The sequence below is a fragment of the Muscardinus avellanarius genome (assembly GCF_963383645.1).
Source record: "Muscardinus avellanarius genome assembly, chromosome: 3".
NCBI classification, from domain to species: domain Eukaryota; kingdom Metazoa; phylum Chordata; class Mammalia; order Rodentia; family Gliridae; genus Muscardinus; species Muscardinus avellanarius.
The window spans coordinates 140,212,241-140,353,063 of NC_137788.1; the positions used below are offsets into that span (position 1 = coordinate 140,212,241).

The 140,823-nt window shown below is 54.0% G+C and overlaps 3 protein-coding genes across 4 annotated transcripts; 2 read left to right on the forward strand and 1 right to left on the reverse strand.

The window, feature by feature from the left end:
• Window positions 1-263: 263 nt before the first annotated feature.
• SNX33 (sorting nexin 33) lies at window positions 264-8,161 on the forward strand (the record flags this gene model as incomplete). 2 transcript variants are annotated; one of them, XM_080692988.1, is made up of 3 exons in its annotated part: window positions 264-1,466; window positions 1,689-1,731; window positions 7,908-8,161. In XM_080692988.1, 3 exons carry the CDS (start codon window positions 264-266, stop codon window positions 8,159-8,161), a joined length of 1,500 nt encoding a protein of 499 aa, XP_080549114.1. The 2 variants fall into 2 exon arrangements, with proteins under 2 accessions (XP_080549114.1, XP_080549113.1); XM_080692987.1 differs by having other exon boundaries at window positions 264-1,731.
• Window positions 8,162-31,249: 23,088 nt separating this feature from the next.
• On the reverse strand, window positions 31,250-73,460 carry CSPG4 (chondroitin sulfate proteoglycan 4; the record flags this gene model as incomplete). The annotated part of the gene is made up of 10 exons (XM_080693387.1): window positions 31,250-33,084; window positions 33,330-33,513; window positions 38,362-38,528; window positions 38,655-38,789; window positions 38,879-39,077; window positions 43,493-43,669; window positions 44,991-45,473; window positions 46,292-49,834; window positions 52,522-52,685; window positions 73,361-73,460. The coding sequence occupies 10 exons, from the start codon at window positions 73,458-73,460 to the stop codon at window positions 31,250-31,252; spliced, it is 6,987 nt and encodes a 2,328-aa protein (XP_080549513.1).
• A 10,212-nt stretch (window positions 73,461-83,672) lies between these two features.
• On the forward strand, window positions 83,673-89,549 carry CIMAP1C (ciliary microtubule associated protein 1C; the record flags this gene model as incomplete). Its single annotated transcript, XM_080691051.1, has 4 exons — window positions 83,673-83,793; window positions 87,527-87,637; window positions 88,498-88,611; window positions 89,068-89,549. The coding sequence occupies 4 exons, from the start codon at window positions 83,673-83,675 to the stop codon at window positions 89,547-89,549; spliced, it is 828 nt and encodes a 275-aa protein (XP_080547177.1).
• Window positions 89,550-140,823: the final 51,274 nt, after the last annotated feature.

Genomic DNA, 140,823 nt, shown 5'->3' on the forward strand with positions numbered 1-140,823 from the left:
GACCCCCCCCCCATCCCCCAGGGAAGGGAAGAAGACTGTGGACATGAGCCTTCCCTGCACCCGGAAACCTGATAGGGCAGTGTCTGGGCCATGGACATTGTTCTGAAGAGAGGGAGGCTGGAGAGCATCTGTGGGTGCCGAGACCCTGCCTTAGGAGTAGAGACCGAGCTGTGTAACAGGCATCGAGTCTTGAGTGTGTCCTTGACCGCCTCGAACATCCCTGGTCTGGGCAGGCTCCTCTTTATCTACCGCCCAGCCCAGCCATGGCCCTGAGAGGCCGAGCCCTCTATGACTTCCACAGCGAGAACAAGGAGGAAATCAGCATCCAGCAGGACGAGGACCTGGTCATCTTTAGTGAGACCTCCCTAGATGGCTGGCTGCAGGGGCAGAATAGCCGCGGCGAGACGGGGCTCTTCCCTGCCTCTTACGTGGAGATCCTCCGATCTGGCATCAGCCCCAACCATGCCGACTACTCCAGCAGCCCCTCGGGCTCTCCGGGCACCCAGGTGAACTTGTATGGCCCTAGCGTGGCCAGCCCGGCCAGGAGTGGAGGCGGCAGTGGCTTCCTCTCGAACCAGGGCAGCTTCGAGGAGGAAGATGATGATGACTGGGATGACTGGGATGATGGGTGCACGGTGGTGGAGGAGCCACGGGCCGGTGGGCTGGGTACCAATGGGCACCCCCCACTCAACCTCTCTTACCCAGGTGCCTACCCCAACCAGCACATGGCCTTCAGGCCCAAACCACCCCTGGAGCGGCAGGACAGCCTGGCATCTGCCAAGCGAGGTAGTGTGGTGGGACGCAACCTCAACCGGTTCTCCTGCTTCGTGCGCTCTGGCGTGGAGGCCTTCATCCTAGGTGATGTGCCCATGATGGCCAAGGTCGCTGAGACGTACTCCATTGAAATGGGCCCTCGCGGCCCCCAGTGGAAGGCCAACCCCCATCCGTTTGCCTGCTCTGTGGAGGACCCTACCAAACAGACCAAGTTCAAAGGCATCAAAAGCTACATCTCCTACAAGCTCACGCCCACCCATGCTGGCTCACCCGTCTACCGGCGCTACAAACACTTTGACTGGCTCTACAACCGCCTGCTTCACAAGTTCACCGTCATCTCTGTGCCCCACCTGCCAGAGAAGCAGGCCACAGGCCGCTTCGAGGAGGACTTCATCGAGAAGCGGAAGCGGCGGCTCATCCTCTGGATGGACCACATGACCAGCCACCCTGTGCTCTCTCAGTACGAGGGCTTCCAGCATTTCCTTAGCTGCCTGGATGCCAAGCAATGGAAGATGGGCAAACGGCGGGCAGAAAAGGATGAGATGGTGGGTGCCAGCTTCCTGCTCACCTTCCAGATCCCCACAGAGCACCAGGACCTGCAGGACGTGGAGGACCGGGTGGACACTTTCAAGACTTTCAGCAAGAAGATGGATGACAGCGTCCTGCAGCTGAGCACTGTGGCGTCCGAGCTGGTGCGGAAGCATGTGGGGGGCTTCCGCAAGGAATTCCAGAAGCTGGGCAGTGCTTTCCAGGCTATCAGCCATGCCTTCCAGATGGACCCCCCCTTTAGCTCCGAGGCCCTCAACAGCGCCATTTCTCACACGGGCCGGACCTATGAAGCCGTGGGCGAGATGTTTGCTGAGCAGCCCAAGAATGACCTCTTCCAGATGCTCGACACGCTGTCTCTCTATCAGGGCCTGCTCTCCAACTTCCCCGACATCATCCACCTGCAGAAAGGTAAGCCCCAGGCCGGGCATCAACCCTTCCTAAGCCTCACGCGGTGCTAGGCCCTGGGTATGTGGGGATGGGCCAAGCAATAGAGCAGCTCACCAGTTCTTTCTGTTTTGGTCTGTCATTTGCTCAACAATGTTATGAATACCTAGTTTATGGCAGGTACTATTCTGGGCACAAGGATATTGTGAACAGGACTGGTCCCTAGCCTCACCGGGCTTCATGTTTACCTTGCTGTCCATTCATTTATTTTCTCTGTTTTTCTCTTACCCCATAATTTATGGAGCCCTGAGAGATCAGGCTGAGTTCTGGGAACACACAGATGACCAGGCCCCAGGCCTTGACTGTGAAGAGTCTAAGAGGAACCTAGAGCCAGACCCGGATAACAAGAGCGCAGTGTGCGGTTCTATCTTCTTACAGACTCAGCCCGGCCCTTGCAGCTTCAGAGCTGAGTCTCCAGCTCCACTCCCTGAGCTCCCTATCTGTGTGGGAGGATCAGTCCTTATTTTGCAGATGAAGGAGCCCGGTGTCCACAGCAGGGCAGGGGCACAGGGTGTCCATGGCCCATCTGGGATGGTTCCTTTGTCTTGCCACCTCCCCAAGGACATGTTCATGTTGCTGCCTCCCAGGCCCCTCATTTTCAGTTCTCATGGCCCTCAGTGGGGGAGGGACAGGATGAACCCCTGTCTGTTATTGCTGGGGCTGTCAAGGAACTGCCAGGGAAATGACTCATCCCGGGTCACACGGGGGCGCCGGGCTGAGCTGGGGGAGTGGAACCAGAGGTCCAGCACACTACCCACTTAGCCCGTCCAATCCCCCTTCCCAAGCCTGGCTTCTCTTCTTGCCTGAGGAGAGGGGCTGAGCCAGCAGGTGGAGGCAGGTGGTGGAGTCAGGGATCAAAGGGAGGGCAGATGTCAGGGGAGAGGCGTGGTCCTCCCTGGGGCTGCTTGGTAACTCCGGAAGAATGAACGAACAAACGTCTGCAGGGCGTGGGGCTGAATCCCTGCACCCTAGGCCCTGAGGTCAGGCCTGGCTTGGTGGGGACTTTTTCTCTGGGTGGGGCCCCAGGCAGATCTCTGGGCTGAGCCTGGGGGACAGTAGCCATCCCTTTCTCTGCCCAGCAGCTGAGTCTGGGGTAAGCCAGGGCTCTCCTTCCAGCAGGAGGCTGACTGTGGAATTTCTCCAGCTCCTACCCTGCTCTCACCCTCCCCTTCTCCTCCTCTCCCTCCTCTTGTCCCCTCCTCCCACCTTCCTCCACCTTTCTGCTCCCTGGAAAGTGCCTGTGTCTCCCTGGACCTTAGTTTCCTGTCTGTGAAATTAGATGGGGCCAGGGAAGGTTGAGCTCTCAGACCTTCAAGGGAAGAGACAGGAAGGGGTTCCTGGGGAGAGTCCAGCCCAGAAGTAGAATGGTGCCTTAGATCTGGTTCTCTGGGGCAAGGGTCCAGGGGAGGTAGCTTGAGGCTGGAGGCCCAGCAGGGCAGGTGCCTCCCTGCACCGAAGCTGAGCCCAATGCCACACTTGGACCTGGGAAAGCTGGTTCAACCAGCTCCCTGATGGCGTGTTCCTGTGTAGGCAGCTGGAGGCTGGGCACAATGATTATAAGCAGTTGCCCTGCGCAGGGGCAGGGGATAGGGGACCCTTGCCTAAGTAGAGCTCGGGTTGGAGGGCAGCTCTGTGCCCAGTGTACCCAGGGCTCCCAGGCTCACATTGGGGGGAATAAAGCCAAACTGTGTGTGTGTGTCTGTGTGTGTGTGTGTGTGTGTGTGTGTGTGTGTGTATGTGTGTGTGTGTGTGTTACTAGGGATTGAACGATTGAAGTACCCAGGACACTCTACTCTGAGCTACATCCCTAGCCGTATTGTATGTATGTATGTATGTATGTATGTATGTATGTATTTGAAATAGGGTCTCACTGAGATGTGGAAGGCCTCACTAAGTTGCTGAGGCTGGCCACAAACCTGCAATCTTCCTGTCTTAGCCTCCCAAGCATTGGGATTACAAGTGTGTAACTTTTGGACTCCAGGCAGGGAGACAGAGCTGAGAGAGGCTGAATGTGAGTCTCCTGGGTGATCACTCTACCTGAAGCAGGGGCTGGCCCATCTTCCCTCACCCGGAACACCAGGGTACACCCTTGTGGGCTTACTCTAGGTTCTAGGCTCTGGTCTGGGGACCAGGAGAGAAAGGGAAGAGGACTCGGATAGCTCTGAGACAGAAGTGGGCAGGCTGTGGGGACTACAGCCTGAGGGGGTCCAGTGCTGACCCTCCCTCAGGTAAAGGAGCAGGATGTGTGGGTCCCGGGTCCACAGGGTTCTGCAGCTCCCTGGGACATCTGAATGGCAGGCAGCGAGTGTGTGGGAGGCAGCAGCAGGAGGCCCAGGCGCACAGGCCAGGACTAGCGCACGCTTCGCCTCTGAGGTCGCTTTGGAGAGTTTTCACTCCCCAGTCTCCATGTTAAAATGGGAGCTGAGCTGAGGCCCATCAGCCTGCTCAGTCCACGGGCCCAGGCCCTGGAACCCAATCTATGGGTCTCCTAAGGGGACAGTATGCATGTAATTAACATCCAAGGCCAGGAGCAGGGGCGCATGCCCATAATCCCAGTACTTGGGAGGCTGAGACAGGAGGATTGCAGGTTCGCAGTCAGCTCAGCTACTTATGGAGGCCCTCTGCAATTAAGTGAGAACCTGTTTCCAAATAAAAGAATAAAAGAGGGCTAGGGGTATAGCATGGAGATAGAAGGCTCCTGGGTTCAATCCACAGTACCACAAAATAAATAAATAAATAAATAAATAAATAAATAAATAAATAAATAAATAAACAAATACATAAATAAAATAATAGAGCTGGGGGTGTTACTCAGAGGTAGAATCCCCCTGAGTTCAATCCCCAGTACCTCAAAACAAGAACAAAACATCCAAACCGCTCCATGACAGTTAGGGGATGAAACAGGGCCCTAGTTAGTATTGGTTATTCTGGGACAAGGGGAAAGTGACTGCCTGGGGCAAGCCAGGACCAGTGGTCCCTTCCTGAGAGCCAGCGAGGGCTGGACTCAGGCCTGAGGCTCATCACAAGTTGGGAGGCAGCTGGACTTCCCTCACTTTCCAGTTGAGCCCCACTGAGGCAACTTGATAAGCAGAGCAGGCAGTGGATCTCAGGTGTGTCTGACTCGCCAACCCAGGCTTTTTCCACTGCGCCACACAGATTGAAGAAGGGGCTCCCCAGGAGATGGAAGGCTGGGGTAGATGAGCCAGAAGAGGAAGGAGGTTTGGGCCGGGTGCTCCAGCACTGACTTACTTGGTACCGGATGCAGATCCAGGACCACAGAGCATCCATGGAGCGGCCATAGGTCTCAGAGCTTGGCTAATGCAAAGTGGCCCTTGCAGGGGCAAGCTCTTGCGTGGGAGACAGGTGGGGGCAGCCTCTGTTGGTTCTGGGCCATCCCCTAACCCTTCCTCTACTTTTCCTCCTAGGCTTTTATGAACAGAATAGTGCTGTCACGAGCTACCAGCAGCTGCTGCTTGCTGTGAGCTCATGGACAGAATGCAGTTTGCACACAGTACCACACAGTCCCCGGGGTTCTCAATCAGTGCCAGGTGCCATCCTCAGCTCTTTAAATGTATTAGTTCAGTTAAAACTCAACGAAGATAGGGCAGGTACTGTTCGTGTCCCATTTTATAGATAATGGAAACTCTAAAGTATTATACTTTTAGCCAAGCACAGTGATGCACACCTGTAGTCCCAGTACTTGGGAGGCTGAGATAAGGAGGACTGCAGTTTTGAGGACAGCAATCCCCGTCTCAGCCTCCCACGTACTGGGATTACAGTCGTGCGCCACCATGCCCAGCTGCAGGTCTTCTGCAGCGGAATGCAGGGGAAAGTCGGTCAGGCCTGAGCCCTGACTCCCAGCCTGTTAGGTGGGTTCCGTTAGTCTTAGCTGGTCTTGGCCTCGTGACTGAGTCACTGGGTGAGACAATGCAACTCCCCACCCCTGCAGCCTTTGGCCCCATCCCTTGGCCCCATGCCTGCCTGTGAACACCTAGCAATAGCAGTAGGTTCATTTTTGCTCTTTGAGCCAGTTTCCTCATCAGCAAGAGGGGCCTTTCTCTCTTCCAAGGCATGGTGGGAAAATTTCTCTCCTTTTTTTTTTTTTTTTTTGTGGTACTGGGGATTGAACCCAGGGGCCCACCAGTCCTATTTTTAGTTTTGAAACAGAGTCTCACTAAGTTGCAGAGGGCCTCACTATGCTCAGCCTCCCAAGTACTGGGATTACAAGTGTGTGCCACCATACCTGGCAAAAACCCTCTTGAGTATAGATCCAGCCTTACTGCACCCAGAGGCAGGCAGGCAGGCAGGTGTCTTGCGCTTTTTTTCTCTCTCCTTCCTTCCTTCCCTCTCTCCTTTCTTTCTTTTCTTCCTTCCTCTACTGGGAATTGAACTGAGGGCCATGCTACGTTTGAGCTACACCCTCAGACCTTTTTATTTTATTTTATTTTTAAAACAGGGTCTCACTAAATTACTGAGGGTCTCACTAAGTTGCTGAAGCTGGTTTTGAACCTGCGATCTTCCTGTCTCCGCCCCACAAGTACTGTTATTATTGGTGTGTACCACAATACCTGGCTTCAATAAATGCATTTTTTTTTTTTTTTTTTTGGTGGTACTGGGGTTCCTGGAAACCCTCTACCTCTGGGCTACACTCCCAAACCTATTTTATACTTTTTATTTGGAAACAGGGTCTCTTAAGCCAGCGAGGCTGGCTTTGAACCTGCGTGCTCCTCCTGTCTCCGCCTCCCAAGTGTGGGGATTACAAGCGTGCGCCACCACGCCCGGCTCAATAAATGCATTCTGAATACATTTGACAACTCGAATGAGAGTAACAAAAATAAACAAATGCCATCTAAAAGGCCCTCAAGAGCCCTGCTTAAAGGAGAAATGGCGAAGTATGTGTAAGGAGCGTGCCATTAATGTGCGGTGAGCGCTCCTGGAGTGCTGGAGGGAGTGTGCCCCCTCCCAGCCCAGCCCTTGAGCTCTTGGCACAGAGGGTTCCCTGTCACCCCTCCACGGGTGAACTCTAGGCACAGGCAAACTGCCTCCCCTTCCCAGCAACTGTTCCCACTGGCTTAAAGGCAGAATTACTCAAGTGCCTTTTAATTTGAAATGGAAATTCATTAACCACTTGCTTGTTGATTCATTCAGATTCTTCCAAACCGAGTCCCTCGCTCAGTTTTATCCCCTACCCTCCATCTGTCACCTGATTATTGCCACAGTCTTCCCTGTTCCCCAGGGACTAGGGTAAGGAGTGGGCAGAACCCGTGGATGGGGGGTAGATGTACCAGGTGGCCTTTGAAGTCTGTTTTAGAATCAGCAGGGTGATGGGGCGGAGAGCTGGGACAGATGAGAGGGGAGGCATTCTGCCCGGGGCACTGGGAGAGGCTCTGGTGTAGAAGTGGCACCTGATCCAGGCCTTAAATTATGGATGGGGATCCAGCAGGCAGCGGTATGGAGGTAGGAGAGAGCTGGGAGGGTTTGAACATAGGGTCAATGTGGAATGCACACTGGTGCCAGGGGTTGGGCGTGGACCTTGATCTGCCCGCAGCGGGGAGCCAGGGAAGATGCCCGGCTTAGGGATGTTCTGGGACACGGTGGAACAGACTGAGGCTGGACCAGGGCTGAGGGACTGCTGTAACAGGCCAGGACTGAGTTGTGGGAGCTAAGGGACAGAGGGTTGGACCAGCCCTGAGGTCACTGAGCTCACAGCCCAGGGAAGGTGGACAGAGAAGTCACAGGGTGTCAGAGCCATGGTAGAGGGAAGCCAGGGAGCCTGGGGTCACCAGAGAGGTACCAGGAGCCTCTGAGGGTTGCAGGGAACGAGCAAGCCTCCTGGGAGGAGGTGAGGCCTGTGGTGAGCAGGGTTGGGAACTGCCCGGTCCTGGACATACATAAATACCTCTGGCAGGGTGATAGTTGGGCGCATCTGCCGTCAGTGCTGCAGGCTTGGAGGGAAGATGGAACATCCAGTTCATTCAGGAGGTGCTGAGGGTGAGGCCATGGGTCTGGAGTTGAGGAGTGAGGCCCGAGTCCAGCTGACAAAGGCGTTGTCTGCCCTTGAGGGTGTTCAAGGAGTTCCAGGGAGCAGGTGGAGGAGGCTCAAGAGCCCTGACCTGCCTGTCCCCCAATCTGGCCTCCAGGCGCCTTTGCCAAGGTGAAGGAGAGCCAGCGCATGAGCGACGAGGGCCGCATGGAGCAGGACGAGGCCGACGGCATTCGGAGGCGCTGCCGCGTGGTGGGCTTCGCCCTGCAGGCCGAGATGAACCACTTCCACCAGCGCCGCGAGCTCGACTTCAAGCACATGATGCAGAGCTATCTGCGCCAGCAGATCCTCTTCTACCAGCGGGTGGGCCAGCAGCTGGAGAAGACTCTGCGCATGTACGACCACCTCTGACCCCGCGCCCCTCCCTGCCCCGGCCGCCGCGGTCCACCCCACTCCAGGTGGCCGCCCTGCACCTGAAGGAGCTGGGGGCTCGGGGCTGGCGGGGTGAGTGGCCTCCCCTTTTCCTGGGAGAAGGGGCTTTGGAGGAGTCGCGGGTACCCCTGAAGTTGCCCCCCTTATTAGACGGGGCACAGCAGGGTGAGAGCAGAGCTGGGAGCCCTCTAGGCCACAGCCTGGGCCGCCGGTGAGTCACTGAAGGCCACGCCCAGGTCTCAGCTTCCCTTAGGGCCTGTAGTGCACTCACCTGGCCAGCACTCCTGTCCACCCAGTGCACCCTGAGGTCTGCTGTGGCCCTGGGCCAGACACTGAGCGCCTAGGCTGGGCCTGCCTGCCCTGGAGGAGTTCCCACCTACGCAGGGGCCAGACACAGGAACCCAGAGGCCTTGCAGTGTGACAGACGGCTAGATACGGGACTCCTAGAAATTCCCAGAAGGGACCACAGCATTTAGAGAAGATTCCATAGCATAGGTGACATTCCAGTAGTGTCTCGAGGAATGACAGGGACCTGCCAGACCTGGGGAGAAGGACATTCTAGGGAGGGGACCAGCACGGGCTTTTCTTTCCCAAACAAGTGTGATGCCCCCATCCTGTGGGTTCCGGCCTGCGTGGTGGCGGGACCATCCTTGATCCTGTGTCCTCAGGAGGGGCTGCAGGCCAGCTTCCTCCTGTCACCTCTGATTCCCTCCTTCCCTTGCTTAGGGGACCACGCAGCTTCCTTCCCTCCTTGGGCTCAAGGTGCTGAGCTAAGTCACAGACCATAGGGCCCTGGTGGCACCTTCCCAAAGGGGACTCCCAAAAGCTTCTGGATATTTGAGTTCACCAGCAGTAACTGTCCACACTCCAAGCAGGGCCAGACCGGAGGCTCCCAGGGGCCTTGGCCTCAGGACACCATCTTCCCCTCACCTCGCACAGCGCAACACCTGCAGGAGAAAGCCAGGGGCTCTAGGCCTCCGGGCCGGCCTCGCTTCTGGTCAGGTTGTGCCCCCGCCTATGTTTACGTCCTCCAGGGATGACCCCCGTGTGGTCCAGCAGCACGTTCAGTTGGCTGACTGTCACCTCTGCCCTCCAGGAGGTCATGATGGACTCCTGGTTGCTGCTGCTGCCTAAATCTCTTTTTCTATCTTTTTTCTTCATAAACCTTTTACAATTAAGATAATAAAAGCATGGCCTTTTCTGTTTGAGTCCTGGAAGGGCAAGGGGGAGGAGGATAGAACCTGAATTGCCTCCAGGAGTGGCTGGGCCAGTGGTGGGCACAGAATTTACTATAAGACATCATAAGAGAGGAGAGGAAGCCGGCACGGCACACCCTTGTAATCCCAGTACTTGAGAGGCTGAGACAGGAAGATCACAGGTTTGAGAACAGCCTCGGCAAATAGTGAGGTTCTCATCAACCTAGTGAGACCCTGTTTCAAAAGAAAAATTAAAAAATAGGGCTGGGGGTATAGCTCAGAGGTAGAATGCCCTTGGGTTCAATCCCCAGTACCACAAAGGGAAAAAAAAAAAAAAGGAGGAATGGAGCTGGACATGGTGGCACACACCTGTAATCCCAGTACTTGGGATGCTGAGATAGGAGAGTTGCAGGTTCAAGGACAGCCTCAGCAAGAAGTGAGACTCATCAACCTAGTGAGATCCTGTTTCCAAAGAAAAATAAAATATAGCTCAAATAGGGGTATAGCTCAAATGTAGAATGCCCCTGGGTTCAATCTCCAACACCAGAATAAAATAAAGCAGGGCTGGAGGAAAAAAGAAAAGAAAAAGAAAAAGAAAAAAAATTATGTCCCTCTCCAATGAGTCCTGAATACTTAGTCCTGCCGTGGCTCCCATGTTGGAAATTGAAGAGGACGCACAACCATGCCCTTGGGCGTGCCCTGGTCAAGGGGTACAAGAACCATTTCTCTAGAGAGGAGAGAAGAGTGTTGGCAAAATGTGGTTCACTTTCTTTCTTCTTTCTTCCTTTCTTTCCTTCTTTCTTTTTTCTTCCTTCTCCTTCCTTCCTTCCTTCCTTCCTACTGGGGATGGAACCCAGGGGCATTCTATCTCTGAGCTACACCCCAGCCCTATTTTTTATTCTTTATTTTGAAACAGGGTCTCACTGAGTTTCAAAGGGCCTCACTAAGTAGCTGAGGCTGTTTGTGAACTACGATCCTCCTGTCTCAGCCTCTCAAATGCTGAGGTTTTTTTTTTTTTTTTGTATTTGTGTGTATGGTATTGGGGATGGGGATGGAACCCAGGGGCATTGTACTTCCAAGCTACACCCCCCAGCCCTAATTTTTAGTCTTTTTATTTTCTGATATTTTAATTTTTTTGTGGGTCTGGGGATGAAACCCAGAGGTGTTGGGCCTCCAAGCTACACCCCCTTCCCTATTTTTTATTCTTTATTTTAAAACAGAGCCTCACTAAGTTGCGGAGGGCCTCACTAAGTAGCTGAGGCTGTCTGTGAACTGTGATTCTCCTGTCTCAGCCTCCCGAATGCTGGGATTACAAGCGTGCACCACCACGCCTGGCTTAGTCTTTTTTTTTTTTAAACAAGGTCTCACTGAGTTGCGAAGGTTGTAGCTGAGGCTGTCCAAGAACTGCGATCCTCCAGTCTTCACCTCCTGAATTCTGGGATTATAAGCATGCACCACCATGTCCAGCTTCACTTTTTTATTTTATTTTACTTTATTTTATTTTGTGTGTGTATGGTACTGGGAATGGAACCCAGGGGCATTTTAACTCGGAGCTACACACCTATCCCTACTTTATTATTTTTATTTTGAAATAGGATCTCAATAAATCGTGGCGGCCCTCACTAGGTTGCTGAGACTGGCCTTGAAACTGCCATCCTCCTGTCTCAGCCTCCCAAGTACTGGGATTACGAGTGTGCGCCACTATGCCCGGTATGTGGTTCACTTTCTAAAGTGAAGAGGACTTTGGCAGGGTGGGTTGGGGGTGGTGCTTCCAGGGTCAGGGTCACAGGAAGGCTCTGGCCAGGCCAGGAACCAGGAGCTCACTGCAGGGATGGGGGAAGGGCCCTGTTCAGGGCAAGGCTCCTCATTCTGGGCAAAGTGTCCTCAGAGGAACTTCTGGAATGGGTCCCCTGGCCTTGGGTCAAAATTAGGTCAGCTTTGGGACTTTCTGAGGAATTTCCCCTTCCTGCCCTCCTTCCTTCATTTTTCCAACCCATCCCAGGAGCTTCTCACCCTTGACATCTTCTCAGCCCTGAACTCTGAGTAGCCTCTGCAGAGGGGCTCTGAGCACAGGGAGGGGTCTCCTTCCTGAGGCAGGACGGGGAGTTCCTCCTGTCCCACGGTGCCTATCAAGTTCCCCTTCCCCATTAGTGCTTCCTGGCCTTGGGGGGGGGGGGTTCCCCTTGTGTCCCTTCACTGAAGGGGACCACCTCCTTCTGATACCTCCCGGTGAGTTCTCAGGAGGGACCCAGGAAAATGGAGGCCTGGGAAGGGCCAGCCCCCTCCCGGCATCCCGAGGTCTCTGGAAGGTGGGTGTGGGGTGGGCAATGGGGATGCCACGGCCCCTCTCTCTGGTTTCTTTCTGTGGGCATGGGTTGGGGCGTCAGGGGAGTTGGGGGTTGTTCTAGACTGGCTGGAGCCCCCACCGCAGGGGGCTGGGGGTGGGGGAGGCATATACTGGTGGTGGCAAGACTTGTTGGCCTTAGTCACATGTGAGGCAGATGTTCCAGACTGAGCTGGGCCCAGCTGCTTCTAGTTTCCCCCCTCACTTTGCTCTGAGGGGGTTGAAAACAAGGCCTCTCTTTCTGTCCTGGCCAGCCACTGGACCTGGGTGGGGGTGGGGGACCCCTGATCCCCAATCTTGGCCCAGCCCAGGAAAAGGAGTCTGCTTTGTGGCCTCATGTGGGGGCTGGGGACGGAGTTGGACTTCTGCTCCTGCATCTCTCTTACCTCCTGCACACAGGAGGGCTTCCACCCACTCTGCCACCTCTGGAGGGGAGCCAGGCCTGGGGGAGCAGCCCTGTGACAGAGCCATCGCATGTCTCTGCAGTCTCAGTCACTCAGTTGCAGACACACAGCCCAAAGCAGACAGGACCACGTGGGGTTGTGCCACCCACGCTGAGTAGAGGCCATACCTGGCCGGGCCTCCCACACACCTGCACAGGCTGCTGCACACCCACAGTCTCAGCATCTGCCCCACCTGTCAGGTGCCAGCCCAGCTCATCAGAGTCAAGAGGACTTTAAGGTCAGGTGTGGTGGCCCTTGCCAGGAATCCTAGTACTTGGGAGACTGGGACAGGAGGATTGAAGGTTCAAGGCCAATCTCAGAAACTTAGGAAGACCCTGTTTCAAAATGAAAAAGGACTGGGGTATAGAACGCCCCTAGGTTCAATCCCCAGCAAGTCACAAGTACCACGATCAAGTGCGCGCACTGCGAGGTCTGGCTATGAGGTCAGAATGAACTGAAAGTTCAACCCACTGCCCAGGTGGCAACCTCAGGGTCAACTGAGCCAGGGCAGGCCACACCACCCAGTGGGGAGAGGGATGCTCCTGGGCCAGAACCAGCCCCAGCAGGCTCTGTGGCCTGGCCCTGCCCCCCTGGGCCATACCCCAGGGCCAGACCCTTCCAAAGGCTCTGGACTGAACCCACCCACCAGAGATCCTGCACCTCCCATCTCTCCAGCTTGAATTAAGCTGCAGCATCCAAGATCACAGAGCCAGAGCCAGAGCCAGGATGGTGGGAGGCCCACGCCTGGGCGGGAAGAACATTTCTGCACGGCCTTCCCAAGCAGGCGAGGACTGGCCCGCCCTGCCCGCCTGCCCGCTGACTCAGGCCTCCCGGAGCCAAGTCCACAAAGCTTCCCACCCACCCCAACCTGCTGCCCCACCAGAGCCGGGGCAGGAGGAGATCAGGGGGAAGAAAGTAAAAACTGTCCTCCCCTGACAGAGCTCAGAAGGGCTGACAGTGAAACCCAGCCCCCAGGGTCAATGTGGTTGAACAACGTGGTTCGGATCTCCTGCCGGCCCAGGTCGGCATCTCAATTCCATTTCACAGCGACACCCTTGACCAGAGGGAAGATGGGACCTACCTAGGATCACACAGGGCTGCAGGACCAGACTCAAACCCAGCTCAATTCGCTTTACATTTTACTCTTAAAGTTGTATTGATGAAGCTGGGCACAGTGGCGCATGCCTGTAGTCCTAGTACTTGGGAGATTCAGACAGGAGAATCACAGAGTTGAGGCTAGCCTCAGCAACTTAGCCAGACCTTTTTCAAAATAAATAATAAAAGGAGCAGGAGGGCCGGGCGTGGTGGCGCAGGCTTGTAATCCCCGTGCTTGGGAGGCAGAGACAGGAGGATTGCGCTGATTCGAAGCCAGCCTTGCTGGCTTAAGAAACCCTGTTTCCAAATAAAAATATAAAAAAATAGTTGTCTGGGAGTGTAGCCCAGAGGTAGAGGGTTTCTAGGAACCCTAGTACCACCAAAAAAAAAAAAAAAAAGGAGCAGGAGGTATAGCTCAGAGGTAGAGTACCCCTGGATTCAATCTCTAGTACAAAAAAAAAAAAAAAAAAAAAGAATGGTGGGACATTCATGCCTGTAATTCTACTACTTGGGAAGCTGAGACAGGAGGATCACAGGTTTGAGGTTAGTCTCAGCAGTTTGGCAGGACTCTCAGCAACCTAGTGAGACCCTGTTTCAAAATAAAATAGAAAAAAAGGGCCAGGGGGTGTAGCTCAAAGGTAGAATGACCCTAGGTTCAAGCCCCAGTACAAAAATAAAAAAGTCGCAATGATGAATTTGCTTCAGTTCAGTGGCAAGGGGGGTGGCAGATCTCTGCTCCAGAGACGTGAAAGGATGGGAGGCTGGCGGAGCCACTGCTGAAATGTGAAGAGGGGCTCACGGGAAGGGCGAGCCTCAGCTGTCCCACTGGAGCTGGAAGCCTAGTGTGAAGACCGCCCTGCGGTGACTCAGGGGCTCTGGTTACAAACAACCACGTGTGAGGAGGACTTCACTTTTCTAGTCTGCCCTGATTTTCTGTCTGGCTTCCCTACTCCCTGACATGGTAGAAAAATGATTTCAATGCACTGGGGCGGGGAAGAAAGTACAAACGTTAGGGGAGTCCTCCTTTCTCGGGGCTGCGTATAATTTTTTTTTTTTTTTGTGGTGGTACTGGGGTTCCTGGAAGCCCTTCTACCTTTGGGCTACACTCCCAGACCTATTTTTTTTTTTTAATTTGGAAACAGGGTCACTTAAGCCAGCGAGGCTGGCTCCGAACCAGCGCGATACTCCTGTCTCAGCCTCCCAAGTGTGGGGATTACAAGCGTGCGCCACCATGCCCGGCTGCATATAAATTTTAAGAATGATGTGTCTGATGCCTTTAGGAAGGTTGACCGTAGAGGCTGAATCTTGCTTATTTGACTGTGTCTGAAAGGATTCAGTTTACTACTCATTAAGGTCGTCTTGTAGATATTGAATTAAAAGGCTTTTTTTTTTTCAGTACTGGGGATGGAACCCAGGGACGTTCTACCTCTGAGCTGCACCCCCAGCCCTGTTTTTTATTCTTTATTTTGAAACATGGTCTCACTGAGTTGCAAGGGGCCTCACTAAGTAGCTGAGGCTGTCCGCGAACTCCTCCGGCCTCAGCCTCCCAAATACTGGGATTACAAGTGTGCGCTACCACGCCCGGCTAACATGCATTAATTTTGACTTTGCCCTTTTCTTTTAGCGCTCTGCTCTTTACCCCCCCCCCTTATATGCTTTCTAAATATACTACTTATTTATTGTGGTCCTGGGGGTGGAACCCAGGGGCATTCTACCTCTGAGCCAAACCTCCAGCCCTATTTTATTTTCAGTTTGAAACAGGGACTTACCAGTTGCTGAGAGTGTCACTGCTTGCTGATCCTGCTGTCTCGGCCTCCCAAGTACTGAGATTACAAGTGTGTGCCACCATGCCTGGTTCTCCCAGCACTTTTAAATTTTGAAACAGGCTCTCACCAAGTTGCTGAGGGACTTGCTAAATTGCTGAGGCTGGCCCTGAACCTTCAATCCTCCTGTCTTAGCCTCCCAAGTATGAGCATTATAGGCATTCACAACCAGCACTCAAAACTCGTGTGTGTGTGTGTGTGTGTGTGTGTGGTATTTGGGGATGGAACCCAGTGGTTCTCTACCACTAAACTGTATCAGCTATATCCACAGACTTTTTTTTTTGGTGGTTTGGTGGTACTGGGCATGGAACCTAAGGGTATTGTTCCTCTGAATACACTCTCAATCTTTTCTTTTTTTTTTAACAAGATCTTGCTAGGTTGTTGAGAACCTCACTATGTTGCTGACACTGTCCTTTCTCAGCCTCCCAGGTACTGGGATTACAGGTATGTGCCACCATACCCAGCTTCCCCATACCTTTTTATATACATACACACATACATTTTTTGGTATTGGGGATTGAACCCAGGGCATTTTACCTCTGAGGTATACCCTAGCCTTTTTAAAATTTGGAAATAAGGTCTTGCTAGAGGCTGTTCTCTTACGTCGCTGAGGAGCTGGGAGTGGTGGCACACACTTGGAATCCCAGTGCTTGGGAGGCTGACAGGAAGATCGTGGGTTTGCAGCCAGTCTCAGCTACTTAGTGAGGCCCTCCACAACTTGGTGAGACTCTAGTTTAAAAGAGTTAAAAGCCGGGCGTGGTGGCGCACGCTTGTAATCCCAGCATTTGGGAGGCTGAGACCAGAGGATCGCGGTTCGTGGACAGCATCAACTACTTAGTGAGGCCCTCTGCAACTCAGTGAGACTCAGTTTCAGAATAAAGAATAAAAAATAGGGCAGGGGATATTGCCCGGAGGTCGAATGCCCCTGGGTTCCAATCCCAGACCCCCCCCCCAAAAAAAAAAGTTAAAAATAGAGCTGGGGTGTAGCTCAGAGATAGAATACCTCTGGGTTCAATCCCTGGTAGTCTCCCCAGAAAAAGTTATTGAGGCTGTTCTTAAGCCTGCAATCTTCCTGTCTCAGGCTCCCAAGTACTGGGGTTACAGCCATGCACCATCATGCCTGGCTTAACTTTTTATATTTTTATTTTGAGACAGGGTCAAGTTGTCCAAGCTGGCCTCAAACTCGTGATCATCCTGCTTCAGTCTTCTGAGTCATTGGGATTAAGTAGTGCAGCGCCACACTCAGCTATCGGCTGCTCCGTGCAGAGCTAGACCCTGGCACGGGGCAGCCTGGGGCCCTCTGATCATCTCTCCTGCCCCCCCCCCCACCTGCTCCCTTAGTCCTAAGGCTCTGTGAGCTCAGCTCTTAGGCACTCAGGGCTTCCTCCATTGCTAAGGGGTGACAATACTTCCTCTTGTGGCATGTGGTCCCCACAAAAGGTCCTTCTTGTGGCACATGGCCCATGGTCACCATTCCATAGCTCCCACTTCACAATCAAGCCCAGGGAGCGCTGGAGGACTGCTGAGATACCTGGTACAGCCCCTTGCCACCCAGGACCTGGCTGCACCCTTGGGGTTCTACCTGGGCAGGGGGTGTAAGCCCATTGCCCTGATCTCCCGGCCTCTCTGGTGCGCCTCTGCTCCCAGTGCGGACGGTGGTGGACCCTGGGAGGCCCTTATTTCACAACCACCTTGTGTACAAGAGATCGACAGCATCATTTCACAGACAAGGAAATAGGTCGGGAGCAGCCAAAGCCCAGACGAGATGGTACCCAGGCTTGGGCCACCTGTGCTGAGAGGCAAATGTCCAACACCTGGGGCTAGCTGGAAGCTGGCTGGAGTGTAGAGGCATCTGGAGCCTCTTCCGGGCTGCCCTCAACCCCCTTGCCGCCATTTGGCTGGAGGGCTCTGGGTGTGCCAGTATGTGGTGGCTCCACATAGCTTTGCTACCCCCTAGATAGCAACAGGTCCACGCTCCTTGCCCTCCACCACCAGAGGCAGGGCTGCAGAGTGGTTGGACCAAGAGCAAATCCTGCCTAGGGCCTGCTTGCTGCAGAGATGCTATTCCTAATTGTTCCATGCTCCGTCCCCATTTAAATCATGGTGTTCCAGATGGCCACCGGGAAGTTTCCATGAATAAAACACACCGGCTGGGTAGCGCCTGCGCAGCAAGCGCTGGGCCAGGAGTGGCTGGGATTAGCAGCCTTTGCAGAGCCAGGGCAGCTCCAGAGAGAGGGCCTGAGCATCCTGGCATCCCACTTCACAGACAAAAAGATGGATTGGGCCAGCCTTGAAAGGCCACAGATGATGGATGTCAGGGCTGTGCCTGGGGCTAAGCACAGACCTGGGGCCCAGCTCCACATTGCCCCAGTCTCCAAGGAAGCAGCCTTCCTGGGCCTCCTGCTGTCACAGTATTCATCCATCTGGGCAGGAGGGCACATAAGCCACTGCATGTCATATGCCAGTGCATACAGGAAGACATGGCCAGGAGTTAAGAGATTCGGGCTTAGGAAGACACAGTAGGCATGCCTGTGATCCCAGTTCTTGGGAGGCTGAGACAGGAGGAGCGCAGGTTCGTGGCCATTCTCAGCAACTTAGTGAGACCCTCCACAACTTAGTGAAACCCTGTTTCAAAATAAAATAAAATAAAATAAATATAGCTGGGAGGTGGGCATGGTGATGCACGCTTGTAATCCTAGTACTTGGGAGGCTGAGACAAAAGGTTCAAAGTCAGCCATGGCAACTGAACAAGGCTCTCGTAACCTAGTGAGACATCCTGCTTCCAAATAAGAAATTAAAAAAAAAAATTGGGTTGAGGGTGTAGCTTGGAGGTAGAATGCCTCTGGGTTCACCCCCCCCCCTAAAATTCTGGGGGGCTGGGGTATAGCTCAGAGGTAGAGTTGCTGCTGGGTTCAATCTTCAGTACTAAACAAACAAAAAGCAAGCTCACAGCCCAGGCCTCCCTCCCACAGATGGATCCACTGGATAACCTCAGGTCAGCCAAGGTCACTACTTGGCCTCAGTTGCCCCCAACATCGCTCTAGTGATGGTTATCGGGCGTGAACTCGTGACCCTGTTCATCCCCCAAGCCACGCAGGCCGGCGGGGCAGGGGTGGCCTGGGTCCACAGCAGCAGTATTTGAGTCTTACTGTGTGCCTGGCCCTGCGCTGAGTGTCTACCGTGAGTTGCCTCATTGCCCACAACCATCTGGAAAGTGAGAACCCCTGCTGCCAACATTCCCCAGCAGACAGTGGCTCGGAGGCGTTGAGTCACTCAGAGTCGGTGCAGCTGCCCTGTGCAGGCCTGGGCTGAGGCTGCCACACCCGGAGCCCTGCCCTTTCCATTGCTGCAGGCTGCCTTTCAAAGGTGGTGGCCCACATCTGTAATCCCAGTACTTGTGAGGCTGAGATGGGAGGATCACAGGTTCGAGGACAGCTTCAGCAACTTAGTGAGACTCTCAGCAACCTAGTGAGACTCTGTTGTAAAAAAAAAAAAAAAGAATAAGGAGGTCTGGGGGTATAGTTTGGAGGTAAAAATGCCCCTGGATTCAATCTCTGGCAACACACACACACACACACACACACACACACACACACACACACTCGGAGGGGGCTGAGATGTAGCTCAGGGGTCGAATAACCTGGGTTCAATCTTCAATATTAAAAAAAATTGCCAAGGGTCTTGCTAAATTGCTGAGGTTGGCTGCTAAGCTGTGATCCTCCTGACTCAGCTTCCCAAGTATTGGGATTATAGGCACGTCCCACCGTGCCAGGCTGCTTAGCTCTTTTTTTTTTTTTTTGAGAGTCTGGGGATGGAACCCAGGGGCATTCTACCTCTGAGCTACACCCCCAGCACTTTAAAAAAATTTTTTTATTTTGAAACAGGGTCTCACTGATTTGCAGAGGGCCCTCACTAAGTAGCTGAGGCTGTCCGCGAACTGCAATCCTTGGTCTCAGCCTCCCGAATGCTGGGATCACAAGCGTGGGCCACCACGCCCAGCTGCTTAGCTCTTTTCCTCTCTCACTCTCCACATCACATAAATGAGCAAAGCTTTGTTAATGCCTCAAAACAGATCTCAAATCTCATACTCTCACCACCTCCCCGCTGGGGCCCAAACCACTACTGTGTTTGCCAGGACTATTGCAGGGGCCTCCAACCTGTTGTTGTTTTTAACTCTTTTCTGCTCCCTGGAAGTCAGGCAGAAGCCAGAGTGACCTTTTTATGGAATCATAAATCAACCATGTCTCTCCATACTTGGGGTGGATTCCAAACTCCTTCCTCAGCCCACAAAGCCCAGTCTGACCTCACCTCGGGTCCCTCTCCCCTTTGGTCTTGGAACTCCAGAGCCACTGGCGGCTCCTCTTCCGTGTTGGCTAGCATCTCAACGTTTTTCTTTGTGCTTGCTTTCCCCTCTTTCTGGAATGTTCTTCCTCCCAGTTATATATGTGATTTGCATCTCAGTTAATTCAGGTCTCTGTTTAAATGTCACTTCCTTGGAGAAGCCTGCCCGCCTGCCTGCCTGCCTGCCTGCCTGCCTGCCTGCCTGCCTGCCTTCCTTCCTTCCTTCCTTCCTTCCTTCCTTCCTTCCTTCCTCCTTTCTTTTTTCTTTCTTTCCCCTCCCTCCCTCCCTTCCTCCTTTCCTTTCCTTTCCTTCCCTTTCCTTTCCTTTCCCTTCCTTTCCTTTCCTTTCCTTTCCTTTCTTTCTGTGGTTCTGAGGATGGAACCCAGGGGCATTCGACCTCCGAGCTACACCCCAGCCCTATTTTTTATTTTTTATCTTTGAAACAGGGTCTCACTAAGTTGCAAAGGGCCTCACTAAGGAGCTGAGGCTGGCCAAGAACCACGATCCTCCTGTCTCAGCCTCCCAAGTACTGGGATTACAAGTGTGCACTACCACTCCCAGATGTGTGTGTATGTGTGTGTTTTAGTGGGGCTTGAACCCAGGGGCCTTAGAGCCTCTGAACCTCCTGTCTCAGCCTCCCAGGTACTGGGATTACAAGTGTGGAACACCAAGCCTGGCTATGTGTGCATTTTAACTTTTTTGGTACTAGGGATTGAACTCAGGGGCATTCTACCTCTGAGCTACAACCAGCCCTACTTTATTTTTTATTTTAGAATAAGTTTTCACTAAATTGTGAAGGGCCTCTAAGTTGCGGAGGCTGGCTGTGAACCTGCAATCCTCCTGTCTCAGCCTCCCACGTACTGGGATTACAAGCATGTACCACAATGTAACCATCCATCCATCCATCCATCCATCATCATCTATCTGTCATCTATCTATCTATCTATCTATCTATCTATCTATCTCTCTGTCATCTATCTAACTTTGTGATACTGGGGCACTGAACCCAGGGATATTCTACCTCTGAATAGGTCTATAGTGGTCATTCTTCAGTTTCAACAATGGTCAACACTCAGCCAATATTTTACTCGCCCAATGTCCCCTGCTTTCCAGGAAACCCCTGATATTATATAATCTCATCTGCAAATACTCTAGTACAAAGGTTATTATTTTAAACATCTCTGCCTACGGTCTGCATCCTCCCCGTGGAAAGCAGCCCTCAGGGGAGCCGACATCTCTCTTGCCCACTGCCGTGGCACCAGCGCCTGCTCTGTGGCAGCGGCTGGGTGACAACTGCCCGGCTCCGTCTTCAGGTCTCGAGAGGGTGTGCGTGCAGGTCTGGTTTGCACATCTGTTGTTGCACATGCCCGTGTGCATGGCTGCCCATGGTGGCCCTGTGAAGACGTGAGCATGTGCACGCGCGTGTTTCCACCGCAGCTGGTGGCCGAGTGCGTGCCTCCTCCCTGATGTCATCTCCCACACCCCCAGAACTTGATGACTCACATCCCAGAGCATTTTCCTCCTTCTCAGCCAGGCATGGGGCGGGTGGGAGGAGGCGTGCACTGGCCCTGCTCAGCCCCTCCCGTCCTGACCTTCCATGGCTACCTGAGGCCATGCTGCCCCCAGCAGCAGAGTGGACAGCCTCCTCTCCCCGGCACGGATGCAGTTGGACCAGGACCAGCTGAGTCTGGGTGGGTGTTTGCCTGCGGGGTGGACACGTCCCATTCTACAGGCTTCTAAAGCCGGAGGGTGACTACTGGCTAGCTAAGCAACTGAGGCTACTCAAACTGGGGGGCAGCTGAGTGCAGGGTTCTGGTCCGAGAGTTCATCAGCACCCCACTCCTGACACCACTTTTGCATCTTCAAGGGCTGCCCCTGAAAAGTGGCCAGTGGTGAGGACCAGGATGCCAGCCCTGCACCAGGCGCCTGGATTTACTGTTAGGCTGGGGGCTCCTTGCAGTTTCTCCAGAGCTGTTTAAAAGTCCCAACCTTAGGCCCAGAGAAGAGGAACAACTCTTTCACAGCAGTTCACTGGCAGAGCTGGGTGGCTTGGAGGATCAAAACCTTTCTAGCTGCCAAGCATGCACCTCTCAGTAGTGGGACTCCCAGGGAGGGAGGTTCCGGGGAGGGGCTGTCGACAGGGGTGGAGTGTGACGGGGGTCTGGGTTGTGTATTCCTCCTCCTGCTACACTCAATGAACTTTGCTTCTATCTGCTAGCCACCATGTACGACTTGTGAATGTGTTCTGCCCACAGGGCTCAGAGCAGATAGATACAGGATAGAAGGAGGGAGCCGTGGGTAAGCGTGGAAGAAGTTAGATATGAACTTTGAAGAGTCTGGGAGCTGGGTATGGTGTTACACCTCTGTAATCCCAGTACTTGGGAGGCCAAGATGGGAGAATTGAATTTTTTTTTTTTTTTTTTTGCGGTACTGGGGATTGAATTCAGAAGCATTCTACCTCCAAGCTACACCCCAAGCCATATATATATGTATATATGTATATATGTATATTATTTATATTTTATATAAATATATTTACATTTTATATAAATATTTATATATTTATACAAATATTTTTATATGTTTATTTATTTTGTGGTACTGGGGGTGGAACCCAGGGGCATTCTAACTCTGAGCTACATTCCTAGACCTAGTTTTTATTCTTTATTTTGAAACAGGATCTCACTGAGTTGCAAAGGGCCTCACTAAGTAGTACCTGAGGCTGTCCACAAACTACGATCCTCCTTTCTCAGCCTCCCAAATGCTAGGATTACAAAGTGCGCCAACACACCCGGCTACACCCTATATTTATGTTTTATTTTGAAACAGGATCTCACTGAGTTGTGGGGGTCCTCACATGGCTGTTGAGGCTGGCCACAAATTTGTGATCCTCCTGTCGCAGCATCCCAAGAACTAAGACTACAAGTGTGTGGCACTGTGCCCAGCTGGGAACACAGGTTTGAGGCCAGCCTCAGCAACTTAGTGAGACCTTTAGCAACTTAGTGAGACCCTCTTTCAAAATAAAAAATAGAAAGGGCTGGGAGTGTAGCTCGGGTTCAACCCTGGTAACAATACACAAAAGGATCTGAGAGGGGAAGAGGAAACTTGTTCCATAGAAATTCAGAGTTTGGAGCTCAGTCTGCCTGGGCTCTGCAGACCTCTTGTACCTAGCTAGTACCCCTACGGGGGAGGAAACCAGAGCAGGAAGTTAGGAGAGGAGGTCAGGGGGGCAGAGATTTCTGGGTGTGAGGGCATCTCTGCAGGAAGGAAAGCCCTATGTTCTAGCAATAGGTGTTTACTGAAATCTGCTACATGCCTGGCCCTGGGCATGGCAGTGACCAGGCGGGACACGGCCTCGATGGAATGGACAGAATCGAACGGCGTTTTCTAGAGGGCTGTGGCCCCGGCCCAGGCTAGGAGATCAACAATTGGGAGGAGAGGGGAGATGGGGACCCCAAAGGCTCTTCCAGTGCCAGGGAGCACACAGGGTGGGGGCTGCAGCCTGGAATTCCTTCTTGGGGGCGCAGAAGGGATGGTGTGGCAGCCTGGTCCCCACTCTCCGTAGATGAGAACTCTGGGTGGCCCAAGCCCTGCTTCCTGACCAGGTGGGCACAGAGGCCTGATAGGGCTTCTCCCTCTCCTTTGCTGGCTGCTCCTCTAGGGGAGGCACTGACGCATGAGCCCGGATTGGTCGCCTTGGTCCCTCCCTCTGACAGGTGGGACCCAGAAGGGCCAGGAGGGGCTGGGAGGAAGGACCAGCTGGACTGCAGAAGATGGGGCTGTACTTTCCAGGGACCTACCTTTGGGGGGCCAGGGTCAGGTGAGCTGTTTCCTGTAGACCCTCCCCACTCGCTCAGACCTCTGCTTACTTCTCTCGTCCTCCCTGGAGCAGCCTGGAGCAGCCTGGAGCAGACACCCATCTCCGAGCCCTTTCTCCTCAAGACTGCAGGGCACATGGGGACTTCACAAATGTGTAAGGGAGGACAGATGGCAGCAGGAAGCAGAAGACAAAACCCTGAGACAGGGTCACAAGGTCTGACTCCTTCCAGCTCCATCGCCAACTTACCGTGTGGCTGTCACTGGGGCCCGGCCCTGACTCTCTCATCTCGGTTTTTCCTAATTAGGGGTGGAAGAGAGGGCTAGCACCTGGGGACCTTCTTAAAATACAGTGTAACTCAGCGGCCTGGGGTATGGCCTCTCCTCCTCCTTCTTCTTTTGCAGTTCTGGGGACGGGACCCAGGGCCTTGAGCAAGCTGCACACAGAGTTACACCTCCAGCCCAGTTCTTTTTGTTTGTTTTTCTTTCTTTCTGTACTGGAGATTGAACCTAGGGGCATTCTACCTCTGAGCTACATCTTCAGCAGAGAGCCTGAGTTTCCTTCCTTCCTTCCTTTCTTCCTTCCTTCCTTCCTTCCTTCCTTCCTTTCTTTCTTTCTCTCTTTTTCTATTCTATTCTTTTCTTTTCTTTCACATTGGGGATTGAACCCAGGGGCATTCTACCTCTGAGCTACACTCCCAGCCCTAATTTTTATTCAAGTTTTTTTGGTGGTACTGGGGTTCCTGGAAACCCTTCTACCTCTGGGCTACACTCCCAGACCTATTTTTTATATTTGGAAACAGGGTCTCTTAAGCCAGCGCGGCTGGCTTCGAACCTGTGTGATCTTCCTGTCTCTGCCTCCCAAGCGCAGGGATTACAAGCGTGCGCCACCACGCCCAGCTCATTTTTTATTTTGAAACGGGGTCTTGCTAAGTAGCTGAGCCTGGTAGCGAACCTGTGATCCTCCTGTCTCAGCCTCCCAAATACTGGGATTACAAGTGTGCGTCACCACGCCCGGCTTCTTTTTAAATTCTGAAACAGGGTCTCACTAAATTGCAGAGAGCCTAAGTAGCTGAGGCTCGTCTCAAACCCAGATCCTCCTATCTCAGCCTCCCAAATTGGGATTATAAGCATGTACCACCATGCCGGGCTGCAATTCTTTATTTTTAATAAGCTCTCAAGTAATGCTGATTCTTCTGGTTCAGGGACCTCACTTTGAGCAGCAAAGACTTAGACAACCCATTTCTTTTGAGCCTTCAGGACCCAGAAACTGGGCCATTTGAGCTCTTTACAACCTCACAAGGTATCAGAAGGGTGCCTTGGGATTAGCTGCAGGCTCTGAGCTAAGAGATGGGGAGGGGAAGAGGGAAACTCTGCTAGCTCCCAGCTGAGTCTGTCTTTGAGTAGAAAAATCCCTTTTTGGTCACTGGACAATTTAGCTAAGGTTTGCTTCTATCTATAGGGACTCTTCAGACATCTAACATGTGTAGGAACATAGTATAACCCACTAATTATCCTTGTGGTCACCAGAGGCCCTCTGAGGAGGTGACACCCTTTATAAGAACAGCAGCCATCAGTTAAAAACTGCAATTCAGCTAAGCATGGTGGTGCATGCCTGTAATTCTAGTACTTGGGAGGTGGAGACAGGAGGATTGCAGGTTTGGGCCCAGCTTTTGCTACTTAGCAAGGCATTATTTCAAAAAATAAAAATTAGCCGGGCGTGGTGGTGCACGCTTGTAATCCCAGCATTTGGGAGGCTGAAACAGGAGGATCGGGGTTCGAGGACAGCCTCAGCTACTTAGTGAGGCCCTTTGCAACTCAGTGAGACCCTGTTTCAAAATAAAGAATAAAAAATAGCGATGGGGGTATAGCTAGAAGGTAGAATGCCCCTGGGTTCTATCCTTAGTACATCAATCAATCAATCAATAATAAAATAAAATTAAAATTAAAAATTAAGCCTGGCGTGGTGGCTCATGCTTGTAATCCCAGTACATGGGAAGCTGAGACAGGAGGATCAAAGGTTCTAGGCCAGCCTCAGCAACTTTTGAGGCCCTTCACAATTTAGTGACCTGTTTCAAAATAAAGAAAAAAAAAGGAGGGGTTATAGCTCAGAGGTAGAGTGCCCCTGGATTCCATCCCCAGTGCCACATTAAAAAAAAAGAAAAAAGAAAAACGATTAAAACTCTGGGCTAGGGTATGGCTCAGAGGTAGAATGCTTCTGATTCAATTTCCTATTACCAAATATCAAACAACAACCACAAAAACCAAACTATACTTCATTATACTGAGGAGGTAACCACACTCCGTCTCAGTTGCTGCATAGCTGCCCCTTCCACGAAAAGGCCAAAGCTCTAGGACCAAAGAACGCAGCCGGGGCAGCTGGCCCTCCTACTCAGGGTGCCCCCTCGCTGGCCAGCTCATGCAGTGGCTTAGGGCACGCACCAGGATTTGGTAAGTTACTTGGAATGTCTGGGCTCTTCCTGAAGGGCTGGTGGATTCCTATCTGCGTTTCCCACAGCATTTTTGGCACAAAATGCCTTGCCCATGCCTGGGTAATTTTAGTGGTAAGCACTCAGGGGCAGTGTTAAAGTATAAGGGGACCTAGGGTAGGGTGAGGGCAGAAGTATGAGGGGACCTAGGGTAGGAGGAGGGCAGAAGTCCAGCGGGGCTGGTTCCGTTTCTTGGCTCTGTCCACTTGCCAGGGCCCCTTTACACACTGTAGCCAGGAACAGGAGACCTCTCTAGGGAGCGCTGGAGGGCTGCCTAGGTACCTCCACTCCTTTAAGATCCAGTCTTTTGGGACAGGAAGAAGATGCCAGCAGTCCTGGCAGTTCCTATTGGTCAGGGGAGATTGGGGGGGGGGCACTTCTCTAGCTTCCAATTGGAGGGTGAATGTTCCAGCTCAGTGAGTTCCACAGCTACTATGGCAACTCCCCTTAAAGGGCCAGCCTCTAGAAGGGCTCAAAGGAGCCCCCCATTTTTTTTGGGTGGAACTAGGGATTGAACCCAGAGGCATTCTACCTTCGAGCTACATCCCCAGCCCTATTTATTTTTTATTTTGAAACAGGGTCTCACTAAGTTGCAGAGGGCCTCACTCAGTAGTTGAGGCTGGCTGTGAATGTGAGATTCTCCTATCTCAGTCTCCCAAGTACTAGGATTACAAGCATGTTGCTGCCGTGGCCGAGCATTTTTTTAAAACTTTGATTTAATTAAAAATCCTTTTTGCAGTGCTGGGGATGGAACCCAGGGGCATTCTACCGCTGAGCTACACTCCCAGCCCTATTTTTATTCTTTACTCTGGAACAGGATCTCACCGAGCTGCAACGGGCCTCATTAAGTAGCTGAGGCTGTCTGCGAATGGCTATCCTCCTGTCTTAGTCTCCCGAATGCTAGGATTACAAGTGTGTGCCACCAGTCCTCGCACAAGAGCCTCTTCTGGAGCACCCAAGAGGCTAATTAGGGTTGTAGAAGAGGTTTCTAAGCTGGGGACCCAGGGATCTGGGCCTCTCTGGCAGCCCTTCTCTCATACCTGTGGTTCACTTTTTTTTTTTGTTTCAGTACTGGGATTGAACTCTGGGGCATTCTACCTCCAAGCTCTACCCCCAGCCCTATTATTTATTTATTTATTTATTTATTTATTTATTTATTTATTATTCTTTTTTGGGTGTGTGGGTCTGGGGATGAAACCCAGGGGCATTCAACCTCCAAGCTACACCTCCTGCCCTATTTTTTTATTCTTTACTTTGAAACCGGTTCTCACTGAGTTGCAGAGGGCCTCACTAAGTAGCTGAGGCTGTCCGTGAACCGCGATCCTCCTGTCTCAGCCTCCCGAATGCTGGGATTACAAGCATGTGCCACCACACCCGGCTTTATTTTTTATTCTTTATTTTGAACAGGGTCTCACTAAGTAACTGAGGCTGGCTGGATTCTCCTGTCTCACCCTCCCAAGTACTGGGATTATAAGCATGTGCCATCGTGCCCGGCTCCGTGGTTCATTTTCATCCCTGCTGACGTCACCTGGGTCCCTTACTGGGTAGGGCATCTTGGTTCCCTTATCTCCTGGGCCTGTGGGAGGGCCACAAGGAGAAAATGTTTCTGAAGTTTCTGTGTGCACCTGCCTGTGTGTGTGTTGTGTTGATCTCTGTTGTATGTCTGAAGGTTGTGAGTGTGTGTTCACATACATACTAGTATGCACAAGGGCACACCATGCCTTTGTGCATAAGCAGAGGGGCTAAAGCTCCCAAACATTCCTGAACATGCGTGCACCCAGTGGCTCCTGTCTCCAGTGCCAGGAAGAGCAGGCTGTTTATTTATTTCTGGGGGCATTCTACCTCTGAGCTACACCCCCAGCCCTATTTTTGGGTCTCACTAGGTCGATGAGAGTCGCACTGCTGTCCTCAAGCCTCTAATCTTCCTACGTACTGGGATTATTGGCATATGCCACCACACCCAGTTTACTTACTTACTTTGTGGCACTAGGGATTGAACCAAGGGGCATTCTATTTCTTTTTCTTTTTTTTTTGGGGGGGGGTGTCTGGAGATGAAACCCAGGGGCATTTGACCTCCGATCTATACCCCCTGCCCTATTTTTTATTTTGAAACAGGGTCTCACTAAGTTGCGGAGGACCTTACTAAGTAGCTGAGGCTGTCTGCTAACTGTGATCCTCTGGTCTCAACCTCCTGAATGCTGGGATTACAAGTGTGCGTCACCACGCCCGGCTTAGGGGAATTCTACTTCCGAGCTACACCCCCAGCCCTATTTTTTTTTTTTTTTCCAGTACTGGGGATGGAATCCAGCGGCATTCTGCCTCCAAGCTATACCCCTAGCCCTATTATTTACTTTTTTTGTGTGTGTGGTACTGGGGTTCCTGGAAACCCTTCTCCCTCTGGGCTACATTCCCAGACCTATTTTATATTTTTATTTGGAAACAGGGTCTCTTAAGCCAGCGAGGCTGGCTTTGAAACAGCGTGATCCTCCTTTTTCCGCCTCCCAAGCGCGGGGATTACAAGCGTGCGCCACCACGCCCGGCTCCAAGCCCTATTTTTTATTCTTTATTTTGAAACAGGTTCTTACTGAATTGCAAAGGGCCTCACTAAGTAGGTGAGGCTGGCTGCGAACCCGGATCCTCCTGTCTCAGCCTCCCAAATGCTGGGATTACAAACGTGCGCCACTATGCCTGGCTGCCCAATTTATTTTTATTTGGAAACCCCTTCTCTTTAGGCTGATGAGAGTCTCACTGCTTGCTGAGACTGTCCTCGAAACTGTGATCCTCCGGTCTCTGCCTCCCAAGTACTGGGATTACAAGCCATTCTGCCCCCCACACCCACCGCACAAGTACCACCAAGCCCGGCTTGGAGCAGGCTCTTTAAGGCAAGGGAATGATGCGTTATTTTGGAAAGTGAGTGGCAACTCCTTTAGAGCTTTGGGTGCGTGTCTGAGCAGAAACCAAGGCCCCACATTTAGGCTGGGTTTCTAGCTCTGGTGTGCTAGTGAAAGCCCCTCTCCCAGGTCCTGGCAGGGCTGCTGGCACAACGCCTGGGTGCCAACTCACTGTTCAGCCCGGGCTTGGAGACCGTGTCAGCCAGTGTCAGCTCCCTGGGGGCAGGGCAGGCCAGGCTGCTGTACAGAGAGAGTGTCGTCAGTCCTGGGGAGGAAACTGGAGATGAGGCCAGATCCTGCCTGGCGGGTCTGTCACCACCCCACCCCCCTTTCTCAGTCTCCGTTTACACTTGTACAGGGAAACTGGTTTTCCTGGGTGGGGACTGGCCCCAGATATCAAGGCCCTCAGGATCCAGCCCTGAGCTCCGAGGGGCAGGGTAGTGTGGGGTGTGGGTTGGACACAATTGGCAGAGTCTCCCTCACCTGGGGGTGCTGGAGAGATCAGGCTCGGAAAAGGAAGCCTGGGCTAGGAGCTCAGGCTACAGAGGAAGCTCCAGGGCCGGAGCCACCTTGAAGTCTATAGGCCCTGAACCCTCCTTGGGGCACAAGGCTTTTTTCAGTGTGTAGGGAAGAGCTCACTGGGCCTCAGGGGTCTTATCTACTCTCCTACTTTGCTGTGTGGCTTGTCAACCCTCTCTAAGCCTGTCTTCCTTTGTCCTCTGGGGCTCTTTCAGTGGTAATAAGTCTGGATTCCTGTCCGCAGCTTCTAGAGTGGAGGCCCAGGGGCCGGATGCTGAGACTGAAGGGCATTGGGGCTGGGGGCCTGGCAGGACGGTGGAGTGAAGTCTCGTCTCTTGCCCTAGTTCCTGGCTCAAATGGTATGGGTGCTGGGGCACTGGAAGACATCACGGTCCCTAGTTGCCAAAAGGCTGGCTGCGGTTCTCTACTCCAACCTGGCTGTGCTTGGGCCTCGAGTCCTTCCCATCTTCCCCCAGAGCTCAGACACGCCTCTTCTGAGGACTTTGAGCTGCCCTCGGGGTCAACTGTACCCCCTGGGACCCCGACTCTGTCTCCACTGCTCCAGTCCTGTGATGTCCTGGGAAGGAAAAGGGCCAGAGGGTGAGGCTCCTTGGTAACTGGCAGAATGGCCCCTGGAGATCTGGAAGTCTCAGGTCCATCTCTAGCTGAATGATTGGTCTCAGGCCAAGTACTGGCTTTCTGGGTCCTTGCTGCTTCCTCCACCTGTGCCTGTGAGCAGCAGCACCCTGCCCTCCTGTAGGAGGGTGGAGACAGCGGGGGTCTTTTATAGAAAATCCTCCTCCACAGGAGCTGAGGGGAGGCACTGGAGCCGTCCCCTGCATCCTCCCTCTTGACACCACGTCCCAGGCTTGGTGTCCTCATGTCCCCCCCACCCCAGTCCCCTTTGCTGCTCCAACCACCTGAGAAGGGAGTGAGGAAGGACAGGGCTGTGGAGGCCAAAACGCAGGCTAAGAAATCTAGGGCTGGGAGCATTTATTTGTATTTTTCCCTTGACATTTCTAGTAGAGGAAGGACCTAGCCTCTCTCTACTTAACCTAAGGACTTGGGTTGCATCTCAAACAAGACTGGTCCACCTGCCGCCCTGGGTAGGGACAAAGATCTGCAAGGCCTCAGGAAGTGGAGATTCAGGGTTCTGCCAGGTTCTGCATCCCACTGTCTAGGCTGGGCCAGATGGCCTGCCCTGGCGGAATGAGGCTGATGTGGGCAAGGGCCCAGTGCACAGTCAGACACAAACAATGCACAGCTGTCAGGAGCCTCCAAAACACCGTTTATCTAGCCTCCAGAAGCCAAGTGCCCCACTGCCTGCTCCCTAGTCCTCAGGGGAGCACAGGTGCTGCGGTGGCCCTTGCCCCAGCACTCCCAAGTCAAGTCTGCGCCAGTGCTTGCTCTGCCCTCGGCCCATCACGGTGGGGTTCTGGGAGTGAACTGGCTTCAGACCCTCCATCTGATGCCCCCAGTAGCTCCATCAGGCCCAGCCAGTCCAGCACCATGTTAAATAGTTCCTTGCAATCCCCCTTAAATAAATCACCCCCTGAGCAACAACCCACCCTGCACCCTGAATATATTATTCTATCAGCTTTTACCTTCTAGAATAGAGGAGCTCTCTCCCCTTGCCCTCTGTGTCAGGGAATACCATCTCACTAAAACACCAGAGGATGAAGAATTTTTCCCTGTACCCTGAGGCAAAGACAAAGGGAGGCCTGGATTGGGGTGGAAAAGCCAGGAATCGTCCCCCTCTGTCCCTCCTCTCCCCAGGGCACTCGTTCTTCTTTAACCTCTTGGCATCCTAGAGCAGGACTCAGAATCCTGAACCATCTGGAGGGTCACCCTGGCTTTGACAGCCTAAACCAGCTCCAGGACAGGGGACCGGCTTTCCACCTGCCTCCAGCGTGGAGTGAGCCAAGGGTGACTCCAGCACTCGACTGCGCTCTGTCCAGGACCCTAAGACTGTCTACGCCCACCCCTGGCATCTCCAGGTCTCTCTTGCTCTGGGGGTACTCAGACGGCACCAGGGCTTGGAAGCCATGGGGCCTGGGGTGTGGGCAAGTCTGGCCCTGGCCTGGTCAGCATCGGGGCCCAGGCCAGGCCTCATACCCAGTACTGGCCATTCCTGAGGGCAGGGTTGGGTGTCCGGCAGAACTGCAGCAGCTCTGGGTCAGGCTGGCCCCCCGGTGAGGACCCCTGGCCAGGCACTGCTGTGAGCGGGATGGCTTGGCCCGGCTCCACCTTGCGAAAGGTCTCTGTGTCATTGGCCAGGCCGTTGCGGGGCTTGGCAGTTAGGACCTGGACGTCGTGCTTGCCCGTCTTGTTGCGTTTGCGGAGGTAGAAGAGCAAGGGCAGGATGAGCGCCAGGAGCAGGAGGACCAGGCACACAGGGATGATGATGCTGAACATGTTGGCCTCCAGGAAGCCCAGGAAGCCGCTCCGGGCCACGGCGGGGATGGGGCTGGATGCCGCGGGGCCCGGCTGGCTCGTGGACGTACTGCTCTCTGGCTTCCCTGCTTCCGTGTGGGCTGCCTCAGGGACACTGAGTAGGGCCACACGGTAGGGCCGGGCTGCATTGTAGGGTTCAGTGGCAAAGTCCAGGGCGGCCACGGCAGGCGGGACCCCCCGTGCCCATAGCTCCAGAGTGAGGCTGTCCCTGGCCGGGCCGGGGGACCTCCCCTCGGGCCTATCCACCTCCAGCCCCAGCCTCCCATCTTCCAGGTCCTGCTGTGTGAACTGCTCTACAAGCTGGTCTCTCTGGGGCTCGGTCCGGGCCCTTGGCACACGGACTACGCGACCGTGCCGGGGTCCTGCCAGGAGCCGGAAGCGGGGCACGCTGCCTGTGAGGTTGGCCAGCTTGCCGGCATCCAGCACAGTGGAGTTCAGGAGCAGGGTGGCACCCTGGGGCCACGGCCCGCCCACCCACATGTGCAACAGGGCTTTCACGGTGACATTCACCGTGGCTGACGCGTTGACACCCCGGGCCAGTGCCAGCACTTCAAAGTGGTCATGAGAGGAGGAGAGGTTGGTGAAGGTGAAGATCACCTCGCCCTGGTCCACCTGGAGCTGGCTGAAGGCCGAGGCAGGCTGCCCGCCCACCAACAGATGCCCGTACTGGGGCCCCTGGGTGAGGCGGTACCAGGCGTCTGGCTCCTCCCGATCTGAAAGGACCCGGAGCTGCTGCCGGCTCAGTGAGGAGCGCCCTGATGCCTGGGGCACCTCGAGGGGCGCGTGCAGCTGCACCTCGATGGCGGATGGCAAGACGTCCACGGCCAGGGACATGGGCAAGGGCGGGCTGGCCCCGTCAGACACACTCAGCTGGAAGCTCCCGGCCACGCTGCTTCCATTGGCCACGAAGGCCAGCCGTCCTGCGTCCACATCGGCCTGTGTGAAGCGGGCCACGGGCCCTGGGCTGCCTCCTGCCAGGCTCAGGAAGCCATTGTGGGGCGCCCGCTGCACCTCATATTCGATCTCCTCGGGAGCCGAGTCCGGGTCCACCACGCTCAACTGGGCTCTGGAGACAGAGGCACGGGAGCCCCGGGTAAGCCGGAGCGGGACAGAGGCCTGCGGCTGAGGCGGCCGCTCATTCACATCCCGCACGGTGATGGTGAAGGCCTCTGAGATCTGGGGTCCCGCCACTGAGGCCCCAGCTGGCCCCTGGAGGTGGGCTTGGAAGCGGAAGCCATCCTGCTGGGTGCCCCCGCCACCGTGGACATACACCAGCTGCCCTGCGGCCAACTCGGACTGCAGGAAGTGGGGCCTCCCGGCATGGAGGGGCTCCCCAGACACGAGCAGCTGGCCCCTCATGGGGAGCTGCGTGACCTGGAAGAGTACATCGTGCTCTGGGCGCTGGGGCGCTGGGATGCTGGCCAGGAGGTTGGAGGCGTCCATGGCAGCTACGGTGATCTTGGCCCGCTGGCCCTCTGGGACCCAGAGACCTGGAGGAGGAACATGAGCTATGAAGGTCCAGTCTGGATGGATCCTCAGAAAAGGTTCTGGGATAAGGCAGTGTCTCCCCTCAGGCTAGGATGGGACTGTGTCCCCCTCTGACTTCAGAGCCTCCTACCTTCTCTTCCTATAATCTCCCAGATCCTGGGGGCTGGGACAGACCTGGCCTGCTTCCCTCCTTGTGGGGGCTCTCCCCGTGTCCCCCCAACCTCCTCTAGCTCATTCTGGGGTTCACCTTTGTTTCTCCAGAGGCGGGTGAGGCGCTGGGGACAGTCAGCTTCAAAAGACACAGTCACAGCGAGGGTGGTAGCCACGTCAGGGGCCGGGGGTGAGGACAGCAAGAGCTGTACAGTGTCCTGGGCTTCCCAGAAGGGCTCTGGGGGCCTCTCATGCTCATACAGGATGTTACCAGCATATACCTGAAAAAGACACCAATGTTGGGAGTGACGGGCAGGCCCGGCCACCATGCACCCCGCGGCTGGCACAGGCACTGGGCACTCGGGTGTCCTCACGTCCTTCCTCCCTTGCCTAGTGAAGATCCCCTCCTTTGGCTCTCTTTCTTTTTCTTTTGGTACTGGAGATTGAACCCAAGGACATTCTACCTCCAAGCTACATCCCTATCCCCATTTTATCTTTTATTTTGAAACAGGGTCTGAGTTGCTGTGGTTAGCCTTGAACTTGTGATCCTCCTGTCTCAGCCTCCCAAATACTGCAGTGTAATAGGCATGCGCCACCATGCCTATTTATCTTATGGGATCAGTTCCTCTTCCTCTGGGATCATTCTCTTCATCATTCAACTGTGCTATTTTTCTTCCATCGTGTGTGTGTGTGTGTGTGTGTGTGTGTGTGTGTGTACGTATTGTTCTGAAGGACCCAGGGGCATTCTAACCGCTGAGCTACACCTCCAGATCCCTGTTTTTGTGGTACTAGGGATTGAACCCAGGGGAGTTCTAACTACACTAATCCTCCAGCCCTATTTTTAAACCAGGTCTCACTAAGTTGCAGAGGGCTCACTCCATTGCTGAGGCTGGCTGCGAACCTGTGTCCTCCTGCCTCAGCTTCCCAAGTGCTACGGTGACCCTAGGCTCGAGGGCCTCCACGCTCCCAGCCAAGCCTGCTCGGGGCTGCCCACCAGTACTGCTCTGCAGGGCTCACCACACACCTGGCGCACATCTCTTGTGATGCTCTTCTTGTGTTGGGATTTTATTTTTTATTTTTTTGTATTTTTGTATTGGGATTGAACCCAGGGATACTCTACCACTGAGCTACACCCTCAGCTCTTTTAATTGTGTGTGTGTGTGTGTGTGTGTGTGTGTGTGTGTGTGTGTATTACTGAGGAAGCAGAAAAACTAGGCAGATAGGGCAGATTTCCTGAGAAGCAACAAAAATGCTAACTAACTTCCCAATCTCCTGAGCAGACCAGATCTCCCCAAATGTCAAGTGACAGTGAGATCAGAAGTTTCCTGGGAGTGAGCAGAGCTTCACAAGCTCCAGTTGCTCCTGGGAGATTCCCCAGAGAGCCCAGGAAACAGCGCCGGACGCCCAACCCAGGGGAGGAGACTCCAAGAAGGGCGCTGTGCAAATGCGCTGTGCAGACCCCAGGACACAGCCGGCCGCTGAGATGCCCTGGGAAAGGAGACGCAAGGAAGCATATAAACCCTAGACCAGCCTCGGGAACAGCCCCCGCTCTGGGAGCCCCGCCCTCTGGGAGCTTTCCTCTCTAGCTCTCTCAGGTCGTGGTGGCTCTGAGAGGCTGTGGGGTGCAGTCGGCTGGGGCTCTCCGCTCAGGATCCTCCTAAATAGCATCCAGAAGGCAGCTGCCGTGTTCTGCCTCTTTCCCCCTTTCCCGCTCTCTTCACAGTCAACAACCCATCTGCACCCCTAGCCCTATCTTATTTTTATTTTGAAAAAACAGAGTCTTGCTAGGTTGATGAGAGTCTCAAACTTGCTGAGGCTGTCCTTGTTTTATTTATTTATTTATTTTTGCAGTACTGGGGATGGAACCCAGGGGCATTCTACCTCCGAGCTACACCCCCAGCCTTACTTTTTGTCCTTTATTTTGAAACAGGGTCTCACTAAGTTGTGGAGGGCCTCACTAAGTAGCTCAGGCTGTCTGTGAACCTGCAATCCTCCTGTCTCAGCCTCCCAAGAACTGGGATTTCAAGTGTGTACCACCATGCCCAGCTCCTTGACTGTGTGTGTGTGTTGTATGTGTGGGGGCAGTACTGGGGATGGAACTCAGGGGCTTTATACCTCCACCCAGCCCGATTTTATTCTTTTATCTTTTTGTGGTTCTAGGGGTAGAACCCGGGGCATTTTACCTCCGAGCTACACCCCCAACCCTATTTTTTCTTTATTTGTTTTTTGATGGTACTTGGGATGAAACCCTTCTATCTCCGGGCTATACTCCGAGACCTATTTTATATTTTTTATTTGGAAACAGGAGCCCACGGAGGCTGGCTTAAGCCCACGGAGGCTGGCTTCGAACCTGAGTGATCCTCCTGTCTCCGCCTCCCAAGCATGGGGATTACAAGTGTGTACCACCATGCCCGGCTCTTTATTTTTATTAATTTATTTATTTTGGTGGTACTGGGGTTCCTGGAAGCCCTTCTACCTCCGGGCTACACTCCCAGACCTATTTTTATATTTTTTGAAACAGGGTCTCTTACACCAGTGTGGCTGGCTTTGAACCTGCTCGATCCTCCTGTCTCCGCTTCCCAAGCGCGGGGATTACAAGCGTGCGCCACCACACCCGGCTCTTTATTTATTTATTTTTTAAACAAGGTCTCACTAAGTTGCAGAGAGCTTCACTTAGTAGCTGAGACTGTCCACAAACTGTGACTCTCCAGTCTCAGCCTCCGGAATGCTGGGATTGCAAGTGTGTGCCACCGTGCCAGGCTTATTCTTTTACTTTCAAAGAGGGTCTCACTAAGTTGCTAAGGCTGGCTGTGAACCTGCAATCCACCTGTCTCAGCCTCCCAAATCCTGGGATTATAGGCATTCACTAGCAGTATAACTTTAAAATTTTGAAACAGGGTTTTGCTAAGTTAGCATGTGGAGGTCTCAAACTTGTGGTCCTCCTGTCTTAGCTTCCCAAGTAGGGGGCTTACAGGCCACTGTGCCTGACGCACGCCTGCTGTTTGTCAGGCTTGCTTGGATGCTAAACACCAAGGAACATTCTTGGCTTCTATAAGGAAATATGTTCCCTCTCCCTTCCAAACCACACTTTCCCCCTTGGTTTATCTTGTTTTCACCTTTTAGCAGGCACAGGGAATAATTTTCTTTCTCTCAGAAAAACAGGACTTGTGCAATAGTAAGACGTAAGCTGAGCAGGACCTGTGATGTGCAAACTGTGGGTGTGTGGGGATGCGGGCGTGGGGAGTGAGCTGGTCTTCGTGGGGAGCACGTCCCGTGAGCTAAGGGAGCCAGCTGCCCCTCAGTGGTTTCCTACAACAGGGAACACAGGCCTTTTAAGCAGAGGGAAGTCCGGCTTTTGTGAAATCTCCTGCAGGATCTATGTTGACAATTCATTAAAAAATATTAAGTACAACGTGTGGCCAAATAAAACACATCTGTGGGACAGATGTGGCCCGCAAGGACTGAAGGACTGCCAGTCGTCATCACCTCTGGCCCAGGCTGATGGGGGGGCAGGAAGGGAATGGCGCCCCCAGCGGTGGGTGGGCGCGGGAGGCTGGCTGTGGGTGGGAGCAAGCAGTGTGCTCAGCAGTTGGAAGGCGGTCCTCATTTTGCTTCTTATTAGCTGTGTGCTCTGCATAAAACTACGTGACCTCCGTGAGCCTCAGTTTCCCTATCTGAACAGTGGAGACACCTGATTACTGCACAGGGGCGCTCTTATGGCGCTGCTCAGTCCCTTGTGCCTGAGGAGGAGGGCGTCTCTGCCACGTAGCCTCTTCTTGGTGGCACTGCCAGTCTCGCCCCCTGGTGGCCATTGGTCTAGTCCTTCAGGTTGCTAGGGTGTGGGGGAAGCCCCAGGTTAACTGGGAACCCAGGGGTGGGGAAGGGGCACTCACAGCCTGGTCCTGTGCCTCTCCCTTCTTGGGAGTCGGTGACAAGGCTCCTGGAGACTCAGAGTGCAGAGGTGAGCGTGGCCCGTACCAGCCTCTGGCCTAGAGCCCCCAGGCTTAAGGAGAAAGCCGCCTCCTCCCCCATCTAGCCATGCGCGGGGCAGAGGCCGGCTGGGCACTTGCTGGGCTTCTGCATGTCACTGGTGCTTCTCAGGGGGCACACGCCCCTGCAGGGGTGGAGAGGCCTGTGCAGAGGCTCAAGGGCCTCCTGAGACTAGGAAGGAAACTGGGGGGTGGTGCCCCATTGTTTTCAAGGGTCAGGGAGGGCCCCTCTCAAGAAACCTGGGGCAGCACCAGAGTGCTGAGTTCCTGAGTGGCCATCATCCCTGGCCCCCAAATCTGTCCTTACCCAGAACTCACTGGGATCATGTGCTGGGTCGCTCATGGGAGGAGCAAGGGTACTGCCCGCCCATCTGACCTCTCCCTGTCCTGGGAGAGCTTCTGCTCTGCTGCTGGAGGGAGTCAGGGCTGTCTGGGACCCACGGCACCTTCTGCCCTTTCAGTGGTGTCTGGTTAAGTGATGGCTGCTGGCCCCACAGGCCCCGTTAGCACAGGAGCCCTGCGATCCCAGCAGCCTAGTTGTCTGCCTCTACTGATGTATGTGTGTGTGTGTGTGAGAGAGAGAAAGTGAGTGAGTGTGTGTCTGTGTGTGTGTGTTGTTGCTGGGGATCAACCCATGGCCTCATACATGCTAGGAAAGTGCTTTCCCACTGGGCTACATATCCAGCCCTCCCTTTTTTGTGGTACTGGGGATTGAACCCAGGGACACTCTACCACTGAGCTATACCCCCAGGCATTTTTATTTTTTATTTTTTGAAATAGGGTCTTGCTACATTATCATGTTCTGGCTTTCAACCTTAGATCCTCCTGTCTTAGCCTCTTAAGTACTGGGATTACAAGTGTGTACCACCAGGCCTGGCACCAGCTTCCCCTTTTTTGGGGGTACTGGGGATTGAACCTAAGAACATTCTACCTTTGAACTACACCCCTAATTTTTTTTTTCACAACTGTGAATGCCCTACATCCTGGCAGCTCCTGAAGGGCAGGAGACACAGGGCCCAGGCAGGCCCAGGGCAGGTCTGTAATGGTGCTGGTCCCCATGCCCAGCTGTGTATCCACAGGCACCACAGCCCCCTGGGGTTGGAAGGAGCCTGTGAAGTAGAGGCAGAGTCCAGCCCTTACCTCGGCCTGAGTGAAGTTCACCAGGGCCTCCCCAGCGCTGCCCTGCTGGACATGGAACAGCCGTCCGAGCCGGGGGCCCCGCACCACCCTGTAGAGCAGGTGGCGGGGGTCTGTGCCTGCGCTGGAGCTGGCCCTCAGGCTATGGCTGCTGATGGGCTGGGCGGTTTCTGTGGAAGGCAAGAGGCACTGTCAGCTTTGACCTGGAGTCTGACCAGCTGTGTGAGCACCAGAGAGGCCACAGGGTCCTGGTGGGCCCCCAGCCCAACCCCTCTACTCGGAACACCCAGACCCACCTGGGCAGACGGTCAGCCTCCCGCTGCCCTCCAGCGAGAGGAGCACTTGCTTCTGGGCTGTCACTCGGAAGAAGTGTCCGGAGGAAGTGTGCTTGCCATCGGAGAGGTCGAAGCGGAAGCCTCCGTCCAGGACTCCTGCCGACAGGGGTGCAGCTGGGTCCTGCTGGCCCAGGACGGCTCCCACCCTCAGGGACCCCGTGGGCAGCAGGACCCCGGGCACCTACCTCTGTGTGAGAACAGCACGAGCCTGCCGTCCAGCTGGGCCTGCGTGAAGCGGCGGACCTCGGTGCCTGGCGCTGCCCGCAGGACTACCTGGCCATTGCGGGGCTGCTCGATGGTGTAGACCAGGTCCTCGGGGTCTGAGTCACCGTCTGTGGCCCTAAGGGCCTCGGTGGGGATGGGCACAGTGGCCCCCTCCCACATCTGAAGACACAGGCCTGTGAAGGTTCTGCCCCTGCCAAGCTCAGTGCCCTTCTGCCACGAGGCTGCAGTGTCCTGCGCTGAGCCCTCGCTGGCATGGAGGCCTGGGCCATCTGGACCCCTGCATCAAGGCTCCCCCGCTCACCTCCCCCGTTGCACGGCCTCAGCTCAGGCTCCCTCTTCTCCACCTGACCTAACTGCTTGTCCTTCAGGGCCAGAACCCGACGCTGACCTGCCCAGCCCTCAGCAGTCCTCACCCTCCTGAGACCCCAGCCCCGGCCAACAGGGCTGCCCCCGTGGCTCTGTCTCACTGGTAGTGAGGTAGCACGGGAAAAAGATGAATTGGGAAGAAAGGGATGCTACAGATTAGTTTCTTGTTTAATTACTGAATTAATTGTGCTGGGGATTGAACTCAGAGGCATTCTACCTCAGATCTACACCTCCATCCCTATTTTTACATTTTTACTCTGAAATAGTGTCTCACTGGGTTGATGAGTCTCACTACTTGTTGAGGCTGTTCTTAAACCTGCAATTTGCCCATCTCAGCCTCCCAAGTACTGGGATTACAAGCATGCATCACCGCACCAGCTAAAAATATAGTTTTATTTGTTTAATTAGTTTATTTATTTATATTTCGGTTCTGGGGTTAGAACACAGGGACATTCAACCTCTGAGCTACACCTCCAGCCTGTTTTATTATTTTATTTTGAAACAGGATCTTGCTAACTTGCAGAGGGCCTCACTAAGTTGCTAAGGTTGTCCTCAAAGTTAAGGTGATCCTCCTGTCTCACCCTCCCAAGTACTGGGATTACAGGCCCAAGTACACCACGCCTGGCTGAAACTATAGCTTTAAAATCTAGAAACTTAATAATCCTTAACTTCACCTTACAGGGTCTACTTTCTTAGGCAAAGGCCCTCAATAGGCCACACTTTAAATCATAATGGCTGCCTGGCATGGTGGCACATGCTTGTAATCCCTGAGTTTGGAGACTGGGACAGGAGGATCATATAGGTTCAAAGACAGCCTCAGCTACTTAGTGAGACCCTGTTTCCAAACAAAATATAAAATAGGTCTGGGAGTATAGCCTGAAGGTAGAAAAGCCCCTGGGTTCTACCCCCAGTACCACCAAAAAAAAAAAAAAATAAAAAATAAAATCATAAAGGCCCATCTTCACACATGAACTTCCCGGACTCTTTGGCAAATAAAGAACTGCCAAAAGAAGTCTCACCATTTGTCAAGCCCAGGTATCACCCAGCGCCCACCAATGAAATGGCAAGAATCTAAGGATTCAAAGAAAGGGGGCTACCAAGCTGGGCGCGGTGGCGCACACTTGTTACAAAGCTGGGCGTGGTGGCGCACACTTGTCATCCCACTACTTGGGAGGCGGAGACAGGAGGATCGCGGTTCGTGGCCAGTCTCAGCTACTTAGTGAGGGTCTCTGCAACTTAGTGAGACTCTGTTTCAAAATAAAGAATAAAAAATAAGGCTGTGGCCAGGCGCGGTGGCGCACGCTTGTGATCCCCGCGCTTGGGAGGCGGAGACGGGAGGATCGTGCAGGTCGAAGCCAGCTGCGCTGGCTTATGAGACCCTATTTCAAAATATAAAATAGGTCTGGGAGTATAGCCCGGAGGTAGAAGGGCTTCCAGGAGCCCCAGTACCACAAATAAATAAATAAATAAATAAATAAATAAATAAATAAATAAATAAAGCTGGGCCAGGCATGGTGGCACATGCTTGTAATTCCAGCATTTGGGAGGCTGAGACTGGAGGACTATGGTTCATGGACAGCCTCAGCTACTAAGTGAGGTCCTCCATAACTTAGTGAGACCCTGTTTCAAAAAAATAAAAAATAAAAATAGGGGGCAGGGGCTATAGCTCAGAGGCCAAATGTCCCTGGGTTCTTTCCCCGGTCCTGGAAAAAAAAAAAAAAAAAAAAAAAAAAAAAGCTGGAAGTATATCTCAGAGGTAGAATGCCCCTGGGTTCTATTCTCAAGAAAGAATAAAGATAGGGCTGGTGGTGTAGCTCAAAGGTAGAGTGTCCCTGGGTTCAATCTCTAGTACTGAAAAAAAAAAAAAAAAAAAGGAGACCAACCACCCCATGTCACCCTATCCCTGCCACACGCCCCTTGAGGTCCTCTATAAAAGAAGGATTGTAAAAACCGCAAGGGCAGCTCACCCTCTCTTGAACGTATATTTCTCAAATAAAACCTTTCTCTGTCTCTGACTGGTGCGCGCTGAGATTCTTTTCTGCCACAGAAGCCAAGGTCCCCAGAGTCCTGGGAAGAGTTTCTTTTTCCTAGACCTGGGACCTCCTCAGGATTCGCCATGGCATTGCGGTGTTCCCTGCGCAGTGTTGGGGGGAGTTCCCTTCCTACCTGCCATGGTACGTCTGGCTGGAGCTGCCTGGGATACTTGGAAGTAAGCTCTCCTTCCAGCTGAGGGGCCGAGGGCTGTGGCCTGCAGCACTGAGGCAGCACTGGGACTGGGTAGGTGTTTTTGGCAGTCACAGCCCTCCCCATGCTCAAAGTGAAGGGGAGACCCTTAGGGCACCCCACTCACATCAGAGCTGGGTCCCACTTCTAAGCTGTTGTGTGTCCTAGTGGGTCGAGCACTTAGGGGCAGTGTTGGGGTGGGGGTAGGAGGCTATACACAAGAAACAGAGCCCCCGGGGGTTCCTGGGGCCTCTTTCCTTCGGCTCCAGGAAGATGTTTCCGCCCTGGGCTGGGGAGCAAACATGAATGGATGGCACCACCTGGTGGCCAAATGTCCACACAGCAGCTCAGGTCTAGGGCCTCCTAAGCAGCCCCAGTCTTAGTTCCAGGCCTCCTTTGGCCTCCCCACCACCTGCAGCTCCCTACAGGTTCATGCTATACCACAAAGCCTCAGTGCCCCATGTCAGAAACAGCCCAAGTTAGCCCTCTTCTAGAAACTCCTTTTTTTTTTTTTTCCAGTATTGGGGATTGAACCCTGGAGAACTCTACTTTTTTGGGTATGTGTGTATGGTACTGGAAATTGAACCAGGGACATTTTACCTCCGAGGTGTACTACCAGTCCTTTATTTATTTATTTATTTATTTTGTGGTACTGGGGATGGAACCTCCGGGCTATACCCCCAACCTATTTTATATTTTATTTGGAAACAGGGTCTCACTAAGTTGCTGAGAGCCTCACTCAGTAGCTGAGGCTGGCTTCGAACCTGTGATCCTCCTGTCTCAGCCTCCCAAGCACGGGGATTACAAGCGTGCGCCACCACGCCCGGCTCTACCAGTACTTTAAAAAAAATTTTTTTAAAGTTTTGAAACAGTGTCTTACTAGGTTGCTGAGAATCTCACTACATTGCCGAGGCTGTCCTTGAACCCGTGATCCTTCTGTGCCAACTTCCCAAGTATTGAGATTGCAGGCATATACCATCACACCTGGTTCAGGGACACCCTACTTCTAAGCTACATCCCCAGCCCTTTTTATTTTGTTTTGAGACAGCAATCTTAAAAAAAAAAAAAAGTTGTTCAGGTTGACCTTGAACTTGTAATCCTCCTGTTCCAGCTTCCCAAGTAGCTGGGATTATAGGTGTGTGCCACTATGCCCAGCCTGGCACTTTCCATATCACTCATGGTGGGGTTGTCTATACCCTAGAAGCTGGCACCCAATACCCTGCCCATCTCCCCGCTGTGTCCTGTGGGCTTGGTCCAGCCACACTTGCTCTGTCACTGCTTTTGTGACCCTGGAGTTCTGTGACTCTGGAGTTCTATGCCGTCTGGGCCTCAGCTTCCTGCTGTGCAGAACGGGGGGGGGGGCACCGCTGCTCTGCCTGGGATAATGGGAGAAGCTTGCTGAGCCCCTCTGTGGCCTTTGCTGGTTGGTGGGAAGGGAGAGGGAGGAGCTTAACTTTTCCCCAGCCGAAGCCCACCGGTAAGAACTTGGAAGAAATTTTGTCAGTTGTTTTGGTCCTGAGTCATAGGAAAAGCCTTATGTTACTTTATGTGAGCCCAGGGTGGCCAGTTATAAAACCTAACACTTGTTTTTTTTTTTTTTTGCGTGTCTGGGGATGGAACCCAGGGGCAATCGACTTCCGAGCTATACCCACTGCCCAATTTTTTATTCTTTATTTTGAAACAGGGTCTCACTGCGTTGTGGAGGGCCTAAGTAGCTGAGGCTGTCCGTGAACCGCTACCCTCTGGTCTCAGCCTCCTGAATGCTGTGATTACAAGCATGCACCACCACACCCGGCTACCTGTATTTTTTTTAATCACAACATCGCATCTCTCCTTCCAACAAACTACTGAGGCAGGTAGTAGGGGCCTTATTTTGCAAAGGAGGAAGAAACTGAGGCTCCCAGAAGGGGGCATATGTGCTGGGAAGCAGGAGGCCCGCTTCTTTCTAGGAGCAGAGATGGGCGCAGTCCCAGGGACGGTCTTACCTGCAGGCCCGTGTTGGTGGTGAGGACAGGGGCTTGGTCGTTAACAGGCAGGATGGTGACGGTGAAGGCCGCAGGATGGCTCTGGCGGTCCATCTCTGAGGCGTTTGCCACCAGGACGAAGCTGTCTGTCAGGGTCTCGCTCCCGTCATGCACGTAGCGGATCAGCTGCTCTTCCACCTACGGGTAGACCCAGGCTGGTCGCAAGCCGGCCCCTCACGCCCTGCTCTTGGGGGTCGGAGGAGACTCACTCTTTCAGCTTCCATGGGTGGAAAGTGGGATTTGTTGCTTTGATTTTTTTGGTACTGAGGATTAAACTTTAGGGAATATCATTTCTGAGCTGCACCCCAGCCTAATTTTAAATTAATTAGTTAATTTAAAAGCAGTTAATTAAAATCTATTTATTTAGTGGTACTGGGGATTGAACCCAGGGGCAGTCTACCTCTGAGCTATATCCCCAGTCCTATTTTAGTTTTTTTTATTTTGAAACAGGGTCTTATTATTAAGTTGCAGAGGGCCTCACTAAGTAGCTGATGCTGGCCATGAAACTGCAATCCTCTTATCTCAGACTTCCAAGTACTGGGATTACAAGCATGCACTTACCATGTCCAGATTATTATTTATTTATTTACTTTTTATTTATTTATTTTTTGCAGTACTGGGGATGGAACCCAGGAGCATTCTACGCTTCAAGGTACACCCCAGCCCTATATTTTTTTTAGTCTTTTTTTTTTTTTTTTTGCGGGTCTGGGGGTGGAACCCAGGGGCATTCGAGCTACACCTCCTGCCCTAGTTTTTATTCTTTATTTTGAAACCGGGTCTCACTGAGTTGCAGAGGGCCTCACTAAGTAGCTGAGGCTGTCTGCGAACCACAATCCCCCCGTCTCAGCCTCCCGAATGCTGGGATTACAAGCGTGCATCACCATGCCCAGCTTAGTTTTCTTTTATTTGAAACAGGGTCTGAGTTGCAAATGGCCTTGCTACGCAGCTGAAGCTGTATGGGAACTGCAAGCCTCTGGTCTCTGCCTCCCACATGCTGGAATTATAAGTGTGCACCACCACATCCAGCTCTATTTTATTTTTAAATTTTGAAACAGGGTCTCATTAAGTTGCAGAGGGCCTAAGTAACTGATGCTGGCCATGAACCTGTGATCCTCCTGTCTCAGCCTCCCAAGTACTGGGATTATAAGCGTGTGCCGCCATGCCCAGATCTTATTTTTTATTTCGATGCCTAAGTAGCTGAAGGTTTGCTAAGTGCCTGAGGCTGGCCTCAATCCTGAGATCCCCTGCCTCGACCTCCCATTGCCGTGATTACAGGGTGTGGCTGGCTGACAAGAGTAGTTTCTATCTCCCAGAAGGAGAAATGAGATGAAGCATAAGGCTGGGTGCTCTCTACATGACGTGCCCCCCCATCTCTTGTCTGTACAGAGCCCCATCCCCAGGGTCCTCCACTCTGCTTCCAGGGCTGGGCCGCAGCCCCAGCGCCTCCTGACAGCTGTACCTCTCTCCAGGAGAAGGTGCCCAGGCTCCCGTCTTGAGGCTGCTCCTCTCTCTGCAGGGCCCCGTGCCGGGGTGGCTCCAGCACCTGCAGCTCGAGGCTGGGCAGCGTGGGAAAGTAGGGCCCGGTGACGCGGAGCAGCGGGGGGGCCAGGGTGCGCGCGCCACCCTCGGGGACGCTGAAGTTCTGTGTCTCCAGGGGGATGGCCGTGGGCAGCACTTCCAGCTCCATGAGGATGCCCTCCAGGGGTGCTCCCAGGCCCGAGGCCACGTCCAAGGAAAAGGCGTCGCGCCAGACCTCGGGGCGTGAGTGTAGGTACAGGACCCGGCCCGCATCCACTGCCTCCTGAGAGAAGGTCTGCACGGGGTCCAGGCTGGGCGGCTCGTCCGCCGCGGCACCGTGGGACACCATCACCAGGTAGCCGGCCCTTGGGGGGCTCTTCACTGAGAACATGATGTCTGCCGGTGACACTGCCTCCTGGGCCACCTGGTCAACAGAGGGCCGTGGGGACTTAGAGGGGGCCACAGAGGAGGTTGTTGTGACCCTAGAGCCAGAAGAGGCGGAATCTCCACACGGCTCTGGTCTGCCCTTGCTGCTCACTCACAGGGCTCACCGGGATGGCTCAGTGGCCCAGGGGGTGCATAGCACCCCACTCACAGTTGCAAGGTGAGAGGTCTGAGACACAGACTCCATCAGAGAGGTACGCATCATGCACACCCAGACTCAGTCACACACAGAGGACCCGCTCCACCCACTCAGGCTCCCGAGCCTCTGCTCCCAGCCCAGGCAGTACCACCATTTACCACCAGAGGGAGCCACACCCCTCCTAGCGACACCAGCTCTCACAGAGCAAGTCAGCAGGCCTACCAGACGGCCTGTGGTTGCTCTCTGAGGCCCCTGGGTGGCTAGCAGCTCTTCTGTTCTGGAATGGGCTCTGAGAAAAGAATCGAGGACATGCAGGTAGCAGGCCCCAAAGAGCAGTACTTATCATAGGTTCCCAGTTAACTTACTCGAATATAGACTCTTGGGCTCCACTTCTGAGATTCCGTGGGTCTGGCTATAGCCCAGGAATCTGCATGGTTAGCCATGGCATCTGGAGGCATCCACAACTCAGAGGCAGATGTATGTACAACAGACTCCCAGGTACCATGGGACCACAGCGTGGATAGGTCTCAAGGCATGTATACACATGTAACCCAAAAGCCAGCACACTCATCCCAGACACACAGGCAGGTGCGGCAGAAGGCTGGATGGCGGGCCCTCTGTCTGGCCCACACCCCCGCTCACCACCCCCAGCTCCTCACCTGCAGCTCGTCCCTTCTGATCTCAGCTGCTTCCCCCTGGAAGACGTAGATCTTTTTGTGCCGGGCCAGTTGCAGTGGGGCCAGGGGGCCTTCTAGGTCAATGGTCACCTGTAGGGTGACATCTGCTTGCACTGGCCCTGCTTCCACAGAGAGGGCCAGGGTGTCACGGGGGCTGAGGCTGCCACTGTGGCTGTAGAGAACGGCCCCATCCAGCAAGTCTTGCTGGGAGAAGGACGTAGCTGGCTGGCCAGCCCGGAGCAGCTGCCCCCAGCGAGGGATGGCTGTGACATGGTAGTGGACCTCGTCCCCGCTGCGGATGTCTAGGTTGGTGTCCAGGTGGAGCACAGCCGTGTCAATGGTGCCTTGGCCTCCTTGAGGGACCACGAGGCTGGAGCCATTGGCCACGCGGAGGTAGGGTGCTGAGGCCTGTACCTCGAGCATGGCGGTGGCCTGGTGCTGCCCGTCAGACACCTGGAGCTGCAGCCAGCCGTGGTCAGCCCCTGAGTGGACAAACAGGACCTGTCTCTTCCTGAGGTCCTCCTGCGTGAAACGGTAGATGGGTCGTGTGGGCTCGTCCACAGCCACAATGCTGCCAAAGAGGAGGTCCTTGCGGGTCAGTACCAGCTGAGCATCAGTAAAGCCTGAGTCAGCGTCGCTGAAGGCCACGTCCTCCGTGGTGAGCAGCCGCTGCCCGCCCCGGGCCACGTGGAAGATGCGGCTGACGGTCTGCACAGGGGCGTGGTCGTTCACGGGCTGGATGGCCACTCTGAAGACACCGCGCACCTCCTCCCAGGCCACATCCCCGCTGCCCTCCCCTTGGCGGGTAGCCACAAAGGGGATGTCATCTTCCGTGGTCTCGGAGTCATCGTGCTGGTAGACCAGCCGGCCCTGCAGCAGGTCTTCGTTGGTGAAGGATGTCACTGCGGTGGTCTTGTCCTGTGCTCCCCGCCAAACCAACCTCCCATGGCGGGGTAGCTCCATGACCTCGTAGAGATAGCTGGCACTGTTGAGACTCTTGACGAAGAGGTGGTCAGCGGAGAGGACACCCTCACCACCCTCGGGCACCATGAGGAGGACGTTGGTGAGGACGGGAGCATCCGGGTCCCCACCGATGTGGATGGGGAAGGTGTAGAGTGGGGAGAAGTGTGGCGGAGACAAGACGCGGAAACGGAAGGAGTCCTCCGCTGCCTCTGAGGTCCGGGCCGTGGCCCCGTAGGTCACCTGGCCAGCCTGCAGGTCTTCCTGGCTAAAGCCTTCTCCATCTGCTAGCCTCGTGCCCCGCAGCTGGAGGTTACCTTTCCTGGGAGCCTGAATCAACTCGTAGTGGAAGGTGCTGGGGCCGGAGCCCGCCCCCTCCAGAGTGGCCTCCAGGTGGGCCGTGGTGAGGGCCTCTGGCTGGCTGTTCCTAGCCTGCAAGGGCTCCAGCCGCAGCATCCGCACAGTGGCTCTCTGGATGGTCACTGGAAAGGACAGGTTACTGAGAGTCTCCTGACCCACCTGCACCTCCAGGGCCAGGTTCTCCACGACATCCTCGGTGCGGTGCTGTGGGTCAGTGCTCAGGTACCGCACGCGGCCCTGCTCCACATCCCGCTGGTGGAACGCCTGAGTGGCCCACCACTCAGCACCCTCCGCCCCGCCGGCCCCCTGCTTCTGCAGCTCCCCAAAGTGCAGGGTGCTGGCGACTCGGAACAACACGCTGATGTCCTGCCCCATGGCGTTGGTCTCCACCGACAGGTTGGCAGGCATGATGGGTGCGGCCGAGCCCTGGGCCAGGCGCAGCCCCGTGCTGTGGCGGATCCGGATGGCCGGCCGGATGGCCACCACCCTGAGTGTGGCTGGGGGGCTGGCCTGCAGCCCGTCACTGACCCGGAATGTCAGGTTCTGCGTGGGGCCATTGCGGTGGACGTAGACGATGTTGCCTGCCTCCAGCTCCCGGCAGGAGAATTCCATGGCCGGCTCCCCAGGCCGGTCTCGGTGCTCTACAGGGAAGCTGGCGGAGGAACCGAGGAGCTGGAAGGTGAGACCCTCGCAGGCAGAGTCTGGGTCGTAGGCCTGGAAAATCTCAGGCCCCAGTGGCTTCTGCGTGTGCTCCAAGATCATCATGAGGCTGCCGTGTGGGAAGATGATGCGGGGCGGATCATTGACAGGGTTTATCTGGATGGGCAGCAAGTAAGTCTGGCCCCTCCGCAGGCAGGAGGGCACAGGCACCCGTGCAGTCACCGACACCTCCAGCACCAGCTGGTCAGAGGTGTCCTCAGAGCCGTCGTGGACGAAGCGGGCCTTGCGGTTCACCACGTCCAGCAGCGTGAACATTTTCCGTGCCTGGGCACCCGGGATGTCCAGCTCCAGCTCCCCGTGGCGCGCTCCCCGGCTCACGCTGAACAGTACCTGGGACTTGCGCAACTCGGCTTCGGTCAGGTCCAATGTGGGCTGCAGGTGGCGCCACTCCAGCCAGGCTGTGCCGCCCTCGGCCACCACTAGTGGACTAATGGTCAGGAGCCGGGTGAAATTGGCAAAGATGGGAGGCAGCCCTGGATCGGGGACGCACGGCTCAGGCAACTCCATGGCTGGCCAGACTTCGGGCGTCACGGTGGAGGTGACCTCACCTCCCTCCTCGTAGCCCTCCTCGTCGTACTCCTCCTCCTCCTCCAGTCTGCAGCCAGCTGTCATGCTGCGGGTCAACAAGGCTTCCCGGAGCCCCTGCCTCCGGCCATTGACACTGAGATCCTCTATGCAGCCCAGGAGGGAGGCGCTGGCAGCCTGGGGGGCCAGGCCCAGGCGGTGTTCCTGCAGGTAATGAGAGGCCTCTGTGTCCAGCCCCCCGAGGAGGAGACTGCCGCGTGGCTGCAGGTAACTGAGGACCCCGCGGTTGGAGGTACGTGTGGGGTACTGGTCTACGGAGATCTCTAGCCGGTGGGTGTCCATGTGAATGCTGACCTCGTGGGGCTGCCCATCTGCCACGGGCACGCTGTTATGGAGCAACACGGTGCCTTGGCCCTTCTCCACCACAGCCCGCAGGTGGCCCTCAAATATGTCCACGTAGATGAAGTCCCCATGCCGGCCCCCGGTCTGGAAGGCCAAGGGCGCATGCTGGCTCCGGGTGGTGAGTGTGAATGCCAGGGTGCCTTCGTCTTGAGTGGCCCAGGCCGGGAAGGCGGCCAGCGAGTGGGGCCCAGAGAAGCCCAGGGCCACGTTGTCACCGGCGGAGAACTCCTCGGCACAGCCCGCTGGCACGTCAGGGGTCAGAGACTGGAGGAGGCCTCGGCCATTGAGGGTGGCTGTGTGGAGACAGCCCCTCAGGGGCCGGCTGGTTCCCTTCAGGTAGGGCAGGCTGAGGCTCCCAGAGCCCCCCACAAACAGCCCATAGAGGACCTCGAGGGGGGCTCCCTGGATGGGGGCAGAGGCATTCAGGAGCCCGTCGACTGACAGCACAGCCCCGCTGTCTGTGACGGTGAGCCGCACGGCGTGGGGGCTGGAGTCACTGAGCGGCGTCTCTGCCGGGGTCTGCAGCTCCAGCTCCTGTTGGTCCCGGACAAGTCTGACCTGAGGAGACAGGGGCTCAGAGTACTGCACGGCCCTCTTGCCTTCCTGACGTTTGTACTTATCCCCTGAGCGCTCAGCGAGGTGAGCTCTGCGCCAGGCCTGGCTGTGCTCGGGGCCCTGGTGGGGATCAGGTAGGGTCTCTGCCCACATAGGGGGTGCTCTCCTAAAGATTAAACTGAAGCTGGCGCAGTGGTACACTGCTGTAACCCCAGTACTTGGGAGGCTGAGACAGGCACCTCAGGTTTGAAGCCACCCTCAGCAACTTAATGAGGCTGTCAGAAACTTTGCGAGACCTTGTTTCCAAATTAAACAAACAAACAAACAAACAAACAACAAAAAAGCAGGAACCAGGTGTGGTGGTGCATGCTTGTAATCCCGTACTTGGGAGGCTGAGACAGCAGGATCACAGGTTTGAAGCCAGCCTTGGTAATTTAGCGAGGTTCTCCAAAATTTAGTGAAACCCTGTTTCCAAATAAGAAATAAAATCGGGTTGGGGATTTAACTTGGAAGTAGAATGCCTCTGGGGTCAATCCCCAGTGCCAAATAAAAAAATAAAATAAAATAAATAGGGCTAGGGGTGTACCTCAGAGGTAGAATGCCCGTGGGTTGAATCCCCATCACCACCAAAAAAAAAAAAAAAAAAAAAAAAAAAAAATCTACTGCTATGTTTCTATTTCCGCCCTCTTTCCTGGGTGAGAGGTACCAGAAAAACCACCATGGAATCTAGAAAAGTCTACCTCTGGAATAATGGGTACCTGGGGATCCCCTGATGAGTCCCTCTAAGTAGGACAAACACCTTGGGGGTCACTGAAGGCAGCCGGGCTCACTCTTGCAATAGGATGATGCTCTGAGTTTTGAAGATTTATGAAGGAAAGCTCTATGACTTGGGGCAGGGGAAGCCTCCATGAAGCCTCCATGACACTGATACCAGAACTGGCTCTGGCCAGTGCTCACACACATAGCAGGATGGGAGGTGGAAGAGTGAGGGACGGTGGGAGTCAAGTGGGGTGCCATCATGGGGTCCTGGCACCAGCAATGCATCCATGCCAGAGTGCACCAGGTCAAGGCTCAACAGTGACACCTTGTGGCAGTGAGGAGCAATGGCAGCAGCAGATTGATCAGGCCCCGGGGCCTCTCCCTGCTGGGGTGTTGAAACAGAATCAGTCCCCCAAATCTGGACTAAGAACCTAGGTTCTCAGGCTGGGATGTAGCTCAGTGGTAGAGCGCTTACCTATCATGCATGGGAACCTGAGCTCAGTCCCCAGTATTGCAAAACAAAATAACAAAAGAAAACTATAAGCCTAGTGTAGTGGTGCACACCTGTAATCCCAGTCAGTACTTGGGAGGCTGAGACAGGAGAACCACACAGGCTTAAAAAGTCAGCCTCAGAAATTAAGTCAGACGCTCAGCAACTTAGCAAGACTCTGTTTCAAAATGAAAAGTAAAACAGGGCTAGGAATATAGCTCAGAGGTAGAATACCCCTTGGGTTCAATCCCCTGTGCCAACAAAACAAAACAAAACAAAACCAAACAAAATAAAAATCTGTTTTCCCAAACTCTTTATGCCTGGAAGGAAGACTCAGAGAGCCAGAAGGCTCACTGTTAATAAAGCTTGTCTTTTTATTTTTTGTTTTTGTGGTGCTGGGATTGAACCTAGGGGCCTCTACCTCTGAAATACAACCCCAGCCCTTTCTATTTTTTAAATTTGACAGAGACTCAAGCCAAGCATGGGGGCACACATGGTAATATCAGTACTTGGGAGGCTGAGACAGGAGGTTTGTAGGTTCAAGACCAGCTTCAGCAATTTCGTAAGGCCCTCCTAAGTTAGGAAGATGCTGTTTCAAAATAAAAAAAAAACAAATTTGGGCTGAGAATGCAGCTCAGAGGTAGAGTGCCTCTGGGTTCAATCCCCAGGACTGCATACAAAAAACCCCCAAACATACAAACAAACCAACAAACCTCACTAAATTGCAGAGGGTCTCACTACATTGCTGGGCCTGGCCTTAAACCCGTGATCTTCCTGTTACAGCCTCCCAAGTACTGGGATCACAGGCATGTGCCACCATGCCTGGCTATACATCTTAAAGGATGAAATGGGAGCTGGGTGCAATGGCACACACCTATAACCTCAGCTACTTGGGAGGCTAAGGCAGTGGGACCACAGGTTCGAGGCCAGACTACAATTTAGCTAGGCTCTGTCTCAAAATAAAAGATAAATGCATTTCAGTGGTAGAGTGCTCTGGGATTGATTTGCAGTCCTCCCTTGTCCCCCAAAAAAGATGAAATGAAAAAATAAGAGGCTTGGCTGGCAGTACTGGCCCTGTTACTACCACGGACAGACAGTGGGGATGCAAGGTGTCTGCAGTCATCAGAGGGATGCCTGGGGGCTATGGGACCCAGGAAAGGGGCCCTGGGGGGGCTAAGCACCAGGGGGCACGCCCTGAGCTGGGAAGGGTGCGGCAGGCATGGCTGGGTGGCACAGATGGCTGGGGAACGGGAGGCCGACGTGCGCTGAGAGCAGAGGGCCAGCTCACGAAGGACCACACTTTCAGGGTGCGGCTCCCCTATAGTGGAGAGCTGAGACTCTGATGAAAGTGCCTTGCACAGGTCACATAGCCAGCTGGGACTGTGCTAATCTACAGAAGGAAGCCTATACCTGTTCCTCGGGGTGGGGGGACGTCACCAACCTGTAGGCGTCCAGCACGAAGCTGCAGCAGGAGGTGGTCGGCCTGGCCTGCTGCCAGGAGGAGCAGGGCTTCAGGCTGTGATGTGGAGAATTGCAGCTGCAGGTCTATGTGGCTCAGGGCTGTGGCCACGGGCACCTCTAGATGGTTCTCACCGAAGAAGGAGGCTGGGGAGAGAGGGGCCGTGGTCAAGGCTCACACGCGTGTCTGGAGGAGGTGAGGTGCTGCAGAGGTGGCGGGGCCTCCATGCCCATGTGCCCTCTGTGGCATGCCCGTGAGCATCACCAGTCCCCAGCACCTGCTTGCTCTGGACACCAGAAGGCACAGCCTCACCTTGTGTCCAGCCTCGCCTTGGCTGTGAAGGTGGCCAGACCCAGACATCTCCAGAAGCTCAGGTGTCCTTCTTGGAGGTTCCTAGGTCTGGAGGCCGCTGGCAGCAATGGCTCTCCTCCTCTGGGCCCCAGAGGAATCACCATCCTGATCTGGCCCCTCGGGAAAGCCATCCCTAGCCTGATCACCGGCTTGGTGGTCACAGTCACCGGGAGTGGAGCTTCGAGGGAATCAAGCCCAATCCAAGCTAATCCCCGATCAACTCCCTTCTCCAAAGTGTCCTCATGTGTGGACGTCCCCTCCCCCCAGCAACCATGATGTGTCGTGTCCCTCTCTGTGGGCTGGGGTCTGCTGATGGGACTGATAGGCGGCCCTGCTCTGCTTCCCTTGCAGGCCATTCTCCCAGCTGCCTTTGGGGCGGGGGTGGCAGCCGATTGGTCTGAGTCAGCCAAGGAGCAAAGGCTTGGAGGCCAGATGGAAACCACGTGTAGCATCAGAACCCAAATGGGCCAAACTTCCTCCATTACCCGCTATTGCTTCCTGCTGTAGAGCTATTACCAGTCCCTGGTGAGCAGTCAGATCCGGCCCTTTGTTTCCCTACGGCCAAGGAGCCAGGGCTGACAGCAGAGTCCCCCTTCCCCAGCCAGGCAGGGGCCTGAGGCTGCAGACAGGGCCTGGAGCAACGAGGGTCTGCTGGGCAGGCCAAGGAGGGCTTCCCAAGACAGCAAGCCATAGCCAGGTGTGCCCGGGGTTAGTGGCCACCGTGCAGGTCCCCTTTTGCCCCACATGGGGACGCCTTCTCTTTTTAAGTTGCTACTTTCTTCAGGCAGCTTCCTAAAATTAGCTTCCCTTGATCTCCAGGCCACTGCCACAGTATCTGGGTCCATTCCTTTTGTAGTGATTAGTACCAAAGAGAACCTCGGCTCTGCCTGCAGGTGTCCAAGCCTGGGGTTGATAGGGGTGGGTGAGAAGGAGCCTTAGCCCCGTTGGGCTTCCCTGAAACCCTGCAGACAGGCACATGCTGATGGCCTGACAGGGATGACCTGGCATCGGCCACACACATGCTGGCCCCTGGCCAGCGGGGCCAGATGACATCCTGCCATTGGAGGGGCCTGAGCCTCGCACGCCTGAAGCGGGATGTCCAGGACACATCGCTCTTCCCGGGGCTGAGCTGGAGTCCTCTCCTGCATCTCCTCTTGCCAGCATTGTTGGCAACAGCAGAACCTTGTCTGGGGCTAAAGAGACCAAGAAGGAATGCAAAACCATCGGGCAGGTGCAGCCCGCAGGCTTGGCAGGCCCAGCACCCTGGCGCCACTTATGCCAATGACAGACACACCAGGAAACTGGCAGGTGGTGAGCGCCCATGGTGGCAGTGTATCTGCAAGGTCATCGCTTCTTAAGAGTAAAACATGGCAGGCTCCGTAGTACATGCCTGTAATCCCATTACTTGGGAAGCTGAGACAGGAGGATTGCAAGTTCGAGACCAGCCTCAGCAATTTATTTTTATTTTTTTGCAGTACTGAGGATTAAACCTGGGGGCATTCTTCCTCTGAGCTATATCCTAAGCCCCAGTTTTTATTCTTTATTTTGAAATAGGGTGTAAGTTGCAGAAAGCCTCACTAAGTAGCTGAGGCTGGCCGCGAACCTGTGATCCTCCTGCCTTGGCCTCCAAGGACTGGGATTATAAGTGTGCACCACCACACCCGGCCAGCCTCAGTAATTTAGTGAGACTTAGTCTCAAAAGGTGTAGCTCAGGGTAGAATGCCCTGACTTTAATCTACGACACCCAAACCAAAACAGTAAAGCCCAGCACGTTGCTCTGAGGACAGTCATGGCAGAGGGTGGGGTACACGGTCCCGCAAGTTGGAGCCTCCACTGCGGTGGGGCTGGAGAGGCTCATGGCAGCTGGCAAAGCTGAGTGTTAGATTTTCAGGAATTCTGTGAGCCAGGTGATGTTGACCACAGCGAGAATATTTATATCATGGAAAGAGGTAAACATTACGATTCAGGGCTCCCCTTCCCCCCAGAAAGCCCGTTGGCTAAATATTGACCTGCTTGCCACCCACGAGGAAGGGAGCGCGTCTCCCTCCCCAGGGTGGGAGTGGGCCCACCCACACTCCCTTGCACCCAGGCTATCCATAAACTTGCTGGGGCATGTTCAAAGCCAGGGCTCTGGGCCAGCAGGAACGGAACGCAGGACATGGCTGGCCCTAACCACTCAACCACCTGCCCCGGCCCCCTCCCCAGAGGAGAAAGTCGCAGCTTGTTTGGCTAGAGTGGGAGGGCAGCAGGAAGCAGAGGTACTTTCCAGCAAGCTGGGGTCTGAATAGGCCCATTGAGGGGCTGGGCCCTGCTGTTTCCTGTGGGGCCTGGCGGGGAGGGGCTCACACTGGCTGCCTTGTGCAGGCCAGGCAGCACCCCCCTTGTCTTAACAGAGGCCTCTGAGGCCCTGCTGGCCAGAGCTTTGGAAACTCTGATGGCGGCATCTCTTCCCCCACCTCTGTTCTTTTCGGCCCCTCTTACCATCTCTGATGGGATACAGTGGCCATAACCTAGAATCCCTGTCTCAGAGGTCAGAGCTACTTGGAGGGAGGCTTCAAGTGGAAGGAGGAGGGTGCAGGACAAAGAAGGAATGAGCTAGGAGTCATTCCCAGAGGACTTCCTGGAGGAGGTGAGGGTGCCGCAGAGGAAGGAGAACAGAAGGTCTGTGAAGGGGAGAGGCCAGCAGGGGTACACAGCGCCTCCTGGGTGGAGCAGAGGCAGCTTCTTTCCTCTCATCCCCAGTGGCTCTGGAAGGCAGAGCAGCAGGGGCAGAGGCAGGCCCAGCAGCCTGACTGGGACAAGAGGCTGGGGGAGGTGGGAGGGGAAGAGACCTGCTTCCACTCTCTGGGGCCCAGAAGGTCCGTGATTCACCAGAACACTAGTCCAGGCTGGGGACAGTGGCACAAGCCTATAATCCCAGTACTTGGGAGGCTGAGACAGGAGGATCCCAGGCCAGCATCAAGAACTTGTGAGGTCCTCAGCAACTTAGTGAGACTCTGTTTCAAAATAGAGAAGAATGTAGCCGGGCGTGGTGGCGCAGGCTTGTAATCCCAGTATTCGGGAGGCTGAGACCGGAGGATCGCTGTTCGTGGACAGCCTCAGCTACTTAGTGAGGCCCTCCGCAACTCAGTGAGACCATTTCAAAATAAAGAATAAAAAATTGGGCAGGGGGTGTAGCTCGGAGGTCAAATGCCTCTGGGTTCCATCCCGACCCACAAAAAAATAAATAAATAAAAAATAGAGAAGAATAAAATAGGCCTGGGGGTGTAGCTCAGAGGTAGAATGCCCCTGGGTTCAATCCCCAGTGCTGGGGAAAAATAAATAAATAAATAAATAAAGAAAGAAAGAAAGAAAGAAAGAAGGAAAGAAAGAAAGAAAGAGGGACTGGGTGTATAACTTGGAGGTAGAACACCCTGGGTTCAATAGCAATGACGACAGGACATTCCAGTCCAGACTGGCAGCAGCTAGGCAGGCTGTCCTCTGAGCCAAAGGGGCCCACTCGGGCCTCGGTGATCCTGTTCTGTGGAGTGGGTGCTCCTTCCCACCCCTCTCCCTCCTGACTTGGGGACTGATCCTAGGGACCCCTCCCAGGTGTGGAGATGGTCCTTGGATGTGGGCGTGCGGAGGATGTGTGTGGGCTGCCCAGGTGGGCTGGTGCCAGGCCTCCATGAGTGGCAGAACGTCCCCCAGGGCCTGGGGGACGAGCAGACACACAGGACAGTTAGCTGCGCACATGGGCTTCTCTGCCTGGGGGAAGGACACAGGTGAGTGTCCAGGGCTGTGTGGATGTGCATTTGCGTGTGTGTGCAAGCGTGTGGGTGGGTGGCTGCCTGGGGTGTGTTTTTGGTTTGCGTAAGGCTATGTGTTTGCGTGTGCGCGCGTGTGGGCCGGGAGCTTCCAGGACAGAGCATGGATTGTGCCCGGGCCTGTCCTGCCCTTGGAGCCTGCCCGCTGTTACTTGGCTGGGCCTGGCTCTGTGAAAGAGGCCGAGTGTTCCTGGAGGGTTCCCGCCCCTCCTGCCCGGCGCCCGCGGAAAGGTCTGCTGAAGGTGGAGAAACCCTCAAGGCCTCCCACCCTTCCTCCCTGAACAGGGCTCTGCTGTCTGGGCCCCCGGGTGGGGCGGCTCCATCCATCTTCCTGAGACCTGGGGGCACAGAAAGAGCCTGTGTCCTGGCCTGCCTGCCGTCCCCTTCTCAGATGGGCAGATGAAGTGCAGGTCAGCCGGGCACCCTCTGGCAGGGCAGGGGATTGGCTGGCATCTCCTGGCTCCTGGGTCCCTGCTCCGAGGAAGCCCTAAGCGCGCGGTTTGCTTCTAATCATGATGCCCAACCATGTGCCTGTCAGCAGGTCCTCAGGGTGGGGCCGCGGCGGGGGTGGGGGGGCCTCTGCGCTAGGGGTCCCACCCCTCCTGCTGGCAGGGGCCAGGCTTCCAGCACAGACACTTTTCCAATATGACGGCGGCAGACTCTTGCTGCTTCTGCGTCCTCAGCTCCCAGGGGCAGCCAGTCCGTGTCTCTCCCTGTCTCTGTCCATACTCTCCAGGGTCTTTCCCTCTGGCCACTGCCGGCTGCCTGCCTCGCTGCGTTTTCCCCTGGGCTCTCCCTTCCTCTGCTCCATCCTCCTGGAACCAGGAGCTCCACCCCCACCTAAGATAGTCTGAAGAGCCAGGCCTGGGGCCTCCAGCTGTCGCTGCCCTAGGCTCCTGACTCCTGGGGTGCTGAGCTCCCCAGTATAGAGTCCTCTTTATACTTGAGCCCAAGCCGGCAGTGGGCTCTACTTCCCAGACAGGGGAGAAGCCATTGGACAGAGAGAAGCCCAGAAAGATCCTCTGGAGCAGCCATTCATCTGAGCCCTGCCTCCCCCATGCTCCCCCACAGCACCCCACGCCCTGGCAATGGACCCCTGTGCACCCACTTGCTGCCCCCCCCCCACAATCCCTGAGCCTGGGGGCAGCCGGGCGGGCCCCACAGCCCCGTGCTCATGGGCAGTGGCAGCGGGGACCCCGCTGAGGGTGGGGGTGGGGGCGGGCCACTAGGCAAGCGAGTGTGGCAGCAAGGAGGGGGAGTGCCACTTTGAGGGAAGAGGAGGTAAGAGGAGGATGGGAAGAGGAGGGGGCATCCTCGCCCATCACTGAGTCATTCCTTCATTCACAAAAATTATAATGGAGCAACAGGGATGGAAAAGAAGAGTCAGGAAGTCTGAGAGATCAACATAACAAGAAACCAAAGCCCGGAGCTAGGGGTGGTGGGCACGCTTGTGATTCCAGCATTTGGGAAGGTCGTGGTTCACGGACAGTCTCAGCTACTTAGTGAGGTCCTTTGCAACTCATGAGACCCTGTTTCAAAATAAAGAATAAAAAATAGAGATGGAGGTGGAGCTCGGAGGTAGAATGCCCCTGAGTTCTATACCCATGGTGGTGCACGCTTGCAATCCCCACACTTGGGAGGCAGAGACAGGAGGATCGCGCTCGCTGGCTTAGGAGACCCTGTTTCCAAATAAAAATGTAAAAATAGGTCTGGGAGTGTAGCCCGGAGGTAGAAGGGCTTCCAGGAACCCCAGTACCACCACCAAAAAAAAAAAAAAAAAAAAGAAAAAAAGAATAAAAAACAGGGCTTGGGAGTGTAGCTCAGAGTCCAGGGTTCCATCCCAGGGTACCGAAAAAGAGAGATAGACAGAGACAGAGAGAGACACAAAGAGAGAGAGAGAGAGAGAGAGAGAGAGAGAGAGAGAGAGAAAGAGGGAGAGAGGGAGAAAGAGAGAGAGAGAGAGACCCTTCCTCTGAAGACCTAGCAATGCAGATCAAAGCTGAGAAGGGAGACGAGAGGAGGAAAAGTAGAGATGTCCGAGGTGGAATGTTGGCCTGAGCCTGCTGCTATGGGTGGAGAGGGTAGGGACCAGCCAACTGGGAAGGGAGGGTCCTGCCTTGGGGGAAGCTGGACTTCTCCAGTGCAGCCCCTTGGGGCTTGGCACTGGGTGGCAGTCCTGGCTCCTGGTCTGGGCATCAGGGCGAGGCTGGGAGTGTCTCTGAGGGAGTCCAAGGGGGGTTGTGGGTGGAGTGCTCTGGGAGGTGGGGCAAGGGTGAAGTGCTGTTCTGTCTTTGGTGTGTGTGGGGTCCACCTGGGGCTGAATGCTGGCCTATGTGATAGCAGAAGTGGGTCCAGTGCCCCGCGCCAGTGCTGGGCCTTTTCTAAGTGATCTACCCAGCCCTCCTGCCCTTGAGCCAGATGCTGTCTCTGTGTATCTTGGAGGGAAATCCCTTCCTCTTTGGGTATTGGAGATTGAGCCCTGGAGTGTTCTACCTCCAAGTTCTACCCCCAGCCATTTTAATTTTTTTTTTTTTTTTGAAACAAGGTCTTGCTAAGTTGCGGAGGTTGGCCTTGAACCTGAACTTTAAATCCAAGTAATAGAAGCGGGGCGTGGTGGTACATGCTGTAATTTCAGTACATGGAAGGCTGATCACAGGTTCGCAGCCAGCTTCAGCTACTTAGTTAGGCCCTCCACAACTTAGAGACACCCTGTTTTCAAAATAAAGAATTAAAATATAGGGTTGGGAGTGTAGCTCAGAGGTAGAATGTCCCTGGGTTTAATCTCCAGTTCTGTAAAAAAAAAAAAATCCAACTATTAGTATTAGAGGCCCGTGCCCCCCCCTTCCCCAGGCAGGGAAACTCATAGGAGGCTGGTGTGTGTGTGTGTGTGTGTGTGTGTGTGTGTGTGTGTGTGTATGGATGATCCTCTGACTTACACCCTGAGGGTTCCGTACATGGCCCCGCCTATTCTTGAGGAGGGAGGAATGGCCAAGGTGCACCCAGGATTCAGAGTGGTCACAGTGGGTGGCATGTGGGCCCCCAGGGGTCAGTGTCCTGTGGACAACGTGGAGAGTAGTGTTGGGTGGTAAGGATACCCGGCACTGGCCACAGTTCAGCCTAGCTGTGGACAGGGTTGGACTGGAGGCCCCTGGCCACTAGGTCTGCATCTTTCCTGGCTCCCTGGGAGAGGAGGAGCTGCCTGGTGGGGCTGCTCAGGTGCTGGCCCTTCTGCAATCCCCTCCCTACCCAACCTCCATCAGCACCTCCTCAAGACCCCCAGGAGGCTCTACTACCCAACCCATGCCATCACCACCCCCAACTCTGTTACTCTGATGGTACTAAGAGGAATATTACAGGGGAGAGACTGCAAGTCAGGTTAGAGACAGCACAGCCCACCTAGGGGTGACACAGGCGCCACAGAGCCAAGTTGGACAGCTCAGTGCTGCCAGCGCTGCTGCCTGGGAACTGCCCACCCCTGCAGACCCACAGTACTCAGTTCAGCTGTCTAAACCTCTGGGTTCCTCAACCTGGGTCCATCCAGCAGCCTCTGCCTGCTGACCTCAAAGCCGCTGCGCACGACTGATTAGTTCAACTCTCACAGAACCTGAAACCGCAGCCATCTCCCAGGAGCCAAGACCCGTCCCTGGAGTGGGCTGGCCCATCGCTCCACCTTGAGCAAACACCATGGTGATCCCTCTCCCCACAACAACCCTCCAGCCCCGAGATGGATCGTACTCAGCATATCGAGATCACACTCAGCATACTTGACCTTCTGTTTGGTTCCTGGCCCTTTGCAAGGCCAAGGATGCCCGGGAAGGAAATGGTTTCTTCAGCCATCGCCTGAGCCCAGGACCCAGCTACTTGTCCACTAACCAAGTCCCTTGAATTACCCACGCCAAGGGGCAAATATTGGGGAACACTTCCAAATTAGGGCCCCTCTCTGGAAGCTGGGTGCCCCTGAAGAGAAAGCAAGGGATGGGTGGGTGGGTGGTAGCTGCTGCACTTGGCACAGAAGTGGGAAGGGGCAGAGCTGGTGCCCTGGGCTCCCTGCCCTGCATCCCAACCTCGGGGCTAAGTGGGGCACAGAGGAAGTGAGAGGGAAAATGAGAGGTTTTGAGGGAAGCGGCAGCCCAGAGCCCGCCCAGGCTGGAGGGCGGGGAGGGGAGGCAAGCCTCAATGGAGTCTTTGAGAAGCCCTGCTGCTCCCCAGGCCCAGGGGAGGAGGGTGGCCTCTGCGGTGGGGAGCTGGGCAGAGGTTTTCCCCTGCCTTATAATTTTCCTCCCTGTTTCTGGGGATGGGTGGATTTTCAGGACTTTCTCCACAGCCCCATTCCCTTCCTCCCAGGCCTTAGGGAATGTGGGATCCCCATCTCAGTGGCCCCTCTGGCAAGGAAGAGGAGGGGCTCACCTAGCATGGGGCCTGCCCAGCCCCCAGCCCTTGGGGGTTCCTGAGGCATCTTCCATTTTACAGATGGAAGAACTGAGGCCGGAGAGGGCCTCACGGGGAGGCAGGTAGTGCTGGTGCGTGAGCCCCTATGGGTGTGGCTCCCAAGCTGGGTGCTGTGGGTGAGAGGGCGTGTGCAACACAGAAGCGTGCACACACACACGCATGCTGGCTGTGTGTGAATTGGAAGTGGGACATCTGCTCTGCCTCCTGTGGGAAGAGGGTGTGAGAGCTGGCCCCCTGCCCGGGGAAGATACACTTTTTCCCTTCTGGTCCCCTGAGGCTCCCAGGGTCAGGCTTGGCCTTGAGGAGGTGGGGAGTGGTGTGAGGGGAGGCATCTGCTTTGGCTTCTCCTGGAGCCCCCGCAGGGACTGGGATCTGGGGCTGCTGGAAGTGCGGGAGGGACCTTGTAGGGGCTGGCTGGAGACATCCAGAAGCCAGGGTCAAGTGCCAGCCCTGCTCACTGGCAGGGATCTGGGCTCTCCTGGGCTAGGAGGCTCCCCCCAGGAGGTGAAGGGGCCTCCTCCAGGCAATCCAGAGCCAGGGGGCGATGGCTCATCTTTGTCCTCTGAGCTCCGCAGCTTTGGCGTGTGAAGGCCCCAAGGACAGGGCTGCTGGGGAGGTGGCTCAGGGCTCCCTCCCCTGGCAGGCTGGAATGGGAAACAGTGGCCTGGACCTGAAGCCTGGTGGCCCGGCTTGCACACCACAGGCCATGTGCTTGGAAAAGTCACCGCCATCTCATCCTTAGTTGCCCACCTGACACACAGGGAGGAAGGGTCTGACCATCTGCCCCCAACACACACACACAGCCCAGGCAGGGACCCCTGGCCCACACTCTCTGGCCTCAGTTTTCCCATCTGTGAAAGGGACCTGGAAGGGGAGGCTGACATGGACAGCCGAGCCCCAGGGGCTGGCAGAGGCAAATGGTTACTTGAGTCAACACAGCAGAGGAATCTCTGCTCAAATAGCCACAGGCTCAGCTGCAGCTCGAAGATTTTTTTTTCTTTTTTATTCTTTTTTAGTGTTAGGAATTAAATAACCTAGGGCCTTGTTCCACACACCCCCACCCCTTTTCTTTCCATCCTGGGAATGGAGCCCAAGGGCATTCTACCTTCAAGCTATACCTCCCACACTCAATTTTATTTTTTATTTGGAAACAGGGCCTCACATAGTTGCTGAGAGCCTAAGTTGCTGAGACTGGCTTTGAACCTGTGATCCACCTGTTTCAGCCTCGGATGTACTGGGATCACAGGTGTGTGCCATCATGCCTGGCTTAGGGCTTGTTCTTACTAAACATGCAGCCACTCCTGAGCTACACTCCCACAGGCTAGAAGCTCTTACGGACAGGACTGAGGGCCTGTAGCCCCTACCCAGGACGCCTGTGCATCCATGAGGCCCAGGAACATGCTGATGGAGGAAATACCATCATCTACGGGAATTAAAGGACCAAGTGGCATTTGGCCCCACGAGGGGCTTCCTATCAGGCAGCGCTGCATCACGCAGAAGACCTTTCCTTGACACTGGTGGAGTGTTAGGAGCAGGTGTGACCAGGAAGCCTCAGGGTCCTTGCTGGTGGCCCTTGGGCTCACAGAGTTCCCCACAGGCAGGCCTGCCTCCTGCTGGAATAGAGCCCTGCCTAGCACCCCTTCATCCTGCTGGCTCCTGGGTGCTGTGCCCTGCTCTCCAACCAGCCTCAGGCACAGCCTCTTTGTTGATACGTCCTTATCTCTGTCCCTAGCACCAATGCTCTGGGGCCCATGGCCAATGGCTAATGCCCCCTGAATATCTGGGCTAGGAACCCCCACAGCCTGCCCACTGCACTCCATCTATCTCTGACCTGATTACTGTGCAGTGAAGACTCTACCATCCAACAGTTGCTGGGCAGAAACTTGACAGTCAGCCTGGACCCTTCTTCCTCCCACAGCCAATGGACCTCCATCTCCTGTCCATCCTTCAAACTCATCTCCCTCTTCTCTGTACCATCCCTTGCCTGGCTTATGAATTTCCTGCCTCCTGTCACGGGTAGCAGCCACAGTTAAGCTAAACTTTGTTCCTCCGTCATCCTCCTGGAGCAGGAAGCCTTCAATGGCTCCCCACTGCCCTGGAGCACAGCCCCCAGCACAGCCCTGAAGGCCTGGGGTGCCCTCGCTCCTGCCCGCCAGGCTTTCCCATTCACCTCCCGGTGCCACAGGACCTTGGGCTTCTCTGTCCACACCTAGCAGGTCCCTTCTCGGGGCCGGGCCCCCTTGGACCTTCTGCCCAGAGAGCTCTTTTTTCCTTTTTCCTGACAGATGCCCTTGTGTCCCCATGGGGTCCCCCCCACCAGGCATTTTGTATTACTGTGAGTCTTGGGACAAGACCAGCCTTGTTAGGTGAAGGGAGATGGGAGAAAGGCGAGAGGCGCTGCTGCATTCCCCCAGGAGACCCTCCCAGCCCTCCTGGTCTCCCAGGGCCCCTGCTCAGAGGCTGGGGGGTGGGGGGAAAGGGACTGTCCCAGGCAGGCAGTGCCTTTCTAGGCCTGTGGTGACTGAGTCTGGTGCTTGTTTTGAAAGAAAATAGACTCAGAGCCCCTATTTATAGCCGAAGCTGTAGCCACAGACAGAGAGGACAGCTTGAGGCTGTGCAGGCTCCTGCTCTAGCCCGGCTGGGGGGGTTGGGGGGGGTGGGGCCATTCCCAGGCCCCTGCCTCCCCCCAGCCCCCAGGAAGTGCCTGTGGGATCCTGACATTCCCTGGGACAGGATATAGCCTATGCTTTGGGGCTGGGGAGGAGACCTGGGTGAGAGGGATGGAAAATTTCTCTGGGGATTGGTCCCTGGGGCCCAGAGTCCCATGTGGGAATGCGGAGAGGTGGGGTCTGTTGTGTCTGCTGAGAAGGCAGAGAAGGGCCAGGGCAGGACGTGGGGCGCCGCTGCGGAGGAAGCACCGCAGACCTCTACCAGCACCGGGAAAGATGACAGAAAGAGCAGGACCAGAGGGGAGGCAGACATGGAGAGCCAGAGATGGGAGGACAGATGGGAGGAAGGTGGAGGAGACGGAGACAGGGGTGGAGAAGGGCAAGATGGAGAAAGACGGAGGCAGAAAGAAGAGAAAGATGGAGATGGGGGAGTCAGAGTCAGAGCCAGAGCCAGGGATGAGAGAGGGCGGGATGGAGCCAGGGATGGGGAGCCAGGCAGGGATGAGGGGAGAGATCTGCAGCCCAGCTGACACTGTGAGCAGAAGGGAAAGAAACAGAAGCAAGAAGAAAGACTGAAACGGCGGGGGCGGGGCCTGTGCCCTAGAAAGCGTCCATGCTGTTCTGAACACAGTGGTTGAGTCTGAGCTGGACGCAGCAAGGACAGGAATCGGGAGTCTCTGTGGTCCTCAGCCTAGAAGTCAGCCGTGCACACCTATCCCCAGGACCTGGAGACCCTCTGTCCCTGCTGGAAGCCATGAAATACTGCAGGCCGAGCCCATGCACATGGATGTCATCACCAAGATCGGCTTAGGTTTTTTTGTTTTGTTTTGTTTTTGGTACTAGGGATTGAACCTAGGGGTGTTCTACCTCCCAGCCACACCCCTCCCACTCTTTATTTAGAAATAGGGTTTTAAGTTGCTGAGGCTGGCCTTGAACCTGTGATCCTCCTATCTCAGCCTCCCAAATACGGGAATTATGGGCATGTATCACCTTGCCCAGCTACTAGCAAGATCCTTAAAAGACTGTCCTGGATAGAGGGGGCGGGGCAGGACCCTGGGGGACTCAGTAGGAGTTCCCCAGGCCTGGGGAGGGTGCACGCTGAGACCACGGTGGGACTCACACCTGCCTCAGCTCCCTTCACACTCCTTGCTTGGCTGTGTTTATTAGGGGCTGTGAGGTGACTGCAGCCTGGGGCATGTGTCATGGAGCTGGAGCCACCGGTGACTCAGACAGTTAAAAAAAGGAGCAGCCTGGAGCACTGACTCATTGGGCTTGAAGGGCTGGGTGGGTCCGGTGGGTACGGGATGGGGTGGTCTGGGTTTATTTTTGGCAGGGCGGGGCTGGGGCCAGGAGGTGGAATATGGGAACCGGGGGTGGAGCAGAGCTGCTGTTCTCATCCCAGGAGCCTTGGGGCCCTGTGCCAGCTCAGGCACGCGGATGCCAACACCACGGGGCTCTGGTAGGCCGGGCTGCCTCTTTGCCCATTACAGGACCAGCCCACCCTGCCCTATGGCCCAGGACAAAAGGGTTGTTCTCTCCGGAGAGAAGGAACGTCTGCTGGCCTATTCCTGAGCGGCTGGAGCTCAGACTTGTAGAGCAGACCTAGGAGACTAGAGGCCCCGCTCAGTGGCCCTGAGAGGGACAGGGGCCTGCCAAGGCCACACAGCAAGGCCAGGCATCTCAACTCACCACAGGACAAGCACTGCTCTGGCCCCTAGAGTATCGCCCCTGCCCCAGGGCTGCCAGAAGTTGGAGGAACAGGCCCCGCCTGCGTACCAACCCCTGGCGGGGGTCCAGATGTGGTGACTGGGAGAACATGGGCCCCAGATGCCAGGAGGTGGAAACTTGGCCAGGCACAGATGCCTGGATTCCATGAGCGCACATCCGGGGAGTTGGCCAGACCCTGGTTGTACATGCAGAAGTTACTTCCATGGGGCTGAAGGCAGAGGTGTCCACAGAGGGGATCCCAACTTGGGGGCCTGGGCTCTGGCCACTCCTTTATCCAGTGCCCCTCCAGGCATCACTACCCTGGGCTGCTCACCCACTCTGTAGTCATTTTCTGAGGCTCTTCCCCCACCTGCCACTGGTCTCCTGCATACACCAACCTCGGGCATCACCAACACCCCAGAGAGGCTCCCTCACCTCCCTCAGCCTGGACCGCTGCTCCTCGTGATGCAGCCACTGCTATGCATGTATCACAAGTCATGTTAACAGCCTCATGGTAGCTTTGGAAGTTGAGTCATCTCAGTCACCAGGCCCTGGCCAGAGTCTAGATAAGTACCCAAATCTAGATCGGTAGCCACCGCTACGCATGTATCACAAGTCATGTTAACAGCCTCATGGTAGCTTTGGAAGTTGAGTCATCTCAGTCACCAGGCCCTGGCCAGAGTCTAGATAAGTACCCAAATCTAGATCGGTACCTAGAAGGGACCTCCAAGAGATTGGCAGAGAGCAGAGACAGACAGGTCCAGCCCCCCACCCCGGCTCATAAGCCATCCTGGTGTGCATCCTCTTCTTCCCAGCGCTGCCCCTGCCCAGGGTCTGCGCTCCAGTTGGTCACCTGCTCAGCATCCACTGACTGGCCGCCTCCGCCCTCCAGCGCCATCACCCCTTGGAGACTGGCCCTGGGGGAGCAGAGTGGGCCTCAGACGTGGAATGCTGCCCCCATTTCTGAAGGGTGTGGACAGCGGTTGGCTGTTACTGTCCTGGAGAGCCCGCCGCCCCCGTGCATACCAGTGGGTCTCACGCAGACCCTCTTGCTGGGCCACCTCCTCAGTCCCTGCCTTGCAGCCTTTCCTAAAGACCCCAGACAGGAGCGCCCATATTGCTGGGCAGCCCCACCCAGGAAGAATATGGTAGAAACAATGGGAACATCAAGGGTACACAGGGGCTTTTATTTTGGGCCAGGAATCTTGCTTAAGCCTCAATATCTGTAAGAGATGGGAGTTATCTCTGAGCTATACCCCTAGCTCGCTCTATCTATCTATCTATCTATCTATCTATCTATCTATCTATCTATCTATCTTCTATCTATATCCACTTATGGAAGCCGGGCGTGGTGGCACGCCTTGTAATCCCAGCATTTGGGAGGCTGAGACCGGAAGATCGTGGTTCATGGACATTCTCGGATACTTAGTGAGGCCCTATGCAACTCAGTGAGACCCTGTTTCAAAAATAAAGAATAAAAAATAGCGCTGGGTGTGTAGCTCAGAGGTGGAATGCTCCTGGGTTCCATCCCCAGTACCACACACAAAAAAGAAAAAAAAAATCTACTTATAGTACTGAGGATTGAACCCCAAGCATTCTACCTCTGAGTTACACTCCCAGCCCTGTTTCATTATTTTGTTTTGAGACTGGGTCTTGCTAGGTTGCAGACAGTCTGAGATGCTGAGGCTGTACTTGAAGTTGTGATCCTTCTGTCTCAGCCTCCCAAATACTGGGATGATAGGCGCATGTCACCACACCCAGCATTGATCTCCAGTTTAGAGAAGACAGAGGCTTTGCACAGAGGGCAGGGCTGGAGCCCAACCTGAAGCTCTCTGGCTCCCTCCAGGTCCGTGTGCCTGGTCTCTGGCCTCCCTGCAGAGGTTCCCTGGGGGATCTGAGCATGTAGAGTGGGAGGGTGGGTCTGAGTCAGGACAAGACTGGAGCTCACTCCTAGCTGCCTGAGACTCCCAAAAAGGGTGATTTGTTCCTCCCGGATCAGGGCTGGGAGTGTGAGTGTATATGTGCTCCGAGGCCTAGCTGGCTGGCCTCCAGCTGCAGGAGAGTCGGCCTGGCCCCAGCTGCTCTGTGTGAGTGAAGGGGCCGGGGAGGGGCTGGTGTCGTGGGAATCAGCATCCCGGGCCCACTGATATTTATAGCTGCCCCCTCCTGAAATGTGGGCCGGGAAGGGGTTGCTTTTAGGTGGGAACGGAAGTTGGTCTGCTCTCCCCAGTTCCTTCTAGGTCCCCAGAGAGCAGACTGGTCCAGGCCAGAGGCCCTGCCCTGTCTGTGGAGCCAGGGGCTGTATGTCCTGGGCTGAGGGTTCCCCCTAGGGCTGCTGGCTCGGGGGTGGGACACTCTCCTTGCCAGAGCCTGTTGAACAGAGCTGCGTGTATGTGTGTGCATGCATGCGCACCTGCTGGGCATCAGATTGATGAAAGTCATGGACCAGGGGGCAGAGGGCAGAAGGTGGCGAGGACTGAGGGCAGGGATCCAGGAGAGAAGCAGGTCACAAATCTTAGAGCCATTTATGGTTTGCAAAGGGCTCCCAGGAGCTGGGTGTGGTAGCACTCGACTGTAGTCCCAGTACTTGAGAGGCCGAGACAGGAAGATTGCAGGCCAGCCTCAGCAACTTAGCAAGATCCTGTTGTTTTTTTTTTTAAAAAAAGGGGGCAGATGCTGGGCGTGGTGGCGCAGGCTTGTAATCCCAGTACTTGGGAGGCTGAGACAGGAGGATCTCAGGTTTGAGACCAGCCTCATCTACTTAGTGAGGTCTCCGCACTCACTAAGCCACGTGGGGATTTTCAGACTTCCTGGGGGTACGTATACCAGAACCCACCTGGAAGCAGGGGTGCCACCCCCACTCACACACACAGCTGCTCCCTGAACCTGTTAACTGACTGAGTCTTATATAAGATGTATTTTGTTTTGTTTTGTTCTTGATTGTGGCAGGGAGTGCTAGAGATTGAACCCAGGGACATTCTACCTCTAAGCTACCCCCCCAGCCCTTTTTATTTTTTTATTTTGAAATAGTCTTCCTAAGTTACTGAGGCTATCCTTGAATCTGCAATCTTCTCATTTCAGCCTAAGTACCAGGATTACAGGCATGTACCACTACACTTGGCTTAAGATACGGTTTTAATATGGCTTAAAAAAAATTTTTTTTAACTTCCTGGCTTTCAAAGAATTGTCATCAAGATTGACAGCAAGGTTCCTTGGGATGCATCCCTCTGCACCCTAAGAGGATGCACTGTGTGACTTGGGGCCAGCGGCTTTCTCTCTAGAGCCTTGTTCTGAGCTGGGGTGGGGGCTGGGGTGGGGGCTTTTCTTTCTTTTATAGTGCTGGGGATTGAACCTAGGGGTGTTCTACCTTTGACCTACACTCCCAGTTGTTTTTGTTTTTTGCGGGTCTGGGGATGGAACCCAGGGGCATTCGACCTCCAAGCTACACCCCCGGCCCTATTTTTTTATTCTTTATTTTGAAACAGGGTCTAAGTCATGGAGGGTCTCACTAAGTAGCTGAGGCTGTACGTGAACCATGATCCTCCTGTCTCAGCCTCCTGAATGCTGGCATTATAAGTGTGCGCCACCCCGCCCGGCTTTCCTATTTTATTTTGAAACAGGGTCTCACTAAGTTGCTGAGGCCTCGAACCTTGCGATTTTCCTGTCTCAGCCTCCTAAATATAGAGCCACTGTGCCCGCCCGGCTGGGGGATTTCTGCAGTAAAGGCCAGGGTGGGAGGCAGCCTCGCTGACGGGCACCGTGAGCGTTAAGCCACGGGAGAGGGAGATGCACACAATGAAATGTTTAAGCCCGAGCCATGGCTGGCAGCCTGGCTAATGCACACCAAAATTGGCGGGCTGGCTTCTCCGCAGGCTGTGAGCCGGCAGGGCGTGGGTAGGCGCTGAATGAGAGGGAGGAACGGTCGTTCAACAAGACAGGCAGTGTCCCTGGCCAGGCCCACCCACACCTCACCACCAGCCACACTGACAGCAGCCCCTTGCGGCTGAGACAAACGTGGCTCTGGGCGCCACCCTAGCTGGGGGCTGGGAGGCCTTTTGAAGGAGTTTGTTTCTGTTGTGAGAAGGGGCAGAAGTAGGGTTTGGAGAGGCGGGAGGCACTTGCTGGGGGACAGGACGGAGCTCTGGACTGCGCAGGGAGCTGTCTTCCTCTGCTGGGGGGCCCGAGTCCCCCAGAGGTGGGAGCCGACCTGGAATGCTCTGGGAAGACGGTTGGGGTGGGAAAGGACCCCATGGCCTGTGTGTCAAACAGAGCGACCTGAGGTGGCCCTGACCTCCCTGAGCCCTGGCTGCATCTGTGCAATGGGAACGTTCGTGGCCTGCGGTCCTACTGTGAGGTGCTGGTGTGCACCAAGGGTGGCCCCGGAGGTCAGAGCTCAGAGAGGAGATGGCACCCTTCTCTGCAGTCTTTGGGGGTAAGGAGCCTCCTGAGAGAGGAAGAGCTTGGAACCTCTCTCACCCCAGAGAGGATCCATTCCCACATTACACACACCCGCTCTGGAATGATGGTAACAGCCAGTTTGAAAGTGGAGTGGATGCCTGAAGCTTGGCCAGAGCCGTCACCCTAGGAAGCTCCAGAGCCGGACATCTGGGGCCAGAGGAGGGCTGCGTGGGGCCAGAGGCAGCGACAGGGCCCAGGGACCAGGCGAGGAGAGGCTGGAGCCCCAGAGTCATGGCTGCCTGTTCACCTGCAACTGGCCCTGCAGCCCTGAGCTCCCCTCCTCCCTCCCAAGGCACCGCCCAGCCAGGTCCAGGTAGGAAAACTAGAGATCCATCTGCTCCTGGTCCCAGCCACCACCTTGTCCAGGTTAGTAAGGGGTTGGTGAAAGCTGCCATGGCCCCGTCGGCATGCACCCACAGCTGTGCACGCCAGTGCGAATGGCCGGCAGGGCTGTTTCCAACTCCCCCTCCCCTGCCCGCCCCTCCTGGGCAGCACGCCCAGTTCCCAGACACAGTCTATATATTTTCTCTGTGAGCTGCACACGCGCCCCTCCTTCCTGCCACCAGCCCCTGGGCCCACCTGGCGTGGCTGCCCTCCCCCAAGGCCCCCCAGGCGGCAGTGCTCTAAGGCCTAGCTTTCAGCCCCGGCTGGCAGACGTCGGGAGGGGGATCAGTGATACTTGGTTCTGGGACAGTTTTTCTAGAGTCAGAGGTCCCTGCCCGAGTGGCTCCAGTTTATCCCCAGCACCACTGGTCTCCCAGCCATCCATCCTCAGAGACAGCAGGATCCACCCTCCACCCTGGTTCCATTTCTTTCTTATTTCCTTCCCTCCCTGTGCGGCACTGGGGACTGAACCCAAGGACCTTCTTCCTCTGAGTTATACATGGTACTAGGGATTGAGCCCAGGGACATTCTACCTTTGAGCTACATCCCTAGTCCTTTTTAAATTTTTTATTTGAAACAGGATTTCGCTGACTTGCTAAGGGCCTCACCAAGTTGCTGAGGCTGGCCTCAAACCAGCAATCTTCCTGTCTCAGTCTCCCAAATACTGGGATTACAGGTGTTGTGTGTCACTGTGCCCGGCTGGTTCAGTTTCTTGCACCTGGTACCTCTGGGGCCTGCTCTGCAACACCATCCATTTAGAGTTCTGATCCAGTGCCGCCAGCCAGGCCCTAGGTGTGGGTCACGCCTCAACTCCTCACATCCAGCTTCTCGCAGCCAGGGGAGTCCTGTGTGCTCTCCCTACTCTGACTCCCAGGTTTTCCTCCCACTGTGGAAGGCCATCTCCCAGCCTCTCTGCCTGTCCTGCAGATACTGGCTCACCTCTACTTCCCCGGTACTTGTCCCTCTGCTGAGGCCTCCCATCGGACCCACAAGGGACGGGACACCCATTTATCACCCATCTGTTGCTGTGAGCAGGTTTGGGGGACCTCCTGGGCAGCTAGGGTTTTCTGTGGGACCCAGAACACTCGGCTGCCTCTCTGGGGCTCAGTTTCCCTCTTTGTGCAGTTGGAAGGTCGGCCCAGATGGTTTCCAAGGATGCTCAGCTCCCAGTCCCATAACCTGGGTGCTCTGAAATGCCGAAGTGCAGGGGAGCCTCCCGGGAGGCGCAGAGCGAAGCCCTTTCAGGTAGGGGCCAGACCAGGATGGGAGCAGGGCCAGGCAGGCGGACAGACCTGGGTTGGTGGGAGGACACTGCCCCCCCACTCCCCATGTTCACAGCCTTCTTAAAGACAGGGATCGGTTTAAGATTATAAAACCCCACAGGCACCATGCTACTCTGCCCTAAAGCTTTCACTGGGTCCCCACTGCCAACCGGGCACAGGCTGTGGGCTTCATGTCACCATTTAAGGCTTCAATGCCCCAGTCCGATGGCTCTCCCTGGCCTGTGCTCAAAATGTTCCTTCCAAGGTCAACACCCCTCTACTCATACCTACCTCAGCGCCCAGGCGTCCCTCGGTCCCACCCCAGCTTGCTCCCGCGGCTCTCTCTTCTCTCCTTTTCACTGGGATCTTTGCTTACACAGCTGGGAATTACTGCTCCTGTTTCAATCTTGCCTCCTGAATGAGGCTGAGCCCAACCTGTCCACCCTGGGCACCCTCACGGCCTGGGGAGCCCCGCCCCCTGTGGTGCTAAGATGGTGTCTGAGAAAGGCTCTCAGCTGAAGCCCTGGGGATGGGGTGCAGGGCCTCTCCCTGAGCCCGAGGCTGGACGAGCTGACCTCCCCAGGCACGTGCATGTCCCCTTCTCATGTCTCGGGAGGCCTACCTGTTACCTAGGCCCTGAGATATAGGGGACTGGGTCCCTGGTGCAGGAACGAGGAGCCTGGGGTTCCAGTGCTGACTCACCCCAATGAAGGGGGTCCTCCCCTGACTCATTTCCCTTCTGAGCACCTCGTGATGCCCTCCTTTAAACTGGCTTCCCCATCCGATGGGGAGAAGGGTGTGGCGGGGCCCTTGGAAGGAAGAGTCCGGCCCTTCCTCTGCTCAGAGTTGCTTTTGGGACCCGTCCTAAAGATGTAGGCTGAAGCACTGATTCATACTTGGGTAGTAATGACTGATGGGCCCCGGGGCCATGGTTCCTATGGCATAACTAGACCATGCCTTCACTGGAAGAAGAATGCTGTAATGTTGGGATTCCTGGCACTGTGACAGGGAGGGAAGGTGGCCCAGCACCTTCCAGGAGGCAAACTGATTCGGTGGTGGGACCAGGCACAGTGCTAGGGACAGGAAGGTGTGGCTCAGGCTTAGTTGCCTGGGGATGTCTGAGGGGCTAGCCCTGCCTTAACAGGCTGAAGAGTGGGTGGTCCTTCTCGTCTCCAGCCAGGCCGTCTCAGTGTGGGCAGAGGAAGGAGCCAAAGATGGAGCCAGAGGCCACCTGGGAGCAAAGGGGGCGCGGGAGGCCTGTCGGGGACACACGGGGGGGTGGGTGGGCAGGATCCTTCTGCACCTCCCACCCCAGGGCAGTCCCCACTCCTGGTGTGTGGCATTGAGGCCCAGGTGCCGCTTCTTACGGTCACTGGGGATGAATGTGATAACCCCAACGCAGCCAGGAGGGCACTGGGGTGGTCCCGTGGGGTGGCTTGGACAAAGGGGAGGGCAGTGCCACACCCTGGGCAATGTGACTCTGGGACCCTCTGGTCCTCAGGTTGGGCGGCCTGAGATAACCAGAGCTGGGTAAGCCTGGGTCAAAAGCTTTCTCCTGGGCACCGCGCGTCCACCTGGGGGAAGGAACCTTGGAGGCCCTCGCCTGTCTGGAGAAGCACAGTCCCTTGACTCCTGGACTGAGAGCCACTTCGGGCCCTTCTAGTTCTTTTCCCTGCCGGAAGAACCTCTCGCAGCCCCCGGCCAGGCTGGGTCGGGGTCTCAAGCCCCCACTCACCTGCAGACGCGGGTTTGGCCAGCAGAGCCAAGGTCAGGGCCAGGGCCAGGGCCAGTGCCGGGGCCGGGGCCGCAGGCGGAGGCCGCCAGCCAGGGCGCATCGCGGCGGCTGGACGGCAGGACTTGCGGAGCGGGAGGGAGCCGGGAGCCGAGCGGCAGTGGAGAGCGGCGGGGCGCGGCAGGGCTGGGGCTCCGCCGGTTCTTAACTCCGGGGGCGGGGCAGGCGCCGACCCGCGCTCGAGTTTCGGGCGGGCAGGCAGGCGGGGGCTCCCTCCGTCTGCCCCCACCCTCAGACTTCTTAAAGGGCCCGTGCTGGGTTCTGGCTCCCAGGCTGGGGTGAGGGGACCCTTACCTCTGGGTGAAATCCAGGCTCCACTCTGGAGATGTGGGACAAAGTCCCAGAAAGGCCTAGTCCCCCTAAGCCCTGAGCCTAGGACCTATGAAGACCCCCTTTTGGAGGGGGCACGAGCAGGGCCAGCCCCTCACTTCTCTCCCTCTCTGTGCTACTCCAGGTTTAGAAGGAAATATGCCCATTACCCACTCCGTGCTTTACCACTGGGGCCCCCTCAGGACTCCATTCCCGAAGAGATTGCCCTGTAAGGCTCTGCAGGGCTCAGATCGCTGGCCCTGCCACCTTGACTTTCTCTGCTCCCCAAGAGCCTCAGTGTCCCTGTTTATAAAGGAGAGATGTCAGGACTCCCCGCAAGGCAGAAGAACACTCAATCTTGTGGTCTTTGACCTTAAAATAACCGGGAAAGGGGGGTAGGACCACGGCTTCCCTAATCTTGAGGACACTGACTGGAGCTGGAAGTGGTTCTTACAAAGCCCCAGGTGGAGAGTCAGTCCCTGGCTGCTTGGGGCCAGGAGCCTGTGCCTTCTGACCTCAGAATCCGGGTGTTTCCCCCAGCCTGCGGGGCTGTCTCCTGGAATTCTGGCCCTGGATTTAGCTCCTACCTAACTGCTTCAGGCTGGGGCCTTCCCCCTGGCTCCCTCCCAGGCAACAATTTTTGCTAAGTCCCGAGCTTGAGTTGGAGAAAGGGCAGTATTACTGTGGGGTTTGCAGTGCGTCTGAGAGGCCCCAGCGCCCCTGTTGCCTGGTTCCTCTCTCCTGGTTCCTCTCTTCTGCATGGGGCTGGTGCTCTCCCTCCCTCGCCTACCAGGATCCCTCAATCACACCTGACCCGCTCAGTCACAGCCCACCTTTCTCCCTCTTCCCAGCCCCTCCCTGTGGCCAGTGACAGCCCTGCAAGGGCTTGCAGTGCGTCCATCTTGCAGAGAAAAAAACCCAGGCTGAGAGCGATTACCGGAGGACCAGCAAAACTTTGCAGCTGCTAAGAGGCAAAGGCAGGTTTTTGAGCCCAAGCCGATGCTCTTACCACACAGCATGGCGTGAGGGTATCAGGTCCCTGTAGCTGAGTACTGGTCTTGGATCCAGACAGACCAGGGTTCGAATCCTAGCTCTCCTTACTGTCTGACCTTGAATAAGTCCTTTCACTTCTCTGTGTCTATGTTTCCTCATTTGTAAAATTGGGGTCTGGTGAGTAAACACTTCAGTGGACATCACTCAACAGTGCTTGCTCTTTCTCCTACACACACACACACGTGTGTTTCGTGGTTTAAATACAACTCGACACACATCCCTTCCTTTGGTAGAGTGTTAGCTGTGAACCTTGAACTTTCCCCTCTAGAAGTAGCTGCGTGTAGTATGAGTTCACTAAATCCCTGCTCAGGCCGACTGGGAAGCCAGTTGTTGCCGATCTGTGGGGATTTTGGCAGCCTTGGAACTCTCATCCGGGTGCCCTTGGAGGCCTGGGGTGGGGGCTCTGCCCAGCTGGCCTCTGTGGCAATAAAGCCATTGATTCCACAGCTTGCCCCTTGTTTTTCCTTTTCCTGAGTCAGCGAGACACCTGGTCCTCGTTAGGGACTAATGACCGTCTAAGCAAGGGTCCAGGGCAGGCGGCGGGGGTGGGGGAGCCACTCAGAAGACGGAGGAAAAGAGCTTTCTTTTCAGGAATGAAAAACAGAGAAGGCTTTTGCTTTTTTATGAATTAAAAACTTAGATGAAGCTGCCTACTGGCCCCATGACTCCCGTCTTTTCCCATCTTCTCTGAACTCCACCCAGATTTATCCACCACCATCAAGAGTCGTTTGTTGGTCTGGGGCGCCTCCAGACAGGACACTGCTGCCCACAGCTGAGATTCATGTTGTTAGGATGAGCTCAGAGCCTCCTGCTGTCTGGTTGCTAGCTGGGCAGAGACACACAGGCTAATAATAATAATAATACCGCCAGTACTGTAATAATAACCCAGGTCATACACCTCTGCCAGGTCTTCTTAGTTTATAAAAAGTTTACCTGGGCCCTGGGAATTGGGAGAGTGTTCCTGTTTACAGATGAGGAACCTGGGTCTCTCAGTAAAAAGAGGGATGTGAGGAGCAGGGCGTGGGGGCGCGTGTCTGTAATCCCAGTACTTGGGAGGCTGAGACAGGACGATGGCAGGTTTACCTAGCGAGATTCTGTTTCAAAATAAAAATGAAACAGGGCTGAAGGTATAGCTCAGAGGTAGAACACCCAGTACCACAAATAAATAAATTTAATTAAATAGGGAAGGGGGCTGTGGTTTGAAAGTAGACTGTCACTGGGTTCAATTCCCAGTGTCACACACACACACACACACACACACACACACACACACACACACACACGAGGGCTTCTGCGCAGGTGAGCTTAGTCCTCATTTAGCCATAGCCTGGGTCTTGAAGCCAGCAGTGTTGCGAGCAGTATCATGCACACAGGCTGGCATAAAAGTTAAGGTGCCCTGTGGCTTCGGAAGTTATCTCTGAATGCCGCTCACTGTCTGGGAAGGAGGCTGTCAGGCGGGGGCAGCACCCGATCCTTCCTCCCTGTCCTCTCCGTAGCCTTCTCTGCAAGCGCGGGCCTCCTGTCTGCTGCCAATCTTTGCTGTGGCCTTCCTGGGCTTGGGCTGATGGGGCACTGCTTGCGAGCATCCCTGTGAGCCCCTGCTACACAGGCGGGTGGATTCTCACCTTCCCTCAGGAAGCCTCCCTCCCTCCCAGCCCTCCTTCCCACACTGACTTTTCTTTCCAAAGACCCTGGAGTACCGAACTCTGTGTCCTCCTGGTTCTGCCTGGGGCCTGACTAGCTGGGTCAAGAGTTGTGACCCAGTGACTCTTCCCCAGCTAAGCACAGGACAGGGTGCATGGGGGAAAGGAGACAGAATACACCGGAAGGAAGAAGATAGAAGCTTCCGCTCAGAGTGAAAGAGGATTCATGTTCCCAGAAGCTGCAATGACGTGGCTGTGGACTTCCTCAGTTTCTCCAAGTGTTCTGGGAGAAGGAGACAACACCCCCTTCCCCGCCGGCGTCCAGCCAGGCTTGCTGGCCAGGTGCTTCTGGTCAGTCCTTCTCACCCCCGGTGCTCCTTGGACTGAGCGTGCCCACCCTGGCGGTGGGGTGGCGCAACCTTGCCCTCAGCCAGGGTGTTGCACCCTGACCACCCGGGCCCCACCCAAGGAGCCTGCTGGTAAATGTAGTGCTTCTGCCCTACATGGGGAGGTGCCCAAGGAGAGGAGTGCTCCAGCAGCCCAGGGCCTGTCCTCAGGGACTTGGCCTTCTGCCATGAAGGACACAGATCCTAGGCCCCCGCTGTGCCTGGAACGTGGGCTGGAGGGGCCGGTCCTTGGCTTTGCAGTCTCCTGACCAGGAGCTCCTCGGTAGCCGGCCCCAGGCCTGGGCCTCTGATCTGGGGCCTCTGAGAGGAGGGTCTTGCTCCGGCTTCTGGCTCAGGCATCAGCGGGACTCCTCCAAGTGCCGGCAGCCAGGCTTGGGCGGGAGGAGCAGTTAGTACCAACAATTACACAATTCAGAAGCTGAAAAGTTGTCTTTGCCGCCTTCCGAAGCAGACAGGGGACCCGGAGGCCAGCGGAGGCTTTGCCCGGCTGAGGGGGGCAGGCCCGCCCAAGCGTCCTGAGGACTGGGCGGGGGCTGGGGAGGGCGGGGGACCCTCTCAGGGCCTCTGTTCCACAAGAGCGGTCTCTCCCCTGCCACAAGACGTCCACAAAAACCTGTGGCTTTTCAGTGGCTGTGACCAGCTGGCCACAGCTGACTCCCCTGGGGTTGTGCTATTTCTAAATATTAGTTCATGCTGTTAACCCTTGCCATGCTGCCCCAGTGGACAGCTGCCTGCAGAGACAGCTCTGGGAGGGGGACTGAATGCCAGCTTTATGGGAGGGCTTGCTCAGGGGCTGGCCCAGGGCCCCCAAGAGGAGGAGAAGGACCTGCTCGGGACAGGGACCGAGGCCTGCCGCGGGCCTCAGGAGATGTGGGTCTGAGCTGGCATCTGGGCAGGGCAGTGGAAAGAATGTGGGGTGAGAAGCCAGAAGTCGGGGCCTGCCAAGCCTTTTCTGTGGCCTCGGACAAGTCACCTATCTGTGCCTTTTCCCGTCTATAGTGTAGAGCTGCGGTGCTGGGGCTTCGTGGACCGTGAAGGGCAGTGGCTGGTGGCTCTGCTGATGGCCAGAGTTCACACCAGGGTCTCACTCTCGGCATTACTCTCAGGAGTCCCTTGAAGGAGGTGATAATCAAGAGACTCCTGGAGCAAGCTGGTGGAGCTGCTTTTAGCTGGGCTGAAGCTTTTGTGGAGTTTCCACCCTGCACAAGAATATATAGCTTGAGCCTGGCACAGTGGCCCACACCTGTAATCCCCGTGCTTGGGAGGCTGAGACAGGATGATCACGGTTTTGAGGCCAGCCTCAGCAGCTTAGTGAGACTCTCAGCAACCTAACAAGACCTTGTTTCAAAATGAAAAAAAAAAAAAAAAAAAAAAAAAAGGCTGGGGCATAGCTCAGAGGTAGAATACCCCTGGGTTCAATCCCCAGTACAACAAACAAACAAACAAAATTAAAAAAATTTTAAAAGCTTGGATTTCAGCCCCTCCTGGCCCTGTTTGTCAGTTGTCCTTGTACACTGAAAGCCTCTGAGGCAGCCAGCCTGTGAGATGGCCCTTGGTACTCCCCACCGGCTGCCCTCTCTATCCTTTAGCACCCGGCCTTGATGGACAGGGACGGCTATGTCACCACAGGGCATTCCAGAAGTGATGGTATAACTCCAAGACAAGGTCACGGAGGATACAGTGGCTTTGGCTTCCCTCCTCCTCCTCCTCCTCCTCCTCCTCCTCCTCCTCCTCCTCCCCCTCCTCCTCCTCCTCTTCCTGCTACTGGGGATTGAACACAGGGGCATTCTACCTCCCAGCTACATCCCCGGTCCTTTTATTCCTTTATTTCAAAACAGGGTCTCACTAAGTTGCTGGGGCTGTCCTCAAACGTGCGGTCCTCGTAGCTCGGTCTCCCAAGTCCTGGGATGCCAAGTGTGCACCACCACGCCTGGCTCTGGTTTTTGAACTCCTATTACTCTGGCATAATTTTTCAGTGCTTCTTTCTCTTTTATGACACTTCCATTTGGGGCAGGTCCAGCCCAGTTATTTTGTAGAGTGACTCTTGACTGGAGTTCCACTTCTTCTTGAGCGGGCTGGGATGGTGCGCCCTTGGTGGCAGGCCCCAGGAGGGGGGCCGCGCCCTCCTCGGCGCACCCGCCGCGAGGCGCCCACACCAGTGCCCTGGTGAGACGGTCCTTGCATCAGTTGGCTAAGGTGGTGCCCCTCGGGCTCCTCCCCTGTAAAGTTGCTGTTTTTCCCGTTTGGATTAATAAGATTTGCCAACATTGAAAGGTCAGGCCGAGGATGAAGAGCCAGAGGAAAGTCTGTGAAGGGGTGGCCAAAACCAGGGAAGGAGAACATTCTGGAACCAGGAAGAGTTGCTGGGTGAAGGGAGTAGTCAGTCTTTTTGGCCCAGCACCGTCAAGAGGCCAGTCTAGAGGAGGATGAGTGTCCGTTGCTGGGCATAGTGGCACATGCCTGTAGTCCGGGTACTGGGGATGCTAATATAGGTGGATTGCAGGTTCAAGGCCAGCCCTAGTAATTTAGCGAGATCTTTAAGCCGAGCGCGGCAGTGCACGCTTGTATTCCCAGTACTTGGGAGGCTGAGAAGGATTGCAGGTTTGTGGCCAGCCTCAGCTACTTAGTGAGGCCCTCCGCAACTTAGTGAGACCCTGTTTTAAAATAAAGAATAAAAGCTGGGTGTGGTGGCACAAGCTTGTAATCCCAGCACTCAGGAGGCTGAGACCGGAGGATCGTGGTTCGCGGACAGCCTCAGCTACTTAGTGAGGCCCTCTGCAACTCAGTGAGACCCAGTTTCAAAAATAAAGAATAAAAAATAGGGCAGGGGGTGTAGCTTCGGAGGTCGAATGCCCCTGAGTTCCATCCCCAGACCCCCCCCCAAAAAAAAAATCAAAATAAAGAGTAAAAAATAGGGCTGGATGTAGAGCTCAGAGGTAGAATGCCCTTGGTTCAGTTCTCAGTACCGCAAAAATAAATAAATAAATAAATAAATAAATAAATAAATATAAAAGAGACTCTAAGCCACTTAGTGGGACCCTGTTTCAAGAAAATAAAATAAAAATAGAGCTGGGGGTATAGCTCAGAGGTAGAATGGTACTTTTTTTTTTTTTAATCCCTAGTGTCAAATGAAAAAAAAAAAAAGAGAGAAAAAAAAGAAAAAGTGTCTGTGGTGCAGCTGCTGCATGCCAGTTAGTGGGAATCTTGTCAGGTCTAGCTTGGGCGGCACCCGTAGCCCAAAGTCAACTTGTGAGTCAAGTGCACAAGGGAAGCCGGGCATAATGGGACGTGCCCATAATTCTAGTATGTGGGAGGCTGAGACAGAAGGATCACAGGTTTGAGGCTAACCTAAGGAACTTAGTGAGACTGAAAAGAAAAAGGACTGGGGGTGTGGCTTGGAGGTAGAATACTCTGGGTTCAATCCCCAATTCTAAAAAGAAAAAAATGAAGCCAGGGCGTGGTGGCACACACTTATAATCCCAGCATTTGGGAGGCTGAGACGGGAGGATTGCAGTTCATGGCCAGCCTCGGCTACTTAGTAAGGCCCTTTGCAGCTCAGTGAGACCCTGTTTCAAAATAAAGAATGAAGCCGGGCGTGGTGGTGCACGCTTGTAATTCCAGCATTCAGGAGGCTGAGACAGGAGGATCACAGTTCGCGGACAGTCTCAGCTACTTAGTGAGGCCTCCGCAACTTAGTGAGACTCTGTCTCAAAATAAAGAATAAAAAATAGGGTAGGGGGTGTAGCTTGGAGGTTGAATGCTCCTGGGTTCCATCCCCAAACCCACCAAAAAAAAAAAAAAAAGAAAAAAAAAAAAGAAAAATAGGGCTGGGGGGTGTGGCTCGGAGGTAGAATGCCCCTGGGTTTCATCCCCAGTACTGCAAAAATAAATAAATAAATAAATAAATAAATAAATAAATAAATAAGAATAAAAGGGGAGAAAATGTCCGCTTGGGGAAGGTTGTGTGCTGGGCAAACAGGCAGGTGGTGGTGAAGTACAGAGGGGACTTGGGCTAGCAGAGCGCCATGGGAAGGAACCCTTGAGAGGCGGGATGCAGGAGAGGAGGCCCTGGGTAGCCCCCGGTGGCAGGACTCCATGGGCGGGGTGTGCTGCTGAGGGGCAGGTGGGCAGTGCCATGCTGCAGGGGCCTCTGGGAGAAGGAAAGACAGGCTGGCCAGCAGCAACAGTCAGTCGGCAAGGAGGGCAACCCTCGGGTGGGGACGTTGGGGCGTGAGGAGGGCCTGAGGAGGAGGTGCAGTCAGCAATACGAATTCGTGTATACAATTTCGTGTGTGTGTGTGTGTGTGTGTGTGTGTGTTACTGGGGATGGACCCCAGTGGCATTCTACTTCAGGGTTACACCTCCAGCCCTATTTTATTTTTTTAAATTTTGAAACAGGGTCTAAGTTGCAAATGACCTCACTAAGTTGCTGAGGCTGGCTGTGAACCTGCCGCGATCCTCCTGTCTCAGTGTCCCAAGTACTGGGATACCAAGCGTGCGCCACTATGGTGAGCAGGGCGGAGGCATGGCTGGTGTCCGGAAGGAGGCGGGTGTCATTGCCCAGGATGGCTGCTAGCACAGGGCCTCGGGGAAGGGTAGAGGTGTTTGGACGTGAGGTGGCCTGGGAACCAGGAGGCTTTCCGGGAGGAGGGAAGGGGGATACGGGAGGTAAATGAGGAGGGGTTTTGGGATTTCTTTTTTTGTTTGTTTTTTGTTTTTTGGTCATTCTGGGGTTCCTGGAAACCCTTCTACCTCTGAGCTACACTCCCAGACCTATTTTTATTTGGAAACAGGGTCTCTTAAGCCAGTGAGGCTGGCTTCGAGCCTGCGCCATCCTCCTGTCTCCGCCTCTCAAGCGCGGGGATTACAAGCCTGCACCACCACGCCCGCGGGTTTTGGGATTTCTATGTGAAGGATCATGACACAGAGAAGCTGAGAAGGTCACTCCTCTGCAGGAACAGTGCATGTGGCATGGAGGGGCGTGTCTGGGCCCAAGAGGCCGAGATCCCCTCTAACTGCTGGTGTGCGCCCTGGAGAGGCGGGAGGTTGTCTCTAGGACTAGCTGGGTCCCCGGTCAAAGACAGATGGCAGCAACAGGAGCGGTGTGGTGAGGCGCCCTGTGGCTGGAGCACCTGGAGACCCTCCACTGGGAAGCAGGGTCCCTGCCCCGCATCTGGCTTCTGTCAATGCTGGGGGGTCGGGACTCACAGGACGGGTTTGAGGAGGGGCACCCAAAGCTTGGTCACCCCATGGGGGCTTGGAGGACAGGGAGAGCGCCTGGGCCTCTGCCCTGTCCTTCTGGTCTCTAAGGGGCTTGGGGAGTGCCCAGCGCCTGGCCACTGTCCCACCCAGCCTTCCTCCTGCCCGTGGTGGGAAGGAGTTCAGAGTGCCCTTTGGCTTCCATGAGACCAGAGACTGATCCAAAGAGAGTCCTGGATTGTGCGTACTGGTTCCATTTTTCTACCGGGGCTGGGGATGTAGCTCAGTGATCGATTAGTTGTCGCATATGCACAAGGCCCTGAATTCAATCCCCAGCACATTAAAAAAAAAATCACCGATGTAATAGGGAGTTTCTGCAAGTCCTCAATCCTTTCTGGGTCTTATTTTCCTCTCTGTACTGGGATGGTGACAGACCATCTTCAAGCCAGTCGTCCTCTGTTTTCTATTCTAGAAAACTCTTGCCTGGCTCAGATCCAGTCCCACTCAGACATGGCCCCGTGGCTGTGCACCAGGGGATGTGCACCCCGGTGCCCCCAGTGTCCTGGGTCCCTAGGGGTGAAGAGGTCTTCAGGATTTCCTCAGCCTCGGGCTCAGCCACCAGCCCTGTGTGGCTGGGCATCTTTCCTGCCCTTCAAGGCTTCTGGTCACACCATCCCTGAAGGGGTGCTCTTGACCACGCAAGGACAGCAGGTCCTTGTGACCTCGTGTTAGCCTTGCCTCCCATTCCACGTCTGGGAATGTGGCCAGCGGGCCAATGTTCCTCGAGGTAGGCGTGGATCTTTAGAGATGCCTTGCTGAGAAAGGAGTCCGAGAGGGCTGTCAGGTAGGCACACACCTCAGTGTGACGAGTCGGCTTAATCCTTTGCCAGGGAAAAGGCGACTTTGAGAGAAGGGGGGGTTTATAGCCGGCTGTAGTGGTCAGGCCTGTGATCTCAGTACTTGGGAGGCTGAGACGAGAGGATTACCGGTGTAAGGCCAGCTTTGGCGACTTCGCGGAAGCCTGTTTCAAATTAAAAAATAAAAAAGGGCTGGAGTTGTAGCTCAGTGGTAGTGCACCCCTTGGTTCAGTTCTCAATACTACGCTTGTGCTTGTGCACACGTACACACACACACACGCAACACCCACGTAGGAGGGGCAGGGGGCAGAGATCCCCAGGAACTACGTGTATAACAGGAATGCTCCACTCATGACACACCCAGCCTTTTATTCCTGACCTGTCTCCTTGGGGCACCCTCACTGGTACCTGGGGATCCCCAGGCCATTTAGCCCGTTGGGGTGGGGTAGTGGAGCTGACTTCTCGGGGTTCCGTAACTGAGCTCGAAGCATAGAACTTCTCCACAGCTCGGGTTCCATGGCAACAGGGGAAATAAACACTCGGCTTCACAGTCCAAGTTCTGCCGTGATGTCATCCTCAGCTCCGGCCCCCTCAGCCCCGTGGCTGGCTGCACCCCAGACGGCCTTGGCGGCTGCAGCCTGAGGACTGTGTTGCCGCCTGGCCCCCGCGCAGCCTCCGAGGTGGGGTGCGGAGAGTGGGCAGAGGGGCCTGGGGCAGGGGGGCCCCACTCCTTGCCTGCTGCTCCGATTCAGCCGTGACGGCTATTGGCCCCTTCTCAGCCTTGGCCATGAAACCGCCCAAGGAAGCCAGGAACCCTGTGTTCTATGCTCAGCACCCAGAGAAGAAGGTGCCCTTATCCTCATGGCAGGAGATAAAGCAGACCCCTGTCATCATGGCCACCATCAAAGGTGAGAGCCCGCCGGCCCCACTCCTGCAAAGCACCCGAGGCCTCACGGAAGACCCGCACCTCCACGCTGGGCCCACCGCAGCACCAGCCGCTGGGGCTTCTCCAGGGCGGGGGACAGGAGGGGGCCAGTTTTAGAAGAAAGGACGAGGAGCCTCTAGCCTCTCTCTTTCCTTGTATGTATGTGTGTATGTATGTATGTGTGTGTGTATGTGTGTATGTATGTATGTATTTATTTATTTTTGTTGTTGTACTGGGATGGAACCTAGAGGCATTCTACCTCTGAGCTCCACTCCCTGTCCTATTTTACTCTTTTATTTAGAAACAGAGTCTCACTAAATTGCTGAGGCTGGCTGCAAACCTGTGATCCTCCTGTCTCAGCCTCCCAAGTACTAGGATTACAATAGTGTACCACCACTCCTTTCCTTCCTTCCTTCCTCCCTCCCTCCCTTCCTTCCTTCCTTCCTTCCTTCTTCCTTCCCTCCCTCCTTTCCTTTTTTTGTACTGAGGGTTGGACCTAGGGGCATTCTACCTCTGAGCTATACACTCAGCCCTTTTTTTTTTTTATCTGTTTATTTTTTTATTTTTGTGGTGCTGGTGATAGAACCTAGGGGCATTCTGCCTCCGAGCCACACCCCCAGTTTTTTTTTTTTGTTTGTTTGTTTGGTTTTTTTTGCAGGTCTGGGGATGGAACCCAGGGACATTTGACCTCCGAGCTATACCCCTTGCTCTATTTATTATTATTATTATTATTATTATTATTATTAATTTTTATTTTTATTTTTTATTTTTTGGTGGTACTGGGGTTCCTGGAAGCTCTTCTACCTCCTGGCTATACTCTCAGACCTATTTTATACTTTTTTGTGTGGAAACATTGTCTCTTAAGCCAGTGCAGCTGGCTTTGAACCTGCTTGATCTTCCTGTCTCTGCCTCCCAAGCACGAAGATTACAAGTGTGCTCCACCACGCCAGGCCTTTTTATTCCTTATTTTCTACCTCCGGGTTACATTCCCAGACCTATTTTTATATTTTTATTTGGAAACAGGGTCTCTTAAGCCAGCGCGGCTGGCTTCGAACCTGCCTGATCCTCCTGTCTCCGCCTCCCAAGCGCGGGGATTACAAGCGTGCGCCACCACGCCCGGCTCTGAGTCTCTTAAGGCCTGAGATTATAGGCATGTGCCGCCAAGCCCGGCCGCTTGCGTGCTTGCCAAGACTGGGATCAAACCCAGGGCTTTGAGCACGCCAGGCACGTTTTCTGCCTCTGAGCGACACCCCCAGTCCTACCTAGCCTTAGCTTTTTCTCTCTCCTTTCTTTTCCTTTTTTTTGGCGGGGGTTACTGGGAATTGAACGCAGAAGAATTCTACGTCTGAGCTACACTCCAACCCTTTTATTTTTTATTTTGAAACAGTGTCTCACTAAATTGCTGAGGCTGGCCTCAAACCTGGGATCCTCCTATCTCAGCCTCCTAAGTACTGGGTTTACAGGCATGTGAAACTGCTCCTGGTTTTTCTATTTCCTTTCAATCTTGCTTTTTTTTTTTGTACTGGAGGTTGATCCCAGAGACATTGTACCGTCAAACTATACTGTCAGTCCAATTTTATTTTTTATTTTGAAACAGAGTCTTGCTAAGTTGCTGAAAGAACTTGCTAAATCACCGAGTCTGGCCTTGAATTTTAGATCCTCTTGTCTCAGTCTCCCAAATATTGAGATTACAAGTGTGTACCACCATGCCTGGCCTCAACCAACCTCTCTCTCTCTCTCTCTCTCTCTCTCTCTCTCTCTCTCTCTCCTTCCTTTCCTCCTCCTCCTCCTCCTCCTCCTCCTCCTCCTCCTCCTCCTCCTCCTCCTCCTTCTTTTTTGTGGTACTGACAATTGAACCCAGGGGACTTCTACCTCTGAGCTACACCTCCAGGTCTATTTTATTTTTATTTTGAAAGAGAGTCTCACTAGGTTGATGAGAGTCTCAGTACTTGCTCAGGCTGGCCTCAAACCTGTCATCCTCCTATTTCTACCTCCCAAGCTATACCACCACACCGAGTTCCAATCTTATTTTCAATAAGAGACCAGACACATTAATTTTACTGTGTTGTCAGTGACCGACTACTGCTGTAAGCAGGAGGCGTGCTGTAGCTAGTCAGTCCGCGCTGGGGCTCTGCCAGTTGCCAGTTTCAGCACATGTGGCTTTGGGCCAATGTTATTTCTAAGCCTTAGCGGTCTCACCTGTAGGATGGGGAAAACAGAGTATCTACCTCAAAGAGTTGTCCAGGGGGCTTAACTGAATTAACCCATATCAAATCCTTACAAGCCAGGCATGGTGGCGCACGCTTGCAATCTCAGGACTTGGGAGGCTGAGCCAGGAGGATCCGGGTTCCCGCCAGCCCCAGCTACTTAGTGAGGCCCTCTGCAACTTAGTGAGACCCTGTTTCAAGTTAAAGAATTAAAAATAGAGCTGGGAGTATAGCTCTGAGTAGAATGCCCCTGGGTTCCATACTCAATACTGGGGGAAAAAAAAAGTCCTTAGCATGATACTTGGCACAAAGGAAGTTCTCATTAATTGCATTCTACATTTCTTTCGTATGCACGATCTGCCTGAGGGAAATTGAGTGTAAACTTGGAATACTGCCTTCTCTGGAGGGAGCAGCTCAGCAGAGGGGTGTTGTGGCAGCAGGATTTTTTTTTTTTTTAATACCAAGGATTAAACTCAAGGACATTCTGCCTCTGAGCTATGCCCCCAGCCGTATTATATTTATTTATTTATTTTTACAGTACTGGGATTGAACCCAGGGGCATTCTACCACCAAGCTACATCCCAGCCCTATTTTTTATTCTTTATTTTGAGACAGGGTCTCACTAAGTTGCAGAGGGCCTCACTAAGTAGCCCAGGCTGGCCTCGAACCTGCAATCCTTCTGTCTCAGCCTCCCAAATACTGAGATTACAAGTGTGCGCCACCACACCCAGCTTTTATATTTTTGGTCTTTATTTTTATTTTTATTTCTTTGCAGTAATGAGGATTAAACCCAGGGGCATTCCACCTCCAAGTTATACCCCCAGCCCTATTTAATTTTTAATTTTATTTTTTAAAAATTTTTTGTGGGTCTGGGGATGGAACCCAGAGGTATTTGACCTCTGAGCTACACTCGCTACCCAATTTTTTATTCTTTATTTTGAAACAGGGCCTCACTAAGTAGCTGAGGCTGTCAGCGAACCATGATCCTCTGGTCTCAGCCTCCTGAATGCTGGGATTACAAGCATGCACCACCACACCCGGCTTTATTTTTTATTATTTTATTTTATTTTATTTTATTTTATTTTATTTTATTTTATTGGTGGTACTGGGGTTCCTGGAAACCCTTCTACCTCTGGGCTACATGCCCAGACCTATTTTATATTTTTATTTGGAAACAGGGTCTCTTAAGCCAGCGCGGCTGGCTTCGAACCTGCGCGATCCTCCTGTCTCTGCCTCCCAAGCGCGGGGATTACAAGTGTGCGCCACCACGCCTGGCTATTTTTTATTTTAAAACAGGATCTCACTAGGTTGCTGAGGCTGGCTTCGAACCTGCCATCCTCCTGCCTCAGCCTCTCAAGTCCTGGGATGACAGTGTGCACCACCACGCCCGGCTGGCAGGAGGAACTGGAGGACAGCAAAGACCTGCAATGCTGTCCCTGCGCCTCGTACCTGGATCCTGTGCTTTGGCTCAGTGGCGCAGGTTAAAGGCTGCCATGTCTGTCCTGACAGGTCCCGGCCCTGCCAAGTACCTGCGGTCATCCTGCACAGGCTACGTCGACCATGACAGCTCCATGTTCCAGGAGCCAGCCTTCACCCTGCACAGCCGGCACTCCGAGAAGCGTGAGCTGTCCCTCCCTGGGGGGGGGGTCACCCCAGAGGCTGGGGGCACAGTGAGAGACGTGCCCCCTCACTACCACTGGGAACAGAGGCCAGCCCTGAGGGGAACCAAAGGAAGCCAGGAGAGAATCCGGGTGACCGCCTCCTCTGACGGCAGCTCTGCCAGCTGCCTCCCAGCCATCTCCCTGGGAGCGGGGCGGGGGCGGGGGGGTGGGGGTCCGGCAGGGCCTCCTTCTGCCGTACAGTGGCTGGGACTTTCAGCTCTGACTGCCATGTTCCACAGGACTGGCTTGCACAGTGGCTGGGCAGGGAGGGCCAGGGGCCGTGGGGATGTGGCCCGGTGGCCTCAGAGCTCCCCAGGTGGGAAGGAGGGAGCAGCGGGGCTGTAGAAGAGAAAACGGAGGCTGTGAGCCAGGGCCGGGGAGAGGAGAGGCCGGCCAGGGGCCTGGTGGTGTGTCTGGGGTCTGAAATCTAGGGTGTCTGCTGCCCCCCCCCCTCAGGAGAGACACACCCTCCTTGGCCGGGCTCCTCTGGCCAGCCGGCTCTTTCTCAATGCTAACAATAGCCACAGTGGCCATTATTACGGCTGGCACGGGCCTCTGACATTCTCCGCGGCAGGCGGTAGACCAAGCTGCTGTGCAGCTATTTTATCTGCTTCTCTGAAAGAGTTCTTCAGTGCGGCAGGGCAGGTGATTGAAGTCCCATTTACAGACGAGGAAATCAAGGGTTCTGGACGCCCCAGAGCCAAAGGGATGTGAGGGGAGCCCTTGCTCCTTTGGGGAGGAGACGCTAGACTAGAGGGGGCCAGGCTGGTGCTGGGGCAGCTGCTGGGGCTGACAGGGGCCCTTCTCGCTGTTTTGCAGGGATCATAGACATATGTAGCCCTGGGCCTTGCTATTTCCTGGATCCGAAAGTAACTAGGTTTGGAATGTCCAGCTGTCCACAGGTGCCCATGGAGGAACGCATCTGCAACCTGCGTAAGACATGGCTGGGAGCCGGGGTCCACCTTTGGGGCTGGCCAGAGGTGAAGCGGGGCCTTACATGCCGGGGATGTATCTGTCACACCCAGAGATCCGCACTGTGATGCTGACATGGCCACAGCTGTTTTATGCCTAGGAACCAATGTCCCGAGATGTGTTATGATGTCAGAGCTCCTGTGAGGGCTGCGGTATTGTCATGTGCCAGCAGCTGACAGCCTAAGGGTGATGCTTTGATCGCCTAATGGTTTTCATATCGAGACAACAGTGTCCCGCTTGGCGGCAGGATGGCCTGCCTAAGTGACATTTTGCTGTGCTCTCCCTGCCCACGGCACTATTTGGGGGTGGTGGCCGCCCTGCCCTGCTACTGAAGGGCCACGGAAGCCATCAGCCCCCTCCCTGGACCCTGGCTGGGTGCCAGGACTGTGAGCCCCCCTGCCCCCCTTGCTCTTTCAGGCCTGAGTCCCACCCCAGCCTCCTGCTACTACAACACTGAGAAGATCCGCCCCCTTGGAGAACGCAGGGCTCCTCGATACACTTTTGGCTACCGGTGCCCTTTCCGAGTGATGGACCCCAACCCGGCCCCCAACCAGTACCATCTGCCGCTCTTGCTGGGCCCCAACACCCCCACCTACCACGCCGCTCCCTGCTATAGCCTGGCCTCCTCGGACAAGAACTGGTTCTACAAGGCGGACGTGGCTGGCGGCCCTGGACCTGCTATGCATGCCAGGCCCGAGCCGTCTGTCTACCAGAACCGCAGCCCCATCTACAGCATGGCCAAGCGCTTCTCCTACCCGCTGGACCACACGCTTCGGCCCGGCCCTGGCGCCTACGACGTGCAGCAGGTCACCATGCACAAGCCCCGCATCCCCGCCTTCACCATGGGTGTGAAGCACTCCCCCTACCTGTGTCCCCTGGTCATCGACATTCGTGACTGAGGCCCCCACCCAGCCCGAGCCCTCCACCCACAGATGTTATTTTCCTATATCAAATAGTTTAAGCACCGAGTTGGTGTCTGCACCGCAGCCAGCATGCAGACCGCATCAGATAAATATTTTTGTTTATTCATTCATTCCTTTTGCAAATACTCGTGGCTACTTTCTTCGGGCCTGCTCTGAGTGAGGGGCTGGGGACATTGGGAGGAACTGTGCAATTCCTGGTCCACAGGGGAGGCCTCCAAGATGCCCTGGTGCCCTCTGAGAGCCGAGTTCCAGTTCTAGTTCTGCCACGACCGTGCTGTGTGGCTTTGTGGCTCCGGCTCCTCTCTGGCCCTTGGGGTTGCTCTGTGGATGGTGAAGTGGATAGACCGGGAAGGTCCAAGTCCATACCCAGTTCTAGAACTCTGATCCCTGTTGGCGGCCTGGCCTAAGAGAGGAGGAAGGACAGTTGGGTATTGGGCACAGAAGACGGGTCTTTCTGGTTGGGGAGGGACCCATGGGGACAAGTGGAGGTAGAGTATGTGGGGTTAAAGGTGAGAGCAATGTGTGCGGCTGGGACTGAAGGGGACGGGGACAGGGACAGAGGTGGCTCAGAGCAGCGGTGGGCTGCCACGCAGGAGGACACGCTAGCACCTGGGGCCGGATCACGGCAGTTCTGAGGGGCCTTGGGCTTCTTCATGAGGGAGGTAGCCAAAGAAAACAGGGTCCAGAAGATTCTCTGGGCAGTCAGAGAAGGCCGGCCAGGCTGGGCAGAGCCCAGAGGGGGGTCTGTCACACGCTGTCCTTGGAGGCACTTGCTAGGTCCCCTACCTCTACAGCTTGGCCTGGCAGAGGAACAGGGACTAGCCAGGAGTGGACAGCACTGCCTGGACCGCTTTCAGGCAGCAGGTGCTAGCTCCACTGTTGGCCTTAGGGGAGACTGGGGCCTCTGGGGAGGGCATTTGTCCCTCCTTAGCGCTCAGCAGCCCCCCTTCACCTCCACCTTGCGCTAGGCCTCTCCCTCCCCAGCTGCAGGAAGGGGTGTGGGGAGATCTGTTCTGATCTGGTGGCCTGGGCCAGTGCGAAAGACCAGGGCTCAGGAGCTCAGGGGTAAAGGTAGGAGTCCTGGGTGAAGGAGAGGAAGAGGGGAGCCCCCAGACTCAAGGGCTCAGGCAAAGGCACGTTCCTCTGCAGAGGGAGAAAGGAAGACAGGACCAGGGACATTCTACTTTCAAGCTATACCCACAAGCCTTTTATTTTTTATATTTATTTATTTAATTTTTGCGGTTTTGGGGATGGAACCCAGGGGCATTCTACCTCTGAGCTATACCCCAAGCCCTATTTTTTATTCTTTATTTTTTGAAACAGGGTCTCAGTGAGTTGCAAAGGGCCTCACTAAGTAGTAGTTGAGGCTATCTGTGAACCGCGATCCTCCTGTCTTAGCCTCCCAAACGCTGGGATTACAAGCGTGCACCACCATGCCTGGCTTATTTTTTATTTTGAAACAGGGTCTTGCTAAGTTGCTGAGGCCGGCCTTGAACCTTTGGTCCTCCTGTCTCAGCCTCTCAAGTATGGATTACAAACCTGTGCCACTACACCTGGCTGGAATGTTTTTTTCTAAATCCAATTTAATATTTCGAAGAGAACTCTGTAGAAAATTCTGCTGTGCTCTTACCTGACTCTGGGCCCTGAAGCCCCTCGCCTGCCCCATCCTGCCCTCAGGCTTTGGGTTTTGTGTCTGCCCCGTCCTCCCCGCGCCCTGGGCAAAGCTGGCTTGGGCAGGCTTTCCGGAGAGTGAGCCAGCTTGGGGACCCATCTGTCTTGCAGCAGATTAGAAAGATGTCATCTTGCCGACAATGCCATTTATCACGGCGGCTGCAAAAATTAGTGATGCTCGGGCTGAAAGTGTTGGGGGGGTGGGGCTGGCTCGGGGCCGTGCTGACGCTCCCCTTTGCCACCTTGTCAGGGGGGATGCGGGCCAACCTCTGAACAGGGCTTTGCTGACTGAGCGCCCAACTTGGGCCAAGGGCCCCATTGGACAGAAGAGAAGAACCGAGGCTCAGGGCTTGGAAATAACGTCGGCCATGTGATAAATTCATGGCCTGTCTTTAAATAAAGGTCCAGCCTGTAACAGCCTGTAATCCCAGTACTTGGGAGGCTAGACAGGAGGGTCGCAGGTTCAAGGCCAGTGAGGTCCTCAGCAATTTAGCAAGACCCTGTTTCAAAATAAAAAGAAATAAGGGCTGGGGATGTAGCTAAGGGCTACACCTGGGTTCAATCCCTAGATACACACACACACACACACACACACACACACACACACACACACATATCCAGGCTCTGTGTGTGACCAGGATCAGGGCTCAGTGTGTGGCCAGAGCCATGACTCAGTGTGGGGTTAGATTCTTTAGTTATATTAGGACTAAATCCTAATTTTTACTTCCATGGTTCAGTCTGTGACAGACCTTCAGCCTGTCGCCAGCTATGGTTAGGATTGGACACTTAACCCTGGAGCTCAAACAGGGGGTCTGTGGCCCCAAGGGAAGGAGAATGAAGGGTCAGAATGAAGATGTCTGGATGAGAGATGGCCCCACCGAGAGGGGGCACAGCCTCCAGGGAAGGCCAATGGGCCTCCCCTGTGCTTCAGCTCATGAGGCTTGGGATTCAGCTTTGGACAGAGCTGTGCCCAGCAGCCTCTCCTCCCTGTGGTCACCCCATAGGCCATCTGCAGAAGGCCACACAGCCTGGCCTCCCCGCCTGGCCTCCTGCACACTCAGCCCATTCTGAACAGCTCCACAGGCCCAGGCCTGATCCCACAGGAAGCCCTCTGTGGTTCTTGTAGGACTGAAACCTGTCCCTCCAGGTGACGAGGTCCCTGAGCCCGCACTTGATCGCACAGGCATGATCATTCATTCAACACACAGTGCTGGGCCCTGCCTGTGCCAGCCTCTGGCTGGGTCCTGGGGCACGGAGAGATGGTCTGGGTGCGAGGGTGAGCAGCGTTTCTCCCCAGCTCTGAGCAGACACCAGGGGAGGTCTGCCCGTCGTGTCGGGTCTTCCCAGTCACACAACCCTCCTGGATACCGGCTGGGGAGCTGGTCTGTGGTCCCATTTTGGCTGGAGAGACTTGGAGGCCAACCCCTCTGTTTCCTGGAAGCTAGGGGGATGGTGGCTCTGCTTCACAGACACGCTCAGGAACACAGATAGGAGCTGTGCACCAAGCCACATCCCTCACCCACAGGTACACGGAGCCAGCACACACATGTACAGGGAGGGGTGGGTGAGTGGGTGTCTGTGCTCATGATGGGGTTGGGCAGAACTCCCAGGCCTGGGTCGGAGGATCCCCCTGCTGCTCCCAGCACTCAGGGTGCCCACCTGGGGGCCTCCCAGGGCCGGGTGGGTGCTGGGGGATTAAGACAGGGGCTGGGGGATTAAGATAGGTGCTCCTTGTAGTGTGGGGTGGGGGAGTGGTTGGAGGCACCCTGAGTCCTGGGGAGTTGGAAGTACATCTCCCGACTGGCTTGGTGGCGTTTCCTACCCTCCTGGTGTGCCCCAGGTCTCCCTCCGTCCCTTTCTTCCTCGGGTCTCCTCTCCCCCACCCTTGCTTTGTGTCCATCTGCCCTGTTTATGCTCTAGAATAAAGACCGACATTTTCAATGACCCCCCAAACAGCACAGTTGGCGGCTTCCGTGCGTGGCCCTGGGCGGTGGGTGGGATCAGCCCATCCCACGGTCCTTTGCTTGCCGCTGCTTTTCTGGAGCCTCCATTTCTTCCTGGGCAATTGGAGGCATGTTTCCCTTCAGGGGAGGAAGGAGACAAAAGAGAGGAATAGAAAACTGTCATCTCTGTCTTGTAAACACAGTGTGCAGTGCCGAGAGAGGTTTAGCAGGACAGAGGGACGAGGGAGTGAGGGGGCTGAGGGAAGGGGCCTAGGAGAGGTGTGGTGGGGGCAGGAGCCGGGGCCTCCAGGCCTGGGGAGCCGGTGCCATGGAGAGGGGAGAGGGAAGGGCTGGCCTGGGATTATGGCGGGGATTCAAGGAGGTAGACCCGGATGCGATTACCACGTGAGTTAGATAGACCTGTCTGTGCTCACAGAGCGCAACATCTACCGAAGCAGCAGGGGCTCTGTGTGTTCAGCGCTTGCCTCATGCCTGGTACTGATACAGGATCAGAGAGGGTGGGCCATCAGCCCAATGACTCAGAGCCAGAGTGGAGGGACTCAGGATGCCAGCCCAGGTCTTTCTGATTGCATCCTTCTTTCAAGCAGCCTCTGCTATGGGCATGGGGGTCGGGAAAGAGGGCTGGATGCTTGGGTCTGTCGCACCTGGCCGTGTGACCTTGCACACAAGTCCTCTTCCCTTCTCTGGGCAGTCAGTTTCCCCATCTGAAAAGTGGGGAGAATGCTGGCTGCTCTGCAGGGCTGTGGGGAGGATCAAATGTCCTAATGTGACACTCACCCAGCTCTGGTTTGCTGGAGCTGGGTGAGTCCTGGGAGAGAAAGACCCGTGGGGGGTCCTGCAGGGAGGGACCGCCCAGCGCCTGCAGCTGCCTCAGCTTTACTCCCCGCTGCCGCCCAGTGGCCAGAATTGGCGCTTCAGGGACGAGTGTGGACCGGCTTCCCACACCCTCAGCTAGCCAAAGGTCAGAGCTGGAAGGGGCCTCTAGGGGCTGTTCCGTGCTCCCTGGCTCTGTCTTGCAGATGGCTAGAGAGGAAAGGGACTGTCCCCAGGCAATCCAGGACAGAGCTGAGGTCCCCCTCCCCGTGGCCTCGGAGTATGAGAGTTGAAGGCCTCAGGGAAGCCCTCTGGGTCTCCTTCAGTGGGAGCAGGCTCATTCCTGCCCTGCGGCCCCCCACTCAATTGCACCTCCTGCCCCACCTTGCTGAGCTGTCCCTTCCCCTAGCCGACCAGGCTGTGGGCCTCTGGAGGCGTCATCGTCAGCTCTGTCTTGGGTTTTCCCTGCATCATCCCACTTGCATCTCAGAGGAGCCTTGGGAGGTTTAGATTACTTGGAGCCTTATTTCCTGGGGGAGGAAACAGGTTCAGAAAGATTGTGATTTAGACACAAAGCGGTAAAGCAGGGATTCAAATCCAGCAACCTGTTCCCTGGGGAGAATGACAGCCTCATTTGGAGGTTAAAAACTACCCCCATGGCTGGGCGTGGTGGCGCACACTTGTAATCCCTGCGCTTGGGAGGCGGAGACAGGAGGATGGCGCAGGTTCGGAGCCAGCCTTGCTGGCTTAAGAGACCCTGTTTCCAAATAAAATATAAAACAGGTCTGGGAGTGTAGCCCAGAGGTAGAAGGGTTCCATCCCCAGTACCACCAAAAAGCAACAACAACAACAACAACAACAACAAAACTACCCCCATGGCCATGTGACAACTGGCTGACTAGACACTGACATCTTCAGTTCAAAGATCTGGCGGGCTCAGGGCTCAGCCTCTACTCTGAGCCTCAGAGTGACCCGGCAGGCCCAGCCCCCTCTGGACCTCAGGTCCTTGCCTGTAAAGTGGTGGGTATAGTGGTTGGGCGTGGTGGCTCACACTGTAATCCCAGTACTTGGGAGGCTGAGACAGGAAGATCACAGGTTCGCAGCCAGCCTCAACTTCTTGTGAGGACCCGTTTCAAAATAAAGAATAAAACAAAAGGGCTAAGGGTATGGCTTGGAGGTAGAATGCCCTGGGTTCAATCCCCAATACTGCAAATAAATAAATAAATAAATAAAAAGAGGTTCTCAAAGGTAGAAAGAACACCTCTGGGTTTAATCACAAGTACCACAACACACACACACACACACACACACACACACACACACACACACTGCCTGCCTCAGATCCATCCTGAACCTGATTGGCAGGTCTGGTCCTGGCAGCACCTGAGGCGTGGGCCGGCGGGTCAGTCTCGCAGGGCTCTGTGAAGCGGAGAGAACAGAGACTGGGCTTAGGGTTCTGCTGCGGGGCTGCTGGGGTCAGAGAGAGGCTGGGGGTCCTGGGGAAGGTGGATGCTGAAGGAAGGAGGGACCAGATCTGGGACAGGTACAGGGAGATGGGCTGGGCCTCTGGCCCAGGGGCCTCTCCCTCTCTGTCTACCACAGAGGGGAGTTTTTCTTGGCAGAAAACAGCTTCATCAATCACCCGCAATGGGGGGCTGACAGGCGGCCACTCCCCGCGGGCCGGGCTCAAGGCAGACTCATAAATCCCACTCCAGGCTAGGCTGTAAATTCCTGTGATTCACGCCGGCCTCTTGGAGGACAGAGACATTTGGGGCTGTGGGACAGGCTGTCCTTTCCTGGTGGAGTAGGAGGAGCCTCTTCAGGGGCTCAGCCCACTCCCTAAGAGCCTTGGGCCCAGCCTGAGCCACCTCTGCCCCTAGTTGATCTGAATCGCTGGGGGTCACTTGCATGGACACCCCTCTGTGTTCTCTGAGATCTCGTGGGTGCTATGGCCGGAGGGGCTCCCTACACCTGTCAGCAACTGCTCCTGCATCCATCCCACAGCCTGCTGATTCTGAGGACTAGGCAGGGGCAGGGGTGGGGAGGGCTTCTCTGAGCACTTCTCAGGGGGCAAGGGCACAGAGCCCAACACAGAGGAGCGTGGTGAAGGGTGAGTCTGCAGGCAGGCAGGCAGGCAGTGCCATCCTGAGTCTCCCGGCCAGGCCTGCCCTTTTTTGTGTGGTGCCCAGGGCTCCTGCAGCACCTCAGGGCTGGAGGGGTGAAGAGGAGGGGGGCTGGGGAGGGGAGCAGGCTCGGCGGCAGCTCTTCCCTGGGGAGCTGCTCACTGAGGCAGCAATTAGTGGCACCAGCTCCCAGGCTGGCGAGGAAGGCAGCCTCATTAGCTCCCTGCACCACCTCCCTCCTACCTGCGGGCTCCTGCACCTACGCCACCCCCTCGCCCAAGAGATGTGGGGCGGTGGCTCTCTTGTTGATGACAAAGGCGCCAAGTCCAGGGAGCTGGGAAGAAGACGTGAGTGTGCAGGGCAGCCGGGGTGCGTTGGCTGCGCACACACGGCACACGGCTCACAGACCTGGGCGCACGGAGCCGCTGGTACATGTGGCCCTGTGGCTACATTGCTAGGTGGCCACGTGTGGGCTTACACACAAAAACACACATGTAAAACGCAGTCATACACGGTAACACGTGCATTCCCAGACACACTGTGCAGGCGTAGATTCTTTGTTTCTTTTCTGATATGAGGGATTGAACCCAGGGGCATTCTACCTCTGAGCTATAACCCCAGCCATTTTTATTTATTTTGAAATAGGGCTTTGCTAAGTTGCTGGGGCTGACCTCAAACCTTTGATCCTACTGTCTCAGCCTCCCATGTACTGGGATTACAGGCGTGCACCATTATACTGGGCCAGGCACACAGATTCAATAAAGACACATGTCCAAAGAGGTGGATTCAAATGTGAAGACCTACAGTGCACACAGAGGCCCAGGTGGAATATAGACACACATGTGTGCTAAGACACGTGTGTGTGCATCCACAAGCCCTTCAGATATGCTCCAGCCTTTGGGACTCATGGATCATGTTAAGTTGGGTCCTGCACTCATGTGACTTTGTGTCACATGACCTCTGCAGGGCAAGGGAGGGGCTGAAACCCCCGCGAGAATTGGGCGTTCCCGCAAGTAAACCCCCATCTCGCGAGATGCATACCTTGAAAAGGAGAGCCCGCGTCCTCAAGCTTCGGACAGGCGCGCGGGCCCCACGGTGCCTCGCTCTGATCCCCGGGAGAGCCGTGCCATTAAAACTTTACATGCCATGTGTACCGGACCTCTCTCGTGTTTTTCACACTCCGCCGTACTCACTTATTTTTATTTTACTCGCATTTAATTTTTTATTTTACTTATCATTTGGTGCCGAAACCCGGGAGAACTCTTGGGTCCCTCCCCATTTTTTTCTTCTGTTTTTTCTTTTTATTTTTACTCTCTTTTTGAGCCCCGGACTCTCCGACTCGCCAGCAGCTCGACTGTGAGGTCCCACACCAGCGCTCCGCTTGCAGGCGTTGCTCCCACCACTGCCGCCGCTGCCGCCTCGTGCCTGCCCGGACCGTAAGCCTTCTTCCCCAGCCCTGCGCTCTCCGGGAGAGCCGGCGGCCTTCTTCCCGCCCCGGGCTCTGCTGAGAGCTCGCGGCCATCTTTCCAGCCCCGAGCTCTGCTGAGAGCCGGTGGCCATCTTTCTGATCCCGCACTCTGCTGAGAGTCTGCGGCCATCATTCCAGCCCTGCGCTCTGCTGAGAGCCAGTGGCCATCTTTTCCTGCCCACGTGCTCTCTTCTGGAGTGCCGATGGCAATCTTCCACTGCCACTGCGGCCGTAGCCACCACTGCCGGGGCATGCAGGCTCCGCCGGCCGCCAGGCTGCCAGTTCCACCCGCCCGGAGCCAGGCTCCTTGGGTGATGCTGGCACCTGCTCTGCTCTTGCCTGCCGCTTGGACCTCCTAAAACCGCCGTTCCCGCCTGCCCACGCTGCCCGCCGCTGGAATGGGACCGCGCCGCCCGCGGACTGCGCCACACGGCGCGCCTATGTCTTCTCCGCGCCTGGCGTTGCTTAGACCCGCCTGCCGGGGCCGCCTGCCTCCTCCATCTAGGTGGCCGCCACTCTGCTAAACAGCCCCCAGCCCGCCAAGTCCAGCCCGCGCTCCAGCTGGTTCCTCCACTCAGACTCGCGCCCTGGCGCCCTTCACCCTGTGCCTGCCCACCCCTGCTGCCTGGGCCTGGCCATTCCAGTAAGCACCCACATGGAATTACTAGGGGGGGGGTCGCCAGCTTTGGCCCGCCATCTTGGACACGTGGAATCACTGGGGGGCTGCCATCTTGGCCCCACCATCTTTAACCCCTCCCACCTCATGGCCTCACTGGAGGCCTTGCCATCCTTAACCCCTCCCACCTCATGGCCTCACTGGAGGCCTCGCCATCCTTAACCCCTCCCACCTCATGGCCTCACTGGAGGCCTCGCCATCCTTAACCCCTCCCACCTCATGGCCTCACTGGAGGCCTCGCCATCTTTAACCCCTCCCACCTCATGGCCTCACTGGAGGCCTCGCCATCCTTAACCCCTCCCACCTCATGGCCTCACTGGAGGCCTCACAATCTTTAATCCCTCCCACTTTCCACTCCTAACCAATCCTAGGAGTTGGCGGCCATCTTTACGGCCCGAGCCAGGCAGCTTGGCACTTGCTCTGCCTGCCAACCGCCTGCGCGGGCCAGGACCTCTGCCTGCCGCTTGGACCTCCTAAAGCACCGATCCAGCTTGGTTCTCCGGTCACCGCCGGGACCTCTGGCCGGTTTGCCCCACCCGCCCCGAGCCAGGCTCACTGGCGGTGCTCCTCGGGGCCCAGCCTCAGCGTCTGGCGCGTGCCTGGAAGCCATTTTGTCTCCATGCCGCGGGCCCGGCAAGCCATGCCGCCTGCGCACCCCCACTGATCCTGCCTGCACCAGCCGCCAGTGCCGTCCACACCAGCCACCGGCATCCACGCGCCCCAGCTCCACCATGCTCCCAGCAGCTTCTCAGCGCTTCTGTCGCAGCCAGCGCTGGCTGGCAACACTTCACTCCGGTAAACTGCCTCCTTCCCTTGGTTAGCGGGTTCCGGACTTGGGTCTTCCGGTCCACTGGGACCCAAAAATCCAAGCGCTTGGTGACCCATTGTCCCCCGGTCCACTGGGACCACCCTGCGGATGACCAGGTCATCCTCCGGTTTTGAGAAGGAATGAAGACGTTCTTCCCTATCTCTTAACCTCTGTTTCCGAACGATTGAGCAGGGAAATCGGGGACGCCCATTTCCTGTTCTTCGTTTCCGCCCGCGAACCAATTATGGGGAGTCGAACCTTTATACTAGCAGATGCCCTGAGAGCCTGTCTGCCTTGATACGAGTTGGGAAATAGGTTGCGGTGGCCCAGGAATAGTTAGGAACTTTTATAAGCGGTCTGGTATCCCTCCAAATGCTCTCCCCCATCAGCTTCCATTTATTTTCCCGCCAGCTGCCATTTTGTGATGGCGCGTAGTCACTGCCTGGTGATGTCACAGTCACCATCTTGGCCTGCGCCAGACTGCAATTTTGCTGGGTGGCCCGCTCGGGCGCGCCCTAGGTGCTGCGGGAAACGACAGGCCGGGGCTGGGGCGACACTCTCTGTCTGCCCGTGCGGAGTCCGCGTTGCCATTCTTGCTGGACACCCGTCTCGGGACGTGCTCTTTGTGAGTATAGGTCCGTCGCAGCTGACAGAACCTTAACATGGCATCTAAGTTTTAATTCCAGAGAGAAACAGGCGGAGATGGAGCGTACACTCTTGACTTTGCCAAAAAGCAGATCCCTGGTAGCTGCCCTTTGGCTGGCGGTGGCGGCTCAGCCCTCTGGAGCGCCACCTAGGTGTGGAGGACTGCAATGACGACTACCTCCAGGAGCCTGCCTGAAGTGGGGCGAAGCCACGCCCACCAATCAGACTGTGCCCGGCGTGCGGCCAGGAGGGCCACTGGAACAGTGCCCTTGGAAAAGGATGAGCCCCAGGTGCCTCAACACAGGGGGAGCACCTTTCCAGACCAGGCCCCGCCGCTGGCCCTACTCAGCCTGGCTGAAGACTGATGGCTCCTGGATCCCTCAACCTCCATCCTCTTTGCCAGCTCAGGGTAGCTCTCCAGGTACTGAGTAAACCAGTCTCCTTTTTGGTCGCCTGCTTAATCTCATGATTTGTTTTTTTCTTTAATAGCCCTTGCCTGTTCAAGCCTCCTCAAGCGCACATCACTAAGCTGTCCAGGGTAACCTCCAATTCGCACTGCAGCTATGCACCCACCTGCACCCCCTTCTGGGGGACTGGACTCCCAACTCCTCCCGGCCTGGGGCCCCTGACGACGCCCCTTGACAGCAGGAAGAAGCTAGAGGGTCCAACGTCATCCATTATCCCTACCATCAAAAGGCCGGAATGTTAAGTTGGGTCCTGCACTCATGTGACTTTGTGTCACATGACCTCTGCAGGGCAAGGGAGGGGCTGAAACCCCCGCGAGAATTGGGCGTTCCCGCGAGTAAACCCTCATCTCGCGAGATGCATACCTTGAAAAGGAGAGCCCGCGTCCTCAAGCTTCGGACAGGCGCGCGGGCCCCACGGTGCCTCGCTCTGATCCCCGGGAGAGCCGTGCCATTAAAACTTTACATGCCACGTGTACCGGACCTCTCGTGTTTTTCACACTCCGCCGTACACACATTATTTTTATTTTACTCGCATTTAATTTTTTATTTTACTTATCAGATCACACACAGATGTATGAACATCAGACCTGCACAGGGTGTGCCCCAGGGCACCTGAGTACACGTCTGTGTGCCAGACACAGGCATGCTCACCATATGTGCACACAGAGAACACGTGTGTCATATTTCTCTCAGAATCTCACAATGCACGAGAGGCGGGACTGGTTAATTCCCTGGGGAAGTGAGCAGACAGGAACTAGGGACACCTGGTTCCTGGCCAAGGGAGGAGAGGAGTGGGCAGAGGGAGGGCGAGCGGCCAGAGGCGGAGCAGAGGGGACAGTGGGAAGGCAGAGGAGCGCCCAGGCCAGTGGCACGGGAACCTGCCTAAAGACCTGCCCCATGCCCGGTGAGCCCCTCAAGGCCAGCGGTGCAGACATTTCTGGGCTGGTGCAGAAGTCTCTCCGCAGCACCCTCCATGCTGCTCTGGGGTGCTCGCCCCGCCTCTCACACCTGCCTCCCAGAACCTCCTGCTGATGTGGGGCCATGGGGCTCTCCTTCCACAGAACCAGGGAGCAGGCGGCTTGACTGCGGGAGGCCCCTCCTGGACCCCAGGCAGCCCCCCTCACCCCACCCTGACCTCAGCGGAAGACAGAGGCGGGGAGTAGCGGTGGGGACGCTGAAGGTGAGCCAAGAAGAGAGACCAGAGATGAGAGCCGCGTGGCAAAGGGGGAGAAAAAACGTGAGACACCGAGACAGACCCAGAGACACACAGAGAAGAATCTAGAAGGACTCCGGCAGGAGGAGACAGACTAGGACAGAATGAAGATCTACCAAGGGAGGTCTGGAGAGCCAGAGAGTCGGCCAGCCTCCGCCACCCTTCCTGGTCCGGGGAGCCACGCACGTGTGGCACGAGGTTTGTAAAGTGGAGGGACAGCTTGCGTCTGAGCGAGCCCCGAGGCTCTGCGAGGAGGCCACGGGACTTTCTTCCCTCCACCCTCTCTGGGTCACAGGGGCCTCCAGGTGGGAGGTCCAGCCCCCCAACCCCCAAGCTCTGGTCTTCAGAAACCAGGTAGGGGAGGGATGTCTCTGTGGGGCCGGCGTAAAGTGCTGCTGCAGCCACGCAGCACCGAGTGATGGAGCGTTTGCCCTGAATATTGAAAATGTATAAATATCCATTTTCAGGCGCCAAGGTGGATATAAATACTGCGTGTGTGTGTGTGGGGGGGGTGCTGCCCTGGGCGGTAATTTATCAGATCTGTTCCCCCGTGGTGGCTCAGGCACTTCGAGATGGCTTTATGACTGCCAGCTGCCACCTGGGTCTCTCTGGAGAAGTGGTTCCTCAGGGTCGTGGCTGGGGAGCGGGGGGGGGGCAGGCAATGGGGGGCGGGGGGGTCATTCCGGGCCTCCTCTGACCTGGCCTCTGAGGCCTCCTTGCTGGGGAGGGGGAGCCATGGCATGTGCACAGCCCTGGTGCACCTGGGTAGGGTCAGGTGGGCACCGGCCTGCCTGTAGGAGCTTCCAGATTGGGAAACAGACGCCACCCTACGTCCTGCTCTGGGACGTCCATATGAGGGGGAACTGGAGCCTGCAGAGAATGACAGGCCGATGGTGACCTCAAGTGTCCTGCCTCTCAGCATGTCAGCCGCCCTCAGTGGGGGTTAGCGGTGGGGGTGCAGGGCCTGGAATGGGGGAAGCCATGGTTTGGCGGTGGGCAGCACCTTGGCACCTTGGAGAGGGCATGGGTGGTCCAGACCCTCTCCTCTGTCTGACAGGTTGCCCCAAGGCATCTCCCTGTCTCTCCTTAGGGGACCACCATGATCCCTGCAGCTTCTGGGCACTTAGGGGACCTTCTTTGGGCTGAAACACTGAGCGCACCTTTCTCAGCACAAAGCCTCAGCCTTCGTCCTCTGCCCCTCCAGGGTCCTGAGCCTCCTTTTCCTAGTAGGGGTGAGCTGGGCTTTCCCACCCTGAGTGAGAGCCCAGCCTGTGTGGTGGAACCTGTTGGGGGGCATGAGTGAAGACACACCAGGCAGAGGAGCCAGGGCCTCGGCACCCGGGGGGTGGGGCAGGACAGGCGGGGCTCTGCCGAGGGACAGCGAGGCCAGGCCTGGAATGCAGGACAGTCTCTTGGATTTCTTGCTCGCGTCTCCTCCTCCTCTTTATTATCATCTTTGCCAACAAGGCCTCTCCAAGGCCTTCATAACTCCAGCTACACAGTCCCAGGACTCACGCCCTCCAGGCGCACCCTGCTGGAAACATCCAGGGACTCAGGGCAGGCCACCCACCTGGCTAATGTTGACTTTGGCTGGTTACTCTCCCATTGATGCAAAAAGTGAGAAACAGAGCCAGGCGCGGTAGTGCACGCCTGTAATCTCAGGTGCGCAGGAGGCTGAGGTGGGAGGCAGGTTAGAGGCCAGCCTTGGCAAGTTAGCAAGACCCTACCTCAAAAAGAATTAAGAGAAGAAGAAAAAAGAGACGAAGAAGACAAAGAAGAAGAGGAGGAGGAAGAAAAAAGAGAAAGTGAGAAATGCTGTAAAGACCAGTCTCAGGGCAGGCATGGTGGCGCACACCTGTAATCCCTGTACACAAGAAGCTGAGGTAGGAGGATTACAGGTTCGAGACCGGTGTGTGGTAGCCAGGCGTGGTGGTGCACACTTGTAATCCCACTACTTGGGAGGGTGAGACAGGAGGATCACAGGTTTAAGACCAACCTCAGTTACTTAGTGAGGCTTTCTGCAACTCAGTGAGACCCTGTTTCAAAATAAAGAATAAAAGAGCCGGGCATGGTGGCACACGCTTGTAATCCCAGCATTCCGGAGTCTGAGACCAGAGGATCACGGTTTGCAGACAGCCTCAGCTACTTAGTGAGGCCCTCTACAATTCAGTGAGACCCTGTTTCAAAATAAAGAATAAAAAAGAGGGCAGGGGGTGTAGCTCAGAGGTCGAATGCCCCTGGGTTCCATCCCCAGACCCACAAAAAAAAAAAAAAAGAATAAATAATAGGGCTGGGGTATCACTCAGAGGTAGAATGCCCCTGGGTTCCTTCCCCAATCCCCCCCTCCCCACCACCACAGAGACCAGTGTGTGGTAACTTAGTGAGATTCTGTTTCAAAATAAAAAATAGAGTTGGGTATAGCTCAGAGATAAGAGTGTCCCTGGGTTCAATCTCTAGACACACACACACACACACACACACACACACACACACACACACACACACACGACCAGTCTTACTGCCACCAGGCTCTTTTCCATCTGAGTTCTGGCTTTGCGCGCAGGCCGCCTGCCAGCGTGGATTCTCTGGCTGGTTTCTGGGCAGGTTTGGCTCTCAGCCTGCGCTCACCCTTCCCTCTGCTGTTCTGTGCCACCAGGTTAGGAGGCTGCAGAAGGCCATCTCCGGATCCCCTCACTGGCTGGCTCTGGGTCCAGGTTTCCCAGGAGGAGGCACCGGCCAGTTCCACGGCGGCACTTTGGAGAAGCAGCGGCGCGTGTGCACTCCGGCCCAGGCAGCTCGCTCGGGGATCTGCCTCCTCCCCAGCGTGGCTGTCCCCGCGCCCCTGGGTGGCAGGAAGATCCTGTGCTGCCCGTTACCTGGGACGGTGTCTTCTGCGTCTGGGCTCTCTGGGTGATGTGGAGACAGCTGGGCCTCCAGCCCCAGATGTGACAGCGGCCTCTCCGGCGTCTCTTCTGCTCTCTCCTCCCTCCTCTGCTCCCCCACAGCACTTGGCCCCAGGACCCCACTTTGGGGGCATGCTCTTGGATTCTGCCTCTGAGCAAGCTAACATTCCTCTCTGGCCTGGGTCCTGTTCCACCTGGCCAGAGGCGACTCAAGGGCCTGTGGCTTGGCCTCTGTCCTCGGATGCGCGAGGCCTGGGTTAGGCAGTTTCCCTTAGAACAGGGTGAGAGGGGACAGGAAGTCACAACCCCAGGACCAAGTAGTGACAGCTGGGATCAGCAGCCTCACTCCTCTCAGGGGCCTCACTCAGCCGCTCTCAGAGCAGCACCTACTGTATACGCAGGGCACTAGGCTGGGCTGAGAGGGAGGACAGATGAATAAGACTGGCCCCTACTCTCAAGGAGCTCAGGGTCACAGGTAGGGAGACGGCAAGTCTATAAATAACCAAATACACGGAATAAGTCGGTGGGGGACACAGAAAAGGAGGAATTGAGTTCTTTTTTGTGTACCAGGGATTAAACCCAAGGACATTCTATTTCTGAGCTAACCCCCAGCCCTATTTTATTTTTATTTTATTTATTTACTTCTGTAGTACTGGGGATTAAACTCAGGATCATTTACCTCCCTCCGAGATATACCCTAGACCTATTTTATTTTATTTTTTTGTGGTACTGGAAATGGAACTCAGGGGTATTCTACCTCTGAGCTATACCCCAAGTCCTATTTTATTCTTTTTATTTTGAAACAGGGTCTCACTAAGTTGCAGAAGCCCTCACTAAGTTGCTGAGACTGACCTCCAACTTGCGATCCTCCTGTCTCAGACTCCAAGTACTAGGATTTCACGCACAGCTTATTTTTTAATTTTTTGCAGGTCTGGGAATGGAACCGAGGGGCATTCGACCTCCAAGCTACACCTCCTGCCTGTTTTTAATTCTTTATTTTGAAACAGGGTCTCACTAAATTGCAGAGAGCCTCACTAAGTAGCTGAGGCTGGCTGTAAGCCACAATCCTCCGGTCTGAGCCTCCCAAATGCTGGGATTACAAGTATGCGCCACCACGCCTGGCTTATTTTTTGTTTTGAAGCAGGGTTTCCCTAGGTTGCTGAGGGTCTTGGTACATTGCTGATGTTGTCCTCGAACCTGCGATCCTCTTGTGCCACAATGCCCAGCTGAAAGAATGAAGTTTTCGCTGAGGAGGGAAGCGACATTTGATCCATGTCCCAGGCTGAGGGGAAACATCCCAAGTACAATAGTGGATACAATGCATGCTTGGTGGCCCGGGGGAGTCAACTACTAACCAGCCTCACTTGGTTGGTGAGGGAGCCCAGTGTGTGGGAATGAACCAAAATGTCGGCAGGGCCAGCTCCTAGTGAGCTTCCTGTCTAGCTGAGGGTGTGCCAGTCATTTGGCTGGTGATGGGAGCCCTGGAGGGTGCTGGGCCAGGAGCAGGGCCCCAAAGGATAGTGGAGATGGTGTGTGTATGTGTGGGGGCTTTGGCTGAGCTGCTCTGCTTGTGGGGGAGGGAGAGCCAGCCATCCCGGCTCCCGCTGGGCTCCAGGACCTGCATTTAGTGCTGGGCAGACATACAGCCCTGTCCGGCCCAACACCCCCAGCTACAGCCTGATGTCAGGGCTAAAATTAGCCTGGTGGCTGTGGGGCAGCGGGAGGGAAAGTCATGGGCACCACCCCTGCCTTTCCTCCCAGAAGGCTGCTAACACCGGCCTGGAATGTAGCGGCCTTGGGGTTCTTTTCGGCAGCAGAGCCTGGGCCACTCCTGCCCTGGCTGTGGGAGGGCTGGGGCAGGAGGGTGCAGCCTCTTCTTCTTCCCTTTGTGCCAGATGCACAGGGGTGGCCAAGTTTGGAGCCCTGAGGCCCCGCCGGAGGTGGCCCTTCCTGACCCACTCCTCTGCCTCCTGCTTACTCAGGTGCTTGGCTGCTTCTCTACTGTGGTTGCCATGGGAACCCCAGGTGGCTGAAGTTTGTGAGTGGCACTCCCTGGGGAGAAGGGCTATGGGTCAGGGGACAGGGAGGGGCCTGACCTCAGCCTGGGCTCCACCCACATATCCACATCTGGGTCCATCCTTACCTCCTCCTCCCCGCTCTGCAGTCTCCAGGGCCTGCCTGGCTCCACTTCCTCTGAGATGGGGGCAGCGCACCAGCTCCTTGCTGCGCTGGTCTCCTTCCCTCAGTGGGCCTGCCTCATCATCCTCTCTAGCCCTTCGGTTTACCATGCCTCCTGGGACTGATACCCTCTGGGGCTCCTCCCACTGTCCTCCAGACACAGGCTAGTTCCTGACCAACGCTGGGCCCTGCTGCCCTGGGACAGTTGGGTCTGTGAAACAGGTAGGTCGTCAGTGTGCGGAGCCCCAGTTCCAAAGCTGCGTTCCCTGGAGCGGCTTTCCATTATACCTTGAACGTGGGTTCCACATGGAATTTGTTTGAGAAGCACTGATGTATCTCTACCTCCCAGGTATTCGCACAGCACGCCCTAAGTCAAGGCTCTGGGAAGTCTTGGAGTGCAGACGTCTGTTTTCTTTTATTTAATCCAGAGATTCTCAGGGTGCTTTGGTCACAATCAAGGAATGTCCATGAACAGAGGAGCTGTTTCCCATGGGCCTTCCTTTAGAATATGCTGGGTGGGCTCTAAAGGGTGCCCTGTCTTCTGGGATATGGGGTCCTGGGGTCTCCTCTCCCTCCCCTGGCACAAGACAGGGGCTTCCATGGGTGTGTCTTGGCACCTGGCAGAGGGGGCAATAGGAAACCAGCCTGCACAGTTATTGCTGGCGCATGCTGTGGTGCCCAGATGTATGTACAGTTGTTTGTTTTGTTTTTGTATTGGGAGTTAAACCCAGGGTGTTTTACCTTTGAGCTATACCTCCACCCCTTTTTAAATTTTATTTGGTGCTGGAGATTGAACCCAGGGGCATTCTACCTCTGAGTCACACCCCCAGCCCTTTTTTTATTCTTTATTTTTAAACAAGGTTTCATTAAATTGTGGAGGGCTTCACTAAGTAGCTGAGGCTGGCCTTGAACGTGCAATCCTCTAGTCTCAGCCTCCCAAGCACTGGGATTACAGTTGTGTGCCACCATGCCTGGCTTATTTTGTCATTTGAAACAGGGTCTTGCTAAGGTGCTGAGCATCTCTCTAAATTGCCGAGGGTCTCACTAAGTTGCTAAGGCTGGCCTTGAACCTGTGATCCTCCCAAGTACTGGGTTAACAGGCGTATATCACCAAACCCAGCTCCTGATGTGTTTTGGAAGATCACATCTAAACCACACAACCTTCTTTTAAAACTTGACCTGGTTCCCAACATTTAAAACCTGGGAGATTTCACAACAAATTCTGAATTTAAAACTTCTTTTAAAACAAGTGAAGACCTATCAACACCGTGTGGAATATCCCTCTGTGGAACTGAAGAATGGCAGGATCCATTTACATGCAAAGCATCCGTTCTGCAAGCCAATAGGTGTGTTCCTGGCGCCCACTGAGCCCTCTGAAAACACTCAGACAGAGTTTCTGACCCTTGTCAAGGGGAGGATGGGGCCCTTCTCAACAAATTCCTTTTTATTGGGGTGACATGCCTGGCCCACGCCTCTCCGGGAGGTCCTTCTGCAAAGGGCTAATGCTGGGCAGGCCTTGCCAGCTCTGGGGATGTTCCTTGTATTCTGTGAAGCACTAGATACATTCTGCAAATTAAGCCAATAAAGTCCACTGGACTCCCCCATCCTTTACCTTGGGTTCTGGTGCCTGCACCAGAGTGGAAGCAGGCGGGGCAGAGAGAGGCAGAGGAGGGAGAGGCGAAGGGAGGGCCCCTCTGCCAGCCGCCAGCCGCCAGCCGCCAGCCGCCTTGGGCTCAGCTGAGGAGGAGACTGGCAGCAGCTGCTCAGGTCACCCTGGTAATCGGAGCGTGCTGGGTGCGAGAATCACTCCCTGTAAGAGCTAAAAGCTGAGAACAGTGTGGGACGACCACGCTGGTACCTCGGAGCCAGCTCGCTGCTGCAGAGAGCCCTCTAAAAATAGCCCGCTCTGGTCAGCTGGAACCTGGGAAAATCCGGCTCAGGAGGGGTATCCTGCTGCTTGTGGGGTCCAGAAGCAGGTGGAGGCTGGCAAGGCTGGTGAGGGTCATGGCCCTGACTGGGAAAACCACTGGGGGAGGCGGAGGCAGAGCTCAGACTCGATGGCCCTATTCTGAGGTGGCTGTGGCCCCAGCCTCACTAAGGGACAGCCTAGGAGTTCCCCTGCCAGCCGAGGCCTGGCACCAGGACGTGGTTCTGTCCTGGGTGGGGTAGGGGAGGTTGGTAGTGGACTCTGGGCTCAGCTGGGCATTTGAAGTCTCTGATCTCTGTCCCAAATCTCCGCAGTTTTATTGGGCTGAGTCCTCAGGTTCTCATATTAAAGTTATATTTTAGTCTTCCTTCCTGTCTGTCTCCTTTTTGTACCTACTTATTTCTTTTATCCTACATCAGTCTTTTTTTTTTTTTTTTTTTTTTTTTCAGTACTGGGGATGGAACCCAGGAGCATTCTACCTCTGAGCTATACCCCCAGCCCTATATTTTATTCTTTATTTTGAAACAGGGTCTCACTGAGTTGCAAAGGGCCTCAGTAAGTAGCTGAGGCTGGCTGCAAACCGTGATCCTCCTGTCTCAGCCTCCCGAATGCTGGGATTACAAGCGTGCGCCACCATGCCTGGCTTTCTACCTCAGTTTGACTCCAGGCATCCCCTGCTCGGGCCTCCCTTCTCAATCTATCCAGCTGCCTGGTCTGGAGGACCGCCCCAGGTGTCTCCCCTCCTCCAGGAGGAGCTTTGGTCCCCCAGCTCCACGCGGCTGCTCTGCCCTGGAGATCCTGCCCCCTGCCATCTGGGCAGTGCCCCTTCCTGGTGGGCCTCCCATGCTGTGCTGTCTTGAGTAAGCCTGTCCCTGTCGGGGCATCTGTGGGATCAAGGCTAGACATCCAGCTCGGAGGTCCCTCGGGCTGGACCTGTTGTGGTAGCCTGTTGTGATGTTCTATATATGTCACCACAGGTGCCCGCTGGTCCAGGCCACCTCTCGGACATCAGAGGTCTGATGGTCCAGCTTCTGTTTGCACACCTCCTGGAACGAGGCACTCACTACCTGCCGAGGCAGCCAGCCTCTTCCCCTTTCCTCCTCTCTGGGGTTCTGCCTCAGCTGCCTCAGCCACGGTTCCTAGGGGATGGCGCCAGCCTGGCCAAGGGCTCACACACTCCTGGAGGCATAGGGCCAGCAGACGAGGGCCCACAGGGTAAAGCCCACTGGGCAGGGACTAAGCATTTTTGGATCAGGACTAGGAGGGACCAGGAAACTGAGGCTCCACCCAAGGCCACCAGCGCCTGGCTTTTCCTCAGCCTGAGGTGGGGGTGTGGAGGAGAGCCCGGGGGTGGGGGGCAGTCCTTTATGACTGAGGACGCCATCCCTGCCCCCCTGGGTCAGCCGGGGTGAGGTCAGCCTGGGGTGCCAGCAGGGTCAGGTGCTGGGGTGGGGCGTCTCCCCTCCCCCACACCCGCTTCCTCCTGCTGTGGGCAGGCTTGCCAGCGAGGACCAACCGGGATTTCCAATTGCTCTTGACCTAAGGGGCCTGAGAAGGGCCTGGGGGCACCGAGGGCCTCACACCGGGACTGGCCGTGCTCTGTCTGCCTGACCTGGGGTGGAACCTTTGGTTGGGGGGCCTCAGTTGTCTATCTGGGCAAGTTCAGTTAATTATTAGAACAGACAGGGCCAGGCGGTAGTGAGACCCCAGAGTCAATCTTACCAATAGAACTGGCTTCAGCAAGTCGCTCACCGTCTGTGCCTTAGTCCCTTCATCTGTAGAGTGGGGTTGATAATTCAGTGTCCCTCAGGCATAGCCTTGGGTAAATGTTATCATTATTACCCAGCCACAGGCCCTCTTAAGATTTCCTGCACATATACAGTTCAGGAAAAACTTGTACCCACATACCCAACTCAATATAATGCTTTTAGGGATTATGAATTGCTCTGCTACTAACCTGTGCCATGTGGCTAAGTACCTATGAAAAGCTGGGCATGGTGGCACATGCTTGTAATTCCAAGTGCCTGGGAGACTGAGGCAGGAGGATCACAAGTTCAAGACCAGCCTCAGCATAGAAAAAAAGACCATGACTAGGCATTCTAATATGCCCTATTTTTTTTTTTTGAGGGGGTAAAATCAATACATGCAAATGTTTTTATTTTATTTATTTATTTGCTACTGGGGATTGAAACCCAGGGGCATTCTACCTCTGAGCTATACCCCCAGCTCTTTTTTATGTTTTTTTAATTTATTTGTTTTGGGTAGTACTGGGGTTCCTGGAAACCCTTCTACCTCCGGGCTACACTCCCAGACACCTATTCTTTATATTTTTATTTGGAAACAGGGTCTCCTAAGCCAGCGCGGCTGGCTTCAAACCTGCGCGATCCTCCTGTCTCTGCCTCCCAAGCGCAGGGATGACAAGCGTGCGCCACCTCGCCCTGCTTTTTTATTTTTTATTTTGAAACAGGATCTCTTTAAGTTGCTGGGGCTACCTTTGAACCTGTCTTCCTGTCTCAGCCTCCCTAGTACTGGGATTATAGGTATGAGCTACTGCAAATGTTTTTAAACGTTGAAAGATAAATAGCCATCCATCCCCCTTGCTCCCTGCTCATTGCCTCTCACAGCTTGCAGCCATTTCCCCTGACATTTCTCACCCTCTTTAGCACCCGCTTTCCAATCTGGCTGTGATCTGGTTGCCTGGCATCAGGAAGGCAGGGCTGCTCCCTGTTTCTTCCCAGTGTCTGAGGATGAGCTTTGCCCCTGTGACTCCCCTTCTGAGCAGCTCCCAGATCTGCCGTGTCTCCATCACCTCGGACCCTCTTCAGTCCCGACGGCCTTCCTCTCCCGGCCTGGTGGTCTCCCTGCTGCCCTTGCCCCTCACAGCAGCCGTGTGAGCGTCCACATTGCAAATTGCGCCACATCCTCTCCTGCTTAAAATGTCTCAACGGCTCCCCAGTGTACGCGATGAACTTAGCATTCAGGCTGAGAGAGAAAAAGATATGTACGATTCATGATGCTCTGGGTGCAGAGAAAGCAGACTTCTTCCAGGTAAATATGACATCATCAGTGGTAGGGGGCTGGGATTGGGATTGGCTCAGGGACCTGTGAAGTCACTGCGCTGAAGCCAGGCTTGCAAATGCCCCTGGGGTTGGCAGTGGAAGGAGGGTGTGGAGGAGAAAGATGGGGCTGGGATGAAACCATTTCATGCAAATGAACTGAAATGAGGTTTGGTGGCAGGTTTGACCAGCTGCCAGGATCAATGCTCTGTGATCCTCTGCTCCCACCTCCCTAACCAGCTGGTTAGGGTGAGAGATTCCCTGGGGGGGTGGGGGGGCTGTGGGGAATGGAATCTCAGGGCTAGGCCTTAGGGAGTGGGGGAAAAAACCACATCTAACTGGGCAAGGTGGTGAGTGCTTGTAATCCTAGTACTTGGGAGGCTGAGACAGGAGGATCACAGGCTCAATGCCAGCCTCAGCAATTTAGCAAGACTCTTTCAAAATGAAGAAATAAATAGCTGGGCGTGTTGGCACAGCACACTTGTAATCCCAGTATTTGGGAGACTGAGACAGGAGGATCACAGGTTTGAGGACAGCCTCAGCAAATTGTGAGACTTTCATCAACCTAGCGAGATCCTGTTTCAAAATAAAAATAAAATAGGGCTGGGGATGTAGCTTGGAAATAGAATGACCCTGAATCCAATCATTCAATCCCTAGTGCCATACACACACACATACATACACACACACACACACACACACACACACACACACAGAGCTGAGTGTGTGTGGCTTGAAGGTAGAATGTGTCTGTGTTCAATCCCCAGTATAAAAATAAATAAAATAACCAGGCATGGTGGCACATGCTTGTAATCTCAGTATTTGTTATGCAGAGACAGGAGGATCACAGGTTTGTGGCCAACCTCAGCTATTTATTGAGGACCTCTGCAACTTAGTGAGACCCTGTTTCAAAACAAACAACAATAATAATGATGATGATGATGATGATGATGATGATAATAATAATGATAATAATAATAATAATAATAATAATAATAATAAATAGAACTGGAGTATAGCTTGGGAGGTAAAGTGCCACTGGGTTCAATCCCCAGTACCACAAAAAAATAAAAAAAATGAATAAAATAAAATAAATAAATAAAGTGACTGGGCATGGTGGTGTATATCTGTAATCTCAGTACTTGGGAGGCTGAGACAGAATGATTGCAGGTTTGAGGCCAGCCTCAGCAACTTAGTGAGATCCTAACAACTTAGTGAGACTCTGCTTCAAAATAAAAAATGAAGCCAGGTGTGGTGGTCCACACCTATAAGCCCAGTACTTGGGAGGCTGAGACAGGAGGATTACAGGGTCATGGCTAACCTTAGCTACTTAGTGAGGCCCACTGCAACTTAGTGAGACCCTTTTTCAAAATAAAGAATAAAAACAAATGGGGCTGAGGGTGGAGCTCAGAGGTAGAGGGCTCCTGGATTCAATCCCTAGTAACACACACACACACACACACACACGCGTGCGCACACACACACACACACACACACGGACTTCAGCAAACACAGAGTTGGGTTGGCCATACTCCTGGTTATGATACACTCTCATGGTTTTCCCAGTGCAGGGCCACTGTACTGCCTTGGTTGGTCTGTTTACTTACACTAACATAGTGCACACTTTGAACTCAGATCTCAACCCAAGCTCTAGAACCTGAGTAACATTCACACCTAACTTTGTGCTCCTTCTTTATTAAGCCCCAGCCTCCCTTGCAGAGGTTATCATGATACCGAATTTTGTGTTTCTCATTCTCTTGCATTTTAAAATACACATTTAAAATAAAGTGATTGTATTACTTTATGAGTCAGTATAAACTAGAGTATGCTTGGTAACAAATAGCCCCCAGTCTTAGCGGCTTAACCTAACAGGTTTATTTCTCTCTTTGTGCAGATTGGCAGAGGTCTCTGCCCCCTGCAGACACTCAGGGACCCAAGCCTGTGACACAGTCGCAACGTAATGGTATTGTTATGCCCTTGGGGTTTGCTTTGGAAGTGGGAAGAATAAGAACTGAGCATCTTCTCCTAGGTGTTTCTACTCAGCATGGCACTGAGCACCCGTGCTGTTATTTCACTGACTATATTATTCATCAGGGCCTGCATCCGGAATGCAGAAAGAACCAGAAGTTTCATCAAGCATGGGTAGTCACCCAACCACAGATCTGGGCTGCCTCAACGATGTGATCTTTTGAGCTTTACTTTATGCCACTGTGGTTGGTAGCTGTGCTTTTAAAATTTTCATCGCCGTACACTCTTCCCGTGGAAGGATTCCACCCTCATGTGTCCTTTTTCCTTTCAAAGTGCATTTGGATCATTCCCTTTTTTTCCCTTTCTAATGGACGCTGCTGCTGTGAACAGTCTCTTTCTGAAGCCTCACTCTGATGGCATCATTGAAGCTGCAGATTTTGAGCCACTGGCAGCTGCGTTCTGTGCCACGCCTGCCTCAGGATTGTGGCCCCAGCGCCCAGGCAGGCTGGGGCCTGCTCGCCTTCCCTCCACCCTCCCCAGCCAGAGGACTAACAGGCAGGAACACGGCCACTCTCCGATGTGCAGCGATGGCTGCTTCTGCGAGCCCTTGCCTTCTTTTTATTCCCCCATGGCATGACCAGGATTTATTCATTTTTTTATACTTTTATTGGTACATTATAGTCTCACATCACAATGGAATTCCTAGTGATAGTGACAGGTGCGCACAGCACTTCGCAGGCTTTTGCCAGGCTCCTCCCCAAGCCCTGGCCTTCTGACCGGAGGCAGGGAGGTCCAGTGGAGGGAAGTCCAGTTTGTTCATGCTAACCACAGGATGAAACACATACTGTGCCAAGTGCTGGAGATACAAAGAATAACTCGGTCACTTACAAAGCAGATATTTATTTACTTTCTTTTATGTGTCCAATTCAGTAGGCTGATCACAGAGGTAAAGGACCTACCCTCAAGGACCTCACAGTCTAGTTGAGGAAGCAGGAACGTTATGAGATAAGTTTCTGTCCTGGCTAATATATAGGCTGTGCAGGTGTATAAAAGTGTGTCTTGGCCGGGCGTGGTGGCGCACGCTTGTAATCCCAGTATTCAGGTGGCCGAGACAGGAGGATCCAGGTTCGCGGACGGCCTCAGCTATATAGTGAGGCCCTTTGCAACTTAGTGAGACCCTGTTTCAAAATAAAGAATAAAAGACGGGCAGGAGGAGTAGCTCCGGGGTCGAATGCCCCTGGGTTCTATACCCATATCTGCAAAAAAAAAAAAAAAGTGTCTCCAGCCAGGCGTGGTGGAGCACACTTGTAATTCCAGTACTTGGGAGTCTGAGACAGGAGCATCACAGGTTGACAGCCAGCCTCAGCTACTTAGTGAGGCCCTCAGCAACGTAGCGAGGGCCTGTCAAAAGAAAGATGAAAAGGATGGCCCTGGGTTCAACCCCCACTACCACACAAGAGAAAGAAAGAAAGAAAAGAAGGAAGGAAGGAAGGCAGATTGTGTTTCAATGTAATTTTATAAATCCAGGTATGTTGAGTATGTATTTCTAGGTTTCTATGTCCCCCTCCACAGAATTTTATTTATGTCAATTCAGCATCCTTTATACTGGACTATAATAGAAATCCAGATCTTGATTGGTGGATTATTATTTTTATAGATTATAAAGTTCCTGAGCTGATATCTATGCTCTAGATTCTTCCAGTTGGGTCATTTTAAAATGTCCCTGGAGAGATGAGGTAGCCTCAACTTTCAGCTGCTCTTTTATTTTCTCTAAATCCTTATGCTCCTCTTTTTATTTATTTATTAATTTTCCCTCTCAGCTGCTGGTGGATCAAAATGACATTGTGTTCTCTTGGGAAGTTAACATTAAACTTGACCCTAACATTATAGCTTGGAGCCATGGCTTAGATTAAAATCTAAAATGCTGGGGAAATAGCCCAGATTTTACCTCTGGTCAATGATGTGCTGTTGTTGTTGCTTTAATTAAGAATATTTATAGGACCTGAGTGTGGTGGTGCGTACCTGTCATCCCAGTACTTTGAAGGCTGGAACAAGAGAATTGCAGGTTCAAGTCTAGCCTCAGCAATTTAGTCAGACTCTCAGCAACTTAGCAAGACCCTGTTTTAAAATAAAAAATAAAAATGGCTGGGGGTATAGCTTAGAAGTAGAGTATCCCTGGTTTCAACCCCCCGGTGCCTAACTTCCCCCGTCTCACACACACACACACACACACACACACACACACACACAAAATCCCAAAGTCCAATTCGGTGGCAGTGACATTCAGTAGCTCCCCAGTTCTGGGTAACCATCACCACCATTCATTTCCAGAAACTTTTCATCATCTCAAACAGAAACCCTGCACCCAGTACACAGTACCGCCCATCCCCCTCACCCTAGCCACTGGTAGCCTCTCTTCTACTTTGTCTTTGAATTTACCTGTTGTAGATCCTTATATAAGTGAAATCATACAGTATTTGTACTTGGGCATCTGTTTCATCTTCTTTGGCAAGATGATTTCAAGTTTCACCCACGTGGTAGCACACACCCGACTTTCTTAATGTTTCTGGTTGAAGATTTTATTAGGCATTGGAATTCTGACTTTTTCCTGGAAGCACCAGGTTGTGGAGCAGAATTTTCTGCAGGAGAACTCCAGAGGGCGCCTGCTTTGGAGCTGGGCACATGTCATGGGATGGAAATGGGTGGGAGCCTGCCGGGAGCTGTGGCCAGGGTTTAGCAACAGAATAGTGGTGTTTGAGCCCCGTTGTGGTTCCTCCTCCTCCTCCTTCTCCTCCTCCTCCTCCTCCTCCTCCTTCTCCTCCTCCTTCCAGTCCGAAGCCCCAGGGCCCTTTCTATGGTTTGCACATCCACAACAGAACAGCACAATCTTGGCAAACAGGGCGTGTGCCCAAGCACTGTGGTATTCCCGGCGCCCCCTTCTCCTCCCTCTGTCCCCCATAGCACAGCCCAGTGCAAGGCTGAGATCTCAGCGGACTCTGGGGTGGGCGCTCAGGAGAAGGCCGCCCTGGACACGTGTGGCAGGCCGGGCCCTGGAGGAGCCATCTTCCCCGAGGCCTGCAGCCCCCCTCTCAGCCTCTGCTGCATCCCAGCAGCCAGCAGCCAGCAGCCCGCCTCCCCCCCCCCATTCCCCAGCGACTTTCTTCTGTGGAGCTGGGGTTGAAGGAGGCAGAACAAGCCCCAGGGGTGTCGATAACAGGGTTGTAATCCAGTGGGATGAGACTGAGCTCTCTGGAGTCTCATAGCAGTTCCCAGGCCCGGCCACTTTATTACCATATCGCTGAGTGATGGGGCTCGGGGGAGCTGTGGTTCCAGCAGCCGCACCCGCGCCACTTGCGATTGATCAAGCTACAATGGGGCAGAGCAAATCCCTGCCGCTTCCTGCACCCTTGCCTGGCTCTCCGCTCTCTTTTTCCCTCCTCCGCTCCTCAGGCTTCTGCTCTGGGCAGAGGCGATGCGGACCCCCTGGACCCACAGCACAGGGGCCTGGGGTGGGGGTGAGGTGCGGGCTGCAGGCGTGGGTGTCAGACTCCAGACTTCTGCCCCTGTCGTGCGGCCTTGGGCAGGTGGCTCACCCTCTCATGGCCTCAGTTTCCTTCCACGGCACAAGAGGGTTGGGCCAGTTGTGCCCTGAGACTCCTTTCTGGAAACCTCTGTGACTTTTGGTTTTGATTTGGTACTGGGGATTGAACCCAGGGGCATTCTACCTCTGAGCTATACCTTCAGCCCCTTTTTTTGTGGTACTAGGGATGGAACCCAGGGGCATTCTACCTATGAGCTACACCCTCAGCGTAATTTTTTATTCTTCATTTTGAAACAGGGTCTCACTGAGTTGCAAAGGGCCTCACTAAGTAGCTGAGGCTATCCATGAACCTGATCCTCCTGTGTCAGCTTCCCAAGTGCTGAGATTACAAACGTGCGCCACACACGCTGTTTATTTTATTTTAATTTATTTAATTAATTAATTTATTTATTTTTGGTGGTACTGGGGTTCCTGGAAACCCTTCTACCTCCGGGCTACACTCCCAGACACCTATTTTTTATATTTTTATTTGGAAACAGGGTCTTTTAAGCCAGTGCGGCTGGCTTCGAACCTGCGTGATCCTCCTGTCTTCACCTCCCTACAAATGTGCGCCATCACGCCTTTCTATTTTATTTTTTATTTTGAAACAAGGTTTCACTGAGTTACTGCAGGCTTTGCTAAGTTGCTGAGGCTGGCTTCAAACCTGAGATGATCTTGTCTCAGCCTCCCACATACTGGGGTTACTGATGTGCGACGCCATGCGTGACTCTGTGACATTTTTTAAACTGTAAGGTGCCGGGCGTGGTGGCGCACGCTTGTAATCCCCGCGCTTGGGAGGCGGAGACAGGAGGATCATGCAGATTCGAAGCCAGCTGTGCTGGCTTAAGAGACCCTGTTTCCAAATATTAAAAAAAAATAGGTCTGGGAGTGTAGCCTGGAGGTAGAAGGGCTTCCAGGAACCCCAGTACCACCAAAACAAAACAAAACAAAACAAAACAACCTGTAAGGTGAATTATACAGTGTTTTCTTCCAAGATTGTGGCTGCATGAAAGAATTAAGTGGGACAGAGGTGACCACAGCATGCTGCTCCTGTCCTCCCCCTACTTCACGGGAACCCCAGGTGACATGACATCATTCCTTGCCCTCCTGGGAAGCACGTCACTACACCCAGGCCAGTGGGCCTGGTACTCCTCTTTGAGGCTACCTTACAATCTATCCCATTAAGTCAGATTTTGTGGAGGAAGCTGATGCCATCCTGGCTCAGTAAGTGGGGTACAGCCCACCCAGAGATAGAAATGGCCAAAGAGGTGGCCTGCAGAAGCCCCCAAGCCATTTCCAGCCCCTGCTCTAATGTGCCTGTGGCAGATCGCAGGATAGCTTGTGCTCAGAAGCTCTCTGGGGAAGGACATTTCACAGATGAGGGAATTTACCAGGCTAGGGTTTTATAAGCACGATACTGGGCCAAGTAATTCTCATGAGAAGTTGTCAATGATTTACTTTCTTCCTAGGCAGGTGGAGATATTAACTAAAGGATGCTGGACCTCATTTTAAGCAACCACAAAGAGGAATGATGATTTCCTTTCTTTCTTTTTGATCCTGGAGATTGAACTCAGGGGCATTCGACCTTTGAGCTACACCTCCCCCCCCCTTTTTTTTGCAGTACTAGAAAGTGAACCCAAGGGCATTCTACCTTCGAGCTACACCCCCAGGCCTATTTTTTATTCTTTATTTTGAAATAAATTTTGAAACAGGGTCTCACTAAATTGTGGAGGGCCTCAATAAGTAGCTGAGGCTGGCTGTGAACTGTGATCCGCCTGTATCAGCCTCCCAAGTACTGGAATTACAAGCAAGCACCATCACATCTAGCTTCCCCCACCCCTTTAAAATTTTTTTAATAATTTGAAATAGGGTCTCACTCAGTTGCTGAGGGCCTCACTAAGTTGTAGAGTATTATGGTTAGATAGAGAATATTCCCTAAAGATTTCATATATTAATGTTCAGAGTTGATACGATTGAGTCACGAGGGTTGTAATCTCATCAGCAGATAAACCTATTGTAATAGATTCACTAAGTGGTAACCTAGGCAGGTGAAGTGTGGCTATAGGAGGTGGGTCCCTCAGGCTGTGACCTTGGGGACTGTGCTTATGTCTCTGAAACCCCTTGCTTGCTGTTCTGCATCTGGCCTTTATTCTGTGAGAGAAGTTCTGCTCATCTCCCTCTGCTCATCTGGCATGCCCTGAGCTGTGTTGGTATAACCTGGCCTGACATGGACTGAACCTCTGAAATCTCCAGTACTGTGAGCAAATAAATCTTCCTTCCTCTAAGTTGTGTGGTGGTCAGGTGTTTTGGGTTATAGCAGTAAGATGCTGGTTGAAACATGGAGGCTGGCCTTGAACTTGCCATCTCAGTTTCCTAAGTACGGGGATTACAGGCATGCACCACCTTGGCCTGGCTTGATTTTTCTTATCCAGAGCTTTTTTATGGCCCACCTTGAATACTCATCTTGTCTCTGGGCTTATATGACAAACCTCCCTGCTGTCTCTCAAGCATCAGGTAGTGGAGGTGGGGCTCTAGCGATCACACAGCTCTATCTGGTGCTAACATCTATCAGACTCCCCAAGGGAGAGAAAGGGAGCCTGGATTGCTAGGCAGTATCCCTGGGGCATCGATGAGATCATATAAATGAAATTGGTCTGAAATAGTCCTGGGAAGGAGACTTCAAGGAAAGATACTTTATAGTCCTTCTGGAGGTGTTCTGGGGATATGTGAGAAAAACTGGGGGTGGGGTGGGGGTAGGAAGCATGGGCTATATTTTTAGCTGTGCCATTACCATGGGTCTGGAATATCCTCCAACACCTCACATGGTAGGAATTACAGTGATGGTAGAGGTGAAATAGTTTAATTTGTGAGAGCTCTAACCTCATCATTAATAGACTGATGGACTGGCCAGTTGTGGCTGAAGGCAGGGGGTCACTGGGGGCTTAGCCTTAGGGCCTATATCTGTCCTTGGTCCCTTCCTCTATCTTTCTGTTTCCTGGCTCCTGGGACCTGAGCATTTTCCCTCTGCTGTGTTCTGCCACCGTGATGTTCTGCTCCTGGTGGACTGAATTTCTTAAGCCATGAGTCAAATGAATCTTTCCTTCTCTGAGTTGTTCTTGTGCGGCGTTTTAGTCACAGCAATGCAGAACTGACTCTTACAGCGTGGCGTGAGCACAGACAAGGATCCACACGTCCCTGACCCTCGGTGATGGCCCTGCGCTCCCCACTAAGGAGGCACTGAGAGGATAGCCATGAGGTGGTGACGAGGTAGAATAGAAGAAATAATATTTTAGGTAGAAAGGAGATGCATGGGGAAGGAAAGGAAAAATATGGTTTTAAAATCTGAACTCTTCAGCTTAACAGAGCTTGATTATTTTTAAAAATCCAGGCCCATACTTTTATATTAAAATGGGCTGGCTCAGGAAACTCCTGAGGAGATTAAACCTGAGCTTCGCCTTGTGTCAATCTGTTTGCCTCCACTTGGAATTCTCCCCTTTTGTGAACCAGAAAGCTTCAAAGAAAAGGCCACTGTCTCATGTGACCCAGCCACGCCCTCTCTAGTGAGCCCTATAAAAAGCGGTATAGTTCTGAAAAGCTCTTTGCCATTTTGGGGCCATTCCTGGGCCAGTTTTTGAGCCTTTTTTATTTTTTATTTTATTTTATTTTTTAAGCAATTTTGATCCATTTTGGGCTTTTTTTTTTTTTTTTTTTGGTGGGTCTGGGGATAGAACCCAGGACCATTTGACCTCTGAGCTATACCCCCTGTCCTATTCTCTTTCTTTCTTTCTTTCTTTCTTTCTTTCTTTCTTTCTTTCTTTCTTTCTTCCTTTCTTTTTTTGGTGGTACTGGGGTTCATGGAAATCCTTCTACCTCCGGGCTACACTCCCAGACCTATTTTTTATATTTTTATTTGGAAACAGAGTCTCTTAAGCCAGCGAGGCTGGCTTCGAACCTGCGCGATCCTCCGGTCTCCACCTGCCAAGCACGGGGATTACAAGTGTGCACAACCACGCCTGTTTTTTTTTTTTTTTTATTCTTTATTTTGAAACAGAGTCTCACTGAGTTGCAAAGGGCCTCACTAAATAGCTGAGGCTGTCCGTGAACCAAGATCCTTCGGTCTCAGCTTCCCAAATGCTGGGATTACAAGGGTGTGCCACCAAGCCCGGCTCCATACATCATTTTGAATAATGTACAGCTCAGTAGTATTAAATGCATTCTTTTTTAATATAATTTTTGTGATACCGGGGATTGAACCCAGGGGTATTCTACCTCTGAGCTACATCCCCAGGCCTATTTTTTTTCTTTATTTTTAAACAGTGTCTCAGTAAGTTGCAGAGAGCCTCACTAAGCTGCTGAGGCTAGCTATGAACCTGTGATCCTTCTGTTTCAGCCTCCCAAGTACTAGAATTACAAGCATATGCCACCACACCTGGCTTTCTTTCTTTCTTTCTTTCTTTCTTTCTTTCTTTCTTTCTTTCTTTCTTTCTTTCTTTCTTTCTTGTAGTCCTGGGGGTGAAAACCAGGGGCTTTCTACCTCCGGGCTATACTCCCAGACTTTTTTATACTTTATTTGGAAACAGAGTCTCACTAAGTTGCTGAGAGCCTCACTCAGCTGAGGCTGGCTTTGTACCTGTATGATCCTCCTGTCTCAGCCTCCCAAGCGCGGGGATTACAAGTGTGCCACCACGCCTGGCGCCCTCTCTCTCTCTCTCTCTCTCTCTCTCTCTCTCTCTCTCTCTCTCTCTCTCTCGTGCTAGGGATTGAACACAGAGGCATTCTATTTCCAAGCTACACCACAGCCCTATTTTTATCTTTTATTTATTTGGGAATAGGGGTCTATACTCCCAAACCTATTTTGTTGTTGTTGTTGTTGTTGAAACAAGGTCTTGCTTGGTTGCTGAGGGTCTGGCCAAGTTGCTGAAGCTGGCTGTCAACCTGCGATCTTCCTGTCTTGTTCTTCCAGTACTGGGATAAAGATGTGCACCACTATGCCTGACAATAAGGTTGAGTCATAGTCTGTTGCATGTATATCCCATATTTTGCTTATTCATTCATCTGCTGGTGGACATTTGGGGAACTTTCATGCTTTAGCTATTTCAAATAATGTTGCTATGAACATAGGTATACAACTGTCTCTTTCAAATCTTCTGGGAATATACCCAGAAGCACAATTATTAGATCATATTGTAATTCTATTTTTAATTTTCTGAGGAACTGCCATATTGTTTTCCAAAGTTGCTGTACCATTTCACATCCCATCAACATGGGATAATTTTTAGGATAGACCGTATGCTAGGCTACAAACAAATCCTCAATATAATTAAAAAGGTAGCAAGCCTACAAAGTATCTTCTCTTCTCTGACTCTAGTGGAATGAAGTTAGAAATTGATAACAGAAGTAAAATTGGAAATTTTATAATTTGGGGGAAATTAAAAAACACAATCTTAAACAATTAGTGGGTCAAAGAAGAAATCACAAGGGAAGCTGTGCATGGCGGTGAATGACTGTAATACCAGTCCTTGGGAGGCTGAGACAGGAGGATCACAGGTTTGAGGACAGCCTTGCAATTTACTTTTTTTTTTATTTTTATTTTTGGCGGTACTGGGGGTGGAACCCAGAGGCTTTCTACCTCCGGGCTATACTCCCAGACCTTTTTAATATTTTATTTGGAAACAGGGTCTCACTAAGTTGCTGAAAGCCTCACTAAGTAGCTGAGGCTGGCTTCGAACTCATGTGATCCTCCTGTCTCAGCCTCCCAAGCGCGGGGATTACAAGCGTGCGTCACCACGCCCGGCGACAGCCTTGCAATTTAGCAAGACCCTGTTTCAAAATAAAAAATGAGAAGATGGTTGGGGGTGCAGTTCAGTGATAGAATGCTCCCGCAATCCCTAGTAACACACACACACACACACACACACACACACACACACACTCAATACAATATACCATATTAATAAAATGAAGGGAAAATAACACATGATCATCTCACTTGATGCACAAAAAGCATTTGACAAAATGTAACACCTTATGATGAAAAAAATCAACAAACTAAAAATAAAAGGTAACTACCCCAACATAATAGCCAGATATGTAGACCCCATAGCAAACAGCATTGTCAGTCGTGAAACACTGAAATGTGTTTCTCTGGAATCAGGAACAAAGCACGAGCACCTGCCTTTGCCATTTTTTATTCAGCAGAATATTGAAAGTTTTAGCCAGCGCAATTAAGAAAGAAGAATAAATAAAAGACATTCGAATTAGAAAGGAAGAAGTCAAAGGGACTCCGTTCACAGAAAGCATGGTCTTATGTGTAGAAAATCCTAAAGAATTCAAAAAGTTGCTAGAACAAATAAATTCAGCAAGGTAGCAGGATGCAAAGTCAACACACAAAAGTTAGTTGCATTTCTATACACTAAAGGTGAACAATTTGAGACAAGAATTGTAAAAACAAATCCAATTCTGTGTGTGTGTGTGTGTGTGTGTGTGTGTGTGTGTGTGTGTGTGTGTGGTACTGGGGTTCCTGGAAGCCATTCTACCTCTGGGCTACACTTCCAGACCAATTTTTTTTAATTTTTGGAAACAGAGTCTCTTAAGCCAGCACGGCTGGCTTTGAACCTGCGTGATCCTCCTGTCTCAGCCTCCCAAGCGCGGGGATTACAAGCGTGCGCCACCACGCCCGGCAAAATCCAATTCTAATAGCATCAAAAAGTAAAATACACTGGAGTGGTGGCGCACGCTTGTAATCCCCGCGCTTGGGAGGCTGAGACAGGAGGATCGCGCGGGTTCGAAGCCAGCCTCAGCTACTTAGTGAGGCCCTCAGCAACTTAGTGAGACCCTGTTTCCAAATAAAGTATAAAATAGGTCTGGGAGTGTAGCCCGGAGGTAGAAAGCCCGTGGGTTCCACCCCCAGTACCACACACACAAAAAAAGTAAAATACTTAGAAACTAACTTTACCAAAGAGGTGAAACACTTGTATAATGAAAACTACAAAACTACTGAATGAAATAAAAAAAAGACACAAAAAAATCGAACACATCCCCCATGCGTAGACGGGAAGACTTAGTATTGATAAGTGCTAATATTACCCAAAGCAATTTTACAATTCCAAAGAATCCCTGTCAAAATCCCCTCTAATGCATCTTGCTGAAATGGAAAACCCTGCGCTAAAATTCAGATGGCATCTCAAGAGACTGCGAATAGCCCAAACCACCTTGAAAATAAGAAGGCAAAGCTGGAGGGCTCAAACTTCCCGGTCGCAAAACTTACTGGACACTACGCTAATCAAGACCGTGGGAGACTGGCAGGCACATTATTAACTCGAGGAATAAAACGGAGCCCCACGACGCTGCGTCGCGTTCCGTAATGTCTGCTAGATATGCTGGGTTGGCTGCGTTACGTCTCCTCTTTCCCTCTCTTCTGTCTGTTATTGAGGAGGGTATTATGGAGGCTTTTCAGTTTCGATGTACATACAGTTGTAGGTTTTTCTAACTACCTCCAGTGGTTTTTCAGCAGCTCTATCATCCTTCTGACTAGTAAAGAAGCATTTAAAATGCTACGCAGAACCAGGAGGTGGTGCACGCCTGTGATCTCAGTACTTGAGAGGCTGAGAGGGGAGGATCACAGGTTCAAGGCCAGCCTCGGAAACTTAGCGAGACCCTGTTTACAAATAAAAATAGATCTGGGGGTACAGCTCAGAAGTAGAGTGTCCCTAGGTTCAATCCACCCCCCAAAAAAATATCTAGAATCTTTTTTTTTTTTTTTTTTTGGTGGTACTGGGGGTGGAACACAGGGGCTTTTCTACCTCTGGGCTACACTCCCAGACCTATTTTATACTTTATTTGGAAACAAGGTCTCACTAAGTTGCTGAGAGCCTCACTAAGTAGCTGAGGCTGGCTTTGAACCTGTGCGATCCTCCTGTCTCAGCCTCCCAAGCGCTGGGATTACAAACCTGTGCCACCACGCCTGGCTAGAATCTTAGATATCTTTTTTCCAAACACAATCATAGCTATTGTTATTATTGCTATTATTTTGTGGTCAATATTTCAATTTATTAATATATATATGTTTACAAAGTTTCACCCTTTAATTTTTGGTGTTCTACCTCTGAGGTATATCCCCAGCCTCCTCTTTTTTTGGTCCTACTGATCTAACCCAAGGGCATTCTACCTCTGAGCTACATCCCAGCCCTATTTTTTAATTTTTATTTTTTGTTTTGAAACAAGGTCTCACTAAGTTGCGTAGGGCCTAAGTAGATGAGGCTGGCTGTGAACCTGCGATTCTCCTGTCTTGGCCTCCCAACTGCTAGGATTAAAAGCATGCACCTCCATGCCTGGCTGGCTTGCTTCTCTCTCTCTCTCTCTCTCTCTCTCTCTCTCTCTCTCTCTTTCTCTCTTTCTTTCTTCTTGTGCTGGATATTGAACCTAGAGGCATTCTTCCTCCAAGCTACACCCCAGCTCTATTTTTATTTTTCTATTTGGGAATAGAGTCTTGCTAATTTAATGATCTGAGGCTGGCCTGGAACCTGTGATCCTCCTGTCTCAGCCTCCCAAGTACTGGGATTACAGGTGTGCACTACTGGGGTCAGCTCATTCTTTTCTGCTGTTGCAGTGTTGAGGATGCAACCCAGGGCCTCCCACGTGCTGGGCAGGAGCTCTACCCTGAGCTGCATCCCCAGCCCTTCATCCTTCTTCCTTTAGGTCCACTTTTCTTTTTGTTGACATATGCCCTTTGGGATTCCTTCAATGAAGATCGGTTGGGTATAAATTCTATCTTTTTTTATGTATGCAGAAGGTTTTATCTTGCTTTTAATTTTTAGTGACTGTTCAGACACAAATAAAATTTATTCTCTTTGTTTGCTTAATGCTCAGCAATTTGAAGTAGTTGTGCTCCCCGTTCTTGGGCCACTTTTCTGGTTGGTGAGAGGTCTGCATATTTTGTTTACATTCTTTGGTAGGTGGAAGGTCTTTTCTGTCTTGATTCTTGCTGTTCTGCTTTTTTTTTTCTTTCTTTCTTTTTCTTATTCTTTTTCTTTCTTCTTTTTGCAGTACTAGGGATGGATCTCCAGGGCATTCTACCTCCAAGCTACACCCCCAGCCCTATTTTTTATTCTTTATTTTAAAACAGGGTTTCATTGTGTTGCAAGGGGCCTCACTAAGAAATAGCTGAGTCTGTCTGCAAACCATGATCCTCCTGTCTCAGCCTCCTAAATGCTGGGATTACATATGTGCATCACCATGTCTGGATTTTTATATTTTTGTTTGTGGTACTAGGGATTGGACTCAGGGAAGTTATGTCTCTGAGCTATACCCCCAGCCCTATATTATTTTTTATTTTGAAACATGCCGAGACCACCTGCTTTTTCTCGGCATCTGTGTGGTCTCCCATGCAGCTAATCGGCAGGTTCTCAACGTGAGCAAAGCCCCGAGAGAGGGTGTGGTCTCTGGTCAAAGTACTCCCCCACTTTTAGATATTCTTTCATAACTATTATTCTTTTGGTAATGATTCTTTTAACTCTCCACACATACCACAGTTCCAGAGGCTGAAAAGTTTAAGAACAAGTTGCTGGCAGATTCGGTGCGGTCGGCGGGGTCCCTCCCGGCCATTTTGCGCATGCTCCAACCTGGCTCTGTGTGTGTGTGTGTGTGTGTGTGTGTGTGTGTGTGTGTGTGTAGGGGCAGAAAGAGAGAGTGATCCGACTTTCTCTTCTGAAAAAGACCCTGATCTCACCAGGAGGGGCCCACCCTTAAGATCTAATTTAAACTTAATCACCTCCCAAAGGCTCCACCCCTTAATATCATTAGGTTGGGGGTTAGGGATTCAGCGTGTAGATGTACTTGTATATGTAATTTTATAAGTGCAGACGCGTCTATGGCTGCTCTGTATCCCACACCACAGTATGAACACATTCTCTTGCCATTACGAGGCTTTAGCATCATTTCAGAATCTTTACCAGTGATTTAGTATTGTTCTTTATTTTCCTTCTCCTCCTCCTTTTCATCTTTCTTTTTCTTCTCCAGATTGAACCCAGGGGCACTCTACCACCGAGCGACACCCCAACCCTTTTATTTATTTATTTTATTTTGAGTTGGGATCTCACTAAATTACTCAGGCTGGCCTCGAACTTGAGACCTTCCTCCCCAGTCTCCCAAGCACTGGGATTATAAGCGTGCATCATCAGGTCTGTCAGCGGTGTTGTTTCTTTACTTCCAATTTGATGATTCTCCCTGGGCATGCAGCTAGGTCCAGAAGTGACAGGCAAGGTGAAAAACGGAGCCCTTGGCTGCTGGATACTTGCGGAGGGCAGACTCCCGCATCCCCAGCAGACACACCGTTACTCCAGCAGCCCTGCCCCCAGCAGCAGCCTCAGCACCTGTGAGCAGAGGAGGCACCAGGACAGTGCTTCAGACAGACGACTTTGTTTCCTCCAGTCACTATTTCCCCATTACAAAATCTTTGTATCCTTTTGGAATCTGCGGGTGGGTCCTCAGATACAGAGAGCTAGAGTCCTAGAGAGCTGGCCGGGCTCCTGCTTGCAGGTCACATTCCTGAAATGCTCAAACAGTTCAGCGGCTCCAGGTCATACCTAGCTCACCTTTGCCAAGGTTCCTGCTTTACAGTTTATCAAAGCATTTTCTTGTATGTCTTCGTAATCCTTGCAAACTAAGCGGCAAGGCAGATGTCCTTATTATCTCCATTTTTCAGAGGAGATGGCTGAGGCTCAGAGGACAGTTTTTCTTAAATGGTAACCTGTAAGCCGGGGGTGGTGGCGCATGCTTGTAATCCCAGCATTTGGGAGGCTGAGACTGGAGGATCGCAGTTCACGGACAGCCTCAGCTACTTAGTGAGGCCCTCCACAACTCAGTGAGACCATTTCAAAATAAAGAATAAAAAATTGGGCAGGGGGTGTAGCTTGGAGGTCTAATGCCCCTGGGTTTCATCCCCAGACCTGCAAAGAAAAAAAAAAAAAGTAACCTGTAGCCAGGTGTGGCAGCACATGCCCGTAATCCCAGGATTTGGGAGGCTGAGACAGGAGGATGGCAGGTTTGTGTTCAGTTACTTTGTGAGGCTCTGTGCAACTCACTCTCTACAAGTGAGACCTTGTTTCAAAATAAAATAATAAAAAGCCTTTCAGGTGTAGCTCAGGGGGAGAGTGCCCTTGGGTTCAGAAAACCTAGCTGCATGCCCCGGGGAGACTCATCAAATCAGAAGTAAAGAAGCCACACCAAGGACAGGCATAATGGTGCGCACTTGTAATCCCAGTACTTGGGAGACTGAGGTAGGAGGATCTCAAGTTTTATGGTAACATAAAAGCAACAAGGAGATACCAAGGGAGTAATATGCTGTTTATTTTCCCCCCTCTCTGTACTGGGGCATTCTACCCCTGAGCTATACTTTCAGCCCTATTTAATTTTTATTTTGAAACAGAGTCTCATTGGCCTTGAACCCATGATCCTCCTGTCTCAGCCTCTCAAGTATTGGGATCAAGGTGTGCGCCATCATACTTGGTGCCAGGGATCTTATTAAAACACAAACTCTGGTCCAGGTGATGTCAGTGATGTTGGTGGGTGTAGGACGTTTCTATGGATGGCTGACTTCCCTGGAGTGGGAAGTCAGGGGGTGTTAGTCAGACTATACCCTGTTTCACTCCAAAGTCTGCCCATGTCTGTTCTTTGCATTAATTAATTAATTAATTAATTAATTTTTTGCTACTGGGGATTCAATCCAGGGGTGTTCTACCTCTGAGCTACACCCCTGCCCTACTTTATTTTTTATTTGAAACAGTGTCTTACTTAGTTACTGTGCCCTGGTCTTCAACCTATGACCTTCCTGTCTCAGCCTCCCAATGCTGGGATCATGGGTGTCTCAGTCTCCCAATGCTGGGATCGTGGGTGTCTCAGCCTCCCAATGCTGGGATCATGGGTGTGCTGCTGCACTCGGCTTGCTCTTCCCACTAAGGATCCTGCAATTCCACCACTTTATTTTTTATTTTTTTTTGTGATACTGGGGATTGAAGTTGTCCAGAAATATGGAGATAAAGAAACATGACTAGACAGACCATTGGGTAAAGCCTGGGAGGGGGTACTGAGCATGGAAGGGTCCATGAGAGCCAGAAGCCCTCCTTCCTGACAGACTAGGGGCTTTTTATGGGGCAAGGGTGTACAGGGGTAGCCATGCATGCCCCTGGTTGGTGGGCTAGTGACCAGGTCATCTCGGGTCAGGGCAATGGTCAGGGGGTGTTGGTGACCAGGTCATTTGGGGGGCAGGGTAATGGTCAGGGGCATTCCTCTTCCTCTCTCCCCTTTCTTGGTTCCCTTCGTTCTGGGTTTCCTCTGGCAAAATCTCATGGCCAGATCTCCCAGTGCCCACAAAACTCGGGTGCATTCTACCTCTGAGTCACACCCCTAACCAGATTTCACTTTTTATATTTATTTATTTATTTATTTATTTATTTATTTATTTTTGGTGGTGCTGGGGTTCCTGGAAGCCCTTCTACTTCTGGGCTACATTCCCAGACCTATTTTATACTTTTTTTTAATTTTTGGAAACAGGGTCTCTTAAGCCAGCGCGGCTGGCTTCGAACCTGCGTGATCTTCCTGTCTCCGCCTCCCAAGCGCGGGGATTACAAGCGTGCGCCACCATGCCCAGCTCATTTTTTATTTTGAAACGGGGTCTTGCTAAGTAGCTGAGGCTGGTGGCGAACCTGCGATCCTCCTGTCTCAGCCTCCCAAATACTGGGATTACAAGCATGGGCCACCAAGTCCGGCTGCCACCACTTGCCTTAGGGGAGGAAGGGGAGGCTGGGAGCCCAGACCGTGTCAGGGTGCGGGCTGCTCGCCCAGGCTTAGCGAAGAGGAGGAGGCTGGAGGGGGATGTCTTCTGCCTAGTCAAGTGCTGCAGCCGGGCAGCCGTCAGTGGGTCTGTTGGAAAATTAATTTTTTAATTAAAAACATCTTTTTTTCCCCTCTGCTTTCCCCTTTGCTTTAATGTCTCAGTCTGGAGTAATTATGAGTCGCTCTGGGGAGACTGAACCTTAGAAAAATTGTTGGTGCAACTGCTGAGGAATTTATCTGATTAACTCGGGCTCAGCCTTTGAAAAGGAGAGAAAGGGAAGTAAAAAGAAAAGAGGTGGCGGGAACGCTGCGCTCTCCTTCTGGCACAGAACTTAATCACAGCGTCAGGGAGGCAGGTGGGCCCTGAGGCCTCAGCCGACCAGGGACGGGCGGGTGGGTGCAGCGCTGAGCTCAGCTTCCCAGCGTCCCTGTCTCTGGCCCCTCCCTGCTCTGGACTGTCCCTGCACTCAGGACAGGTCACTGTGCCTGGCCCAATGGGAGATGAGGATGTAAGGGGCTCTGGAGAGCTCTCTCCAGGACCCCGAGGGGCAGGCAGTGGATGTGGCTGCGGAGAGGTGTGGGTCTGCTGAGGGCTGCTCTCAGGCCACTCCCCTGGGGAAGCTGGGAGGCTGCAGCCAGGCTCTCATTCCTGGACTCCTGGGTGAGAGGAAAACCCCAGGCACGTCCCCAGAAGCATTGTCTTTCTTGGCTGAGTCCGTAACAGCCATCACTCCCAGTAGCTGGGCACAGATGCCCTGATCTGGATGAGGGGGCCTGTGGGGGACACCTATGGCACCTACTGCAGATGGACAGGAGGAGCATCCCATGGGGCTAGACAGATGTGAAGGGCTCCAGAGGGATGCAGGAGGGAGGGCTGAGAGGGCTACATGGGGGCCAAGTGAAGGGACCGGGCACCCAGGCTCCTGGTTGGAGTGACTGGGGGAAGGGAAATGGGGAGAGGGTGCCGGGCTCCAAGATGAGCACCTAGAAAGAGGGTAGACTGGGAGGAAGAGAGGGAGATTGCTGTCTGGACATGTTGGCCTTCCAGGTGCAGGGCGTGCAGCGGGTACCCTCTGTATGGAAACGGGAGAGTGTAGGCAGGAAGGAGAGAAGAGGAAAAGCACAGGTTCCCCACAGCCCCATGTGCTTGGGTCTGGCAGAGGGCGGGGCCAAGGGCAGCTAGAGAAGGCACCACCAAAAGGCAGAGGGGGTCCTGATGCTGCTCTGCCCTTCATCCTCCCAGATGTGCCTGCCTCCATACTACCTGCCAGTGTGTCTATGGATGAAGGAAGAGACAGCTGTGAGGAGCCTTCAATCCCCTTGAGGGTGGAAACTGTGCCTGCCCTGGTAAGCATCGTGGCCCCAGCCCCTTCAATGCTGCCCGGCACATTGTAGGTGCTCAGTGAGTCTTTGCTGAAAAAATATACTAACATAGCCCCTGCTGGACACCAGGCCCTGCATACGAACTCGTGGAACTCCATGAAGGAAGATGCAATGCCCTCGGCTTGCCCAGATCCGGCCAGTTTCATTCAAGAGGTCCCCCCCCCCCCTGGCTGCAAATTTAGCTGGATGGCAGAGAGCTTGCCTTGCTCGCGCATGCACGCGCGCGCGCGCACACACACACACACACACACACACACAGCACACACACGGATTTTTTTCCCTGAGTCTTTTGCAAGTCTAATTAGAAGCCATTATGCCATTATTATCCCCATTGTATAGATGCTGACTCAGAGGCTGGAGATGGAGGTCACAAAGGGCAGAGCTGAGACAAGACCCCAGGCAGTGTGACTCCCCAGGGCCCACGCTCTTGGCTCCTGTGTGAACCAGGGCAGTTTGGTCCTGGTTTGAAACTAGGGCATGTGACTGCTTCGCGTGGTGCACATACGCACAGTCACATGTGAACAGCGCACGCAGGACAGCTTTGGTCTGGACAGCCAAGGGACACAGAGCCCTCAGCCTTAAGGAAGGAAGGAAGAGAGGGAGATTGCTGGAAGGAAGGAAGGAAGGAAGGGAGGGAAGAGAAGAGAGGGGACTCATATTTTACAGCCCTCTCCTCACGTGGGACTGGCCAAAGCTACAGACATCGGTCGCTGCTGCCTTTAGAGCCCCCAGGACAGAGGGCAATGGGGGAGCGGTAGGAGAAGCGGCTGGAAAGCTGTGGCGTCAGGCAGGACCACCTCTGTGTCCACTCTGCTGTGTAGTGTGGCTTCATCAAATCCCCAAGCATCTTTATTATTTTATTTTTTATTTTAGTTGTACTGGGGACTGAACTTAGGGGCATTTTACTTCCAAGCAACCCTCATCCAGTTTTATTTTTTAAATTTTGAAACAGGGTCTCATTAAGGCGGACCTTTGATCGTCCTGTCTCAGCCTCTCAAGTACTGGGATCATAGGTGCGTGCCACGCGCCCAGCTCCCAGAGCCTCTTTGAGCCCCGACTCCCTCATATGCAGAGTGGGACTAATTATGCGTCTTTCCCAGGACTTCTGTGAGAGGTGGAAGTGATTATGGCATGTGGCACACGATGATACTTACAGTGGTGCCACCTTGACATGGAGCAGCTCTCTGCTGTTACATTAGACACCTCTTTATCCCCTGCTGGAGCACTGCCTGCAAATGGACCTCTTGTGCTTCACGACTGCCTGGCTGCCTTCTGGGGGAGACAGATACACCATCCAAGGGCCTGTTCAGCCAGATGGACAGGCTGCCCCAGTCACAGCTGAGGCTGCGAGCAGGGGCTGGGGAGAAGCTCGGAGCTGGGAGCGAGCAGCCCCTCTCTGGTAGGGCATCAGAGCATGCAGTCTGTAATCAGCCCCCACCCACGACCACCACTGGGGACACTGCAGAGTGAGACTCAGGGCTCCTGCCGGGGCCCACCATGGGCTCGGCTTCCCAGAGCCCCGAAGGGCCACTGAGTTACAGCTCCGGGGGGTCTCCAAGCACATCGCAGCCTGTGAGTGGGGCATCAGGGGGCCACTGCTGACTTAGAACAGGGCAAGTGGTCCTCCCCAGAGCCCTGCTGTGGAGGCTGAGAGCATCTGGAGCAGCTGTATCATAGCTCAACAACTGGCTGAGAGGACCTGGAGAAGGGGACAGTGCCCCCCATGGACCTGCCTGCTGCACAGGCTCCCAGGCCAGGAAAGACCAGTCCTCCTCTGACTGCTGCCCACCCAGCACTCAGGCCTCTAAGCAAGGAGGTGAGTACCCTATGGCCAAACCTCTGCTTAACACACCCCCTGCCCTGGCTCCCCACGGGAGCTCTGGAAGGCGAGGCTGGAGCCACAGCTCTCCCCGTCTCTCCTGCCAAGCACAGGGCCGGACACACAGAAAACAGGAGTCACATTGGAGACAAACTGCGAGATTGAAATACCAAAGTCTTTCATCCCTCTGTTGAAAGAGACATTTACGTCCCAGCTGCCAGCTTTGTCCTGGGTCCGGCCCGGATGGTGGATGGGTGAGGATGGAATGGATTGACCCTGTTCTTGAGGGTCAGTAAACAAACAGTAAGAGTCTAGGGTGGCCAGGGCGGTGATAGACAGCGCGCAGGAGGCCAGGGGAGGAGGAAGGGCTGGTGGCATCTGAACAGGCTGCCCCCTGAGCTGGAAACTCAAGGTTGGGCAGGGCTTGCCTGGAGGATGGAGGGAAGGGCATCCCAGGTGCGGTGCAAAGATGCAGAGTGGGGACCACGAGCTTGTGCGGTGCACTGGGAGAGGGCTGGACAGCCCGCCAGGCGCAGGCCTGGGTCCTGGTTCCAGTACTGTGGCTCAATACTCAAGTGATTGAAGGCAAATCCCACCTTTCTCTGGACCTGTTGGGTTCCCCTACCCATTTGGGGATGATGTAGCCCAGTTCTTAGGGCCTGAGCAGCTTTGAGTACTGGGGATGGACCCAGGGAAACTCTACCTCTGAGCTATACTTTGCAGGGAACTGGGCTACATCACCCCAAGGCCCCTCCAGCTTGGGGGCTCTTGGCTTGCCTCAGATGTGGCCAGATCCTTCCCAACTTTCAGGAATTCACCTGGGGATGCAGGTGCTGGGGCTTCTGGGATTGCTCCTAGGTCGGTACTGGTTAAACCTGTCTTATGCTGGCTGTGGTGGCACAGGCTTGTAATCCCAGTACTTGGGAGGCCGAGACAGGAGGTTTGCAGGTTTGAGGACAGTCTCAACAACGTAGAGAGACCCTTAACCACTTAGTGAGACCCTGTTTCAAAATAAAAAATAAAAAATAAAAAAGACTAGGGGTGTAGTTCAGAGGTAGAATACTCCTGGGTTCAATCCCTAGTACCAAACAACAACAACAACAACAACAACCACAACCACAACCACCAACCCCCATTTTAACCCTCTGAGTGCCAGACGCCACAGCTGGGATGGAGGGTGGGAGAATATGGCAGAAACTGGGCAATTCCGCTGGGAGTGCTCTCCTCCAGCCTGGGCCTGAGGGGAGTTCTGATCTGCGGACGGACCTCTACCCAGCCTCCAGCAGCTTTTGGAGGACGACCAAGCCCTGCCATCTCCCTCTCCTGTGACTCGCTGCTTCTTGCTCACTCGCTTCTCCAGGTTATAAGCACTGCCGGCCAATCAGCTCACGGCTTCCTTTTTGCCTGTGGAAGTGACCAATCGCACTTGTCCTGGCTTCTCCGTTGCTAGGTGCTGGGGGCTGCCTCCTCACTGCTGAGGGGCTTGGGTTTTAAAAGTCCAATCCTGTTTCTGGAGCTGATCTGTGAGGTTGGGGACTACAGGAAAAGGGGTTTAAGATCCCCTGAGAGAGGTGTTCGTGGGCTCTGCCAACCAGCGGGGCTGTGGGAACTCCGAGGAGGGAGAGGGCCCTTGACTGGGGCAGTTCTGGAGGGCTTCCAGGAGGGGGCGCTGAAGAGCGGTTTTCAGGCCTTGCCTAGCCCAGCCTGGGTTGTCCTTAAACCTGCACAGAGAGGCCTCGTCAGACCCCTCCCAGCAGCCTCAGCGCTCCCATCCTGGCTGCTTCTGGACGCCTACTTGTTCCTCTGCAAGTCCTGGCACTACCTTGGCCCCTAGGCCTAATCCCCATAAAGACCCAGAACTCAGTTACCCGCAGGCCCGAGTTCCGATCCACACACAGGTTTCTGTGGCTTCAGAGGTCGGGAAGAGGAGGACTGAAATAGCAAAAGGGGAAGATTCAGAGAGGAGAGGGCTTCCAGTTGGTGGGGAGCACCACATGAGCACAGGCTTGGAGCCTGTGTAAGAGTATGTGCGTGTATATCTGCCTGTATACACGTGTGCACCTGCTGTGTTTCCATGCACACGCGAATGTGTGAAAGACACAGAGAAAGGATGTTGGTGCTTCCACAGCTTGGATTTGTGGGCTTCTTCACCTCCCCACTGTCTCCTCATGAGGACCCTTGTGTCCCAGTCCTGAGCCGCAGCTCAGGAGCCGAGGCCCTGAATGCGGTTCCCACCCCATCCAGTGTAGCTTCTTCTTCATGAGGAGTATTAATGAGCCTCGTGCACAGCGGAGCCAGGATCACCTCCTAACAGAGAAAACGCAGCAGGGCATGGTGGTATATACCTGTAATCCCAGTACTTGGGAGCTGAGCAGGAGGATTGCAGGTTTGAGGCTGGCCTTAGCAACTTAACCAGACCCTCAGCAACTTAGTGAGACTCTGTTTCAAAATTAAAAAAAAAAAAAATGGCTGGGGGTATAGCTCAGAGGTAGAACCTCCTGAGTTCAATCCCCAGTGCAAAGAAAAGAGGGGGAGGGAGAAAGAGAGAAAAATCCAACCCAATCCATCATCTATTCCCACTACTGAAGCCACTAGTAGCCCACCTCCCCCGAGTTTAAACTTTGCTAGAATTCAGGGCCCTGCACCAGGTCGGAATGCCAATTGGAAGATCCCTGTGATGGTGGAGTGGTGAATAGTCTAGTGCTCTCCTGGCCCCTTGCTCCTCGGAGCAGCCTGGGGTCCTCCGCTGCGCAGACTGGTTATGTTGGGAGGAGCCCAGGCACCCTCTCATCCAGGGCCTGCCTGTGTCTTCTGGCTGCAAGCCAGAGGGTCAGCCTCCCTCCCCTCTCCCCTGACCTGAGCCAGCAGGAGCCCTGGGCTGGGGTTAGGGCCACCTACCTGCTCAGGACTCTGCTCCCACTGAGCCTCAGTGTCTGTATCTGTAAAAAGACACCCACAACTCCCAAGGCTCAGACGAGGGCGTCTGTGAAGTGTTGGGAGGGCCTTGGTCGCTAGGGCAGGAATCTGACATGGCAAACATTTGGCCTACACAGGCCTTAAAAAATTAAATTAGTGGCTACTGTTGTAAAAATGGGCAGTTTCTGAGCAAAGTCTGGATTTTGGCCTCTCTCGAAGAGTCAAGAGGCCTGGCATCCTTAGACTGCGAGCCCGTGGCGGGCAGTTGGAGTTTTGGGGCAGGGCCGGTGTTCCCCATACCCCTCCTCTGCAGGCTGGCTTCGTTACTTGCCTGACCCCTGGGCAGGTGGCACCGTGACCTCTGGCCCTCTGAGCACAGGTTGGCACTTCAGAAGGGGTCTTGCCCAGGGGCCTAGTGAGTGAGTGGCCTGTGTTCAGGTGAGTGGGGTGGGTGCGGCTGCCTCCTGCCCCCCTCGGTGCACATCCTTCTGTGCCCAGCCTCAGCCCTGGCAGTGCTCTGGGCAGTTGGCTGCCTGCCAGACAGGGACCAGGGACCGAGGAGGGTTTGTGCCTTGAGTGTGATTGCTTTTTTCTGAGGAGAACCTGACACCCTAACCGTAGCCACGTGGTGTGTCCTTCCAAGGCCCAGGAGGCTGGCAGGCAGGTTCTCTGGTAGCTGATCTGCGCCCTGGGGGTGGTTTGTGCTGCAGCCAGATCTGTGGGGGTCAGCCACTGGGGCAGGGCCAGGAGAGCAGCTCATCATGCTGAAAAGGTCAACCTGGAGTTCTAACTCTATCTCTGCTTGGCTGTGTCACCCTGGAACAATGATGTAACCTCTCTGAGCCGCAGTTTCCTCACCTGTAAAATACCCACCTCGACAGGTTGTCATGAAGAACAAAATGGGATAATGTGTAAGAAAATGGCCTGGCACAGGTCGGGCATACAGATGGTGCCCAGTAAGTGTTGGAAGGAGGAGGTGAGGCTTCTCAGGCCAGGTGGGGAGCCAGCGAAGTTACTCCACAATGGAGACTTGAAAATGGAGCTAGGTTTAACGGAAAGCCTGAGGGGCCTGTGCCTGGGCTACCCTTCCAGGCGGGGTAACTGGGAGAATGTGGGGTCAGAAGCCAAGGGAAGAGGTGCAGCCCCTTCTCCTTGTGCACCTTCCACCCTTGTCTTGGGTCATGGCCCTCTCCCTCTGGCTGCACCCCTTCTTCAATTACCTTCCTCAATAGCTAGAATCTGGTTTACAATGGGATGAGGGCACTGGGGCTCAGAGATGCAGGACATGGATGGAAGAGATGGCCTCACAATCAGTTTGTCCTGCGGTCACCGACGGGGCTGTCCCATCCGGACTTGTGAGTGAGGACCCTCTCAGATCTTTACTTAGCTTTAGCTTGAAAGTGCAGGAGAGACAATAGTCTAGGTTCCCTGGCAACAGGGGGCTTTAGGACAGAGGGGTCTGAGCAGTCTTTGGAAGGAGGGGACTTCTCTGCTTTCCCCACAGCACTGCCATCTGGTCATCTTTCAAAGGCAGGAGTGAAGATGTTCCCTCCCCTTGGGATGTGCTATCTGGGGCCACAGGCTGGGAAGCGCACTTGGGTGTGGTCGCTGGCCCAGAGCAGGGCTGACCGGGGCAGATGGCGATATGGTGGTGGTGATGGCCACTAGCGCTGAGCACCCTCTGCTGCACTCACCCCCGTTTCAGGGTTACAGGCCAGCTCTGTCACGGGCACATCTTTTACACTAAAGTCAGGGAATGCAGCCATCGGCGGGTGGGAGGGAGAGAGGCGTTCATTCAGATCTTCACAAGAAGCTCCTCCTTGGTGGGGTGGGAAGAGCTAAGAACTAGCTGAATGTCTGTGCTTAGGGTAATAGAGCATCTCCAAGATGTTGATTCACCTGCCTGGCTTTGAAGAATGTGTCAGAGGACCAGAGCTTTGGGGGCTCCAGGCTCCCAGCCCACACCAGGGGAGGCATTTCAGGACCCTGGAGAGCGTCCGGGCTCCCAGGCTGTGGTGGAATGATGAATCTGGCTTTTTAGAACTTGGCCCTTCCAGGAGCCTATGGATGAAGGCTACACCTGGGCCCCTGGAAGAATGTGACTTGCCCAGGCTATTCCCTGGCCTCAAGTTCCTACGTGGCCATTCTGCCTGTGCTCGCATCTCCTGGAACAGAGGTGAGTACAGGGTAGCCCAGCTAGCCTGGGGGCTGAATCTGCAGACACAAGAGGCCTCACTCCCTGCTGCGCTCTAAAAAATGTTCAGACAGGAGTATGGTAGTATGTATCCTCAGCACCCACCTCCCTGACTCTAGGTGTAGGGGGAGCCCTTGGCCATTTTGACAGGCAGGGGAGGAATGGCTAGTCATGGCCTCTGCAACCTCACTGTGAGACTGAATGGGGCCTCTGCTGCTCCCGGGCTGTGCAACCTCAGGTGCACTACTTAACCACTCTGCTTCTGCGTCTTCATCTGCAACATGGGAATGGGGAAGTACTTACTTCATAGATTATTGTGAGAATTAAATACGGCATATGGAAAGCATTTTGAAGGGTAAAATGTTATTGTTATTTTTTAGACCCAAGCATTTCTGGTGCTCTTTATTTTTTAGTCCCAGCTCTGATGCTCTTTGACCAATGTCAAAGGCTGGGAAGAAGCAGCTGTTCCCTGAGTTTGTTAACCTCTGGGACCCCGAGGAGAGGGGCCCTGACAAGAGCTTCCTCCCTCTTCCTTTTTTTTTTTTTTTTTTTTTTTTGCGGGTCTGGGGATGGAACCCAGGGCCCAGGGGCATTCATCCTCCAACCTACACACCCCCTGCCCTGTTTTTTTATTCTTTTTTTTTTTTTTTTTTTGGTGGTACTGGGGGTGGAACCCAGAGGATTTCTACCTCCGGGCTATACTCCCAGACCTTTTTTTTAAAAAATATATTTTATTTGGAAACAGGGTCTCACTAAATTGCTGAGAGCCTCACTAAAGCTGAGGCTGGCTTCGAACCTGCGCGATCCTCCTGTCTCAGCCTCCCAAGCGCGGGGATTACAAGCGTGCGCCACCACGCCCAGCTTTTTTATTCTTTATTTTTGAAATAAAGTATAAAAAGTAGCTGAAGCTGTCCATGAACCATGATCCTCTGGTCTCAGCCTTCTGAAAGCTGGGATTACAAGCGTGCGCCACCACGCCCGGCTTCCTTTTATTCTTCTTAGGTACTGGGATTGAATTAGGGCTGTTCTATCACTGAGCTCCAACCTCACTCCTTTTAATTATTTTTATTTTTATTATTTTTTTGGTGGTACTGGGGTTCCTGGAAGCCCTTCTACCTCCGGGCTACACTCCCAGACCTATTTTATATTTTTGAAACAGGGTCTCTTACGCCAGCGCGGCTGGCTTCGAACCTGCGCGATCCTCCTGTCTCTGCCTCCCAAGCGCGGGGATTACAAGCGTGCGCCACCACACCCGGCATAATTATTTTTATTTTGAGACAGGCTCTTGATAAGCCACCCAGGCTGGCCTTGAACCTGCGATTCTCCTGCCTCAGCTCCCTGCCTGGCTGGAATTACAGCCATATGCCACTGTGCCCAGCTCCTTTCCTTCTTTTACATAATGGTTCCAAGCATGGTATTAGAGTCAGAAAGGCCCATATTCCAACTCTGGCTCTAGGCTTCCAGGCAATGACTTTGGACAAACCATATAATGATATCCATGACATGGTGGTTCAGAGGATTAATGTAGGCAAAGGCCAAGGACCCTGAGGAGAGGGGTCCCTGACAAGAGCTTCCTCCCTCTTCCTTTTTTTTTTTTTTTTTTTGTGGGTCTGGGATGGAACCCAGGGGCATTCATCCTCCAACCTACACATTCTGAGCATTCATTCTGCAGCGGCAGCTGTCAAGGGCTGACTTCTCTGCCTCACTTGGGATCGCTGCACTCCCCTCTTCCATGGTGGGCGTGCCTTTTTCTCTTTGCCTTGACTTCCAGGTTTGATCCAATCCATGGAATATGACTTCAGAGCTGTCCCCCACCCCCAACCCCCAGCCCCACACATCTGAGAGATAGGCTTTTAACCAAGAACAGGGCTCGGTCTCTGGTGGCTCATTTCTGTGGCCATGTCCCTTCTCTCTACCTTCTTTTAGTGTCAGTGCTTTGAATTTTTAGACAATTCTTTTGTCCCTTGGTCCTCTCAGACAGCCCTCTCTACCTCCAGCTCAGCTCCATTCCAGGAGCAAGAAGCAAAGCCATTACCTTATTAACACCTTGGATTTGACAAGCATAATTGAGGGGGGTCCTGGGCCTTATCTCATGAGTTATCTCATTTACAATTAGCATTTAATTAGCATCTATTTTGTGTCTGCTAAGGTAGGAAGCACTTTACATACCTTCTATTTAAGTACCCAACAGTTTTAAGAAATGGTTATTACTACTAATTTTATTTTGACAGGGAGGAAACTGAGACCCAGAGGGTTGGGTGATGCCTGGACCACACAGAGGGAACTTGGAGCCTCAGGAAAAAGATTTGAGCATGGCACCCAGTATGTAGGGGTGCTTAATGAAAGGGGACTAAGCCCTGCCGTTCCAGGCTGCCCCCTGGACCCCCATCCTGGATGATCCCTCCTCCTGCTTCTCTCCCATCCTCAGACCGGCTCTGCCAGGGGCCAGAGGAGGCATTAATGTGCATCAAATACATTGTTTGCATTTCAGCCAGGTGTAAAGGAGGAATTTCAGGCACTACTAGGGTAGGATGTGGGACACCAAGCACAGCCTCTGGCTCTGATCCTGGCTCAGGCCCCTTCATGCTTGCTCCTGTGGCCACCAGGAGCAGCAGCAATGCTCATGCTGGGACTTCTGGGGGCCAGG